This window comes from Drosophila pseudoobscura, chromosome X (assembly GCF_009870125.1).
Source record: "Drosophila pseudoobscura strain MV-25-SWS-2005 chromosome X, UCI_Dpse_MV25, whole genome shotgun sequence".
In the NCBI taxonomy this organism is placed as follows: domain Eukaryota; kingdom Metazoa; phylum Arthropoda; class Insecta; order Diptera; family Drosophilidae; genus Drosophila; species Drosophila pseudoobscura.
In genome coordinates, this window is record NC_046683.1 from 41,291,937 (window position 1) to 41,436,115 (window position 144,179).

General features: G+C 48.5%; 1 protein-coding gene across 4 annotated transcripts; it reads left to right on the forward strand.

The window, feature by feature from the left end:
* Positions 1-49,660: 49,660 nt before the first annotated feature.
* bi (T-box transcription factor bifid) lies at positions 49,661-114,212 on the forward strand. 4 transcript variants are annotated; one of them, XM_033382032.1, is made up of 7 exons: positions 49,661-51,953; positions 76,934-77,047; positions 77,142-77,304; positions 107,455-107,601; positions 107,689-107,765; positions 112,139-112,389; positions 112,509-114,212. In XM_033382032.1, the coding sequence occupies exons 1-7, from the start codon at positions 50,821-50,823 to the stop codon at positions 113,591-113,593; spliced, it is 2,970 nt and encodes a 989-aa protein (XP_033237923.1). In that variant the 5' UTR covers positions 49,661-50,820; the 3' UTR covers positions 113,594-114,212. The 4 variants fall into 4 exon arrangements, with proteins under 4 accessions (XP_033237923.1, XP_033237924.1, XP_033237925.1 ...); XM_033382033.1 differs by having other exon boundaries at positions 112,142-112,389; XM_033382034.1 differs by having other exon boundaries at positions 77,142-77,295.
* Positions 114,213-144,179: the final 29,967 nt, after the last annotated feature.

Genomic DNA, 144,179 nt, shown 5'->3' on the forward strand with positions numbered 1-144,179 from the left:
GCCACAAGAGGGTGTGGGATGATAAGGGGGTTGCGGGGTGCGGGGTGCGGGGTGCCGCCGCCGTTTGCGTTTTATTTATGGTTTTATTTGTGGCAACACAAAAGCCTGCCACGAGCCCGAGCCAGAGCCCGAGAATTTGAGGATGAGTCTCGACTAGGAGGAGGTACAAATGCGAAGTATACGAGAATGAGGATGAGACATTGAGGACATTGTAAGTTGTCGCCTCATATGTTGTTGTATCTCTATATCTCTAACTCAATCTGCCCCTTGCCACCCCCTCACCCCATCACTCTCTTATCCCCACCCTTCGTCTCTCTGTTTGCATCTGTATCTGTATGCGCCCCATAACCATAAAGTCAATTTATTTATTAAGTTTTTATCGCAACCGTCTCGCAATGGAGAACAATTCCGCCACAATGAAAACGAAGGAAAACATTTCTCCAGACCTCCAGATGGGGGATGGGATGGGATGGGCTAGGGGTGGGGCTAAGGAGTTGGCTATTAGCTGTTCGTAGTTGTTGTTGATTCGATTTGATCGAATCTGTAATGTGTTTTAGCCACTTTGTTTGCCCCGCTTCAAGGACAGTGCCAAGGCTGAGGAGAGAGCGAAGGAAGGAAAGAAGAAAGACGTTTGAGCCAAAACCAATCCAAAAGATGGGTAATGAGACGAAGTAGATAATGTAGAAACTATGTATATAGTATACACAATATATGCCATAGTATCTGTGGTTCTTCCGAGGATAGTCCTTAGTGATTCATATCTCATTTAAACGGAATTACTTATTCACTTAGGAAAGACTCTTTTGAGAATCTTCATAAGGTGTTGCAGATCTGAAGAAGAAAATTAATACTTTAACATCTACTTTTGCAGTGCCTATGAAGATCAAATAATTATCCAATATCTAGTGGAAATTCAAGTCTCAATTTTGAGAAATATTTAAAAGATTTCCCTTTCTAATCAGTATAAAAAGGTTATCCAAATGATGTGAATCCTAATATCCTAAAATATCTTTAAAAAGTAAAATATAAAATAATTGCTTTAAAAAAGAAAATGCTGTGCCACAAAAGCTCTTGTCATATTCTTTAGAGGAAGAAACAAATTTTTTACGAGATTAGAATAGGTTTATAGATTGATATAGGGGTACGTATTTTACAAACCGTCAACCAAACTTATATTCCTGTGAACTGAAAAGGAAAAATAGAACCGAGTTCTGAAATATTTTAGTAGAAGATTACAAAAAAATATGCATCGACATGGTATGGGACGCAGAAACATGTGATCTTTAATATTGAGAGGCTATACATGCTCAAAATCTTGTGGCACTAAAACAATTGATTTTATAGGGATTCCTGTCGACACTACTTGTATTTTTAACTGTTTCCGAAACCTGATGCTAGAAGGACCCTAGTATTCGATCAGACTCTATCAGTAACCGAAACCAAAAAAATCCATAGTTTTACGAACATCTCAGCCATTCAAAGTACTTTGTGCTTCTACTTTTCCCTTGACTTTTGAGTTTTTTTCGCTTGAGTATTAGCTAATTTGCAAAGTGCTGCGCTCCGTGCGATATATGTATGTTGACTGCAGGATACTGGATCCTTAGGACCAGCTTAAGGACCTGCTTAATGACACGGAAATCAAATGCCAATCGCCAAATGTCAGCTGAACGCTTTACGCCACGTTGGTTCCCCTTCGTTTCCTTTGGGAACGTGGAGGGAGTACGAGCATGTCTGGCATTTACTTTAATTAACGAAAATTAAGCGCAGCCAACGTCGACGCCTACGGCCAACGCTAACGGCAACGCCAACGCCAACGCCTACGCCTACGCACAGTGCGTATCTAAAGTTCTCTCCCACTCCCATCTGTGTGCTGTGGCTGTGGTCACCCGTTGATCCGTCGCGTCGTCGTCGCGTCGTCGTCGCTGCGGCCTGCGGCAGCTGTGCGCGGGTGCATGTCAGGGGCATTTGTTTCTGTATGTAAATTAACTTAAATACCCTAGAAATTAATTAGCAGCGATTGAGATCACTTGATAATGACAACAGCCACAACAAGAACAACCACGGGAACAACATCAACATCAGCAGAAGAACAAGAAGCGAGGCTATCATTCTGAGCATCGAAGCATCAGATACTCTTTAAACCGAATACTCGTATTGGTAGTTCGGTTAGATTATGATTATGCAGTTAATTTTTGATAATTGTTAACAACATTTTTTGCACTGTTCCATTGTTTTTGTACTTAAAAAATTGTTTTATTTTAAAATCATTTCCAAATGCTTTTACACATCGTACGAGTATGTGTAAGTAAGGCTGTGAGTATAGTAGTAGAGTCTGTGGATGGATAAATCGAATGGTTAAACATACATTGTACTCAAGAGACCATTTCCTAGGGTATACCCGAGAACACGCATCGACCACCGACTGTTCCGACTGCTCCGAATGGTTTCAATGGTTCCGCTCTGATCCTAACCCTTTTATCCCCCCTTTCCCGTTTCCCTTTTCCTATCGCTATCTTCCTCCTTCACCCTTTCTCTCCTCCCGCTCTCCTTTTCCTTGGTCTCCTTTCGGACCGTTGTTTGTGTATTTTTTGAGAACGTCGCGTCGTCGCTGTGGCGGCGACAGCAATAATGATGCGTTTATCCAAAACGAGCATCAGATAAGCGCCAGGCCAGAGTCGATCGACAAGTTTGATAAGAGGCTGACGCTGACGCTGCTGCTGCCGCTGCCGCTGCTGCGTGATAAGCCGTTCAACGAGGTGCAGAGCCGAAGCCGCAGCCGCAGCCGAGCCGAGCGGGGGGCGTGTGTGCACATCATTCAAATGCCAATTAAAGGCGCCGGCTTACACAGAACCTGAGAACGAACGTCCCGGAACCATAGAACGTGGAACGAGATGCCGAAGCCGAAGCTGAAGCCAAAACCGAAACCGAAACGGATCCACGCTGAAAAGCAATCAGCTGTCATTTGGAGGCAAACAAAGTGGACATGACCGGGGCTGCCCCTTCCTCTGCATTTGGCGCAAAAAGGGTTCGAGCCTAACAGCAGACTGGATGCCCTGCAGTGCCAGTGCTAGTGGCCAAAAGATACTAAACATTAAAACACAGGTTGCCTTGCCCGATTGGAATCGTCATAATGAGCCTTAATCACCTACCCAAATTGGGGATCATACTCGGGGACTAATTAAGGATCCTGGCCGATCCTTAGATTGATGTGAAGATAGCCCCACAAGCCACTCATTCGAGTCAATGAATTGATATTTGTAGGTTATATGATTTATGGGGTAACATCAAGGGGCATACGGGCATAGAGGATCATCTTGGAAGTGGAAACTCATCGCAAAATTCGAGCCGGTGTCACCAATGATTATTTAATCAAAAGTGGCTCTACTCAAAAGGATCTCTAAGAGTGGAGACAGATAATGTTTCTCAATAAATCTATACAGAATTGATTTCCTTGGTGTATTGCATTACACTTTGATCATTATTTAAAGATAACCAGCGTCGGGGTCACCAATTCTCAACCAGTCCGATACTGAATCCATAGCGTAGCGAATATATTCGGTGTGTGCAAGGCTGCTGAAACGCTTCCGAAAATAAAGAAAAAACAAAAGCCCACAAAGATTCAGAGGCTGAGGCTGAGACTGAGACTGACACTGACTGGGCCCGGGTTGTTGTCGTCTCTCGTTGCCATTGTGATTGTGATTGTGTTGGGCCCAACTCAAAAGCGGCGCTTGGAATAGCAACGGCAGCGGCGCCGAGTCCGAGTCCGTGTCCGTGTCCGTGTCTGCGTCTGTGTCCCAGGGCCAGGCCGGCCGCCGAATGGCCATTCATCGATCAAGTTGCAAGCGCCACGACGAGAAACGAGAAACGTGAGGCACCAGAAGCTGCAGCAACCACAGCAGACACAACAATAAAGAAGGTCAGCTTCGAGACCTGAAGCATTCATACCCTAACGCAAAGATCTTTACCATGGTAGGAATTGAATCCTCAGAATATTCTGGCAGGAATACAACCAAGCATTTTATGGCAAATATTGCTGTGGGATTAGCTCAAATCAGATCAAAGGAAATCGGAACGAACATCTCCTGGCCAAAAATCGGCATACCTCACGGAAGGGTATCGAAAATATCGCCAAGCTGAGATCTTTGGCTCTGACTGCATTTGAATACTGTGCGACTTGGTCTGGAAGTCGCACTCGTTTCGCATTTGTATTCGTACGAATATTCGTATTTGTATTCGTTCCCCTCGCTGGTCGGCGCCCCCGCACGCGGCATGTCAGTGTCGCTGTCGCTGTCGCCAAAAAAAGAGAAGAGCCAAAGCGTCGTCTTCATCTCGGGGTCTCCGAATCGGAAGAAGAGGCAAGCAAGGCACATCTCATTGTCTCGAAGCTGCGGCTCGGAGCTTGAATCTTGAAGCCTGAAGCTTGAAGCTCTGAGCTGGAAAACGGCAGAAACAGATCAGGATCAGAGCGCCGGGATTTTGTCTTTGATCGACGACTGTTCAACTCCAGTGAGCTGCCTCGACCTGGATGTCGTCTGGTCCGATACCGTTCACTCCCATCCCCATACCCATACCCATACCCGTACCCATCCGCCAACACAGGCCAGAACGCAGCCCTCAGCCTGGATCTGGATCTGAATCTGAATCTGGATCTGGGGCTCAGGCTGAAGTTGAAGTTGAAGCTGAGGTTTTTTCGGGGCACCGGCAATTGATTCGCAATTCCATGGCTCGCATTGATTTTGATCGGCCACGACAGGCGCGCCAGCCGGTCGCTCGTCGGCGCCTTTCTCCCCGATTCCCGCTGTCCGCTGCCCCATCGTGCCCCTGCCTTTGGGGCAGACGCAAATTTTATTGACAGCGCCAGTTGGCAGCAAGCATTGAGGATCTGAGACGCTGAGCTCGAGCATTTGGCACTCGTGTGAACAGGCACTCGTGTGAGTGCACTTGCGGGCCGGGCCAGGCCGGCAATGAGTGTACTCACAAATGGCAGAAATAATCTGAATAGGTCGAGGCTATCATATTCATATCTCTCGAATATAATTATCACTGATCTGGAATAGCTCAGCGAGCCATTAATAATATCACATACTCCATACTAATACTCCAAGTGTAAACGTACGGGTTTTTGGAATAACATTTCATCACTGATTGCCTCGTAAATGGCTACCCGTAAAAATTAGTCACGAATGCACTCATTCGAGGCGCCAGTGGGGATGGGTGGATACCCCATGGCTGACCTATGTCGACCCCTCCTGCCCCTCGTGGCCCTCATGGCCCTCCTGCCCCTCTGTCCACCTCCGTCGCACTCCCTTTTGAGTTTCCTTTCATTTTGTTTGCCAAATTGCCGAGAGGCAGGCGGAGAGTAAAGGCTTGGAATTAGGGATTGGGACGATGATGGGTCACGGGATGTTGGTTCTGGAAAGGGGATAGCGACGGGGCTGGGGGGCCGAGGGAAACAGTCAAAAAATATTTAATGGACCATTTCACTTGCAGCGTGGCATCACTACAAAGCGCCCCACGCTAATTGCGGCAATTAAGTGCACAAAAATCTAACGACAAAAATTTGTGGCATGCGCCCGGCTGCCCAAAACGAAGGGCGAGGGGGCAGGAGCAAACCGGCTGTGGATGTGGATGTGGTTTCGGCCAGGTTGGAATGTGGGGGCCTATCATCTACCTGCCTTTTGTTGTGCGGAATTTGGCGTTAAATGCTCTGCGCCCAGTTGCGCTCCGCCTTTTGAAGTTAAATAGCGCCGAGCGGGCGCTTGTACACTGGTCTTTTCACGGGTCTTGGTGCCTGGTACTGGGACTGGGGCTGGGGCTGCAGCTGGGATCGTCTGCCCCAAAAGAAACAAATGACATGCAACAGGCCACAGAATATGAAAGAAATCATTGCTGATGACAGCATATCCACAAAAATTCGAAGAGTCCCTCCGAATCAGGTATACTCTAGACTCTAGACCGTGTCCTAGCTGGAACGAATCTCAATAGGTTCTCAAAAGATACTGTGGAACTATGGAACAATTTGAAAGACACAATCGAAAATAGAATTTTTGACACGCAATAATCGGAAAAAATTAATATTTCATAAAAAAGCAAAATATTGTATTTAAATAATGGAGCTGGTATAGCAACTCCTTGAGAACACTCGTACTTTCTGCAATAGTACAAATATGGAATTGGGATACGTTTTATACGTCTTATTTCATCATTCTGTAGTTACAAAATTACCACAATTCCCACAGTTGGTGAAGACTTTCTTCTCGATCGCCCGTGAATTGTATTAGCCATGCTAAAAAAGATCCCTACTTTGGTGAGGGTATAAAAAAACCATTTGATAGACGCCAGTTGATGTTGTCACAGACTGGACCTGGACCTGGCCCTCCCTTTGCCCATGGCATCTTCCCACAGTCTTCTTCCTTCTATTTCTGTCCCTATCCCTGTCCCCATATCTGTCCCAATCCTGTCCTGACACAACTCCTACACTTTTTCTTATCTGTTTGCCGGCAGGAAATTTGCGCCGCTTTGATATGATCGCCGCCGACGACGACGACAACAACAACGACAACAACGATGCGACAACGTTGCTGAGATTTTTGACGGAACAATATTTTCGCTTGTCTGTCCGATGGTGTGTCGGGGGCATGTCAAGCGCCAATTGGAGCCCCGACTACGCGCCACACTTTGCCTCTGGACGGGAACTGAAACTGGAACTGGGTCGGGGGATGGGGCGTGGGGACACGGGGATATGGGGGCATGGGGCACGGGGCATGGGGCATTGGGGTTGTGCTTGGGTTCGACTCTCGGCTTTGGGCTTTGGGCATTGGGCTTTGGGTTGGTGGCTTCTTCCTGTGCTGCCGCTGCCGCTGCCACTGACGATGACGAAGCGTTGACAAGGCGATGACAGATTTCTGCGAATTTTTCGCATTAGGCTTTGAACTCGAGCATTTGTTTTTGCAGCCAGTGGAACTGGGTCTGGGGTCTGCGGTCTGGGATATGGGGTCTGGGGTCTGAGGTCTGGGGACGGCGCTACTGTTTTCGTTCAAGCGGAGAGCTCCCTGACGGCTCGGAACGAGAGCCAAGTGGCGCTCCCCTTTGATGATGGCCGGGTCTGGCCCATAACGGTTCTAGAGATGCGCGTCGATTTCCGCAGAAATTGCTAATAGAATCACAGAGAACCACATCCCATCTCCTCATCCCCCCATCCAACTTTATCAAAGGGTTGACTTTGTCTAAGCGCCTTCTGGATTTTTGGGAGGCATTTTAGCAGGGATTCAGCAGAGTGCCTGAAGAGTGGGCGGATGAAGCTGATGATGGAGATAATGAAGATGATGAAGAGGAATGTGCTGGTATGGGAAGGAAAGGGAAGGGAAGGCGGTATTGTACTGCCACCTGATGGCGACACGTAGCTCGTTTAGGCCCGCGCCTGATGGCGGCGCCTGTGGGAAAATGCTGTGCGACTCTCAGAGCCAGCCCTCGCCTCCTCGTCTTGGGTGTGGCTCACGGTTCACGGTTCACGGTACACGTCCACCTCTGACCACATCTACATCGTCATCTACCTCGTCATCGCCGTCGTCGTGGTCGTGGTCGTCATCTCCATGTCCATTAAACCATGTCCGAGATCCCTTCTCCAGATGCCCTTTGACAAATTTGCGTCAAATGCCAGCCAGCAAGTGGATATGCCAGGGGATTTACTGAATGAGTTGTCCCAAAGGCTGCGCCTCTGATGCAGCAGTGGGATGTGACTTATGGATAGAAGGAGTGTGCTCCTCCATACGGAATGTGGCTGCTACTAGGAATCTTGTGGTCTTTGAATGCCATTCAATTGGGTATTCGATTCAGGGAATCTAAAACGTTAAGCTGTGAGTCCGATCATATCTTTGTTAGCGAAATGCTTTCTTATTTGTCCAATTCCATATGCATTTCTGTTCAAATCAATTTGTGGAATTGTGAAATTCGAGAAGATGAGAACCAATCAAGAGATTCGTGATCTATTGGCTCTATCTAATGAATGGAGGTGAGTGTGTGCCAGTGAATAATAAATGAATGGAATGGACACACTACCACCCACAACCTGCTGCTGGGACGGCGAAGGGGGAGGGGCAGACAAGAAACCCAAACATTTGTGGTTAATAGCGAGGCACGACGCGACCGGCCGCGATAAGGCCAGACATCGCTAGCACCGATAGCATCAGGGACCAGCTGATCTGATCGTGCGGTCCTTTGCGGTGGATGTCCCAGGATGAGCCTCTGGAGACGGAGACCGGTGGCAGCGCGAAGTCGTTATTCAGTGCCCTGTTTGGGTGCATTGCTGTCAAAATATTTGCAGGGTGCCGACGACCGACGACCGACGACACGGATGGCCGCGTCAGTGAATGGGTGATAGAGGGGGTGAATCGCTGTTGCATGGTTGCATGGGTGGGTGGGTGTTTGGGTGGTGTAGGTCGATAACTATCTACTCGATTGAGTACCGCTGCCCCCTCCACGCATCGAAGAGACTCTGTCGAGTGCACACGCGTCGTCCGTCAGGGCTAAAATGGCTAAAATGACAAAGGCGGCGGCCGCCGTCAAGCCATTGAGATTTAATTGCAGAAACGCCAGTTGAGCAATAAAATTTATGACCTACAAATAATAGGTCTTGTTCGGGCGGTGGGCAGGCAACGGGCACCGGCTACCAATCCAATCGATGCCCCCTTTGATGAATGGGCACAGGCCGACGACGACGACGGCTATGACTGCGACTGCGACAATGACAACGGCAACGGCAATGGAGACAGATATGGGAATGGAGATGGGACGATGTGCGTCAATTACACGTTAAGTGCCCAAACAACTGCCCAAACCCGAATCCGATCCGATCAGGACCAGGCCAGAGGGGAGAGCCTTAGGTGACGGCCTTTGTCTTCGTTCGAGTGTAAAAAGTATTATCGTATTCTATTTGCAAACGTACTCGCAGAGAACGAAAGGAGTTGATTGAGAAGGAACTCATTTACTCTTACATAGAAAATACAGATCTCTAAAGCATTTGAACAAAGGGATATACTATTTAGCCATTAGATAGTCGTAATAGATCGAGTACCACAAACATGTCTTCGACTTCCCAAAAGTTCGTAACATTATCCATACTTTTGAGATGCTTCTGATTGAAGTAAATTCTAGGCATTTACCAGTTAATTTATCAATTGGAAATTTAATTATTCACGCATATTCTGGGAAGCTTAATCGCACTAATCCACCCACCCACCACTCGAACTCCCCCGATTCCGATTCCGGCTCCGCAGCACTACCCCAGCAATAGGCTGGAGTCAACCCGCACAGCTGTCGGGATCGATGAGAGATCTCGTCTCTCTCTCTGCCACACGGAGATGTGGGGGTGTATCAGAGATTGGGTTTGTCGGGATGCAGTCAAGTAGATTTAATTGCTGCAAGCCCTCAATTGCAATCGGAGTTCTATTCTCTTCGGGCTTGCTATCTGTTTTCTGTTTTCCGCTTTCCGTTTTTGAGTTCTTATGTTTTCCGTTTTCGGTTTTCATTGCCCCGTTTGGGCTGTTAGTGAAAATGTTCTCGATTTCATTGATTTCATTTGTTGCATTGCCCAAATATCGATTACAATAAATACTCGAAACAACAATGCCCTGGGGCATTGGCGGGGGTGCATGCCGAGGCCGAAGGGAACAAAGGTGCATGGCAACAATGGCCTGGCTCAAATCGTTTAAGGCCATTAAGACTCTCGACCCTGTCGCCCGGCTCTGGTTCTGGCTCTGGCTACCTGGGACGCCTGGGCACTCCTTCTCCTATCCATACTCGGTGCGAGGATCACTTAATTCCCCATTCTTCTACGACCTCCCGCTCCCATGTCCATCTCCCAATCCCATACGCATTCCCATTCCCTCTATTCAGATGCGAATTATTTTACACGTGTAATCGATATAGGGCATATTTCTAGCCAATTGTTTAGATTTTCTTTTTCCATGCTCTTAAATACTTAAACATTTCTTCAGCAGAACAGAATATTTCATCAGGAGGAGGTACTACATATAACCTTCAAGGCTCGCAGATTAATATAAAGATGTTCTTCAATCTAATAGCTTGGAAAGAAAACATAGAAGTCCATCCACAAGAAGTATCTGGTCCATTTTTGGCAGGTCTCAAATAATTTTAATATTCTCAGATTCTCACAGATTCTCAACAAAATGAATTTATCACTTGCCTTCGGCTCTATTGGCTCTGTTTTGAACTTTTAAACAGAACAAATTGAGGGGGAAATGGAAATGGCATATGATTTCTAGCAATTTCGAGGAGTGCTCGTAACTCCCGCTTTCAATGCGTTCCCAGAGAGCGGTAACGAGATAGCCCATTCCCGTTCCGCCATCTAGTTGAGGGCCCTTCTTTTTGTATTTCTTCTGTTTGTTGCATGCCCCGCTATTCTCCTGCCCCACCAAATTGTCCGGTTGCCTAACATTTTGTCAACCGACCGACAACAAAACGCCGCCCCTAATTACAGACAATGGCAGCCGCAGTCCGCCGCAAATCGCAAAAGCGTAAAAATATGTGACAACGTCCACGCAGCGCTCCAATGGTCACTGCCTGTCCCCTGTCCCCCTGCCCCCTCTCCCCTGCCCACTGTTCCCTGTCCGCTCCACTGGCCGCTCCGGAGTGGACGCCCACACGTTGCGTCGCCTCTTTACATAATGGAGATAGGAGCATTGGAGATCGGAGATCGGCGGAGTATTGGTTGGGCTACATCGAAGATTGAAGAGGGAGAGGGAAAAGAGAGAGGAAAAGCTTCATGCGAACACGGCGAACAATGCAATTGTTGTGCAAGTAGGGAAGCCCAAAGCCCAAGAGAGGGTGGCTGGTGGCGGGTGGCGGACTACTGTCTGCCCCAGAAGGAAGCCGCAGTGTGTGAAAGATCGCGAGAGCTACGCTTCGGCTGCTCTCTAGGTGAAAGTCCATACTTGGACCCATGGGATATACCCAAGCGAGACTTGGTCAACAATGGACTCCCTGACCTTTCCCCTCCCCAGCCCTTGATGTACTGAGGTCACCTTCCCATCTCACAATGTAGCTGTATCCCATTATTCGTAACATAATCTTAGGGGTTTTCTGTTGTTTACATAAAGAACTGGGATTTTCAGTTGAAAATACAATTCATTTTCCATTCAAACACAGTATACACAGTACTTCCCCTTCCAGATATCGTAATAGTTCTATAATAAATTGTTCTAATTTAATTTAATTTAAAGTTCATTTATTTCATGCTAAGTTCCAGCGCCACAATTTTAGATTCACATTAAATATAGAATTCGTGTAGACAGATATTTACTTAAATTAAATCTAATAATTATCCATTAATATTTTTATAAAAACCTACATTATTCTAATATTAGTAATTTTAAAAAATTGATTTATTTTTTTTTTTTTTTTTAAATTTCTTTCAAATCAACTTAATTATTCTTTTTTTTAAATATATTTTCATACATTTCTGTGGCTTGAATCGGAATAACTGATGGTGAATGGTCCTCTGCTCATGTCATTCGGAGTGGATGCGTCTATTCCCTTATGGGACACTTGAACAGCCCCAAAACCGTGATCTCAGTATATGAGCCTCTGATTGAGATGCTTATTTTTGTATGACAGAAGGCGACTTTTCCCATTCCAATTTTCATCAGTCTTCCCATCCCATCGTTGCCGGGCTGCGTCTTCTGGGTGGGCGCCCAAAATGCGTGGATCGCCTCAGCTGGAAGAGACAGCAATAGTAGAAAGAGAGAGATAGATAGAGGGAGAGAGAGAGACAGAGAGACAGAGAGAACGAGCAGTGAATGGCCAGTGTGTGAGTGGAAGGCATTTTGCATAAAGCGACATCATCATGCAAGTCTCTGCTGGGGCTCTGCTGCAGCTCTGCTGGCTGGCCTTTCAGTCTTTCATTTTCTCAGGCTAGCAATCAAAATGTGAGCGGGAGGTGGAGGAGGTTGGTGGATGGGGAGTAGTAGGAGGAAAAGGAACAGACAACGGAGCAACAAAATTTGAAACCAAAGTGCAGGCGACGCGTCGCCATCATCATCAGCAGCAGCAGCAGCAGCTGCCGTCAGAGCAGAGCACCAGCACAGCAGAAGAGGCATCGGCGTCGACGTCGACGTCGTCGTGCATTTTCAATTTTCTGCGAAATTTCTTGAAATCTGAATGAGTTGCAGTCAAAGTGATTGAGTTTGGCTGCCTTATATTATCCCTAGCCACCATCTCTTGTCTCTGTGTGTTAGTCCAACCCCTAGTCCTCCCTGTCACCCCCTTTTTTATACCTTTGCAGGCATGGGTGCGCCTGGGGAGTGATGACTATACCCAGAAGGAAGTCTTTACGATCTTGCGTGATATTTTATTTCGTCTCTGACCCTTTATTTTGGGTGCACCTAGAAGTATTGGATGGATCTGTCAAGACCACATAGTATGTAGTTTTCTTCATTTTTATCTCCAGTCAAAGTTCCAGTCGTCTCCCACGAAGCTCTTGTTGACTTCAGTTTAAAATTGGCTATGGTTCTTTCTTGTTTTTTTTGCTGGTGGCTGGTTGTGTTGAATTTCATTCCATAAACTGCTGCTCGCCCTCGCCCGCCATCATCGCTTCGCAATTATAATTAAGTTTAATTGAGTGATTGACGTTTTTAGAGAGTGCGCGGTCACCCACAAATCTACAACAACAGCCATCAAACCATCAATCCAGCAACGGAAGAGATTATGAAATCAACGAGCAACCAAACAACAGAACAGCGAAAACGAACAGCAAAACAAGAAACAAGGAAGGCCACCATTGAGGGCTCACGAAGCATTGGATACCCTTGCAGATTGATTGATATATTGTAGAAATGCATAAATATACGATTTAGTAGTACTATTTTTCGGTATTCTGTGTTCATTTGTGTTTTATCCAGATAAGGACTTTACTTCTATGCATTGCCAATGTATGGTTCAATTCATACAACCCTCTGCCAGGGTATAGCTGCAACGATCAGTCGCCATCCAACAATCAACAACCAACGGGGCAGAGGCAGAGGCTGAGCCAGGGATGCTGGCGACGACGACGACGACGACGACGACTACTATGCCGATGACGACGTCCCCCGCCATAATCACAACAAGTCAAAAATGTTGAAAGACTACAACAGCAACTACAACAACCACAACAACAACAACAACAACAACAATGGCCGTTTGTTCAAGTGCCTCCGCTCCTTACCCACTCCCCCACCACCACTCCCAGCCCCAATCCCCCGCTTGATGGCAGCGTGGGTGGCCCCTTCACTAGACCGAAGCTCAAGCTCTGGTCCATGCCATGGTTGCCTCATGCCTCCATGCCGCCGCTGGCCACTGGACATTGCACAAATTCGCTGCCTAAACAACACCACCAACAACATCCAAAATGTTGACAACTTTTTTGGCTCGTTTTTGGTTTTTGGGTTCGTTTCGATTCGTTTCGTTGAGATTGGGATTGGGATTGGGTGGTCCATTGGGAGGTCCATTGGGCTGGGGATAGTTGACAGATACTTGGGATAACTGTTCTTCAATTGGATTTTGCACTGGCACACAAATTGATTAAAGACATCTCCTGTAGATACGACATCTCCCAAGGTACCGACATATGTACATACGTATATTTATGTGTGTTCATGACATCCGTCTACCTATCCTAGGCGGCATCAGGCGTGAGTAGAATCGATCGTGTGTATCATATACATTCCCGTTAAATATATATTCACGTTTTAAATTCACACATGTATAACTTCGGATATCGCATTTTATCCTATCGCATCTGGTCCCATGTCTCTTTCAACTCTTTGTATATCAAGCTTAAAGCCTGTCGCATATATGTATATCTGAATGATAAAGCTTCGATAAAGATTGATTTGCTGCGGATCGTAAGGTTATTCCTCAATCTATCCAATACCCATAAATATGTAGGTACATATATAATCCTTTCCATCTACACTCGAACAATCCCAATCCATTAATGGTTAAGTACCCAAACCTCAACGAAAATCAATTAAATCTACAAAAGCTTTCATCGATTCGGGAATAGAAATATTCATTGATTCCATTGATGGGATTTCTCTGTATCGAAAAACGAATATCGTTTTCTCTTCGGTCTACCTCCGAGCTCCTACAGGCAGCAACTTTTGTTAATTATAATGTTTCGGGTAAACGATTATACAAATCAAACCGTTAGGTGTTACAAATGACCAAACACGCAGCCTCCGTTGCATATGGGGATTGGGGAATTGGAATGCCGGTGTCTGGGGAGCGGCAATGGCAGCGGCAGCAGCGGTAGCGGGGCAAAAGGTAAGCGCTGACGTGGTTAAATCAGCGTGTGGTGGGCATTTTTAGGGCTTTGAGATGCGATCAACGTTGATTAGATGATGACGACGGATGCTACATTCCCCTCCAGCCCCTACATCATACGTATACATATCTTCTTGGGTGTCGAACGTGCGTGCGTGCATTTTATTACGCGCGGATGTGATGGGTCTATCGATGGAGCTGAGGCTCAAGCAGAAACTGGAGCTGGAGCTGGAGCTGGGGCTGGAAGTTGGAGATGGGGATGGGACTAGGGTCATGTGTGCCGGGACCACTTGATTCGTTGGCTTGTTAAAAATCGCTGAATGAGAGCATTTTACGACCCACATTGATGGGCATGGCGAATGGTCTTGGGGAGGCATCAGGACGGAAAATAAGATTTGAATTCGGATTGCAATTGTTTTTAAGTATGTTTTTTTGTTTTATTTGCTCATGAGAGATCTGAGTAAAACTCGAAGGAGTATATCCCTCAATGAATTTTGAGCTTTATAAACAGTATGGATCCCCATGAACCCTTCCTTGAAGTCAACACACATTGTTGTTTTCCATCAGGGTGAATGACCGGGTCAATATTTCGTTGTTTAGAGACAACAATTCAGATGAATTTCCCCGCTTAAGGCCACATACACATTCCAATTAACTTGCGGTTAAAGTTCGTGTATTATTTTCACTCCCGAAAGGAGACCCAGGACCAAGGTGTGAGCCGCTTGTCTGCCTCTGCCTGGCGGCTATCAAGAATGACGCTGCCGTCGGGTCAGAGGTGTAAATATTGATTGACAGCTAATATACGTTATAGAATGCAAAGCTCAAACAAAAACACTCCCACACACACACATAATTAGTCGGACCTAAGAGATTGCCCTTTAGAAGCTGTGAATTTTTGGCCAAGTGGCCGCTTAACATAACGTTCGGAACCTAAAGGGTTTCCTTGAATGATTGCAATTGACAAATTAATTTGGTTTATATTGAGATTAATTGATGGCGAATCTGACACATGGGAATCCCTTTTTTCGTTTAAGTCATCCACAAAATAATGCCCATCCTATTATGGATCTTTGCGGAACTCAACAAATGCAGGCGATCCCGACTTAACAACAAGAAAAATGTAACTAATATCTTTACTTTTCGACTACAATGGTTAAGATCTCTATATAATTGTCTCTACTTTTAATCATTTAACAACTCCTCTGATCAGAGAAAGCATTGCTCGATATTTTGGGGTATACGTTGGATGAATTAATAGAGGATCTTCACATCTCATGGATGATATTAAGGTTCGTTTTATTGCTTATTCCTACCCTAACTTATAGTTAATATATTTGAGACAGACAAACATAACAATGCAAGAGCGGCAGCTGGATGTCCTTTGGCTTGGTCGTCACACTCTTGGTGCCCTATTGGTGTCCTCGAAGCCCGCCACAAATTAAAATTCTAATTAAATGCAGCACACGGTTTTCTATGTATATCATGCTTCTATATATGTATACATAATTCCTTGCTCTTTTTGATTGACTTGTTCGCTTCGTTCTGCCTGTTAATGACTCCTACAGTTTGACAGCCACTGTCTCTGGCTGGGGCGCCTTCAGAACGTTACGTTCAGATCATAATAAACCTGTTCATTTATGCTTGTTAGGGCGAGGCAATGGCCATCCTGAACGACCCTTTTCATGCCACCAAAGGGCCTAAAATCCACAACCCAAACACAAGCCCAAACACAAGCCCAAACCCAAACCCAAAACCAAAACCCAATGTCCAATGCCCATCGTCATAATCAAAAAACGAGTAGAAAGATGGGTAAAAAAAGAAACTTCACTTCAGTCATAAGCGGGCGGACGCGAAGCTCAACTTTGTGTGTGGAACGGAGCGGTAGTTTGGAGCTGGCGCTGAGGAGATGGGGCTCGAGCTCGGGCTCGGATTCGGGCTCGGGCTGGGGCTGGAAGCTTGTTGTGTGGCAGTGGCCTGATCTCCTCGTCTTGGGCCTCGTCTTGGGCTGTTGTTGTTGTTGTTGCTGTTGCTGTTGTGGTTGTCGTTAAAGTCGTTATTATTATTTGTGGCTCTTTAAGTGGCTCATTCGCTAACTGCACGACGACGACGGCGATATTCGTGTGCCTTAAAGCTCGAACTGGAGCTGAAGCTGAGGCTGAGGCTGATGCCGAGGCTGGAGCCAGGCCATGGGGCGGGGTCTGCGGGGACGGGTGACTGGGGCCTGGCGTCGCCGCTGACAGCGACGGTGGTCCACTTGGCGCTCTCGTGAATTGATTCATAAAATATTATATCATTTTTCTGCCTGGACCCCCCTCCAGTTGCTCTTCTTTGGCTCTTCTTTTTTGGTCTTTTTGTTTTTGTTCTTTTTTTCTGTTCGTTGGTCGTTTGAGGGTTTTGTAATTAGCGTGCATGTTTACCCGAATAATTTCACTTCATGGGGCTCGTTGAAGAAGTTATTATCGGGCCCCGACTCCAACTCTGACTCTTACTCCAGACCCTGTCATTTTCCGAGTGTGTGTGTGTGTGTGTGTGTCTTGCCCCAAAGCCAAAGCGGGCAACGTCCGCCAATTAGCTGGCCCAATGTCCGAAATATTGTACTTTTCGGGCAACTGTAACGGAAGGAAGTTGCCCCGCGTGCCTCTGCCTCTGGCTCTGCCTCAGCCTCAATCGCAGTTCCAATCCCAATCCAAATCCCAGTTCAAGTCTTCATCTAACCCAAAGCCGTGGGCGCTGCTTTCTTCCTCTGTGCTCTTCGCCTGCTCCGCTGCGGCCTGCTTTAGTCTGCTCTGGTCTGCTCTGAGTCTCGTCTCTCTAAGGGCAATTGCATAAATCAGCGGTCGCTGCCTCTTAATTGACATACATAGACCACCGTGATGGCCCCCTGACTTGCCTTTCCGCTGAACTCATCTCATCTCAACGGAGCTGATTCGGAGCGGAGAGGAGCAGAGTGGAGCGGTGCGGTACGGTGCGGTGCGGTGCTGTCGCCAATTTATGAGGGGAGAGTGGACAAAGGGTCACGTCACTGCCTTTGCCCTGCGCTTGACAGCAGCTCGTAAGTCTGATCTGTTCCATCCATCTGATCCATCCACCCCGAAACCCGAGGATCGAATCTCTGCGAGATGTCACCGCCGGCGCGCCGGTGTCCGTTTTGCTGGAGTTATGATTGGCTTGGGTCCTTGGGCTGAATGAATGCGAATCGAATGATCGTTTGATGGTCTGATGTCCCCTGGTTTTGACTTCTTACTCTTGCCAGGGCCCTGGGCTCTGAGCCCCCGAGCAGGTGATCTTTGATGAATCGCTTCCACTTTTTAGTGGCTCAAAAATGTTAGGGAAAGGCCTGATAAACCATTAAAAAGGTAGACTGTATCCATGAAACTTCGAAAGGGGTTTGAAATGGGTACCAGAGAGGATTTCCAAACCGATTTCATATAATTTCTTGGCCCGTCGAAGTAAGTCACAGATCAGACACAGCATCGACTGATTTAAGCAGTACTCCAAATCATGATCGAATTGTTTCTGTTGAATAAAGTCACAGCCACAGCTGTGACTCAAAGTGCTCAAAGTATGCGCACCCCTGGAGTCACAGATTCAAAACCCTCAGAGAGAGAGTCGACAGATGTACCAGGTGCGATCCCCCTCCAAAGACTCGTCTCCATTCTAGCCTAGACTCCTGCCACAAAGAAGTAGGGCCAAGAGGGAGACGAAAGGGACGTCAACAATGGCAACAACTTAATTAAGCCTCTGCGTTTACCCAATTAGGCATTACCATCAACGGGTTGAATGGAATCGAATCGAGTACGAATACGAAGCGGAGCCGGAGCAGGAGCAGGAGCAGGAGAGTAGGACCTGGGGTGTAGGAGAGTAGGAGAGCAGGACGACTGAGAAGGAGACGGAGACCCCATATAAGCTTACACGGCTCCTGGCTCAATGAATGAAACTCAAGCACAGGATATGCGGCGCGTTTGATCCGCGATTCATTGGCAGCCCACGGGGTTAGAGAGGGGGCTGGGGCTGGAGCTGCCTCGAAAACTTAGACAACAGGAGAGAGATCAGAGGATCCGCTGCCGATCCGATCCGGTGCGACGGACCAACTTATGGTAATTCGAGATGCCCCCAAAAGGATATAAATTCGTACACTCACGTATCTGCATGTGTACATGTGTAGATGCGTCTGTGTATCTCCGCATCTGTGTGTGGGTTCGTTCATTCAGTAGCAGGATAACCCACAGCGACTGACTGGGCTGGGTCGTTCAACTGCGGAGTCAAAGAGCCGCTGCCGCACTCCTCAAGGAAGGCTTCCTTCATGTTTTTTTCATTTCTTATTTTTTTGTCAACTTTTACGCCCACGACTGCGAGACGATCGAAGGATGTGATAGGGCTAATGAGAAGAGAAGCCAACCTATGAAGGGGAGGAACAGCATAAAAACTCCAATAAATTGAATCCATGCAATCCATTTGAATGTCTTTTGATTAACTTTGAAACATTCCCTCAAGCTTCTCTCGAAACTCTTTAGAACCGTCATCTAGCCTTTTGTGGAAAAATTGCATGATCCTCGTACGAACTTTAATTTAGTTTCCTATTGGAAACTCCTGGAACTGCCACTAAATTCTCTAGGAAATACTCATAAAATTCTTTGAATCACATTTAAAATATTGGAAGCTTAAAATTTCAGGCGCATCAAACCATTTTTTTGAATCAAAAATATAATTACGCATAATAGCCAATATCCTTTCTTAAAGCATTTCTAAACACCATTTGCACAATGTTTGACCTCGCCCTTGGCTACTCTTTAAGGCACTTGGGAGCCCCCTGCGAAGCTCTTTCTTCACCCTTAAAGAACTCTTGGAACCACCTTCGAAGCCCAGACTTTGCTTTCATTTTCAGCCATCGAATTAGACTTCATATTGGTTTGATTTTGGGCTTTAAGTCTCCTTAAAGCTGTCGCAGACCGACCCCATCCTCCAGGCGTCCTGAAGTCGGGGCGGCGTGAGGGGGAGGGGGAAAGGGAAAGGGAGTGGCGTCAAGTGGCAAGCCAATGCATTGACCTCCTTCACACGCAAGTACACAGCAGAGCCTTGGAGTTGCATACGACACACACTTACATGGCACTAGGCAATAATGGCCGGACCCGGCAACCCAGACCCGGGCTTACTTTGGGCCGTACACTCACTCGGACGGGGTATTTGGTTCTGAATCTGAATCTGAGTATTCCACCCCATTCGGCTGGGGGTTCGTTCTTGTGCTTGCGATTTCCTGTAAAAAGTGCCTGGAACGGAGCTCTAAGTGGCCTAATTAGCAACCGTGCGGCGATCAACACCACTCGTCACCATCACCATCATCCTTGTACGTTCGTACTTCGTACCATTCGAGTGCCCTATGAGAATGCTGCTTCTCTCTCGCTCTCTCTCTCTTGTTCTCTCTCTGGGCACTTACCCATACATATGTGTATGCATGTGTGTGTGTATGTGTGTGTGCCAAAGTATTTTGCATATTATTTCACGCCATTGTAACGCTTTCAACGCAAAACTGAACAAAGTAAAATCCAATCTGCATGGGCCGAATCCTTAGATACCCTCACAGATCGATAGTTCCTATGGAGTAGTGCGATTTTGATCAACTTTCGTCGGAGTAAAGAAGAAACCAAGGAAATAGCCAAAATAGTCATGTTATCCCATGGATCGATCACCATCCCGAAAGATCTATGTATATTACAAATTTAGTTCCTTGAAAACAGTGCGATGTTGGGAGAGATATAGGGTTTGTAGCATCCTTTGTCTAGGGTATATTGAAAGTGGTAAAAAATAAAAAGAAGATGGCAGTGGAGAAACAAACTACGAAACAATGAGGCGACTGAGTGCCATAAAAACTCTGTCGCCGAAGCTGAAGTCTCAGTGGCAGCCGCAGTCGCCCCCCGACCCCATAACAGGGTTAGGTCTTATTCCATTCCCATTCCCCATTCCCATTCCTAGTCGCAGTGGCAGTGGTTTTTTTTTCGACTCTGGCGTTAGTCGCCGGCGCACATTTGGCTGTACAGCAATGGCGGACCCATAGTTTACAGTTTGGTGCCACCTCCACCTCCACCTGCCACCTCCTTCTGCCACACAGCACAGTGCCACTGAAGTGCTACATATACGTACACACGTCGTGGATATGCATGTGTCGCGCTCCCTCTACCTCTGCCTATGCCTCTGCCTCTCCCACGCTGTGTGGCTCTGCCTCTGTCTCTGTCTGTGCTGCTGCTTCTCGGTTTTTTGCCGGCTTTGGCATGGCTTCCGTTTTGGCTGACGTTGTCGTTGCCATGATTTGTTGTTGCTGCTGTTCTTGCCACTGTTTTCCGCTGCCACACCCTCTCCCCCTCCCACTCCCACTCCCACTCCCACTCCCCGCTCTCGTCTTGTATTATTTGCCTTTTGGAAGGTGTTGTCGTTGCCCTGAAACCTGCCACACCAGCCACACATTGGATCATTTAGTGCCTTCACCCGGCCTCCATTTGCATTTGCCCAATCCCAAACCCAATCCCAATGCCAGTCGCAGTCGCAGACCCAGGCCCCAGCTCAGTTTCCTTGAGGGGGGGAATGGAAGGGGACCTGGAGTGGGATATATTCTGTGCAGGGCAGCTCTCTTCTGTTCTGTGCCAAAGTCAGTTGGATTCCTCATTGTCATTGCAATTCCAGTTTTAAACTGCATTCTTTTGCCCTATCCTATGCTCTATGCCCCATGCACCATGCTCCATGGTCCAATGACAAAGAGGAGCAAGCAATTCCCAAAAATATTGGAGATAGCTATGCTTCTGGTTCAATTACAAAGGCGAGAGTACTCGTACGAGCATTGTGATTGAACCTTGAGTGTAACTATTTAAGACCAGAGTTTTGATGCTTGACTCATGTCCTGATGGCCAGCCAGTCACCCAATCAATCGACAAACAACTAGAGGAAATGAATCCCTAATACGAAGCTGACAAAGAGAGATCGACTTTGATATGGGTTTGATTGATTCCTGATCGATTAAACTACTCTCAAATAGACGCACATTTGAATGGAATCTCACCTCATGCTAGTAAGGGAAAGATCCCCAGGAATGTCATTCCAGAAGAGACGAGCCGACTTTCACCCGGCTTCCAAAGATGCCCCCAGCAGTTGTGCCCCCCTTGCTTGGATCCTGGTGGGATCGTGAGCCCAGGTTCGGTTCTGGTTGCGGGTCCATTGGCATACTTTTTGGATGGCACCCGCGGTGGGCCCCGGAGGCCTGCTCAGGAGGGTGCTCTCGAGCCTCAGTGATGCGTATGATGGGTACAGTTGTGCCCGAAGTGGGACTGCCACCATCGCTGCTGGCTGCAGTTGGGTGCCTCAATTAGTGGCACTCCACAAGCGCAAGCGCGGGCAAACCGAGCAAACCCCGGAGAATGGGGATTGCGATTGGGGGATTGGGGATTGGGGCTCTGTAGAGGATTGGGCAGGGCAGGGCATGGCATGGCAGGGGATGTGGGCGAATCAAAGCAAAGTGTGCAAGTGTATGCCATTTTAGCCGAGAGTCGCACACTTTGTGTGTGAATGACATGGCACAGCCAGCGGCCGGAGAAGACAGCACCGACATATGCACAAAAGTCGAATTGAGACAACGACAACAACGACAACAACAACAACAACAACAGCGGCAACACATGGAGGCGGCATTGTCGACGCTGCAAACTGTCACACAGCGAAAGAGACAGAGAGACAGCAAAAGAGACAGACAGAGAGGCAGTGATAGAGTGAGAGGGAGGCAGAGAGATGTGTGCAGAGACAAGTGGCTCTCAGCCGGGGTCGGGTGGGGGTCGCCGCCCCCCCCCCCAACTTGCGGCAGTGGCAGTGGCACTGCGACTGCAAGTGCAACTGGAACTGGAACTGGCATGCAAATTACTGTCGAGCATGCTCATCTAAATTAGCAGCAGCAAAAGCGGCAAAGGCAGAGCCAGTGCCACCGTGCCACAGCGACACAGCGACATGCCACCGCCACGCCAGAGGAGCATAGAGAGCCAGGGAACTCCCAGGGAAATGAACGGAGGAGAAAGGCTGCCGGAGGACCCAAGACCGGAGGGTGGCATATGCATAATTATTTTTATTATTATTCTCCATACTTGGCCCCGGCCCCGGCCCACACCCCGCCATAGTCTGTGTGGCACAGTAGCAGTAGCTGTGGCAGTGGCAGTGCCAACCCCATCGACTCGGGCGCTGCCTTTGGCTCTGGGCACAGATTGCGACTCCAGCGCCTACCAAGCACCGCACAGTGGAACAATCTGCAATTTTAGGGGTGCACTATTAGGGAAGGGAATACATAGCAGGACTTGATTGCACTTATTCCGGGTTAAATGGTAGCTGATCTAAGCTCAAAGAATAAGAGTTTGATCAACCGTTGTACGCCTTATCGATGATCGGGAATGATCGGGAATGGATGTGGCAATGAATTCTCAATGAATGATTCCATGGGTACTCGTGCTTGCCCCAATGTCCGCGTAGCGTCTCCATCTTTTTGGCTCCGACCATGGCACCGACGCAATGTGCCGTAAAAATAATTATGGCTGCAACTGCACAATTTTCCGACGTCCCCTCGCGTCTCGCCTGCGTTTCTTCTCCTATTCCACTATGCCACACCCCCTGCCAGACGCTTGCAACGCTTTCTGCGCCCTCGCCAGGAGTCGCAACTGCGGTTAAAACGAGGAGTGGAGGGGGGAGGGAGGAGTGCTTGCGTTGCTGGTCTTGTCACAAGAATCTAATGTGCAATTTTATTTTACCGCATGCCACGCCCACTCTAGGCCCCCGTCCCGTGCTCCCCATTAAGCGAAGGCTCCCCCACACGCAGAAAGGTGGGGAATTCCTTTGAATGGGGTTGGAATCGAGCTTACATAATTATCATATGTACACAATACTCAAGTGGAGGGCGGAATATTGAACCCTAAGGTTCTACTAGTACTTCGAATTCATTAGAATCCCATAGATAATTCAGAATTCAAGCGGCGAGAAGGAAAGTGTGCAGAACAATTTTCGAAGCAGAGTCCAAGTCTTACTTTTGTAAGAAATTATTCTTAGAAGCGTGACTCAAACTATGATCTGTACTCGAACGAACTTTGAATGTGATTGGTCATACACTTTCGCGCTCACAGCTGACTGGCAATTTGTCGCTCGCAGGGAATTTAGACATACAAAAGCTGGCAGCTGAATGAGGGACTCATTGATGGTCTTTATAAACGACAATTATCGTTTAAAAGCTAATTAAATTTGAATTCAACGTTCACATCTGACTGACAATTTGTCGTTCACAAGAAATATGCACATACAATATCTGCTTGGATTTTCTGTCCTATGACGGAACACTTTTCATCCCAAAGACTAAATATCTTCCATGATTTTGATAACGATACTCGGTACTAAAAGAGTACCAGAGAGAGCAGAAAGTGCATCTGTCTTGTGGCTCTTTGAACACCTGGATTTGCAATACTCGTAGAGGAGTGCTTTAATTACTGGCTGTGAATGAATAATTATGCGATTTCCGAATTTTGAATGAAATATCTATAATGTTGAGTCCAAAACAGAATAAAAAAATATCCTAAATTAATAATCCAAATGAACGGATCAGAGAAGTTAATTGCCCAAAATTCATGAAAATTTCAACCGAAAATACGAGTAAAATTGATGAAAAATCCTGAGCAAGTGCTCAAAAAAAATGTTTCGAGGCTTGACGACTTGAATTGGCTTTTGGGCAAAATCTGAATGGTTCTCATTACAGACGGGTTCGATGGATGGGCGGATGGGCTGCGTTGGCTGGGCGCTGGGGTGGTCTTCTGCGTGCATGGGGTGGTGGTGTAAAAGGCTTTGCATTAACACCACCCAAACGTGCAACCGAGAAACACCAAACACCCCAAATGCAGCCAACCAAATGTCAAACGAGGCAATTTTGCTCGGCTTTTTTTTGTTTTGTTTTTTTTTTTTCCTTTCTGTTGCTGATGTTTCCCTTTTGCCGGGTTTCCCTCTTCTCTTTTTTTTTTTTTAATGGGATTTACCTAAATGAGAGCTAATAATGCCGGGGTCTGAGACCGAGAGTGGAAAATATTTCCGGGAATGGGTTGCGAGCGTTGGGTGGAGGCGGAGGCGGAGGCTGGCCTGCTACATTTAACATGCCATTTGATGTCGAGCTGGCGAACTGCTTCTGGTCCTGCTGTTGGTACTGCCATGTGATTATTATTAGCACATTAGCCAGGGCGACGCACAGAAGCGGCAGGAGCAGAAAAGCAGAACAGCATCAGGCAGCAACAGCAGCAGCCTGGTGCCTGGAGCCACTCCAGCCACACACTCGACACTCGACTTGGAGGATGCGGAGATGGGCCGTGGACCCGGGTGACATTTTGGGCGCTGCTTTGGAGCGGAAGCGGCAAACGGAACTTGCATATGTAAGCAGGCCAGAGGCAAGTTTGGGGTCCAGTCCTCCTCCTTGTACAACAGCAACATCAGCAGCAGGAGCAGGAGCAGAACGACAATTGTCGCGTCTAGAGGCACTTACGCTAAATTGCATTTCACTTATGTGTATGCAGGACAAAGTAAATACACATACATATGTGTGCCAGGTACAGGTACAGGTACAGGTACAGGGAGGCCTGGATCGGGTGGACGAGGATGTGGACGTGGACATGGACGAGTAGGAGACTGAGGACGGGGACACACACAAACACGACACTCAGGCGTAACCAAAGCCAAAACACGAACATGCAAACGATTCTCGATTCTCGACTCTCGATTCTCACTCCGGGCCGGGTCAAAACAGCTCAACGCGCATCTCATAATTATCTCCTCGCTTCGCTGCCCTTCTGAAGACCCTCGGAGACAGTTTAATAATCATCAAAATAGCCAACGAGGGGTGAACTCTTTCCCCTCCCCACACCCCACACCCCACACCCCACACCCCACACCCATGAGAGTATGGACTGCTCTCAATCGCCTGCTTGTTGCATGTCGCCGATCTCTCCCTATGTCCCCCTTTCCCTTTCCCTTTCCCTGTTCCTTATCCGTGTCGGTGTCCATGGATCATGCAGCACGCCATCTCCTGGAACTCTACAGATCCACACACACACTGGCCCTGCGTCAGCTGTGCCAAGGTGAAGGAAGGAAGGGTCTGAGAAATACCGAATCTTCAGTCTTTGTTTCCTCAGGATTCCTATTCGGAAAAGTGAAGGTAGTCGGAAGAAATATCTGCATGTCAATGATTTTCTTAGGGGGTTTAATCCTTCTAGGGGTTGAGAATTGGCTTGGCGGGATGTTTTCTCTTCGAAAAAGGGAAAACCTTAAAAAACTATAGTCTACCATAGTATAGTCCTTTTGTTCCAGATATTCCCACTATTATATTATATTTAGATATTCTAGAGTTTTTGTTGAAAGAAAAGGAGATTTTGTAGTCTAACAAATTGAGATTCTCTAGAGATATTTATCTCAAACATTTCCCAAAATTAAGAGACTGTTCCATCGAGAAATCCCTTACTTACAGGGCATTCCCAGCTTCGGTTATTGGAAGTTTAAAAGCTCTTCTCTGCAGGGCATTCTTGGCTTCGGATTCGCCTCAGTTTTCCGCTCATTTCGACATTAATTTTCAGCCTTTTGTCCGCCGCTGTCCACGCCAAACGAAACAAAAGGAGAGGAAGAGAGACACAAACAAAATACTGTTGTCAATTCATAACTGAAAATGAAACGCTTTCTGTTTGGACGTTGTTACTATTATTATTGCTGCTGCTGCTGCTTCTGCTGCTGTTGCTATTATTGTTGCTGCTGGTTTTTGTTTTGTCTCATGCAACTTTTACCATAATTGCACGCAGCGTAGGGAGCGAGGAAGCGAGGGAGCGAGAGAGATGGGCAGACGCATTATGACATCGGGAAGCGACAAGCGAAACGCAACCTGAACATAATTACAACAATTTGTTGTCTAGTGTTTGACAACAACAACAACAGCAGCAGCAGTAGCAGCAGCAGCAGCCAGGGCCGCAGGGGAGGAGTGGAGCAAAGGAGATGATTGTTGTCATGCTTCAATGATGCAACTGGAAAGAGCAGCAGAAACAGCAGCAGTCGCAGCAGAAGTCGAGGAGTCGGAGTCGGAGTCGGAGTCGTCGATGTCGATGTCGATGTCGAGAGAGTCACGCACATTGACATCAGCCAAAGAAACCATCACGAAACCGAAACAAATGGTAGTATTCGATAGCTGATACATCGACTACAAAATACCTGTTAGTCTGCTCGTATGGTACCAATAGACGCCAACGAACAACAACGAAGCGTCTAAGAATCGAAATGAATGCTCAAAGAACTTTTCGGTCAAGACTACCTTCATCTACATGCACTTTTTATAGGAACATCTCAATGGAGACCATCCACCCAGAATAGTCACGATTACGGGGTATCAGAAACAGCTATGGCAAGGTGGGAAAAGACTTCCTTCTTCTCGCTGCTGCTCTCTCCTGCTCAGTCCTCCTTGTCGCCGCACACAGCCCTATCTGGGGGCAGGCAACTCCTTCCGATGTGCGTCACACTTCATTTCAACGCTTTCAACGCTTGTTGGGCCTCCAAATTAATTGCCGCAGCCGGGGCAGCGCCAAAATTTAATGCAAAGTTTAGCAAATACAACGGAGAAGGGCAAACAGCTTCCTCTTCCTCCTTGCCACCTCTCGATGCTGTTGCTCTCCTCTCTACATGGCCCGTGGCCCATGGCCCCGTGGACGATCCAGCCTTAGCCTCAGCCTCAGTCTGCGACTAATTAGCAGGCGAGGCGCAGGCGCCAGAGTCGGGAGGATATGCGCGCCACATGCCCCATTATCAACAATTGCACATTGTGCCACATTTTACAGTTAATTTTCAGCTGCCTTTTCAGAGGATTCCTCACTTATTTCTTTCTTTATTTTGAGGTTGAAGGGAAAATACCAATTCGTAGGGATTCCTCTGGAAGCTATGGAATGGGTGGAACGCCTGATGAGAAACATAAAAACTTTGATCAAAAAAGTTTTTCCATTGCAAAATATACCTTTTTTTGTTGCTGTTGTTGTTTGTTTAACGAGAGGCAATAGTAAAACAGTTAATTATGAAATTTTGTTTGGCATTTATTGTAGGGAAATAGTTTTTTGGAATACAGATTCAAGCAGAAGCCAAATTAAAGGATAATAAGTTCACAAATAACATCCTAAGGCATCCAAAGAGAGTCTAATTTCTATTCTCGACCGAAAAACTAGCCAAAAATCCTCAAACTTTTTATGTGACTTATAATATATGTAATATATATAATATATTTTATGTGACTAATGAATATAAATTCTTGATCGAGACAAACTTATTCCCTAGCCCCTAAGCTACATCCGAACGTATCCTTTATTTTGCATGCATCTGTTCAATTGTGGTACATAACGTCTTATAAATCGGAAACGAATGATCGGGTCTGTCTTAGGAACCACTTGTACTTGTTGTTCTTAACAAAACTATGTTTCAATAAAACTTTACCTATTGTAATTCAGAAGTTCAGAAGCATAGAGGACCTTATAATACATACATATATGTAGATATATATGTATGCCATAAGTAAAATCAATATAGAAATTTTTTAAGAAAACCCTAATCCTATCACTACATCATATGTATCGTACCTGGATCGATGGCAAGGATTGATTCTGCCAGAGTGTCGTACAGCCATTCCTTCTCATGGAGCCACATGTCTTTTATACTTCAAATGCACTTCGATTTCTCTGTTTCCAATTCTATTGGGCCTGAGCATCGGATTTCGCGCCAAAAACTACAATTAAAGAGGGAGTAGAGGAGGAAAAACAACATAGAGACGCAGAGGGGGCAGCGGTCCGAAGCAGCATGAGGCAAGGACGTGCCGTGGGGAGGCCTGGTGTCTGGCAGGATGCCATTTGCTCCAAACAAGACCAGGACATTCTTGTGTGTGACAAAATGCTGGCAGCCTCTGGCTGTGTGTGTGTGTGTGCTTGCCTGTGTGAGACCGATGCTCATTACGCCTTGTCTCGCTTGCACACAAACACACACACACACTCAAAGCGAGACTCCGCCCACAAAGCGATCGTGTGAGAGCGAAATTCACCACAGCAAAAATACGCTCAATTCTGGCTGGGAAAGAGAGAGAGAGAGAGAGAGAAAGAGAAAGCGCACGCACACACACGAACATGAAGCAGCGACGTCGACGCTGCCTTTCGGGCGCTGCTGCTCTCTCCCAGCGTCGGCGCAGTTGCAATGGCAGGCACGCTCTCTCTCTCTCGCTTGCACGGCCACCCGAAGCGCGACGCGGCGTGGCGAACAATCGTTGTATTCTGTGTGTAAAATGGTCGACCTGCAGGGGGCGTTGCTCAGCAGCCATCCCGCTCGCACTGCTCACAGCTAAGGGCAGGGCCAGAGCGAGAGGCAGAACGTGAGGGCGATGGCAAGGGCGAGGGCGTGCTAGAGAGTGAGAGAAGCAGTCGGAGTCGGAGTCGGAGTCTCCGCGCGCTGTAAGCGAATTTGCATATTTTTGCTTCTTTCTGTTTATTGCATATTTTATTCATTTCGTTCTGGCGCTCCACGGAGAGTGGAGTGGATGACGGGCTGCGAAGGCGGAGACGGCGACGGGGACGGGAACAGAGACACTGGCGATGGCGAAGGCGGAGGAAAGTGTCATAAGGCATTCGCCTGGTTCTCTGCTACCGTCTGATCTGCAGGCCATCCCATCCCTTCACCATCACACGCACCTCTCTTGCCGCAGAGACCTCTTCTTCCTCGGCCTTTGACTTTTACTGCCTTGATTTTCTCCCGTTTTCCCTGTTTATGTGCTTTTACCCTGCTTTCTTTTATCATCAATGACACAATTTTCCACGCTCTGTATAAGAGCTCTCGCGGCAGAAGGTTTCCCGAAAGTTTCTTGGGTGTTACTAAAAGATTTCTTTCCTCATCCTATGCTTTCCATTAATCCTGTAATCAACTTGAAGGATATGCTAATTTTGCCAAGTTTCACGAGGATTTCGTTGCAAAAGCGACGGTTCCGCTTACTCGTAAACCCGACATTAAGCATTCCATAACTTATCAAAGTTCCTTGTTTTGGTTCCTTAATTATGGAAATACAATATACTTGGGCCCATGAGATCTTCATGCAAAGGAAATCCATGCCATACATTTCTGTATTCCACGCTCGTACTTTGATTATTTGGTTATAGGCTTATTGTTACACCTCACATTAGGGAACACTTACATTTGAAAGAAGTATAAATATATTGTACTCTTCTACGCTCGGATGAAAATTGCACAGTACACATAAACATCCCCATATATGTATAAATTAAATGAAAGTTATTTTAATACTTTATACAAAATACTTTGAAATAAATACCTATAATAAATGAAATTGGTAGGATATATATTTAATCCAATATATGAGCGTATGAAATATGTAAATATATCCCTCTTGAGCCCTAGTTGATATTTTCATTCTGATATACACGTAAATACCTAAAAAGCTTCCTTCCAGAGGGGACGCTGCTGTTTTTAAACCCCACAAGAGAATCCACTGAAAGTATTTAAAGCTGCTGTACGCGCCTCTCAAAAAGAATAATTCATATAAAGACAACAAATTTGTTTCTAGTCTTCGTTTCTCTAGGTTTTAGTGAATATTTGGAATTTCTGATGCAATTCTCTCCATGTTCCAAGTCCCAATCATGGCTTCATCTGCTTTCAATTCTTTATTTATATTTCGCTCTGAAAACGCAACCGCTTAAAGTCGATTCTTTCTCTCTCCCCCTTAGATTTTTATGAAACTCTGCTTAAATTTCTTTAATGTCTCCATTTTCATGGGCTCCCAATTCTATAGTAGACAAGCGTGGGGGCAATACTCCATTCTCCGTCTCCATCTCCGTCTCCGTCTTATCCAATATATTTGCAAATTTGTTTATCTTCTGCTCTGCTCTGCTCTATGGCAGACTTAATCTCAACGATTTTTGTTTGTTGCTCCAGTTTCCTCGACTTGGAGCGCGTCGGCTCCTGCGGAACCCCAAAATGGCCACCCCACACACACACACAGACGCACACACACATACAGAGGCACAGACACACACAGTGAGAGTGAGAGAGATTGTCCCGTTGTTCTTTTGGAAACGGATAGCGGAGTCTGAGTTACAGCCGCAAAGGACGCGGCACGGCGCGGTGCGGCGGCTGCTGGCAATAAAACAGCGCCAAAGGATGCGAGTGTACAGCAATCGAGTGCGTGTACTGCGTGTTGTTATCCTGTCCCACGCATACATGTGCGGACTCACAGACGCACACACACACCCATGCACTCGGAGCAAGATTACAGCCCGCCTAAAACCGGTTTCGAGTGAGTTCCTCTCACTCAAACCGAAGTCTCCGTCTCAGTCGACGCCGCCATTGCCTAATTAACTCGGCAAACTCTGCGTCGCCGTTGACGCCGCCGTCGCCGTCACCGTCGCTGCTGTGGTGAGTTTCGGCGAACAGCGAGCGGCATCATCAGCAGCAACAGCAGCAGCAGCAGGGAAGCGACAGTCATGTCTGCATTTGAAGCCGACTGATGGCGGGCGATGGATGGACGAGACGAGACGAGACGAGAAGTGTGGCCGTGTAGGAAGGCCCTCATCCTGGAGGCTCAGCAGGAGATCCGATCACTATTTGGGTGGGTGCTGGCGCTGGCGCTGGCTCTTGAGGATAGGTGTAGGTGTAGTTGTAGGTGTGGGTGCTCTTGGCATGGGAGGGACGGAGAAGGAATGTAGGTGCTGCTGTTGCTGCTTCAGCTCAAGAGGAGGGGGCTGTGACTGCTGCCTGCTGGCTTAGGTATGATTGTGGGGGTGGAGAAGGTGCTGGCGGCTGGCGGCTGGGGGCTGGGGGCTGGAGCAGAGGGCAAAAAACTAAACAAAGAAACGGTGTCAAAATGCTTGTCAAGCAGTGGAAGCCGCCGCTGGCGACAGCAGCAGCAGAGCCCAGGGAGCAAAAAACTAAGCTAAGCTCGGCTAAGCGGCGCTTCTCTCTCTCTCTGTGTGTGTGTGTGTGTGTGTGTGTGGTGAACAAGTTGTGTGGGGGAGAGCCCCCCACCGCCCATTGTGGCAGTGGCAACTTTGTTGCTCTCTCTCTTCTGCGGATTTTTGTCGCGCAGCTTACGCTGCCGATGCGACGCGACTTCGCTGTCGACTTGGGCTTCTTGTCTGCTGTCGCCGTCGCTGCCACCACCGTCGCCGTCGTCGTCGTCGCTGTCTTGGCCCGAACGAACCGGCCTACGCTGCCTTTGGCTTGGACACACACGTTCTCGGCCCAGCAATCGCCGCTGTTGCACGTCGTTCCACCTTGCCGTACATTTTGCCGTCGCGACCATCACTACGACTTCGAATACGACACCCAGAGATCTAGATCCAGAGATCCAGATCCACGCCGCGTTCACGTGTGATTCGCCTTCGCACCCCCCACCCAAAACGAATCGGATTGTTATTGATCAGATGAGATATACATAAATATAGGCCCATATCTGGACTCCAAATCGGACCACGAATCTGTCAAGACTTTTCGTTTTGTTTTGTTTTTTTTCGGTGGTTAGAAAAACCACACAATAAACCGACTGCACCTTTAGCTACGAAAAATTACCAAGTGCTCCCAAATACAACGCCAAGTGTCCGTGCCCGTGCCCGTGCCCGTGCTCCCAAGTGAAACTACAGTACGCGTATCTCCAACAGGAAGATACACATGTGTATACGCTGCACTGGAGATACATATCTCTCTGCACAAGAGACCAGATAAAGGTGCGATTAAGTCTGCAATTGGATTGGTTTTTGGTTTTTTCTTTTCTTGCTGGAGTTTTGTCAACGGAATCGAAAATTAATCCAGATAGGATCACAAATTTATGCAGTAATACTCAAGATCCTCTATCACTTTTTGAATCAATGCGAAAATTCGGAAATTATTCAATAGTTTTCGCTGTTTTTGGCGGGAACCTGGGGACCCGAGGACCTGCATGGAGCTACATTTAATACTTTTGAGACCAGAGCTCAGAGCTCTTCAGGCACAAGGTGATCGGCAAGGTGATGCACGGTGATCTGTCAAAGCAAACATTATCCTTCATCCGAGTTGCCATTTAACTTCCCCCCGTTCCCACTTACACCCCCAATCCGACTTCCAATCCCACTGCCAGGCACTTGCACAGATCTCTCCGGCTCTGAGAGCCGCTCAGGCATAACGAAATCCGAATCATTATCCAATTAGCAAACTCTTTCCAGCCAGTATCATCAGTTTATCGCCTCGAAAATTGTTTTCTCTGCCTTCTGCCTTCTGCCTGCTGCCTGCTGCCTGGCTGTCTCTTCGCCTCTTGCTTTGTATTTCGCTGATGTGACAATTTGTAGCCATTAGCCAGGCAGTCACTCAGTCAGTCAGCAAACAGATTTGCGATGCGGGTCGTTGGGGAAACGCATTCAGGCGTGTCTGTCGTCAGTCGCCTGTCGTCCGTCGCCCGTCGCCTGTCCCCTGTCGCCGGTTGCCGGGACGGGGCATGGGGCACGGCGGGGACTGTGGCTAGAACCGAGATCATGATCGGATCTCGACACGCAGCTCCAAGTGTAAATCAGAGTCTCCGCTCCATGCCACTCCATGCCATGCCATGCCATGCCCCGTCCATTATGTCAACTTCCATTGGCACCATCGTGCAACAGCAACAGCAACACAGCCACTGAGCCACTGAGCCACTGAGCCACAAAGCAACAATGGGCCCAGGCCCAGGCCAGGCCAGGCCAATCTCTTTGTCTGTCGCTCCGCATCTGTCGCCGGCTCTGTATTATTTACATTTGTCAAATCAAATTTGACAGCTGCGGAAAACATAATATCTCAAGCCCCAGTCCGGTTTGCCTTTGCCCCCGAACAGAGCCGAAGAGAGCTGAGGAGAGGAGGTCTAGGACCAGAACTGGATTTGCGCTCCGACTCTGACTCTGACTCTGGCTTTAGCTTTGGCTTTGACTTTGGCTTGCTCTGGGTCTGGTCTTAGCTCTGCTCTCTTGACGGGATCGACTTATTGGCAACTGTTCAATGGATATGCGGCAGAGAAGGGCGTCTAGAAGGCATTTAATGCTCTCACTATAACTTGAAACAAGGCTTTCCATATAAATCATTAAAGCATTGTCCCCTTTTCGAAACATTTGAAATAACAGCTACAAAAATTGTTTCTATATTGAAGCCGAATATTATTTCTCTTTCAATGGTTGGTTTTTATGTGGTTTTAAGACCTCTGCTGAGGTGGGAACTCCTTAAAGGAACTCTTTTTCTAGATTAGATCGAATATTGTTTAACTTTTAAAAGGATTTCAATTCTAAGGAAAATTTTAAAGTTTCTTCAGATTCTTTTGTACTCTTCATCACCCACCAGTTCTGAGTTATATTCTGGAAGATTCTTTGATTTCGAAACGGGTCCTTCATCAATCCTCTATGAAATTCCCCCCAGGAAGTCCTACAATCAGTGTCCCTTTCTTCAATCAAACCTTGGCCAAAATTGGACTGGACATTCAAGGTTCGTATCACTTAGCACCGGGCCTTATAAATGCCTTGACTTATCAGGGTTTCAACGGGGGCCAAGTGGAGAGGTCTCTCTCTCTCGCTCTCTGCTGCAGGGGTTGGCCACGACCCGCGATGATTGTAAGCTGTTAACGGAGTTGGGATATGGATAGGGCTACCGACTATGGCTCCTGGGCTCTGCGCTGCTCTGCTCTGGTTTGGTTCGTGTATATTACTATAAAATGCACAGAGGACCACACGCTTCGCCCCATTGTTGCTGTTGTTATTACCGGCGGAAGAAGGGAATTGCCTTTGGATGGGATTGGGCTTGGGCTTGGGCTTGGGCTTGGTCTTGGTCTTGGTCTTGTTACTCGGTCCTTGGGCCCTGGTCCTGGTCCTGGTCCTGGTCCTTGGCATGGGCTTGGGATGGTATGGAATGGATGCCCTGGCCAGCACTTATCCCCGGGGGTTGAAACCAGTCCTCCGCAGCAGAACAACGAGCACACTTAACCGATAAATACATGTATACACTCCATACCTATATCCCAGAGAGTGAGCGTGAATGAGAGAGAGAGGAGAGGTGGTTGAGAGGGGACATGCTACGGGGTACGGCTGGATGGATGGTGGGATGGTTGGATGGACAGATCCATTGTGGCTTGTGTGTTTCTGCTTCTTCTCTGCTCTGCTCTGCTGTTGTTATACGAATATCCTATCTATTGACTGACTAACACGCCAGCTGACGTCCTCAGGGGCTAGGGGGTTAGGCGGTTAGGGGTATGGGTAGGCAAGAGATGGCAAATGATGGAGTGAGGGGAGATAGATTTGCCCCCGGTCCTTCGGTCGTTCGGTCCTGCTACTGCGACTGCCACTGCCACTGACTCTGACTGACATCCGAGCAACTTCCTTCAGTTTCAGTTACGGCGCACGCAATTTTCTCCCCTTCTACGAGCCACCCACTCACCCACACAACCCCTCTCTGATTGCTTTTGGGGGTGGCTTTATACATAGCTCTGACTCCGACTCTGACTCTGGCCGATTTCCCAACGTGTTGTAATCCCATTTGCAGGATTGCGGATTCAGGAATCAATTACGAATTTAATTTATAAGCGAGCGCGTCCTGAACAGGAAGCATGAAAATTTAGAGAGTTTTCCGCCCAACCCCCAACCCCACCCTCACACACTTTTGCCCTCTCTCTGTCTCTCTGTCTCTCCCTCGCCCTGTCCCTTTCGCTCATTCGCTCTCTTTCTGGCTGCTTGTCGATGAGGGTGCTTTCATGGGGAGTGGGGAATGGGGGGTTCTGTGAAGGTTGTGGAGCACCGGATCTGATCATATTGATTTTCGTCAGCCACGGTCTCGACTCGACTCGACACGATACGATACGACACGACTCAAGTCGACTCAAGAGCCTGAGACACTTCATTGAGCCTTTTGATGGTGCCCCGAAAAACTTTCAACTTTTCGAAGCTGTCAAGACAGTGCAGCCTCCCCCGCACAGTGCAGCCTCCCCCCTGAAGGTCTGACAATGCCAGACTTGAGAAAAACTGAAAATTCTTTTACATTTTTCCCTCTGGGTGCCTTCTGCCTGCTTCTCCGACATTGCTCGAATGATTGGTAAGAAAAGTTGAACATCTTCACTGCCAGCACAGCCACCCCCTAAACCTGAAAACTCTGCTCTTTCACTCAAGGGTGCACCACCACCACCACCACCACCCCCTCCTGAGTGGCTCTGCATAATGTATACAGCAAATTTTTTTCTAACAATTTGGCGCATTTTCACGCGATTTCTCTGCTTTTATTTGTCTGTTTGTTTGCCGTTTTCTTTGGGTTTTAGGGGGAGAGAATACTACAAAACAAATACAACAAAAATACAAAAAAAAAACACTTGACAGTTTCCTTTCGCTTTAATTGCTATGCAAATTGTTGGTCCTGGCAGAGGGGGTGGAGTCGGAGGTGGATGTTGGTATAGCTGTCGGGGGCTTACAGACCAAAAGCTGATTCTGGATTGATTGATTGTTCAGTGGAGCTTGGCAGACTCTATCCTGTAGGTTTTCCAACTTTAAAAGTAATTTTCCAAGATTTTCGCTGAAGGATAAGTGGACTTTATTCCTGTGAGTCATAAAGAATGATCTTACATACCAGATTTCAGAATCTGGTTCCAGTCGGATCATTATTATTGACAACATAGGGATTACCATTTCGCTACCTCTCTTTCTATGGCTCCCAGAGTGGCTTAGCAGTCAGGGGTGAGTTTCCATATCCGCAACAGCTCTTCACGACTCGTTTATGAAATGTATCTGTAAATGATCTTTGCATACTTTGATATTTTCTATATACTGGATTTTGAGCACGTCTTCAAATGTCTTTTCTTTTTACCTTAAGAATAATGAAAGCCAAACGTATCCTCAATGAATAATCCTTAGGCATTCCCCTCACAGATCAGTGCTCTTTAGACGCTGTTCTCCGATACTTAAAGCATGATCTTAATGAGTTCGTATTTAATATAAATTTAATAGAACTATCCAATTGTCTGCTCCGATAATTTCTTCTTTTAGCAATCCAATCCAATCCAATCTTATCCAACACAATCCCATCATTCTATTCTATCCACTCAATTTCATTCTTCATTCCATTCTTTCGAAGCGAGAATTCTTTGGAGGAGGGAGCAGGCAGGATTTGTTTCTCCATTGATGCCAGGGATGTCAGGGATGCCGGGGGTAAAAAGCTCAAGCCAAGCGCAGCTTTTTATGACAGCATCACTTGGCACTTTCAATACAATATCATAATGGCCCCAAGGAGCGCTGTTCTGTGCTCTGCCGTGCCGTGCCGTGCCGTGCTGTGCTGTGCAGTGCAGTGCGAGGGGTTAAGGGGCGCGAACAGCTAACAGCGAACAGGCAGGAGCACTAAAGTGGATTCCAAGTGCGAGCAGTCAGACGCCAGAGTCGACGCCTGTCCAGAAGGAGCCAGCCACCGCCACCGCCACCGAACAGCAGCCATTGTCTGCGCTCCCTTGCTGTCTCCCTCGCACACGCTCACGCTCTCTCTCCCTCTCTCTCTCTCTCTCCCTCGCTGACAGTCTGACAGTCTGTCTGGCTGTCCTTGTCTCGCCCGCTGCTGCTTCTTGGCTGACTTTTACATTAATGAGCATGTTTTTATTTATAAGTGTTTTTCTTCTGCTCTTTCAGTGCTTTTCTTGCTTTTCTTTCATTGCTTTTGTTCGAGCCATGGGCTTTTGTTGTTAAACCATGCCCCCAACCGCCATCCCCCAACCCCCAACCCCACCACTCAACGCCCTGCTGCTGACTGGCATGACATTTGGCTGGATTTTGGTTGTTGGACAACGCTCGATTTCATTTGATGTGCCCGCTGGCGCGTCCCCTTTGGTCAGACTCATTTAGTTGATTGGTCAGAGGGTAGTGGCAGACGGGGACCCAGAAGGGCCGCAGAATGCGACAACAGAAACTGAACGAACTATACAACTGGATGTGTACATATAATAGCGATTATGGGTTGCCATTGAAAACTGGCAGATCGGGATACACCCTTCCAGTCCCACAAGTCCAGTCCAACGGGGCACAACAACAAAAGCCCCATTAGTCGGCACGCAAATCTCTTGCCGAACTTCAAGCTTGAGCCCCTAGACACAGCCCAGCACCAGCCTTGAGCACCCAACTCCAAAACCCTACTACCTGAAGGCACCAAACCGGTAGGGAGACGGAGACTGCAATGTTTGCCCCATCGCACCTGATGCAGAGTAGAGGCAGAGTGGCTGAGAGTCCAGCGGGAGTGTTGACCCTACCGTTTTAGCATTTTCTTCGGCTTTTTCTTGCTATTTCTGTTCTTCTTCCACACACACACACACACACACACTCACCATATCCTCGTCCATTTTGGCCTTTGTGTGGCATAATTGCCAAGCGCGTCGTCAGCCTGGCGCCTTTTTTTATTGCAACGCCCCTTGGCCGACACCCCACACGCACACACACACGCGCGCTCCAGTCCGGGCTCCATTCAAACTCAAACCCAATCCAAATTCCATAGAATGCAGCCCCAACCCCAACTCCAACCCAACCCAACCCAACCGAACGCAACGCAACTCAACTCAACGGAAAATGCAGGCAAACAAACTCTAACACACACGCACACAGCCGCGGGTTCTGTAATGAGCTGGTCAGCTCGGTTGGTTCGCTTCGGTTGCAAGTGGTTGGGGTTGGGGTTCGGCTTCGAGTGTGGGTGTGAGTGTGGGTTGCAGCTGGATCTGGATCTGCGTGTGGATGTGGATGTGGATGCGGGCTCTTAGTTGGTTGTGTTGCCTGCTCTCTTTTTTGTACCCTTTCCAGACAGTATACTCGCATATTGCTAGATGGTTGCAACGCCAAAAAGGAAGCAACAAATCTGCGGCATTTCCTAGTATATGTATTTGATGAAAACAGCCACCAAAAGAAAGATTGTTCGAAACTGCATTACTTATAAATGATAATCGTCAAAAATTAATCACACAACTTCAATATTGAATCTATCGATCTGTAGGGAAGGGTATCTAAGACTTCGGTCCCTGGGGAAATTGTATTCTCATCATTCACTATTTTTGTTGTTTTTGCGCTATGCTCTTTGCATAATAAACGGAAAGTTTGCTTTTTAGCGCATCATAAAAGTTCTGCCAGGTGTCATGTTTTCATTTACACTTTGCTGCTGCTGCTGCTGCTGTTGTTGCACTGCATGGGGCGCCCTCTGTTGTTGAGTTTTATGAGGCTCATAGCTGTTGCCGCTGTTGCAAGTTGCTGTTGTTGTTGTTGCTGCTGCTGTTGTTGTAGTAGTTGTTAATGGAATCGTAGTTGTTGGCTTTTGAAAAGACCTGACACGAGTCAGACACTTGAATGCAAACATACACGGGAGTACGAGTACACAAGCAAATGAATAAATAAATATGTGAATAAAACTTTTGAAATGCTTCACAGCCAGTGCCAGCGCCTGTGCCTGTGCCTGTACTAGAGTCCCAGAGGTCTCCTGTGGAAAGGAAACGAAAGTTCACAATTCTCCATTGCTCCTTTTCACATTTCTCCCTCCCCGACTCCCATCTCCATCTCTGCTTCCAATTGCATTGATATACATATGTAGCCCCCACTCAAAATCGATTGACAGAATTTTCTGTGTGATTTATAATTAATTTCCAAACAGGTTTTCCCTAATTTCTTTGGGCAACGATGAGATTTTCTCCATTTGTTTGGGGTAGGGGGCGGTGGAAATTGATTTTTCCCAATTTCTGTTGACTAAGTTTTTCATGATTTATAACATTTGCTGTATACCGTATACCGGTTGGGGGCATGCACAGTGGCCTGCAAATTGGTTATAACTTCCATATCGATGAGCCACAGGAGCCGTAGGGAATCTATCGATCCTTCAAATCCCGATATGTTCTTCGACTTCTAAATGGCATATTCAGCCACTCCATTTTCTTAAGTATCTTTGCTACATAGTTCTTCCTGATTAAAGCCAAAAACCTTAAATCCCTTAATGAAATCATTTAAATGCACGGATTGATTAAATTTACCAGTCAATAAAAAAAAGATTAAAAAACACAAAAAATTATTTGCATAATTTGTGTCTGTATATCATTGAAAGTTAACTAATATTTACTTTGTGTTTTGTAAGTTAGAACTTGTAATGATTTCGGTCCCCGATTCAAACAGTTTTCCTGAATATCAACACATCAGATGGGATATATTCCATTTCATTCAGTATTTAATGTGGATTTATGTGGATTGTTTTTAGTTTCTTGCTGTTGATGTTTTGCAAAGGCAAATCCCTTGGAAGCCTCATACAGTCTTCCAGTTTGAAGCTTAGGAACCCTTAAAGGACGAATATGGAGGGTCTCAGGGATTAGAACTCTCACTCTCTCACTCTCTACGTCTAATCCTGTAAGCTTTGACTGGTACCTTTTCATATACATACACATTTGTATTTATATTTGTTTATGTGTGTGTGGGTATGTCTGCGGCTGAAGGCTACCATTGATGCTCCTTTTTGGGCTGCCATTTTCGGGGCATCTTAGAAGATCTTCCCTGCCAAACGCCAAACGCCACACACAAGACACAGGACACAAGATGCTATTCCCTCACATGGATACACACACAACTTTGTATATGTATGCATGGATATGTGTGGGTCTGTGTGTGTCTTTGGGTGGGCATCTCACACACAAATTTTGGCTTAGAAACGAAGACAATTTTGCCGTTTGCCCATTGGCAAAAGCAAAACCCAGGCGACACAAGTCGCTCCCTCTCTCTCTCTCTTACTCTCTCTCTCTCTCTCAGTCTTATTCTCTCCTTTAGCTCTTGCTCTTTCTCTTTATCTGTGTTGCTCGGTCTCTGTCGCTCTTTCGGTGTCTTCATGGAGCCATACACACGATTTCCATTTCCATTCCCATTTCCATTTTCCCCCCAGTGTGTGGTGTGGAGGGGAATTGTCAAGTGTTGGTGTTGGTGTGAATTTTGTGTACTTTGGCCACTCCTTCGCCAGTCGCCGGTGCTGGTGCCGGTGCTGGTGCTGGGGCCGATGCCGCCAGGCGTCAACGCCAGCGAGAGACTCCACTCCATGTGGAGACTCCCTATACCTAGTCCTCCACCTCCTCCTCCTACTCTTCGCTCTCTTTCTCGTTCTCGGCTGCTCCTTTTTGATGGCTTCTCTCTTTCTGGCTGGCTGTCGTCTTGGCCAATCGCTTGTGTAAACACTCCATGGGCTAGCTCCATGCCCAGACATTCCCTACGCCCTCAAAGCTTTTCACACAAAAAGTGTTGGCTGCACACACCCCACACTCAGCTCCCCACCCTACCCCGCGCCTCCCTGCCCCCTTGCCTCGCCGCTTTCCCGGCCAACAGCCCCTTAGTCCTCCAGCGATTATTCATATTGCAGTTTTGCAGCTTTGGCTCCGGCTCTCGACTCGACTTGGCTGGGAGTTTGCCATCCATTTATCTTGGCCACATTGTTGGTGCCCCCTTGCCAGCACTCCTCTCTACCTATCCCCAATCCTCTATCCCGGACCCCCAACCCCCCCCTCCGCGCATGCTGCAGTTGTCCGTTTCGCTTGCGGCGCGGCGCGCAAAACGCTTTTGTGTGTTTAATTGCTTGTGAAGAGCGCTTTTCAATGGAAACTGCCAAACAACAGAGGGCGAGAAAGAGATGGAGATGAACGGGGAGACAGAAAGAGAGAGTGGAGTGTGGAGTGTGGAGTGTGGAGAGGGGAGAAAGGAGAGTGGAAAGTGGAGACTGGAGATGGAGAAACGAGAAACAAAACAAAACAAAAGCGAGGCAAAGCGAAGCAGAGGCCAGAGAAGAATCGCCGGCTGACCTGGAGTAGGAAAATGCCGGAAAAGGGAGCACGGTAGAGGGAAGGAGATATAAAGGAGTACGGAGGACGCAAAGGATGCCCAGAGTAAAGGGAACGGGCTGCGGGAGAAAGAAGTGGTGAAACAGGGAATAAAAGATAGGAATAAAAGCGGTGGGGAAAGCAGTACTTAAGAACGGGGCTACGGAATAGGGCATAGGGATCGAAGAATGCCTCAAAGGTGAAAGCACAACGTGAAGTTAGGGCCTCAGAGGGTCCATGAAGTAAGGTCCGGCAAAAGTTTCCATCCAAGCCTGAGCCCCAGCCATTGACACTTTGACAACGACAGTGTTTTGCCCATCTTGAACACATTCAACCTGCTCTCTCCACACACACATGTGTAATCCTTTTTATATAGGTGCACACACAGGCAGATACACATGCATATGCTAGTGGAATGTATAACTAAATGAAATCCTAAACTCTCAAAATTCTAACTGACGTTAACATGTCGGCTTTTGCCAAAAACTTGGTTAGTTCGAGTTTCGCCCTTAGCTGGAAAATACACACACGTCAAATCAGACTAGGAGAGTGGGGCGTCGGAGGGAGCGGAATGGAAGGAGAGGAATGGGAAGAGCAGGTAATGCCCTGAAGTAGAAGGACTTGAAAGGAGTTGCCACAGCTATTCCATCGGCAAACGATTCATTCGATTAAGGTATTATCCATAAGGAGAACGAGTTCAATTAGCATTTGTCATCGGGATCGTTTGAGCCTCAAGGTAATCCTCGCTGCTCACCTGCCTCACCTGCATCGATTGCTCCAGTTTCCATTTATTTCATTACCTGCTCTTATTCCACATTCCACCCAGAATCCATGCCATCTTGAATCGCATCCTCATTCGCTTCCCCATCGTCCAACTGTTTGCTGTTGCCAACGAGATAAACTAGACTCTCACAGTGGTCGGTCTGGGAGAGGAGAACGGGATGCGGGGAGCGGGGAGTGGGGAGCGGGGAGCAGGGCATGTGAGGTGAGGTGTTCTGGAGGAAATGCACTTTGTTTTTCACACATTGCCCTAACTGATTAACTTTTGTGTTGAGCTGGAAAAACAACAAAGAGGAGAGCTGGGCAGGGAGAAAAAAGAGAAGCCAATGCACAGAAATGCAAACAGGCGGGCAGGCGGGAAGGCGGGCAGGCAGGCAGGCAGGCAGGACAGGGCCAGACCCGGACCGACAGGACTGGCTGCTGCAGGAAGCACAGGACTATGCACAGAATGCACATACCCACACCAGCCACACATGCATATGTACATGTGTGTGTGTGTGTGTGTGTATATGTAAAGATATAGCCAGACAGAGCAGACAAAGCAGAGCAAAAGCAAAAGCAAACAAAAATTCCCTCCTCTGTCTGCCTCTGCCTCTGCCTCGTGTGTGTGTGTGTGTGTGTGTATGTGTGCGTGTGTGATAGACAGGCGTAAAGTTAATTAAACAATAAATACGCATACACAAACATACACTCACAGGCTTACACATACACGCAGACGCGTTAAAAATGGCGAAAAACTACGGACTACACTTGGCAGACTGGCGTGAAATTCAACACAATATAACACACACACACACACACACAGACGTTGCAGCTGTGTCTGTGGGTGAATTGTTTGTTGCACTGTAATTGAGCAATTGCCACCCACCCAAACAAGCCCCAAAGCCCCAAACTCCACCCCACACCACACCAACAACGGCTGGCAATTTACTTGGCGCTCAAAAGTAGGCAACACTCATCAACGCCACTAGAGAAAGCAATGGAGAAATGTGCGAAAAAAATAGCGACGGAAATGACGATGGAGAAGAGTAAAGCGAGAGCAAAGAGAGATAGTTAGTGGAAGCTGCCAGGAACGAAATCAATTTAGTTGCCTCTTTTCTTTTCTTTTTGTGCATCCTTCCAGTCGGGGAATAGAATGCATTTTGCTGGAGGAAAAAGGGGCGGAGAACTCACACACATACCATACATGTGCATGTGAGGGGAGGCGCGGGAGGCAAAAAAAAAATGGGAATACCACCCAAGGCACTGCCCGGCGGGGGCAGGGTGCTCCGGGCACTTGCCTCAAAGACCACTCCAAAAGTAAGCAGAAACATCAACAAAATAACGCGTTTTTTCCTGAATTTTAATTAAGGACTTTCCATATAGTGGATAGTGGTGCTTGCGGTATCGCCTAGATGGGCAAGGATAATTGCCGCAGTCCTCGAAGGCCTGCCCGAAGCCTACTGGATGGGTTTTGTAATACAGATTGATCGACAAATGGGTCTTCATTGTGCGCAATGATTGTACGCAGTACCTGCTGCTCAGGAAAACGTACTGTTTCTCTTGTAATTCGGTGTCACTCGGGGCGTATACGTAATGGGAACCATTACCCATACGCGGGGTGGAGCCCGGGGCATACTCGTACATATGTGTTTTTGTTGCTGGTTTCATTCGTTGAACCCACCTCTAATTGGATTAGTGCAAAAATAAATACTAAATGATAAAAACAAATACGAAAGACGAAAAAGCACATGAATGGACAGCACAACCGTGTGTGGGTTGGCTCGGGCTATAGCTATCTGTATAAATTTCAAGGAAATTGAAGAAAAACACCAGCTGACCGCTTGGAGCGTGGAGTCTAGTGGGGTCTCCATTTCCATATACGAAGATATGACACACCCACACCCATACGAGTGTCCGCCCGTTCTTCTGGTCCAATGGGCGTTGCTCTGCCCTTCTCTCGGACTTCTTTATTGAAGAAAAACACACAGATACTCACGCACGCACACAGCCCTCCTCATGTTCATAAATAAAATTTAATTTTATGCTAATTTTATCGATTGCTCTGTCAAGTAAATCGCAAAAAATAGCAGCGCCATCTCTGCCATGTGGGCGATTAGAAGAACATACATCGAGTGGGCGTAGCCAAAGCTGTTCATATTAATAATACATGCTGAATCCTCGGTGGAAGATAATTTTCAGCTTCGGTGTGTAGTGGGCGGTATTTTCCTTTTGATGGCACTCGGAGAGACATATGTATGTACATTTTTTCGTTCTCTGTGAGGGATTCTTTGGTTAATATTTATTTACTTAGTAACTTGGAAAAGGCATCTTTAACTACAGTCTTAAATGACTTTGTTCATATGTGTATTTGTGGAAGCATTTCTCTCTACAATACTCATTTCTGTCAAAGCACTAGATCCTTTTGACTTGCTCTATTATCTTAATATATATTTGCGGATATCAAGGTAGAAATCCGTTGCTCATGTGTGCGGCACTATAGAGAAGTACACTTGTGAATGCATTTTCTTTAATGAATAAATGAGAGGTACCCTATTTTTATTACTTCAATGCAAAGGGGGGTAATTTCATCATTCAACTGCAGGACATTCTCCATGAGGACATCGGATGATTACTGATTACTGATGAGTGGACCTTTAATTTGTGCCCATCAACGGTAGAGTTTTCGGGAGATCTCAGCTCGAAACGAACGTACCTGTTCGCTTATGGGAACTTTTGGCAGCGAATCAACTTGATCACAAGACTTTCATTTCAATCTTTAACCGAGTCCGAATCCGAATTCGAATCCTATCAAACACACACACGCTCTCTCAACTTTTCACACATACAGAAACTCCTCTCTCTCTCTCTCACACACACACGCATGCAGCATCAACGACTAGCAAAGAGCGACGGGCGGCAGTCAAAGTGTTAACCCATTCGTCGTCACCTTTTTGCCCCCAAACATATTTAGATAATTTAACGCGCGACGCTCGTAAATTTTCACAAAAACAGACACACACACATAGAGAGAAAGGCAAACAGAGGCAGACACCCACAGATACACCCACAGCCACAGCCACAGACACAGACACAGACAGAGCCACAGACACATACAGACAACTAAACCATGTTAAGCAAATAAACAAGCCGCTCCACCCACGACGAGAGTGCGACAGAGCGAGCCAGAACGATAGAGCAAGAGAGCCAGAGTCAGACCATGAACCACCCACAGCTGCTGAAAAAGGCAATCAGTGAAATAAACGACGCCAAAATAAAGTTTTTCTCGTATAATTACGAGAGCCAAAGCCAGTCAGTGCTTCCCGGGACTCAACATTCTTCTTCAACGTTCTCCTGTGACTGGCAACTTGCCGTTCACACGAAATACAAGTGCGTAGTGCACTCCTCGGAGGTTTATAATACATAATTTTTCAATTTTCAAACTATGATTTGAGATGGAAAAATTCCAACTTTGAATAGATATTGAATCGGCAGATATACACTAAGGTAGGGCCATATTATTTTATCGATTTTTTCGTATTTTTTTGGAAGAATTTAAGAATCTTTTCGATTGTGCTGGTTCTTCTTCCACTTACACTTGTTGTTGTGTATGTGTGAGCTCATAAACTTTTAATTAGCTACAAAGCGCCAACAAAAAAATCACACAACCCAGCCATTGACTAAGAGAGTGGGACTTGGGGGCTGGGAGTTGGGACCTAGGAGCTGGGACCTCGGAGCGGAAGAGTGGCTCTCAGTGATGCGGCTCGCTTCTGATTCTGGTTCTGCTTCAGCTTCTGCTGTGTGGTGTAAGCCTTTGAACACACCACAGCAGAGCCACGACAAACAGATACTCGTTCACGCACACACACACACACACACACAATCAGCAGCAGAGCAAGAGGGACTGAGAGGAGCAGTGCGAGGGGCGGAAGCTGATGCTTTCGGAAGGCGTTTGGTGGCATTCGGCATTTTGGTTGGTTGTTTATTAACACCTTTTACTTTGACTGACTTTTGGATGCTGATGGTTGTTTTTGTTTTTGTACTCTCCTCGTTGTTGTTCTTCTGTTTGTCGGTTGCTGTTGTTGTTGCTGTCGGGGCAATTCAAATAAAAGGGGATGCTGCTCCACTGCTAAATGGATTGATGGAACCATTTCGTGGAAATTTTCCGATTCTTTTTTGGCAGATTTAAATGAAAATCAACATTCCTTTGGGTTTACTATTGGAAACGAAATGGAAATAAAGCATTTTTCGAATTGTACTTGAATTTTGTATACCAGATGTGTTATTATTATTAAATTTTAACAAAAAAAAACTAAAAATAATCCAAAGGACCTTTTTTCTTGAGCTATTCTCTATGTTTAAAGTGTGTGCAGATCCCTGTAATTTATTTGATTTATTTTTCAAAATAATGGTATTATTTCGATTAAATACTAAATTCAAATCAAAATCAATTTGGTATTTTCCTCTTACAAGAGTACTAGACTTTTATTTATTTTTTACATTTTCTAAAGTACACTATTTCCTTAAATGTTTCAAAAATACCAAAATCACCAACAGAATACAAATATTGGTAGTGTTTCTTCCTTTTTTTTTGGTATTTTTGTAGCATGTATTTCTATCACCTGTAATCTTTGATCCTGAATACTGAAGTGGCCCCCCTTACAGAACACCAATTAAATCGCCTTTCACTTTACAGCCACAGAGCATCCTCGATGTCCGTCCGCTGTTACGCTCCCTCCCCCGTCAAACCCCAACCAACATGACGACACACAACGCAACCCAGTCCAACCCGAACCGAACCAAACCAAACCGAAACGAACCGAACACCGAACCAACGAACCCACGAACGAAGAACGACAGCGACGACGACGACGACGACGCTGCTGCTGTAATTTTTCACACTCTCTCACACACAGACACACACGCGCGCACACAAATACCGAATGTTGTCACCTCTTACAACTACAAACGCCATGTGGGCTGGCTGGTCTGGCCTGGACCTGGCTCTGGCTCTGGCTGTGCCTCTTCGTTCATTTCACTCACACACACACACACAGAGAGAGAAGAGAGAGGGATATTTAGAGACATTGTCCAGTGGAACAGGGAAGGGGGTGTGTGCGGTGCGGTGTGGTGTGGGTGGGCGTACGCTGACGCCGCCATTGTGAGGTGTGGTGCTAACTAGCTGCCGCCGCGTTGCTCGCTTGCTCTCTCTCTCTTTCTCTCTCTCACTCACTCACTCACTCACTCTTTATATCGTGTGTGTGTGTGTGTGTATATTTGTGGTTAAACTTGTCACACAAGCTGAGCAGCAGGCAGGCAGAAGCAGCAGCCAGCAAGTCGCTTGTCGTCTTCTTCTTTCGCACTGTCGCAGACCCGAGACCCATATTGCCGGCCAGCTCTCACTTATAGGAAAGGCCCAGACAAAGCTTGTTTGCTTGTGTCTGTGCCTGTGTGTGTGTGAGAACGTGTGACAAAATACATTTGCGTTGCCGTTTTTGCTTTTTGGCTTCGTCGCTTCTTTGTCTGCTCTCTCTCTGTATGGGTGCGCGTGGGCATGGTGTGTGTGTGTGTGTGTGTGTGTGTGTGTGTGTGTGTGTTTGGCTGTGTTTGGTGTTTGTGTGTGACTTCTGCTTGAGCTTTTTGCCTTTCATTTGCACGCCCCCCAGTCTCCATGGCGCCGTCTCGCTTGCACTTGCGTTATTTGCGCGCAAAACTTAGCGTCAAGTTTTTGTCACACGGCGGCGGCGGCGGCGGCGGCACGGCACCTATGCTTCTGCTGCTGCGACGCTTGCCGCTTGCCGCCTGCCGCCTGCCGCCTGCTGCTGTTGCTACATCTCTTCTGCCACTGCTACTGCCACTGCCGCTGCTCTTCTGCTTTTTCGCACCAGCTCTCTGCCGACGCCAAACCTTTATCCCGTCTAAAAATCTTTTCATTTACATTTCGGACTCATAAAAGCTGGCAAAGCGGCTAACAAGCGTTTAGCTGGGTTGGAGGGGGTGGTGGTGGGGGGCGGGGGCTAAGGTGGCAACTGACGCTCTGCTTATGTAATTTTAGCTCAAGGAATTCAACCGAATCAAAGATAAACCCAAAGCAAGGCAGCTTCTTCTTTCGACTTTCTTCTTCAGCTCAAAAGCTTCTTTTGAGATTTAAAATGATTTTTCCCCGCGAATTTGTATACCTTTTTCGAAAAGTCTCATACTTTTTTTTAGTCCCTTCTCAAGTGTTTTTCCTGCTAAGACGGCAAATGTTTTTTGTTTTATTCTATATCCGTAAATTAATTACTTTACGCAAAAGAAAACAAAAATAAAACTTGATTTGTATCCATTTCTTTTTTTTTCAAGCAGTTTTTATCCTTCGGGTCTCCATGAAGAATCGTACTCTTATCCTATACAGCAGTAAATGAGAAACAAGTTTTAGTCCTTTAAAGTTAATTTTTGAAACTCATTTGTTTATTTTATTTTCTCTTAAGGCTATTCTTTTTGTATAGTTTTTTTGTTTAATAAACTTTTAGGATCTTTTAGTCGTCGTCTCTCATTCAATCTGGAATTTGTCTTATTTTTATTAATTTTTGTTCCATCTTAGGGTTTTCCTTCTTCTTTGAGTCACTTGCCCACTGGGAATGCCATTTGATCGTTTAGAGGTCACTGTAGGTCAACATATCTGGCGTCTGCTTATCTCTGCTTCTCCCTGGCACTTCGAGCAGCATCTGCCACCCCCCTTATGACAGCCCCAAGGCACCGAACACCGCACCATTTTTGGGGAACATCAAAAACCATTTGACCATTGAAGCGCATTTTTCGCTGGCGCGTCATTTGTCAACTTGGGTGTCCTGCCCCCTACCCCCTACCCCACCTCCGCCAGAGTCCGCCTGGGTGGCTGTGATTTACTACATGCTGCTTGCCACCACCCCACCCCCCGGCGCTTCTTGTCGCTTGTCCTCCTGCTGACAATGCTCTTCCTTTAGCTTTTTTTCTGGCCGCTCTCTCTCGCTCTTGGCTGTCTCTCTCGCTCTCACTTGGAGGAGGCATTTTTCTGGCGCAGTGCACTTTCTGGTGTCGGTGTCGGGCGCCTTGTTACTTCTAACACGCTTCCATGCTGCTTGTCACACGCCGCGACGTCGACGCGGCTGACGCTAACGTTTGCGCCGTTGCTCTCGCTGGTTGGCCTTCCGCTCTACCCATCCCCACCCCCTCACAACCTAGCGATGATCATCCAGCTGCTGTTGTTTGTCACATTCACTTACACATGGACACACAGAGGGACAGAGGGACATCACACACACTGATGCCAGCAAAAGCGTCAACGCAACACTTTTGGTTGAGTTTTTGGTTTTCTTATTGGAACAGCAGCAGCCGCCAACGCTTCGGCCGCAGTCAGCGCCTCAGTCTCAGTCACAGTCTCAGCCTCTGCCTCTGCCCTGCTCTCTCATACACGAACGAATCCCAGCCGCCACCACACCGGTGCCTCTCACTCACTCTCACGCACGCCCGTCCGTCCCGAAAGCCGAAGCGAGAAACTCAACACAGGCCAAGTTCTCGCTCTCTCTCTCTCTCGCACTCACGGCCCGTGTGGGCCTCTGTGTGTGTGTGCGTGTCGTGTGCATATGGCCATCTCGCTCGCGCTCGCCCGCCACTCGTTGGCTGCCCGACACACCAGCAGAGCAGCAGAGCACCGCGCTGTGTCGCTCTTCGGGGGTTGCGCTGCCCGTCTGAGTGTGTGTATTTTACAGTTTGGAAGCGACCGGCGAGTAGTTCGTATCGGCATTGTAGCAGCAGAGCGCCGTCGCCCCGTTTTTCGTTGTCGTCGTCGTCGTCGTTCTCGTCGTGATCTCAGTGTTCAGTAGCTCCAGCGCCCAGCGTCCAGCGTTCCAATCGCCTCTCGTTGTTGTCCCGCTTTTGGGGACGGTTTGCCATCCAAAAATTTTTTGTTGTTCATTTTTTTTGGGTTTCACTTTGTTTCTAAAACAACAAAGCAGAAGAGTAAGAGAGAGGAGCGGAGCGGTGAGGAGAGGAGAGGAGAAAGAATTGTAGTTGCAACAATCCGTACAACCAGAAGCCGCAGCAGAAACAAGCAACAAAAACACCGCGTCGCGGCTGACGTTTTGCCGCCGCCAAAACAGCAAAAAAGAAAAAACACAAAAAGCGCTGACAAAAAAGAAAAACCAACCAAAAATGCAAACAAAAACAACACCAACTAAAAAACGTATTTATTTTTTTTTAGCAAGTTTCAAAATTCTGTTTGTATAATGAAAAACCAAGAAAACCATAAAAAAAACAAGTGACAAAAAGAAAAGTTAACAAAAAGAGAAACTGAAAAACAAAATACAAAAACCGAATAGAAAACCCAAAAAAAATTAAGAGGAAAAAAGCGAGAGTGCAGAACAAGGATTAAATGGTGTGTGTTGTACATATATTGATGTGAGTGACTGTGTGTGTCTAAAAGCAAAAGCGAATCAAAAAAGTACCTGTCGAACAAACAACAACAACAAAAACAGCAACAACAACAAGAGGAAGAAGAAGAAGAGCAACAATTGCAACACTAAGAACAACAAAAGCAACAAGAGAGAAGATCAGAAGAAGAAAGCTTTCCCGAATACAGCTAGAACTCACGAAAGCTTCTTAAAGCTTCGCCGCTGGCAGAGACCACTGCAACTGTAAGGAGAGCAAGCAAAAGCACAGAAAGACAAACAGCTGTGTGGATACAAAGGAAGAAAGATAGAGGAGGATCTCTTGCAGTCGAAGGATACACGCTTCCCACAGCGGTAGAGCGGTATAGCGGTATAGCGGTAGAGAGCGAGAGAGTGGATGAGAGGAGGACATTTCTGCATGACGCACATGGTTCCAGTAATTGTAATGTAATGAGATACGACGTCCAGGAGCTGCTACTTCATCAGTCTGCTGAGGATCCATTCGCCAGGTTCGCAAATGGGATGGCATATCATCCATTTCTGCAGCTAACGCAAAGACCCACTGACTTCAGCGTATCCTCGCTGTTGACGGCGGGTAGCAACAACAACAACAACAACTCCTCCTCGAACAGCAACAACAGTAACAACAACAACCCGAACAACAACAACAACAGCAACAGCATTGTTGCAGCAGCGGCGGCAGCAGCAGCAGCAGCGGCAGCAGCACATCTCAGCAGCAGCTCCCCCGGTGGGGCAGGTGGTGCCGGTGCCGGCGGTGCGGGTGCAGGTGCGTCTGCAGGTGGTGGTGCTGCCAGCTATCACGGCAGCTCCCCATCGCAGCTTTCGCCGCAGAGCAACCACAGCAACAACAACAACAACAACAACAATCATAGCCAGCAGAACAATAACAACAACAACAACAACAGCCACAGCAAGGGACACTTGACCACCGAAGAGCCACGATCCCCAACGTCCACATCCACGCCTCCACCGCAACAACAGCAACAACAGCAGCAGCAGCAGCAGCAGCAGCCACCGCCGCCGCCTCCACACCCACACCATCCGCCACCATCCTCAGCGACAGTGCCACATCCCGCCCATCATTCACCCAGCGTGGGCGCCACGGGAGCCAATCCCCATCCAGGGCCAGCGGCAGGAGCAGCGCCGGCCTCGGGCCATCACCATCCGCCGCCTCAGCAGCAGCAGCAGCAGCAGCATTTGCCACCGCAACAGCAGCCGCCACCACCGCCGCCGTACTTTCCCGCCGCCGCTTTGGCCGCTCTGGCCGGTAGTCCAGCCGGACCACATCCAGGGCTGTATTCCGCCGGCGGGCTGCGCTTTCCGCCGCATCCCGCCCACCCGCACGCCCACCATCCGCTGGGCACCGCCTACACGACGGCCGAGGACGTGGTCCTGGCATCGGCCGTGGCCCATCAGCTCCATCCGGCAATGCGACCGCTGCGCGCCCTCCAGCCCGAGGACGATGGCGTCGTCGATGATCCCAAGGTGACGCTCGAGGGGAAGGATCTGTGGGAGAAGTTCCACAAGCTGGGCACGGAGATGGTCATCACCAAGAGCGGCAGGTGAGTGATAATCTGTTCTGTTAACCCTGCCCCTGCCCCTGCCCCTGCCCCGACCCCGACCCAAGGTCATCCCCAGTCTCAGTCTCCAATTTCTGTCTGCCCCCGTCTGGGGGCACCATCATCATCAGCCCCGGCCACTTGAGCACGTGTGGCGACGTCTCAAGCTCCTGGGAAATGTAGGTGAACGAATGCAGTGAGATGCCTCATCCTCCTGCCTCCTGCCTCCGAGGCAGGAGTATCTCTTGAGAGGATGATGATGTCGTCGTGGCTGACATTCAAGCTGCGTTGGCGCGTGAAAATGCGTTTTGAGCTTCACACCTACTTGAGAAAGTGTTCAGACAAGGACACAGCACGATGCCCGAACCCATAGAAGCGGATAAGGAGACGTATGGGCGGATAGGAGGACGAGTGTCAAGTGAATGCCAAGTGAATGCTATGGAGATACAATGATAGGACACTGTCCATCACACTGTGAATACTCTAGAGGGGAATATTTTGCAGAAATACCAATAAGCTTTTTGGACTCTGAATGAATGATAGAAGAATGAAAAAAAATTTCGTAATTTCTTGTAGAGTGAAGCTCGATTAATAATTCGAGTGTCCAATCCTGAAGTGCGATATTTATGCAATATTTAATTGTGTTAAACAGAAATCAACAAAGGTACTCATAATATTTTCCTATCCAACTTAAGGAATGCTCCTTTTACTCCTTTGCCCTCTTTTTAATCATTCATTCAGTCAGTCAAATGATTGATGATGATTCATCGCTGCTCCACGCTGCCTCGACTCCTTCTTCCTTCTCTGTGCGGCATGCAATTGGGCCTGCCTGCCACACGCCACGCTCTGCATTCGCCTGCATTCACTCCCGCACCCGGACACCCGCACACTCGCACAATCGCACTCACGAGTGTGATTCATTCGCCTCGAACCAAATTGAATTAGCTTCTGCTGCGTCTCTGTGGCTGCTGTTGTTTTTTAAGCTACAAATTGCTTGACGCCTCGGCTAAGCTTCTTCCTCCCTCTGCTTCTTCTCACCATTTTCATGGACATCCAAGGTGCTGGCAAGGGGTGGGCGTGGCAATCGACTTTGCCACAAAGCAACAACAACCACAAAGAAAATAGAACGAAAAAAGGAAACGACTCTTTCGAGTGAGTCGCAATCGAAAATACTCTGGAAAACGAATGGGGAAAACGATATAGTGCTCACTATTCAAACGAGAATCAAGAGGTTACTGCAATAGTTCCTGTTTATTTGGGGATTTTCTGATGAAAGGAAGAGGAATGCCGCACATTGTATTCAGGTTTCTTGATGCTCTCAAATGATGACACCTCCCATGCCCATCATAGCTACAGATTATAGCGTTTCGATCCACTAAAGTATCTGATAGATATTCCAGGAATCATGGTAATGGAATGCTTTTGCTAAGGAAACAGTCTGAATGACACGCGTGCCTCGACATCAAGATACCTTCGCTGCTAAGCCACACTGGGATAGAGATGGAGATGGAGAGAGCAGTCGTGGCATTCTTTATGGTTCTGCATTAGCGGTGTTCTTGTATCTTTAGATACTGTTGTATCTTTATCTTGTTTTTCTGCAAGAAAAACGATTCCGATTATAAATCGAAAATTTAGTAGCCCCACATCTACAGGGTATCCACAAAAACAATAACGAATTATTTGCAAATAGTTTTTGTGTGCAGAAAAGTTTGCGGGCTGGCGGGCTGGCGGTGTCTGGCCAGGTGTCTGGGCCCCTAACCACGCCCCTCTCGTACTATATATATATATATATATATGTATTTGTATGTATTATGGATGGATATATAATGTATATAGTTTCAGTTGTTGTTGCTTGTTGTTCGCACTTGCGAAAACGAAGAAAAAACCACAAAAAGTTGATGAAAATTATGGGATGCATATAGAAAATCCTTAAGCTCATTAGCAGTTTGAAGACTTGAAGTGTGAAACTAAACCAAGTGGCCATCCATGAGCATAAACCACTCCAACAGCAACCGAAAAGTGGGGGCTACCCCCGCCACCGACACCGCCCACGCCCCGCCTACTTCTTGGTAGGGAAGGGTTCCATGACCCGCCGCTCGGCCTCTGGTTGTGTTTTTTGTTTGTTTTTTTTTTTCGTGGCTATGGGAGGCTATGGATGGCTACTGCGTTCTACTACGAGTATCGTTCCATTCAAAGTGTGGCATGCAATTGTTGTTGCAGCACGAGGGAAGTGGGGGTGTGTAGCCTCTGCCTCTGGCTCGGGCTCGGGCTCAGGCAAAAGTTTTTAAGTACTTGTACCTCGTCAGCCACTCACACAAACACTCACCACACTCATGGGACTCGCACTCGTACTATTCACACATGTGTGTTTGCAAGTTGCAACTTTTTTGCACGCCACACATTGCTGCTGCTGCCGTTGCTGCTGTTGCATACCACCAGCTCCAGTAGGAGACGTGCGAAAACGGCAACAACAAAACGGAATTATTGTTGCTGTTGCTGTTGCTGTTGCTGCTGTTGTTGCCCCCATCATCATCATCATCATCAATGTCAAAATTATTGTTTTTCCTGAGCCGTGCTCCCCCCGCGGCCCCTTCTTGTAACACCACCCCCAGCCAACGGCCCACAACCAACAGCCAACAGCCCCTCGCTCTCACTCTCTGGATCTGTGAGTGCCACTTGAATGTTTTGTGAGTGGATTTGCATTGATTCGCTTCGTTTGAATCGCTCTTACTGGGTGTGGGTTTTTCAATGCTTAAAAATGGTTCGAAAAGTCGTTTTATTCACTTAGTTATTCATTAATGTCTGGCGATTTATTTGAATCGTTTGTGGCGTGGATAAAGTCATCCGATTTGGAGGCAGCACCCAGTAGAGCAGCTATAAGGATATTCGGACGCCTCAAGTCGCTGCTTGTTATATGCAGAGCCGACCGATGGGCTCTGCCGCATGACGCTTGAGCGAAAGGACAGAAGTTCAACTAAATATCGTGGAAAAGTAGAACTGAAAGTGTCGGATGTGATTCAAAGTGGCCGTTCTTCATGACATCCTTGAAAATGCCAATGAAAAATGAGCCTATAAGTATTTCTTGTCTTTTCCAATTTATTTTCTCAATGGATGAGGCTACATTTTGCTAAATTTAAATGTATCTTAACGCTTCTACCACACCCTCTAGTACTCTAGAGTAAATTAGAGTTTTCCCCATTCTTCACCCCAATCGCACCCACTCTCTGTCTCTTCTACCTTCTTCCCTGATCTCTTCGATTCCCTGGGCAGTTCTCTAGCCCCCCTTTTTATGCTGGTATCCGCGCCTCTGTCTCTGGCAATTAAATCGCTCGAACGAATTGCGTGAAATCTTTGTGCCGCCGTCCTTCTCTCACTCTCTCTCTGTGACTTTATCAATTAATTGAAATTGCTGTCTAAACGCAAATAAATAAAAACCTTTGCCCCTCTAGCCCCCTTTACATCGCCATAGCCCCTCTTCCATAGCCACTTGACGACACTTTCAAACGACAAAAACAACTACAAAAAAGATGCGGGAATCATGAAAATAATTCTGAAATCTATAAAAAAAATGCCAAAAATTATCAAGTGTTGACCTCAGCAGAGGCCCAACTGAGAGAAGAGAGAAAGAGAGGGGCAGAAAGTCAGTGCTGGTGAGAAAAAGAGAGAGATAGTGCTCTAGAGATTGGGGAGATACCGACAGGAAAGAGGCGACTGGTTTCTCGCTTTGATTTGCCAGAAATTTCAATGATTTTGAGACTAATTGAAAACGCCAATTCATAGTCGCTGTCTGGTGTGCCCCGAGGCCCTGCCACAGCCCCAAGGGGGGGCGGGTGCCACCCCTTTGCTTGGCTTTCCTTTCCTTTTCTTTTTTAATTGATGACAGACTTTGGTCTCACATAAGAGGGGCGGCAAGCGGGAAGCGGCAGGCGGCAGGCGGCATGCGATAATGTGACAGACAAAAATATTTAATGACACGGCAAAGGACACACGACAGACAACAGGCAACCCTCCTCCAGGGGCCTCCCGCTCCCGGTAAGGGGTCAACCCCTGGGCAACCGCCTGTCAAAGTTCACTTGTTTAATTTTCATAAATAAAAATTTTTACCCCCACGCGTTTTGGGTAAAAGCTCAGCTGACGACAAAACGCAATCAAAGTGCACTGGCCCTGGATGCCAGTGCCAGCCCCTGCATACCCTCTAACCCCCGGCGCCACCCACGACCCCCCGCGACCCTCTGAACCCCTCCCGGAGCCCTCCTGCCAGACCAAAAGTTAGGCTCAATTAAATGGGCGTGTCTGCCTCCCATTTTTACTATTCTTTCGCTTTTCCAAGTCGTTAGGGAGAAGGGAACATTTTGCTACAGTACACAACCCTTGAGGGACGTCTCCCCTACTCCCCTACCCTACCCCAGCCAGTCCTACTCCACCATCTTGGAAACGTTTTTCATAATTGTGTTAAAATTGTCGTCTTGAGAGCGGAAAGGTTGGAGTGGGGAAAAGAAACACACACACACACACACACACACACACACACACACACACACACACACACACACACACGCAAGCAAAGTGAAAGGAGAGTTTCGATAGCAAGGAAAGTACTATAGAGTCGGGAAAAAGGTGAAAGATCACGGTGGAGCAGGGGCTGTGTTTAGTAAAATTATCGATGTGCTAAGTTGACAAATACGCGAGGGCTATCCCCCCCACTAAATTGCACGTAATTTTCCATCACGGGATACGGGACGGGGACGGAGACGGAGACGGGGACCGGACCGTAGGCTATCCTTTGGCATTTCTCGGACTCGTACCGAAAGCGGCGCAATTTTCCCAAACGGGGCTTCCATCAGTTGATAATTTCGCAGCCCTGATGAAAAATGCATAATAATTGGGCATAGCCATGCATCCACGCCCCCCGCATACATATGTCCCATATGGGGATTGTATGGGGGTACACTCGCATGCTCGAGGATTGTGGGAATCGGGCTCCTCCTGGCTCCTGAAAAATGCATGAGTCGCTTGTGTAATTTGCCCGTAATTTGATTTCAAATTGATTTCCCTTCGCTTACGGAATAATAGATATGGGAGTCTATATAATATATACCGATATGGCATATAATTCTGGTTCTGGTTCTGGTTGTGGTTCTCCTTCTAGGGGAATTCTAGCAAAATCAGTAAAGGACTTCTTTTTACCATATGGAATTTAATTGGATAAATTATAGAATATTAGATGTATGGTAATGTCATGGTTTTCAGACCACATTTAGTGGATATTACAGATAGGGATACATTTGTAATCTGCAAAGTCTGGTGAGATCCCCAGCAAAAGGCGAATCCCTTTAGAATTCTGATAGCTTTGAGTCCACAATGCGAACGGGAACGATCATCGCGATGGAAAATCGCAGAATATGATGGCCGACAGACAGACAACCCTCTCTCTGATCCGTAATGCGATGCAACCCCTATTCGAGAACCCTGAAACGGAACCTCGCGAATGGAGGAAACCCGTTCCAAGGGCGAAAACTACAGTCCGCTCCGCTCCGCACCACCCAAAAGGCAAACACCGAGAAACCCAGAAAGCAAAACCCAAAACCGGAGACGCTGCTTAAATTACAATAAAAACGTCATAAAAAATTAACAAATTAAAAAGCAACCAGAGAGAGGGGGATAGAGGGAGACAGCAAGACACATAGAGAGACAGCCGTTGAGTGGCGCATTTTTGTTGTTTTTTTTTTGTGGCTGTTAATTTAAATTGCATTTACGCCCCCACTCGGAATTAAATGGAAATTAATTTGGGGAACGCACCAAAAATCTAGTCGCGTCTTTGGTTTGGCTAATTAAGTGAATGCTTCCGTTGGTGTGCCCCATGCCTCATGCCCCACGCAGCGGAAGTTGCAAGTTAAAGTCGGAGTTTTTGGGCTCCTAACCTGGCTTAATGGTCGCCCCGAGTTTGGTCAGCGGCCGCAACAAGCCCAAAAATTGGTGGCTCTATCGGTGTGCGAGTGTTTGTGTGCCCCTTAAATTGGTAACAAAATGCCGCTAAATGGTTTTGGTCTAATCGAGACAGAGACAGAGAGAGAGAGAGAATACCGCTGTTTACACGCTCCGCTTACCTAATGAGTACCATTTTTGGGGGCGGGCAGGTGATTATGGGAAAGGGAAAGGGTTCTACTGATAACGCCATGACAGAGTGATCCATCTTGAGGTCTAAGCCCCGCTAATTGGCCCGAAAGAACGCCACGGAATAGTGGCAATGGAACGGCATCCGATCTTTCAATCTTAAGTATGACTATTTATCTTTGATATTTAAACTCCAAAGTTAAAATCAAGCGATTGTAAAGTTTCGGACATAAATCTATCCAAATGATCCATTTCATGACTCGATAGTGGAATGAAGAAACACTGGTAATAGAACGCTGAATTGAAACGAAATGCAAATCGAAATTGTGGAATGCTGGCAATTGGTGGAAGAGTTAAGGCTTGTTATATGTAGATTTTGGTGGAAATGGAAAAACCTAATGGCCATGGAATGCTTGGGTGGAATGAATGTCCCCCAGTGATAACTGTACCACAATTTCCAGAGTTCCAAAACTTTCGCTTTCCTTGTCGCAATAGAAGGCAGGGGACCACGTGGAACGAAACGCTGTAGAATTGGAATTGGAACAGGAGAAGACGGCAGCTCGGGAGCAACTTCTGCATGATAATGGAATATTTAGCATTTAAAAATTGCATTTCACATACGACGAAAACCCCCGGCAGTTGGACAACATTTTTTGGCATTCTCTCGCAATGCATAAAGCAAACAACGCAAAATATGACAACCGACAAACGACAGCCGACGACAGCCCAAGAACAACAACGAAGAGAATGAGGATGGGGATGGGGATGGGAATGGGGATCGAGGAGGACGATGATGACGTCCTTTATAATGAAGAACATGAGTTCAGAAGAACCCCAAAAAAAAACAACAACAAAAAGAAGGAAAACACGAACAGAAAAAGGAGATACCACAACAACAACAACAACAACAACAACAAGAACAACAAAAAAGCTGCACAAAGAATGGAGCAACAACAAAAACCAGGAGAATGCCAGAGAGCGAGAGAGAGAGAGAGAAAGACAGGGAGAGAGTGAGCAGGCGAGAGAGTCTGAGAGGACGAAGACGGCGTCTTTTTGGCGCCAGAAAAATAACGACAATGCCTGACGAATGTCCGTGGTGGGGTCTGTCGGAGGGGATCGGCTGCCCGGTGGGGGGGACTGGGAGGAAGTCCCCCTGTGTGTGCGTGTGTGTGTCAGTGTGTGCGACAGAGAACAATGCATGCAAGAGACATGTGTTTGGCATTGGCGCTCACCGAAAAAAAGCTCTCTCAGCGGCAGAGAAAGTGATGATCGGCCGGCAGGCAGGGCGGTGGACAAAGCGCAGAGTGAAGAGCAGAGCCGAGGCGAGCACCGAAGAGCGGACCTAAAAGAAATGTCAAAAACAATGAGAACGGTCGAATGGATTTGACAAACATTTCCTAGATGTACGCTGGCAGATCAAAGAGATGGCGACAACAGCCAGCAGCAGCAGCAGCAGCAGCCACAGCATCGCGGGGCCCGAGAGACGACAATCCATTGGCGCTCTCTCTGTCGCTCTTCCACTCCCAGAAAATTAGTCAAATTAGCACTCTCACTCTCTCTCTCTCTCTCTCTCTCACACGCACACACACATACGAACCGGAATACGAAACGAAAACGAAAGTAGAGCTTGGATCCGTTCTGATCCGATCCGATCCGATCCGATCTGTGGCGGATCCTCTATCCATTCGATCCTTTTTGTGTCTCTGCTGTTTTTTGTCGCCGTCTTTTGTCTCGTGGCATATTCACGCGTTCGAGGCGAACCCGGGTCGGGCTTTTAGCATTAGTTTACACTTGATTAGAACGCTAATTGGCCTCAAAAGGAGTTGGGGAACGGATGGGGATGCCGGTATGGCATGATTTTGGTATGGGGCTACCCATTGAGCTGGGAAATTTTTCGGGGAAATGTCCGCTTGATTGCCAAAAAGTTGCGCGATTAAGAAAGGATTAGGCTTTTGATCTATGCGATCTCTCTCTGCGGTAGACAGAGAGAGAGAGAGAGAGAGAGAAAACAACAGTGGTCCCATTTTGTTGAAGTTTTTTCATTCAGAATCAATTAATTCTGGTAATTTCTTTCTATGACCCCTATGATCCAGATCCAGATCCAGATCCAGGTGATCCGATCCGATCCGATCCGGAAGCATTTGTGGTACTGCAGTGAAGCACTTTTGCTTCCCCTTCTATGACCTGGTCACATGTTCCCCTTCACTGCAATTCCTTGGTCTCTGCCTCCGTTCATTCTTATCTTCTGCTCTGTTCTGTACTTCCCATCTTCTTTTGGGGCTGCCTCTGCTTGTGCTTCTACCTCTGCTGCCGCTGGTGCTGCCACTGACAGCAGCGCAGCGCGCACAGAAGACGCTTTATGAATTTTAAGTGGCAAAAATTGACGAGTTGCTTTGGTTTTATTTTGTTCTTTATTATTATTATTACCGTATGTCTGTGTTCGTGTTCGTGGCTCGTCTCTATGTATACAGATATGTATATTTATTTAATATTTTGTGGCTGGCTTCAAGCGAGAGGGAGAGTGTGAGTGTGACTGGAAGGTAGAAGGTGGAAGGTGGGGGAGGGCCTCTCTCTGGAAACAAAAATATTATACAAATTGTATGGGGCCATTTGGTGAGTTTTAACTGCTCTGCGTGTTCTGTTTGCCAGATTCCCGATGCCGATCCCGATCCCGATGCCGATGCGACAACAATCCGTACATGTACACGCATACATACATACATATATTTAAATATGTATGTGTGTGTGTGTATGTACGTATAGTTTATCTACGTTTTTGGTAACACACGAATTTATGTTACCACTTGGATTTTATGAATAAAAATTCCTCTTATTTCGGTTGCTTGCTGTGTGGCGGGGGAGTTCTGGGAAATACAAATCAAATTTATGTAGCACCCACTGTGCCTCTGCCTCTGCCTCTCTGAGAGAGAAATTAACACGAAGTCAAGAGGCAATTACGCACGCACACACATCCCAGGATAGTGGGAGGGAGAGAGGAGTGAGCGAGTGAGCGAGAGCATAGGTGTCAATGACGTGCGCTATCAGTTTTCATTCATGCCTAAGCCTCTCGCCCCCTGCCTGCCCTTGCCCCCTCCACCCACCAGCAGCAAGCTCTGTTGTGTGTGTGTTTTTTTTTTCGCAATTCCCTTTTTTGCTTGCTTCTCTCCTGCTCTCCCAGCCTCTCTTCCACTCGGTGTGTGTGGGTGTGTATGCAGTCAATTAACGGCAAACAAAAGTTTCAGTCGGTCGGCTCTCTGCCTCTCTGCCTCTCTCTCTCTCTATCCCACTCCCACTCTCTCCCTTTTGTGGGTGGCAGCACATGTAATGCAGAAAACGAAAAAGTTTTACTCCTGCTGCTGCTGCTGCTGCAGCTCTGCCGCTGCGCTGCCGCTGCCTGCATCGTGTTAATTGAGTGTGAAGTTGGGCTTTTGTTGGTGCTGTTGATTTTAATTGTTAAGCAACAAAGGCGCGAAATATGTTTTAGCTGCTTGTGCCAATTTGGCTTTTAATTAAGCTTCTCCAAAAACAAAAAACAAAAACAAACAAAAAAATAAACAAAAAACAGACGTGTACATACATATAAAACCACACACACACACACCGACACTCGAGCAGAAAACAGGGCAAAAAAAAGCTTGCTTCTGGGTGTTGCTGACCGAAGCTTCAGATGCCCTTTGCAGATCGCTTGTTCCATGGAAAGGCGATGATGTTTAAGGCGACTATATAATTAAATATACATATGCATAAGTTTGAAAGATCTGAATAATAGAAAAAACAGTCACAGGAAATTGCTTTATGGAGGCGTTACATATGTCTTTTCGAAATCATCTTACCCTTTCAATACCTCTGCAGGGCATGAAAAAGCTCTGGCAGCAGCAACAGCAGCAGCAGCGCCAGTGGCCGAGAGTGTGGCTTGCGTGCAAGTGCCAGCAAAGTGTTGATTTCATTAAAAGCAATTGCAACAGCAACTACAGCAGCAGCAGCAGCAAAGTCAAAGTCGTACACTCTCTGTCTCTCCGCCTCTCTCTCTCTCCCTCCAGCCGGCCTCTCCCACTGTTACCCCTCTCTACAGCACGCCCCTGCCCCTGCCTCTGCCTCTGTATCTGCCTCTGTATCTGCTTCTGCCTCTGCCTGCTCTTGTTTTTGGTGTGATCGTGTGTTGACTGCATTTAATTGTTGTGCGCGCCGCCGTCGCCTCCGTTGCCTCCGTCGCTGCCTCGTTCTCTCGTTCGTTGTCACTTTGAGTTAACAACTCGATTACACGCTGCTTGCAACTGCAACTGCAACCGCACTGTCGGTGCTGGTGGTGGTGCTGCCGCTGCCACCGCCGCCGGCCATGTGCAATTTTTTGAATTATTAATGAATCTCAGCCAACGGCCACAATAAAACAGCGGAAAGCAAGAGAGCGGGAAAGACCCGCCACGATGGATCGAATCGAAGAATACCCTTGCAAGGGCATGGAAAATGCCATCACCTACCAGGTGATATGGTTAACCGATGTGGATCGAATATATGATGCTTAGATCAACTGGTAAACTCTTATCTGAAAACCCCACAAGTTTTTATCACTCCATTGCCCATAGGCAGGCCTTGTTATAGCTTTTATCTTGTTCTCGTTACATCGTTGATTGAACGTTTTGCGTTACTCGCTGTCCAAGCCATCTCGTCACTAGCTAAGGTAGTGATTCAAATATCCTATTCCTAACTATAACTGGAAGAAATAAAATACTTTTTTGCACTCAAACTAGTTTTGGCATCATAGTGATCGGATACCCTTATAGAATATCCTACGAAAGGGTATGCGGCGAGGCAGCGATACCAGAGCGTCTTTCGGAGAGTGACGAAGAGAGGGCAGTGGACCAGAGCAGAGCAGAGCAGAGCAGAGCAGAGCAAGTGCCGTGTACAGCAGCCGGATCGTGTTAATAAAAAACAATTAATATTAAGTGTATGTTTAGTGTGGCTGTTGACGGTGTTGCCAATGTTGTTGCTGCTGTTGCTTTTGCTGTCGCTAACAACGCGCTAATAGTACAAATAATCAACGAGTGCAGCGCCGAGAACTCGTTATAGCTGTCTCCCTGGCTGTGTGTATGTGTGTGTGTGTGTCGGTGTTGGCTCGTCGCGTGTAATTACTTTTAGTTGGTCATAATTTGTCAATAGCTATTTTGTTGCACTGCCAATTGCCGAGAGCAGTCGTCAACAGTCAACAGTCAGCGACGACGACAACAGCGACAATCACAGTGCCCCCAACAACAGCAGCAACAGCAACAGCAACAGCAGCAGCGGAAGTGCAAGTGTGCAATCGTGTGTGGGGCATGAGGAGGCAGTGGCAGTGGAGGGGGCGAGGGGCGAGGGGCCCTGTGGGGCTATGTTCACAGAAAGTGGAACAGGTTAGGTGCGAGGCTTAGTGCTTATTTGGAAAAGCATTTCCCATTTACCATCGCCAGTGTGGTGATTGATCGGCAATCGGATTGGATTTCACTTGTGCACGGGGGTCACTTCGTTACTCGCTGGTAGCTTAAGTTTCTCGTTGAGGCTAGTAGTTGCTTGATAGATAGTGCACTAAGCTACTCGACTCTGACCATATTTCCAAAGCTTGATTTTGATACCTCGCTTATAGCGTCATTCGTTGCTCGAATGAGTGAAACTATGCACTCGTTGCTTTCGACTCGTCACTCGCAACTCGCATATTTCTTCAACGTTAATGAAGTATGTAATTGAGATCAATGACTGGCCAGCGGCATAGAACCTAGTTCCTATATGAGGTATTAATCTCTCTTAGAACCCATCCTTTTGCCGCTCCTCCTTCCGCTTCCCGTACTCGCAAATCCCTCTCGCTCAACCTGTTCCCCGCCCATGGCCGGCGCCTATCCAGGCTCGGCGGCTCCGCTGCAAATCCCTACACAAAAGCCGATAGAGAGAGAGCCAGGAGAAGCCGTCGCTGCGGCATCCCCTTCAGGCCAACAACAAAAAAACAAAAACCACAAAGGGCCGAGGGCTGCTTGTCTCTTCAGCTGCTAACCCTCTGTCAGGAGAGGGGTTTCGGTGCCGAAGCAACCCTGTTTGTTTCTGTTTTTGTCTGTCCGAGCCGGCGGATCCGATCGATCGTTCAATGGGAATGGTTCTCGAAGCGCCAGGTAAGCCACAGCCACAGCCACATCCTCATCCTCATCCCTGTCGCTGTCGCTGTCTGAGGCTCTCCTTCTTGTGAACTCTTCTGTTCATCTGTTTGTTTTCTGTGTGTCCCTTTTCTGCTTTCCCTTGATCTGTGCCCCTGCCACACTGCCACACAGCCACTTGTCCAGTGTCGTTTGTATCTGCGTTTTATTATCATCCTGAGCCGCTGGGCTTTTGTGGATCCGATCGAAGCTTCTTTCGCTTTCTTCTCTCCTGCTTTTCCGCCTTCTCCTTGTGCACTCCTTTTTCTCTCATTTCCTTTTCGGCTGACCCTCCCCTTCAGCCTCTTATCATTCGCGTCAATCAGCTGTTGCCCAAGCAAAGCTTTCGTTCGAGGCCAAGCTTTCGCAAGCTCTCGCGATCACTGCGTCGACCGACCCCTTCTTCGGACCACGTCCCTGTCCTGCCACAGCTCTGTCCCAGGGCCCTTTTCGGACCTGACGAAAGGTAAACATACCACAAATTGGACAGTGGAACACATGTTTGGCGCGTTAAATGCTCGAGCGTGTTATTTATAACGTTTTTTATATGCGCTCAAGAGCCTCTCGCATCTTGGCCAAGAGTCTCTTGGCTCCTACTCTTCCTCCTCCTTCTTCTTCTTTTGGCCACTGCCGTTGCCGTTGCCGTTGCCGTTGCTGCTGCTGCTGCTGCTGTTGTTCTTGTTAAGACGCGTGTACCCAGTGCCCCTTCTTGCTGCTGCTGCTGTTGTTGTTTGGTCAACACCTTTTGTAGACTTTTGCTCCAGGCAAGAAAGAGTCCACAGAGAGAGAGAGAGAGAGAAAGAGACACGCAAACCAAGAGAGAAAGAGAGAAAAGGCAGCAGAAACAAAAAAAAAAAACGGCAGCAGTTGTAAGTTTCTGTTTGTTCCTCATGTCGTTCCCTCTTGTCGCTTTCGGTCGACCGCAGAAATATGCGTATGGGATGCGGGGCCCTGGGTCCTTTTTTGGTCTTATGACAGCCATCGGTCAGAGCAGAGGCTTCGGCATCGGCACGGAGTCCTTGAGTACAACTGACGCCAGGGCCATCCATCGACAAACACGCAATGTCCTCCACGAACTTTCGAAAGCGCCACAAAAGAATTCCCATTCTAGAACGGCGATCGCTATCGCAAGTATGGAAAAAGGTCTTCAAGAAGAGAACCTCTCGGGGGAACTTTGGTGAAAGAATGAAGAATACCAAGCAAACTGATGAAAGTTCTGATCAGATCCTTAGGTTCTCGACTCCACAGACGCCTTACGAGAGCACATGACAGATATTCCCAAAGTTATAGAAGCTCTAGAGCGTTTTCCAAGTCTTTTTCCATGTACAAAGTCAATGGAAAAAACACAAAGCAAGCTCCTTAGAGGTTAAGGTCTTTAAGCAAATTCCTTCGACAGCAGTCTGCGATTCAAAGATCATGGCTCCCAAATCTCTGACTGGATGGGGAGAACGGAACACAGCCCGAAGCAATGGCAAGCCACCAAGCCACCAAGCCACCAAACAGCAAGCAGCAGGGAGGAAGTCCCAGCAAACAGTCGCGGAACAGGTGAACAGGAGATCCACAAGGAGAGATTCTCCTTGGGGGATTTTCGGGATTCTGTATTCGGTATTCGGGATGTGTTGGCTTATCAGAGCACAGCAGTTGGAGGAGGAGGTTTCTGCGAATCGTGTTGATTTGATTTATTAAAACCCACAAATGAAAAACAATAAAACAAAGGAAGCCATAAAGGCAGGCATGTCTTTTGGGTAACGAAGCATCAAATACCCAACCAAGGAGCAGCACTTATGAGTACAAATACTTCAAGTGATGGCAGGAGCCCAGATATCTTTTGTAAATGTAACTTTCCGATACAGAGCCATCTGTTCTGGACAAACTGCTGCTCAAAATCGTGGATACCCTGCCTGCTGGCGCACAGGGTACTCGAATGTCTGAATGTGAATTCGAATTTATCGCTGTTCGATCATAAATAAGAATTATATAAACATGCGTTGTGCTCCGGCACTCTGCACCACCCATGAATGGAGGCAGCCACAGCCTGTGCCTGTGCCTCTGCCTCTGCCTCTGCCTGGGCCTGGGCCACAGGTAGGCAGGCGCAGGCCTCTCCTTACCAGCCCTGGTCGGTTGGTCGTGTGTGAGTGAGTGCTGCTTGGCTGTGGGCTGAAACAAGTTGCAGTCTTGTTGTCGATGACGAGGACGGAAGAGTGGCTTGGTTTTGGTTTCAGTTTGGATTGGATTGGAATGGATTGGAGTGTTCGCCGTGTGTGGGACACATTAGAAATGCCTGATCCGAGCTGAGGCCGCGATCCCTGGCTCTCTGTTCCTGTTCCTGTTGCTGTTCCTCTTGGCCCTGTCTCTGTCCCATCCCGGACTGTTGTCTGTTGGCCGCTTGTTGGTGATGTTAACAACATTTAAACGCAGCTCGTTTAGAATCTGATTGTTTCTCCTCTCCCTGCCCTGCCCTGCACAGCCCTGCCCTGCTCTGCCCTGCCCTGTACAGGCGATCGATCCCTCTCCATTGAGAACTGGCTTCGCCTAGGCCTCGTTACGTGCCTTCTTCGCCTTGTTGACTCTGAGGATTTATGAGTGTCTGACGTGTGTGATGACTGTTATTAGCCGCGGCCACGTCCACATCCACATCCACATCCACATTCACATCCCAGTGCCAGTCGCAAGTTCCAAGTTTCAGCTCCGGCTCCAGCTCCAGCTCCAGTCGTTGTCGATCGCTTTAAACGGATGTGCGGATGTGTGCATCAACATGGCCATCACTGTACTGCAGGCCCCCCATCCATCCATCCATCCATCCATACCTCACGAATCATGATGATGATGATGATGATGATGCTCATCATCGTCCTGGTCGCCACCGCGTCAAGGATCTCTCCCTCAGTCTCTCTGTCCCTCTGTGTTTGTGGATCTCTAAAGCAAACAGAAACGCGTTAATGGCGCCTTCCACCATAATTTAGACATTAAACGTGGGCGCTGGGGGGGCGTGTCTGGTCTCGGTTTGGGCCTCGCTTTATTTGTATTTGTATTTGCTGTTGGTTTATGCGATTACTCACTGTACTACCCAGCAAGGCGGATACGAGCAGAGAGGTGGCTCTGGGCAGTAAAAGATCCCATAAAATATTAAAAGTATACCAAAGATCTACCAAATTGGCTCAAGACATGGGAAAATAAACCAGAAATATGCCACAAATATCCCATTTACGTTTTGGCATGAAGATATCTTCCAGTGCTAAGCCCCGCTGGGAAAGAGGGAGCCTGTGATGTGCCTGGACTTTGGGAGTCTCGGATTTGACATCTTCAAAAGCCTGACAAAAATTGAATAAAATCCATCTCGCCTGAGTTGCTTCCACTTCTATTCAATAGCCCTTGCCCACTCCAGACCACGCAGCCCCCTCGCCTGCCCCACTCCGAGGCACTCTCCTTTGGCCCCCCGATTTCTGGAGATTCATCTTGAGAACATCTTTCTTTAGATTCGTTCGCTTTGAGCTCACTTGAGCACTAAATGCGCATAAATTACTTACACTTTGGCAGGCAAACATTGACAAGAGAAGCCACGCCCACACCCACACCCACCCCCTCCACCTCCCCCCACCACCTCCCCCCACCTTCTAGAGAGCCAACGAAGCACTCATCCAACCACCCATCGACCCGTCCAGCACCATCCACACCACTCGAAGCAAACCAACGAACTGCAAAACATTTGACGCACAATTTAATTAAAAATAAGACAAACTGTCCCGCTCATCCCCCTTCCCCCCGCACGTTCTCTCTCTGTCCCTCTCTTTACCACCCCCAAGAAGCACCCGACAGGCGCCACCAGAAAAAACTCTATTTAAAAGTTGGCCATAAATAATTTAACACCAAACTCTGGGCCTGGTCCTGCGGATACTTTTGGATGGGGCATCCTGCTGCCAACTTCTGTTTCCTCCCCTTGCCGGCAACTGTCACTGTTCCTGCCACTTGGGGCAAGCGCTTTGGCCAATGTTGCATCTTGACCAAAGAACTTGAGACCGTCGCTGGCTCTGAGAGCCACAGGAACTCAATGGGTTAAGAACCTAATTGAGTTTGAAGACGCATTCCAGAGGATATTAGCCCTTGTGTATTGACAATATTTATTACAAGTTTTGTTGGGACTTTCGTAGGAATTCAGGCGGAAGAACCTACCGTATATAAATCAATGGATTTACTTGTTAAGGACCTGAGAACTAAAAGATACTAAAAGATATTAAGATGGTATAGAGATGGTATGGAGATGGTATAGAGATGGTATAGAGATAGTATAGAGATGGTATAGAGATGGTATAGAGGTGGTATAGAGGTGGTATAGAGATGGTATGGAGATGGTATAGAGATGGTATAGGGGTGGTATAGAGATGGTATAGAGGTGGTATAGAGATGGTATGGAGATGGTATAGAGATGGTATAGGGGTGGTATAGAGATGGTATGGAGATGGTATAGAGATGGTATAGAGATGGTATAGAGGTGGTATAGAGATGGTATGGAGATGGTATAGAGATGGTATAGGGGTGGTATAGAGATGGTATGGAGATGGTATAGAGATGGTATAGAGATGGTATAGAGGTGGTATAGAGATGGTATGGAGATGGTATAGAGATGGTATAGGGGTGGTATAGAGATGGTATAGAGGTGGTATAGAGATGGTATGGAGATGGTATAGAGATGGTATAGGGGTGGTATAGAGATGGTATGGAGATGGTATAGAGATGGTATAGAGATGGTATAGAGGTGGTATAGAGATGGTATGGAGATGGTATAGAGATGGTATAGGGGTGGTATAGAGATGGTATGGAGATGGTATAGAGATGGTATAGGGGTGGTATAGAGACTACCCTCTAAGTCCCAGCGACACTGGGAGAGAGAACTGGTTGTTTCCTGAAAGATAATCAACTGAAAACTTCATATAATTATAATTAAGACGAGGTTTTGCTTTGTCAAAGATCGGACTTACATGTGGGATAGTAATATAGCTGTCGTAGGTATCGTAGGATCGGATTCAGCATCAGCTCAAGTTAATTGGGGGGGAAAACGAGTGAGGAAAATCGGTGGAGATTGTAATGGCAGTCATTTAAATCAATTTGCATAAATGTAACTTATTTTTTTATTTACAATAAATTCGCTTGAAAATTTACCTGCGTTCTTTTTGTTATTATTATTTCGCTCGAGTATTCGTTGCATGTGCATCAAATTGAATGGCAAATGAAATAAAAATTGCTGATAAATTGTTGCGGCTGTTTATTGTAATTTGTTGTTGCTTTTTCTGCCTTTGATTATTGTGCGAAAAGTCACACAGAGCGCAGGGCCAGCGGCGTGCATATTAAAAAGTCAAAGCGACGCGAAGCCCATGCGAGGCCCCTGCGAGACCCGAGCGCCCCGCGAGCGGCAGAGGAAACGGCGAATTATTAATAAATGAATGCAAATGAGCCACAAGTAGCAGAAAAAACGTGTCCACAAAAAGACCAGTACACATGTAAGCTGCATGCGAGTCTGTGTGCGAACGCCCCTGACGAATCAAAATCGGATTTGAGCTGGACAAATATTCAGCAATGCCGAACGATCCTCCCGCGCTGTGCATGCAAATCGAGGCAGGGGCTGCCATCGCTGGCGGCGTGACAAGTGTGTTGGAATGGTACCGATCCGATCCGATGCGATCCGACGCGACCCGATCCGACGCGACCCGAACCGACGCTTTTTTAGTGCCATTCGCATCGCAATATCGCAACGCACTTTCCTTTGCTCTTTGAAAATTGTATATTTTCTATATTTTCTACAGATTATTGGATTTTGAGCAACTTTGGCGAGAGCGCTCTCTGGGAGTGCCTCTACTAGTACGAATATTGATACACAGTTTTGGCAAAGGCAAAGGCAAAGGCGATGGCGATGACCGGTCGGTCGGTCGGTCCTTGGTGAGGGGGGGAGGATGTCAAGAGACAGAGATGGGCGGTCCTACTGACCAGCGCGAGAGAATGAAACAGAAACAGAAACAGAAACACAAACAACAAGCAGAGGAATTAAGCAAAGCACAAAGCAAATAAAAATAACAAAAGCAATTCGCGCAAAATGCCAGCACACACACAGACACCCGCGCGGAGGGAGAGCAACACAATCACACATGCGGGGGTGTAGGCCATCTCGCTCTGGCCCAGGCACAGTGGACTGAGCAGCGTGCAAGCGAGACAGCAACAGCCGAAAGAGCACGAAAAAAGCACACCTCTGGCAGGTGTATTGGTGGGAGAGGGAGAGGGAGTGGCAGCGGCAAAGGGTGAGCGGCGGAGAAGACTGCACATATGAATGGTTAGAACTTTTGCGAGGGGGGAGGGGGAAGGGGCTGTGCATGTGCATATGCATATGCATGTGTGTGTGTGTGTGTTTGTGTCAATTGACCGAAAATGATGGCGACGCGACGTCAACCGAAATGTTTTTGTTTTTTTTTTTGGGGCAAAAAAAGAGAAGAAAAATGGCGCAAATTTGTGTGTATGGGGGTGTGAGTGTGTCCGCAATTATGAGCAATTATGACAGACGACAGAAGTGAGAGAGAGAGGCAGAGAGACGAAATAAATGCAAAACAAAGGAACACAGGTGTATCCTTCAGAATTGGTCAAACATAAGGAGAGAGCGGATCAGGAAGAAGGACAAGGAACCCACTGAATGAAAGAAGGAGACAACTTTCCACAGAGCGAATATCGCTGAAACATGAGCACTATGTGACTAAAGCTATAAAAACCTCCAATATCCTCTCTCTTTTTCCCCCTTTAATGTTTCTAATCGCTCGTGCAGCCCTAACGAGCAGTGTTGCCACCTCCAGTAACGAGGAAGCAAAGCCATAATTATCAGGCACTCTGCGGCTGTCATCGTTCCCCCTCGGACAGCAGCCACAGAATGCCACATAAATCAACACCCAAAGTCGAAGAGTCAGCCGAGACCGAATATTCAAAACATAACCCCGATGAACCCCCAACCTCCCCAGCGCCCAGTACCCAGTGCCCCACTCCACAGCACGTCTCCCTGGCGCCTTATCTGCGTGACAACTGCATTTCAATTCATAACAATTAAGTTGAACAACAAGCGGATCAGAGCAGGCCCCAGAGCCCCAGAACACAGAGCACGGCGCAGAGCGGCACTTGTAAATGGATGGAGGAAACTGTTGGGGTTTGGGGTATTCGGGTATTGGGATACCGAGTATTCTAATCGTTGACAAGGTCAACGGGTTCAGTTCATATAATTTTTGTGCGGAAGAGCCTTTCGGACGGCTTGAAACGGATGGGTATGGGTACATAGAGGGAGAGACGAGGGGAGCGAGTTATCATGCCCGATGACAGTGCCACAAATCTGTAATCTATGGGCGCTATACCCGATAAGGATACCGAGGGGCAAGACTCTGATACCTTCCGATCCCCAGAAGTCGGTGCATCGGGAGATACTCTACTCTGCTGTTCGGTTCGGCTTCGCTTCGTTTCGGCATTCGTTTTCGTTTCGCTCGTTTCACGCTCCCAAATGAAGCGATCAAATTATTTCGTAATTACACTCGATCTCCCACATTTGATTTATTCATTGCTCGAAGTACTATCGGTAAGAAGCGATAGTTTTCCCCCCTCCCAGAGGGGGAGGGGGCTCCCCCCACTGATCTAAACTGATCTGATCTGATCCTTTTGTTTGCCCCTTGGAGAGCGAGCCTTGGCATGTTTGTCTGGGCCCGGCTTAATGGCATGGCCATTCATTTTGGGCCACAACGAGTTCCACTGCCACTTTCGAGAGAGTGGGCGTTCCCGCTAACTGACAGCCCGAGACACACACACAAAGGAGCTCTCAAAGGAGAGGTTGGCCGAGGAGTTTACGAGGACTGAGGACTTGGGGCAGTTGTTATGCCTTCATAAATTGTTTTATTATTATATAGACTTGATATATTGCATATCCAGTCTGTCCTGGGCCTGGGTCTGGGCCTGTGCTTGTGCCCCTGCCTGTGCCTCTGTCTCTGCCTGGGCCTCCGCCTGTCAGTTTATTGGTTTAACTAATTTGCCCCCGATCCTCTCAATCTTCTCTTCTGCCTCTCATGCATACAATATACGAGTATCTCCTCCTTTCTGTAGGGGTAATTAACGTTTATGATGCAGCTGCCTTGCAGGTTCCCATTGTCCTTTTCTGCGGTCGAGAGAGCTGTATGCCTGTGCGCCACAAATTTGTCAAATATCCATCTACAAGTTTATTTCCCATCTCACATCTCCCATATCGATCTCCGTTTCCCCATTTCCATTTGCCAGGCTCCTGTAAAATGCAAAAATTCAGGAAGGAACCGGCAAGGCAATAATTTGCATGCAATTGTCATTCAATAAAATTCAAATTAAATGCAATCGAAATGTCCCCAAAATAATACAAAAAAAAGAAGAAGAAAAAACAACCGACTGACAGATGTTCCTCCTTCTAGGCAAATGATGTAAGCCTGCTGAATATGCACCCATATCCATGTCCCAGAGATCCTCCAGAGATGGCCAAATGTGTTGACAAACTTGGCCAAAGATTAAAGCGGTTTCCTCCAACGAAACAACAACAACAGCAACAACAAAACGACAAAAAGTCGACAACAATTTTGTTGTCACAAAGGCGAACTGTCAACAGCAGCAGCGGCAGTAGGGGCAGCAGGGGCAGCGGCAGTAGGGGCAGCGGCAGTAGGGCCCCAACCCCTAGCCCTTACATTTTTGGTTCCTTTTCGGTCAACACAACTGCAGGTGCTACTTTAATCCCCGCGCCTTGTTGACAAAGACAACGAATGCAGGCGTTTTGCAAGCCAGCCCCTGGCGATGGACAGAACCCACAGACAGGCAGGGGGATAGGACAGAGGACAGCCAAACAGACGAACGGACAGCTAAGGACCGATCGACCTCTGTTTGGTTTGTTGTGTCGGTGCCTCTGCTGTCCCTCTGGCCCTTCTGCTTTGTACCCATTCCCATTCCCATTCCTACATCCAATTCCGATCATCATCGCGATGATCAGCTGTGGCGCGCTGTTGACATTGCCATTGCCTGCATCTCCTCTTCTCTCATGTTTTTCCTCGTCGGGCTGCTGTCGTTTGATTGACTATCAGATAATGCATTGACGCTTCTAAGGCAGACCCTGCACTGCCCTGCCCTGCCCTGTGCCCCGTCCAGTCGTATCGATTGAAGTGGAGGGCGCACAGGTGCGTTAATAGACGCCGTTTAGCCCCCGGCCACGATAACAGGGCGGAGAGCTCACACACACACACAGATGTCACCACCTGCCCTCTCCTCTCGTCCGATGCAATCTCCTAATCGATTACATGGCCACCGAAAAGTACCCTGGCTGACCTTTCGTGTCCCATGTCCCATGTCCCCTGTTCCAACTGTACAACTCAATTCTCAGCTGGAGATTGTCTATCGGCTTGGAATGTTTTGGGAGCTCATCTTTCAGTCGATGATCTATTCGGGATGTGACATCCTTTTGAGGAACTTGATCTGAGCGGAAGGATGTACAGCTCGAGTCGAGAATCATGCACACGACATGTAATTGTGTTCTTTTGCAATTATCGCTTGTGCGTCTCGAGTGGAATCGATAGGAGAATTTGGAGAAAGGATGCCCATCTGGGGCTCATTTATCCTGTTTCGTCATCGAACCGTTGATCTGTTTTGCTCTGCCTTTAATCAATGATCAATGTTCCTTTGCCAGTCTGAGGCTTTCTTCCACTCCTCTGTCCTGGCTGTCCGAGTCCGCGCCACTGTACCGTCCCTGAATGAGCGAATAAACGGAGGAAGAGCACAAAACCCAATTACAACTCAATCGGTGAGCATTTTATTTTCATTGCCACTGCGGGCATCGGCGGGGCCCCGGCTAATTGATTAGCCATTAACCCCAATAGTGACGAGTGTACGAGAGGGCCAGGACACTGAAGGACAACTGAGCGACACCTTTGCACACACACACACACACACACACACACATCACAGAGACGGAGGGAGAGAGGGGTAGACACAAACGCACTGCGCTTAATTAGGCTTAATTATGGGCTCATGGAACCCCATTCGCCGCTCCACCCCGTTGTTGAGGGGTAAGCAGCGAGGGGGCGGGGTGGGGAGGTGTTCCAGCTTGATGGAGGGGAAATTGAATTAGCCGCAGTCGCGTTCCCGTTCGTAAAATGTGTGTGTGTGTGTGTGTGTGTGTGGTGTGTGCGTGTGTGGGACCCCCAGAAGAAGCTGCAAAACAAACATCGCTCTGGTCAAAAGGTGCAAGTTTTACACGTAACGATTTGCACGAACCTGAATCTCAGCCCCAAGAGCTCTTGCAGCCCAAAGAGAGCCCTCAGCAGCAGCAGCAGCAGCAGCAGCAGCAGCAGCAGCTGAAGATGAAGCTGATGCTGAAGCCTGAGCAGGAGCAACGAGGCTCCAACACAAACGAGAGCAAATCGTTTTGTTGTCGAGCACAGAGCGTAAGGGGCGGGGGAGGGGAGGGGAGGCGAGGCGAGGATCGCACATTTGGCGCAGTCGCCGAACGCTCCCAGCCCCAAAAGCCACAGCCAGAGTCAGAGCCAGAGCCAGAGCCAGAGATATTTTGTGCGCGTGTGGTGTGGCCCAGGACTGGCTCTGGCTCTGGCTCTGACTTTGGCTCCGTCTTTGGCTCCATTTGGCTTCGTTTCGCTTGGGGCTATGGCGCGACTTGGCGACTTGGCCTGGTCTGGCCCAAAACCCGGGCCCCGGCCATAACAAGCTGCCAACAACTGGCGCCAAGTGCTCAATAATGTTAACGAGCTATTCAGTTAAGACAACACACAAAAACAAAAGCAACACAGGCAACAAAAAAAGAAAAAACAAAAACCGAAACACACACAAAAAAAGAGCAAGCCCAAACGGAGGGAAGGCGGGCCGAAGCCTTAAATACCCTTGAAGGAACCCCCCTGTCCTGCAACAAAAAAAAAAAAAGAAGAAAGAACACCTCCTTGAAGCTCCAAATGTGGGGGACTGACTGCACATCTGCAGTAATAGGACGAGAAGATCTGTTAGAAGGTCCTCCGTGTGGCAATGATTCATCGCAGCCATGGAATATACGAGCACTCGCATCTGTGGCATGCACCGGGGCACCTCGTATTCCCATTCGCGGATATACCCCACGCGCGTGAGAGTATCCGCAAAAACGAAAAACGAAAAAAAAAAAGAAGAGAACCCAAGCAAAGCCCTCGCTGGCAGACAGACGTGCCTTGGTTCCTTGGCAAATAAAAAATAATTTGCAGTCGAAAAAGGCAGACGAGAGGCAGGCCCGGGCCCGGGCCCCAGTCCAAAGTCCCCCGTCCCCCAGCCCCCAGCCCCAAGTCAGGTCCCAGTCCGAGAGTCCAGAGAGAAAGAAAGAGAGGGGCAGAGAGTCTTCTTCTCTAAATAGAAACATCCTCCGACTTGGCCTGGGCCTGGGCCTGCGCCTGCCCCTCCCCTGCCGCGTTCGGTTCCGATCCCGATCCCGATCGGATCCCTCGACTCGAGCTCGAGCCCGAGTCAGTCAGTCCGTCAGTCAAGTCGGACATCAGTCAGCAGCTTGTTAGCCGCTCTCGCCTTGGTTCTGGCTCTGGCGCTGGCTCTGGCTCTCCGGCTCTCTGGCTCGCCTTTTGTTGGTTCTTTTTGTCTCTTTTCTTTACTTCTTTTTATCAAAAATGCAGTCGCAGCTGATGATGATCTGTGAACATGAACAAGACGTTCGTTAAATTTGATTCATGAGGCGAAGACGAAGGCGCTTGGACCTGAGCCATAGCCGTAGCCTCAGACGTGGCTGTGGCTGTGGCTGTGGCTGTGAACGTGGACGTGTATCTGGACCTGGGGACGAGGCGCAGTCGCAGTCGCAGCGATTGAGTGATTGCTACTTAAAGTTATAATTTTCATATTTATATGTGTGTGTATTGAGGGTGCAGCAGCAGCAGCAGCAGCAGCAGCGGCAGCGGCAGCGGCGACTCTGGGTCCCTTTTTGGGTGGATGGTCCACGACATCGACTGTTGCCTGGCTGCCTGCCTGCCTGTGTGTTCCCTTCTGGGCTGGGGCCATGTAATTTTCGAGTTTGCACATTGCCACCAACATGGCTAATCAACCCGGCCAAGACCAGGGCCAAGAGCCCAGAGCGCGCTCTCTCTCTCTCTGGCTTTGGCCAATTTGAATTCGAGTTGCAAGGCAAGTCGAGGCGGAGGCGGAGGCAGAGGCAGAGGCAAGTCGAAACAATTTGTGGCTTGGCGCCACTTGATAACCTGGCCCCGACTGGTCGACGTTTGGGTTTGTTTGCTTAGCCAGGGACTCCGGGACTTGGAGTCGACTCGAGTGGAGTCTTGGAGAGACTCCGAATCTGGCTTGGCTTTGACTCTGGCTCTGATAATGATGATGATGATGATGATGATTGTGTGCGTGTGTGTGTGTGTGTATGTGTGTGTGGTTAGCGAGGGGTACCGTCAGGGCACTGGGGACTGGGAACTGAGGACTGGTCCTGATCTTGCCCGGCGGTGGGCCCCTGAGAACCAAACCAAGCAAAACAGAACCGAAAGCATCAAACCGTTGCAGCATTTAGGCTTTATATGCCGCACTGATTAATGTTTTATTTGATTACCAGGCCCCCGAACCGCACCGAACCACACCGAACCACACTGAACCACGCAGAACCACACCACAAGAGTCGACTCCTAATCTAATCCCACATTTTCGCTTCTTCGTTCGCAGACAAATGTTCCCGCAAATGAAATTTCGTGTTTCGGGACTGGACGCCAAGGCTAAATACATCTTGCTACTGGATATCGTTGCGGCGGACGATTATCGTTATAAATTTCATAATAGGTAAGTCTGGGAAAGGATCATCCTCCTGCCGCCTGCCATTGGAATGTAATAATTTTGTCGGTCTTTCGTTTCCGTCTCTTCCCCTCTGTTGCAGTCGCTGGATGGTGGCCGGCAAGGCGGATCCGGAGATGCCAAAACGCATGTATATCCATCCAGATTCGCCCACAACGGGTGAGCAATGGATGCAGAAAGTTGTTTCCTTTCACAAATTAAAATTGACCAACAATATTAGTGATAAACATGGATTTGTAAGTACTGTACGTCTTCTTTGTTTACCGCATTAGTTATCTAAGATACTATTAATACCACATATGCCACATATACAAATCGTACAATTGCTGTACGCCCAACACAACCCAAAACGATGCCAACGAATATTCTGCTATGTTTTTCATCTTTCCCTCATCGAGATGTGTAGTTTTTCTTCGCTTTTTTCTGTTTTCGGAGTAAGTTCGGAGTGATTTTCATACATTTTCAAGGTTGGCAATGTACTAGGGGACAATGGTAAATGAAGATAGAATAAATTGACTGTTTCCATCTGTTTTACTATTATATTCTGAGTATTCCCTATTTTCGGAGTAAAGGCTGATTGTTGCCACATTAGGAGTTTTTAGGAAGGGACAAGTAGTAAATGAACGGTAAATTCGGAGTCATTAAAATTGTGTATTCTGATAAAAAATTACCAGTTCATAGTTTTTGGGGCATTTTGATATTTTTCCAATTGTTTAGGAGTAAACTCGGAGTCATTCAAATTGATTTTATGATGTAGGATGGAAAATCATTGGAAAGCTTTTCGCGTATTTCATTATTTTCGGAGTCGATTAGGAGAAATTCTAACAGTTATTAAATTCTGAGTTTTCGGAGTTGATTCGGAGAAAATTTTCGAGACATTCCAATTTAATTTATGATGGAAAAATAACCATTTCGTAGTTGTTGGGGTATTTCACTATTTTCGGAGTCGGTTAAGAGTAATTTTTTGTAAAATATGAAAATATTAAATATTGTGAAGGTTACATGAAGTTTCTTATAGTTAGTAAATTCGGAGTGATTCGGAGTAAATTCGGAATCTTTAAAATTGAGTTTCTGAGTGCTGGTTCGAAGCGGGTGGGACTTTCCTTGCCGGAGTCAATTTGAAGCAATAGAAAAATGGAATTCGGAGCCATCGTATATCTTGGATGATCGGGGATCCCATGGATCTCGCAGATGGGAAGATTCGTGTGCTGCGCAAAAAGGAAATGGCTATCTAACGTCTGCCTTTCCATCAGCGCGATTCGGCGTGTCGTTGCGGAGTTATTCAAAGGCACCTAACTGATCCGCTGATCCCCTGATCCGCTGATCCAATCGAGCAGCGAACATCAAAGCAAACTTTATCTACATATATCCCCCATATCAAAGCAGCTGCGACGACGGCCACAGCAACAGCAACGGCAACGGCAGTGTGTTGGGCGGCACCTAACACTCGACAGCCGACAAGCGACAAGCGACTGGCTTTGGCTTTGGCTTCCACTTCAAATGCGAGTGCGAGTGCGGGCATCCTCCTCCTGCCACCGCTCGCTCCATTTGCAATCTGTCAGCGGTGGCCACTTGCCCATTTGGGCCCCCGTCTAACCCCCTGCCACAGCCACTGCCACATCCCCTTCTTTCTTATCAACGTAAATTTGCATGGCATCCGCGATGCGACGCGACGCTACGCGAGGCGACTCGGGTCCCAGTCCCAGTCGCTGTCCGGGCCTGCACTTTGAAGTATTCTGCAGCGAAGCGCCGCGCTTATCTAAAACTTCTCACACGCATGTAGGAGGGGAGGAGGTGGAGGAGGTGGAGGACCACGACGGCCAAGCCAAGTCGTTGGATAAGCCCCTGGATAGGGGTTGCAGGGTGGGGTGCAGGGTGCCAGGGCTGGGCGCCAAGCAAATTGTCGGTGGACTTTTCATTTGATGGCCGCGCTTCCAAGGCCGCTTTTGACTTTGTAGTTGTGCCGACGCCGATCGCGTAAATTTCATCAACTGCTGGGCAAATTTTCATTTTTATTGATCAGACCCCAGAGAGTCCCGGGGGCCCCGGACCCGGACCCGGACTGGGGCCACCCGTTGTGACTCGTTTGCCTACGATGAGGATCATGACGATCATGCGACTTGGGGATGATGATCATGGTTATGATCATCATCATGATGATGGGGCAACGCTGGCGGGCGCCATGCAGCTCTTTTTGTCATGTCTGGTGTGCTCCGCCTTCTCACTGTACTGTGTGCTTTTCCTCTCCATCTCTCTCTCAGTCTCAGTCTCTCTATCTCTCTCTCTCTCTCTCTCTCTGTTTTGCATGCCAAGTCATAAATCGCACAGCGAACAAGGGCTCCATCTCCTGGTTCCCTGGGTTCCCTGGGTACCCTGTTCCCTGTTCCCTGTGTGCGTGGGCCTCTGCTAAGTAGCCTGTGTTGGCCATTAATTTCGCTTAGTTCAAACGCCCAAAACGCCGACGCTGCGTGTGGTGCCGGTGCTGGTACCCGTACACCCCCTTCGTTGGGCTGGCTCCTTTGCCGGCGGCTGGGGGTGGGGACGGGGCACGGGGCACGGGGCGTTGTAGGAGTGGGTACGGGGTCCGAGGTCTAAGCCACAGCTGTGCAGGCTCTCAAAAGCGTTATAATCATATAATAACCATGTGATAGAGAACTAGAGAATCAAAGTCTATAATTTAACACTTTTTGCGGTCAGAGAGGGGTCAGCCCGCGCTCGCTGGCTGCGTGTCAAAACAACAGAAAGTCGTCGATTCTAGAGCCCATAAAACCCATAATTGTGACAAGGAGTACCCACGAATGTACTCGTCGTTGTTCGATGAATACCCTAGAATGGGAAGAGCGGCTTATCGGTTGGAAGCTCCAAGATCGTGGCAATCCTTTTAGATCCTGCTTTTTTTCATAGGCTACCTTTAGTTCATTTTCTTTCTTTTAGGTATTTCTATTAGTTGGTTCTTTGAGGGTATTCCAGGCTTCGACACTCCCCGTTGTGGCATTCCTTTCTTTTTGTCGTACTACTTGGGTATCTTGCCCCAAAGCGGTACGGAAACGGAAGCGGCTTTTCTCGTACATTGAAATGCACTTAGCGCGGCAAAAAACGCGCGCGCGTTTTTAAACGCCCCCTTTTTGTAGCGGTCGGTCGGTCGGTCGGTCGGTCGGTGGGCCTCTCTCTGTCTTTCTCACTCAATCCCTCCCTCTCTCTCTGTCTTTGTCTCTGCCAGAGTGTGCGTGTTAGTCGGCCATGTTGCGGCCAAAGCAACCCCCTAATGCGGTTTAATGATGAACCAGCCCGAAAAGGGGTGGGTCCTCGTCCTCCTGCTCCTGCTCCTGCCCATGCCGCTGCCCCTGCTCCTGCCCACAAAAGGCACAGGCCAGAGGCCAGAGCGAGGCGGCTGTGGCAGCTAGGTGTTGCCCAATGCGTTTAATTGTTGCAACTGAAGTTCGGGACACTTTTTGCCAATTAGCTGAATGACAGCCCACGAATGAGGCCCACAACCAGAGTTTGCCCCCGCACTCGCCAGGGAGGGAAAGGCAGGGAGTGCTTAGTGAGGCATAATGTTCTCTTCGTTGAGGTCGAGGTTCGGGGAGGGGGAATTGGGGGCCCGGCCGTCAGCGGCAACGTCTGCTGCCATTAGTTTCATCATAGTTCAAAGCATAGTTGGCCATCTTCTGTGACCATTGAGGCATGCCCAAGTGGTCTCGAGCAGCAGCAGCAGCAGCATCAGACGAAGCGAAAAAAATTCGAAATGGGTTGACAAAATAAAGTGAAGTGGAGTTCCCGTTTCCGGACTCGAGACTCCGGGACTCAACTCTGGACCCCGGACCCCGGCCCCGGCCACGGACCCCTTCCCGGACGCAAATCAAATTAATTGAAGCACATGTCTCCCTCTCTCTCTTTCTCTCTGTTCGTGTGTGTCCTGCTGGCAAGCCTTTTCGGGTTCGTCCTCTTAACCTTCCTCATTCTCGTTCTCATCCTTTTAGACATTGTCATCCTGCCCCGGGACGGTTCGTACTCCGGTTTTCTGGTGCGTTCTCTGTGGGTTTTCTTGAAACAATTCGCTTAGAAAATCAAAGGCGGCCTTTGCACGTGTGTCTCTCTGTCTGTCTGTCCATGTGGGTTATGGGATATGGCCAATTTGTCTGCGATAGTCGCTCGCCCGTCTCTGGTGTCTGGTCTCTGTTCTCTGGTCTGTGTCCTGCTTCAGGTAGATTTGTGTTCCCTTTCGGCCCTAGGTGTTGCTTAAAATACCATTTGAAAGGCTCTTTTGAAGTTGACAGCGCCAGCCCCAGCCCAGGTCCCCATCTTGGCTCGTGTGAGAGAGGGTTTCGAATTAAAGACGATTCATTCTGAAGTGCTCCCGTCCATTGAGCAACCAATTAGGTAAGATCTAGGTGGCTGTTTGAATCTCTAGAACCTCCATTGAGGGCTCATTTGAATTTTCGTCTGTTTTTCGGCACACGAAAGTGCACTAGAAGGTCCCTGGCTGCGTCTGCTGCTGCTGCTACTGCAACCCTTAGAGGAAGTACCTCCAACCCCTAAGCCATTAATGAGGATGCTCCTGCTCGCCGATAGGAAGGAATATCCCTGCTTGATGATGATGTTGCTGCTGCTGTTGCCGTTGCTGTTGCTGTTGCAACCACAAATGCCGTCTGGTACCGCGCCGCTCCGTTCGCCTTTTGTGCCCATAAATGTCTGATTTCTTATCTAATGCCTAATGCCATCAATTGCGGCGCTGCGGTGCTCGCTATCTCCCGCCCATATCATGAGGCACGCACTCAGACCCCTGTTCCATATCCCATACCCCTTACCCCTGTCCCATACCAATACCCAGACATACATCATGCCATCATCAACAGCGGACCGATACCAGATCCGAGATCCCAGATCCCAGGGAGAGGCTCATACATAGATGGAAGTGGTAGATGGAAATGGAGATGGAGGAGTGCAAAGGGTATCAATGGCTGCGACGGCTGACTAGCTGAATGGCTGGCTATCAGTTGCGATCAACTTTCCGTTGGATAGATTAGGCCTTCTGCTGCCGTTGCTGCTGCTGTTGATTCCGAGTGAAAGGAGCCACCTATGGATCGGGTGAACTGGGACACAAACCGCATGAGGCAGGAGGCAAAAGTTTTCGCAACAGCTGTGCCTCTACTCTACTCTACCCCGTTCTGGGATCGCTCTCTCTCTCTCTCTCTTTCTGGAAGTGGAAGTGGCAGTGGAACTCGTCTGGTACGCAATTTCAGATGCTCCACGCAGACCAGACGAGACCCATCAATCATTCCCACTGATGGAAGCCACACGCAATTTGCTCGAGGGCGTAACTCAGAATCGAGAATGGAGGATGGTGATGGGGGACATGGGACGGTGGGAGGGGGGGAATAAATGGCGACTTGGGGAGTGGGAAAGTTCTGTGATTGGAAAAGCATTTTCTCCGGGCTTATGATAGCCTGAAATTCCAACAAATTAACGTATGCAAGATGATTTTTTGTGGACTACGAGCAAAGAGTCCGAGCTCCAATCCCTTGGAGATTCTTTGGCAGGTTCTCCAGCAGATGACAATTACGGGGGAATCTTCTTTCTAGATGGATAGTTTCCATAATTTGAGGGGCCAAAATGTCCAAACGTCCTCTCTTTCCATATCCCCGTTTATCGGGGGAGCCTGGTCAAGTGTTGGACTCAATTGCCGACAGTCCGTTACAAGCAGATAAAGCCAAATGCCAGCAACCAATTCAACCAATTCTGTGGCGCAACTGAGGCACGAGGACACCTCCCGGAGGTCGGCTCCCAGGGGCGGAGCGGCGTGTGGGGGGCGACATTAGCATATTACTCTTGGATTTCGGATTCAGATCGGAGTTAAGGCCCTAACGTGACCAGCGGCACTTACCGAAAAACCAGACGACGGGTCAGAGTTCGCTTTTTTCTCTGTTTCTCTGCTTTTTCTGTTTTTTTCTGTGTGTGTTTTGTCAACCCGCTTAGGCGCTTACAAATTTTTGGTGGAACATTTAGTTTTGCCTTGTGCCGCCGCCTGATTCGGTGCAGGGCAGGAGGTCAGTGTGGTTAGTGGGGTGTGGAGGGGGCTGGCGGGGTGGCGGGGTTGGGCGTTGAAACTAATTAACATATTTAATGTTTTTGGCACGTTTGACTCTGGGGCCCAGCCCAGCCCACAGAACCTTGAACTGGGCCCCCGAGAGGCGGGAGAGGAGAGAAGGGCCTGGCGCCAGGCCTAGTTAAAATCTAATAAAAACCTGAGCATGCCTCATAAATTTCCAGTGTGGAAAAAACGCCCCTGCCACTGCCACAGTGCCACTGCCACACAGCCACTGCCACGGAGGGGGTTGTTTAAGCGCCTAATGGCGAACGCGCTTTTATGTTAAATTAAACCCAAGATCCGTCCTGTGTCCCACGTCCATGTCCTCGTCCCCGTCCCCGTTCCCGTCCCCGTTCTCCGTCCTCGACTCTACTTCAGCGCTACTGCGGGGTGGCTCGAACGTTGACGCTGACGTTGACGAGGTGGCAAGTACGTTGTCGCTGAGGTGCGACAAAATATCGCAAATAAAAATTCCATTTTGTGTTTTGGAATTTTTTAATATTCAAATGAAGTCTCGAGACCAAATAACAAACGGAAAACAGAAACACACAAACGGAAAGAAACAGAAAGAAATAACGAAACAGAAGCCAGGAGCCAGGAGCAAGGACAGTAGTAGGGGATAGAGAGAAATTTGCATGGCAGTCTAAGGACTTTCCCGGAGCTACGTTTCAGGTCACATTCTTGAGCGATGCCTGGGGTCTGGGTCTGGGTCTAGAACTGAAACTGAAACGGAAACTGGGACCAACGAAAGACTTAAAGTCGCCCAGAGAAAGGCTTTAAGGATGGGGTTTTGTTGTCAAAGTTTTCCTTCATTCTAGCTTCGAAAATCCCCAAGGGATTCCCCTACCGAAGGAGGCACCTATTCTTCGGGTCTCATTAGCAGCCGGCAACAAAGCAGAGAAGTCAGGCCTCGGGATCTCAATGGCAGATAATCCCCTTGATGATTAGTTGCTGCCGCGCCTCTTCCTACAGACAACAGACTACAGATGGGATCGGATCGGATCAGATGGGAACCGAACCGCAGAAACAAGATCATCCTGCGAATGAGGTCCCGGCTAATGTCCTTAAATGCGCTTGACTCGCTCTGAACTGAGGATCAGCGATGGGAATCGCAATCTCCTGAGGTCCTGAGGTGACTCCTAAGACTCATAAGAACCGCATGGAAAAAAGGAGCATCCACTCGTTTGGGTTCGGGTTTTGTTCTCTCGGATCTCGGAACAACATCATTAACTAGACCCACGCCCACTCTCTTTTCCTTTATCCTTTTGTTTGCGGTTTTGTCATCTCTCTCTCTCCCTCTCGCTCTCTCTCTCTATCGACTTTTGGGGGCAGATTGCTCATACGCCGCATTTGACGCGGGCTGCATTCCGCGTGGGGCGTCTCCTGCTGTGCAGCAACCACAAAGCAGTCTCTCAGTCTCAGTCTCCGCCGCAGTCTCCTCTCCAGCTCCCATGTCTCATGTCTAAACAAATGCTTAGAAATTAAGGGCGAACGACGACAGCTGAAGACAAATTTATGATGGGAGAGGACAATGTCTTTTCCTCTCGCACCGCACCGCACCGCACCGGGACGGGGGCACACATGCTGTGTCCTGTCTTGTCCTCGCCTCTCCTCTCCTCTCCTCTCCTCTCCTCTCCTGTGTGCGTGTGCGTGTGGAGCGATTAAGCGTTTTTCATCTCGATTCGTTGTCAGGATACACCCAACAAAAATCCAAGTGAGCAGCGCCAGCTGCTGTCCTGCCCCCCGCCCCCCTGCCCCCCAATCAAAAGCAAAAAGAAATCCTATTGTTAGGCCATTGTTGCCAAAAAGGAGATCAGGAAGTGGGCCGTACGGAAGGGTGCCTGCACCCCAGCCACACCCCCCCCGCCGGCCTGTGCCTGGCGATGGGTCAGGGGTCTGCGGTGTGCTGGAGATGAAGATGAAGAGCAACAACTGCTGGCAGAGAGTTTCCATTAGGCCAAGGCAAACAGACAAGCTTGACTTGGATTTCCGCAGAGGCGGAGGAGGGTGGATGCGATGCGATGCGATGTAACGGAAGTGCAATAAATATTTGCCCATCAAATAGATTTCTAAACGCGACTATCTAGACACTCGACTCGACTCGTCTCGAATCGACTCGCTGCTACCCCTCTTTGATCGCCCTGTCTCTCTTCTCCCTCGCTGTGAGGGCATGATGATGCAGGGTATGCGTGGCTTCGAGCTTACCCTCCTTTCAGTGTTCGTTTGTGCCTTTGTTTGCCCCGGCCAAGCGCCTCTTGCCTTGGCTCGTATCGGAATCTGCCTCTGTCGCTGTGTTTGGCTGCTGTCCGTCTTTTGTCTTCTGTGCTGCTGTGCTTCTGCCTTATCTGCCTGCTGACTGCTGCCTAAGTCTTAGGTGACAGTTAAACACCTCAAATATGCTACCACATTTTGTAAATTTCTATTGGTATTCAAATGTTTGCCCCCAACTCAGTCTTCAGTCTTCAGTCTCAATCTCGCAGCATCGCATCGCATCGCATCGGATCGCATCTCAATCTCAATCTCAGGTCTCACTCTGCGGCTATCTCTCTCGTTCCAGCTCCAGCTTCAGCTTTTGTTTGTGTTTGCCTTTGTTTCTATTTGAATTTAAGATATTTGTTCATTCGCAAATATGTTTGACTTGTCTGCATCCCTCCGCTCCCTCGGCTTTGGGCCTCTTTGGCTTGCAACACTCGAATGAGGCAAACGGAAGTGGCCTGGCCTCCTCCGATGTGGCGCCTGCCACTAATCTCGGATGTCACTTGCTGTTCTACCTAAGATATAGGGTCGTGCCTTGCGAGCAAACATCTACAGAATGCTCTTTCATTATTCTTTTGGGGTTTTTGTTCTCAATGGCGCCCCCTTCCAAACCCCCCCGAGACTCTTGCTTGGTTTGTGAGTGGAAGTGAATACAGAAGATGTCTTGAATCGTCTCATTCACTCTGTAGAAACGACTACTTTGGAAACCTTTCTTTGGGTTGGACTTTCGTGTAATCATCACTTTCTAGTACTCCTTGGACGTCGTCTCCTTTCGTGCCTTCTTCGTTGCTTCTTCGCAGCTATTCTATGCCATATCTTGCCCCTTCTTCACTGGTTCTTTTCTTCTTAGTTGGCTTTCATCTTTCCCTATCTTTTATCTAGTCTATTCCCCCAATCTGCAACCGATTTGGCTGCTGCTTTGATCTTTTATCTCGTTCGAGTATTGTTCTCTCTTCTCTGCTCTCTGTTTATATCTCTATTTGTGAGATATTATCGTATATCTATTCTATCTTTTGTGTTGTCTTTGGCGCCACTCTCCAGCACTTGTTGATCTTTACTTAGTCTCCAAGTTTGCCCAGACTAGTCTTTTATTTTCTCTTCTCCATCGCCATCGCCATCGCCACTCCGTCTCTTTCTTTATCTCTCGTTCTCTCTTTGTGTCCCTTGCTTTCTGTCTGTTTGTCCCCCGGTCGGGGGGCTTATCTCTGGGGCACTGTCTTTGCCTTTCAGGGGGCTTTTTGGCTTTTGGTTTGGCTTCTGGGCAAATAGCCAGAGTGAAAGTCATTAACCAGATGTCACCTGTTGTCTCCCCCCCCTCAGGCTCTCTCTCTCTCTCTCCCCGCTTCTAATGCAGTTTGACACTTTTATGGATCTCGGGGATACAGTGAATGCGTTTCGCTTTTTGATTCAATTACCATTCAACCAGATTGTATGGCAACAATTATGGCCACAACTTTAGTTGGCAACACAACAGCAACAGCCATGAGAACAGGGGGCACGGGGCACGGGGCACCGGTGGCACACGCAAATTCTGTGTTGTCTCTCATTAACGGCTGCCTTTGTCATAGATTGATAGTTGCTGGGGGATAGTAGTCGGGTAGTAGGGGGGATATAGTCGGTAGTCGGTAGTCGGTAGTCGGTGGTACACGATTCTTGCGTGTTGACAACAAAGTTGTCTCTGTCAAAGCGTCAATCACTGGGAAAATCTATTTCTATTTCCATTTCTCGTTTGCTTTTGCTCCTGGAATAAATTCAGTTATTTGCATAAGAGAGAGAGAGAGAGGGAGAGAGAGAATCCACTCATAAAAGGGAATATATTGTACATATAATTAGAAGCGATACGATACAGAGAACACAGGAGAGAGGAGAGAGAACGGAGGAGTAGCACAAACTATTAGTGCGATAATTAATTGAATTAATCGATGTCTATGTCGATGTCGATGGTAAATGGAGCAGAGAGCAGAGCAGAGCAGAGCAGAGCAGAGCACAGCAGATCGCCGAGCATAACGTGTATTCTTTATAATAATTTCTCCCGGGGTCACTCCACTCATCAATAACAATGCCCCGAGCAATTAGTCCACTTCTCCAGTCCGAGAGTTTGAACCCAATTCCCGTGCCCCCTGATCGGTCCGCCCTACCTGCCGTCTGCCGTCTGTCTCTGGAAGTAGATGAATGGGCCCATATATGTATATGTTCGAGTGCCTGCACCTATATAGTTATATACTTATACCGTTTTGCGGATCGAGGGCGTTGCACAGTGGGCGGGGCCGCGGTGGCAGGGGGACACACAGAGATAATAGGCCTCGTTTTATTATCGGCAGCGCCGTGTGGCGCAGTGGCTCTCCGCTTGAGTGCCGCGCACTGGAGAAAAAGAACCGAAACAAATTTAAATGAAATGAAAACTATACGATATCTAAATGCGAGAAAAATAACATTTAAAGAAGGGATATTAGGAAAGAGGAGAACCCTTTAAGCAGAGAGAGAGAGCAGAAAGTCTCTAGATTTCAATGGATAATGGAAAGAACTTTCCTTTTCCATGTGTTCCATTCGAATGTTCCATTAAGAACAGTGTCCAAACGATTTATTGACTGAAAAATCCACATAATCCTCTTGCAGGATCCAAGATCAAACGTTTCTGAAACCACTTGAATGGGTTCTTCTTCATCTCTAGAGTTTTTCTCTCTCTGTAGGCAGCATATGGGAAGAGCTGTTGCTGCTGATGGATGATCGCTCTTAGCCAGAAGAAAAGCGCATGAAATGGCCACCCGCCCACCCAGACCGCCCACTCTTTTCTGCTTTCCATCTGCGGGGGTATCTGGTAGCGGCAGCAGCAGCAGCAGCAACAATGTGGCACATTGCACATGCAACTCAGGCAGCCAAGCGCCGCTCGTCATAATTACCCACAAAAAAAAGAGAAAAAGAAAAAGAGAAAAACGAGAAGAAAAATATACAGTAACAGAAAAATATTAATGAATTATTTGGAAAAACAAACGCCAGGCCACGCAACGGGTGGGGGGACAGAGGGGAATAGAAAATTAGGCATTTAATTGTCTCGGCCATGGCTCTCTCTCTCTCTCACTCTGCCTCCCTCTTTGTCGTTCTCTCTCTCTGTTGCCACTCTCCCTGAGATGTCTGAAATGGCAGCTGACAGGCGTCACGTTGGAAAAGCAACAAAAATTTAACTACCAAACGATTGTGAGGTGGAGGCCCAGCACATGCAACGCCTGCCACTGCCACTGGTAGTGCCACTGCCCCTCTCCTGTCTAGATGGGCCCTGGCGCCAGTCGCCGTCGAAGGAGAGCCCACAAAATGGGCGCAACGTGGCCAACCACCAAACCAAACCAAACCAAACCGAACCGAACCAAAAAAACTGACAAAAAGAAACCAAAAATTAAACAGAACCCAAATGAAACCCAAGAGTCGATGAGGAATAAAAATTAGTATGCGTCTGCGTCGGCAACTTCATTTTTTCGATGATTTATTAAATGAAAAATTCTCAGTCGAACGGCGGTGGAGGGGGGACAGGGGACAGGGGGCTCTGGAGGATCCTGCCGGAGAAAAACATTTCTACACGCGTCTCATTATTAAATGAAATTATACTTTTTATTATAGATTATTAATAATTTGTGACACGTAGCCGCCGGATCCGACCGATCCGACCGATCCAACCGATCCATTGGCCATCATTCCAATGAAATCGACCAGTTAGTGGCGCGCCAGTGGCCCCCCGCCTCCGCCTCCGCCTCCACCCCCACCGCTGCACATTTTTGGTGATTCCCGACGGGCACGAGGAGGAACGGAGCCCGATTCCGAACCTGAGTCACGCAATCCTCGAAAATGTTTTCCCCCGATTCGATCACTGCTAAAAATACAAAACCACATTCACATCCCGCAAAAATCATTCACATCGAATCAGAAACAGTTTATTTGTTCGGAATTAAATGGATCGCTTGATCTATGGGCTTTTTTTCTGTGTGTGCTGTGTGCACAGATTGATCCCAAATCAATGGATCTTTCAGTGTGTGTCCTATTCAGTATGAAGATCTTGCAGTCCAGGGATCGCTTCTCGGCCTGGAATCCATAGATCCATTCCAACCCATACCCATATCGATGTAGGTATCGTTTTGTTCTGTTGGGGCTTATTTGCCAGGGACAAGGACATGGATAAGGATAATGATTCTCTGTTTGTCAAACAATTTTCGATATGTGGGGGGACGGGGGCCCGAGGTTGGTCTAGGGACCTGTGCTCGTAACCGACTGGCCCGCCTAATGACTGGCTTCATTTATTGATGACGATTATAAAGCAATTTGTGCAAGTCAACAATATTCTGACCCACTGGATGCCGGTGGTGCCGGTGGCCAGTGCCCAGTGCCCAGTGCCCAGTGCCATGTGGTGCCGGGTGGGGGGACGGGGAGGGGGGCACAGTGGGCGACTTCCAGTAATTAAGCGAGGGGTACCCAAAGTGGGTTAGCAATTAACCCTTGGGTCTGACTGGGGGTTTGCTGCTCTATTCTCCCTGCCCCTCCCCCTCCCCCCTCCCGTCTGTGGTGCAATTTATTATTTATATAAAAAATCTCTTTTTTTTCTCTACAACATTTTCTAGTATTTCGATTTAAGCTTGTCGGTAGGCGATAGACGGTAGACGATAGACGTTAGGTGGCAGGGAAGGTGCGCGACTGCGACCCTGGCACCCCGACCCCCTCCCGCCACCCATTAAATTGCATTCAGGGCGATGACAAATTGCTGTGTGAACCGCAGCCTGGTGTGGGGAGTGGGGTGGGAAGAGTGGTGCTGATTTAAACACCTTGTGGCGCGTCGCCCCCCTCAAACCCCGATTTGATTGCCTGGGCGCGACTCGGGGGCGGGGACAGTGCGTTTTGTGTGCGTTTTAAAACGCGCCAGCGACTCTCTGGTGCTAATTATAGTCGCTCTGTCTCTACCTCTCTCTCTGGCTGGTGGAGGGGGGAGCAACGCCTTTCGAGTGGCCTCTCTCTCCTCATTCACACATTTCCGCCATTGTGGCCCAGCCATTGCATCGCTCGCTCTCTTTCTGGCTTTCGCTTTCGTTCACCTTTGCGTTCGTTCGCTAATTCTGTCTCCCTCTCTCGCTCTTGCGCCCTCTCTTTCTGGCAAGCTTCGTCATCTGCTCTCAAGTGTCTTTTGTCAAGCGCGCGCGGCCATGCCTTCACTTCTTCTGCCTTTCTGCTGTTCCTTCTCATTACTCATCTCCTGCTCCTCCTCCCCACACCCCTCACCCCTTGCCTTTCGCTGCAGCTTCAGTTCTTGTTTTTCTTTGCTTTTGCTTTTGCTGCTGTTGTTTTTTCTTCTTCCCTTTTTTGCCTTTGCTGTTTTGCTGTTGCTGTTGTCTTTGTCTTAATTTATTCTGCTCATTTGCTCGCACTGCAATGCGAATACGAATGCAAATTGGTGCGCCGCTCTCTCTCTCTCTGGCTGTCTCGCTCCCACACGCAACTTGACACCAGCTCGAACCCCAACCCTAGCCCCAGCTCCAACTCCAACTTGTTTGAGGGAATGGTCTGGCTGGCCACTCGACAAACACCCGAAAGCTTTGGCAGTGTCAACAATTGCGGGACTCTCTCTCCCTCTCTCCATCTCGCCCCCCACCGCCCTTTCGCACACACACTTTTATGCTGCGTCTCTTTCTTTGCATAGCTATCTCCTTCTGGCCAAATGGCAAATGGGGGTACGCTCATTAGCCCTGTCGTGGAAATAAAAAAACATTTCCGTTCCCCAAGTGCCCTGCCACATCCGACTCTCCCAGCCTGACACCCCACCCCCCCGGTGTTTGGCGGCTCAAGTGCGCTAATGTCTTTGGAGTGCTTCGCACTCTTCACCACCCACTCGCCCAGCCCAACAAACAACAGCCCCCCCCCCTGACAGTCATTATTAACGTATTATTATGCAGAGATTCAATGAGAGTTCTCTCCTCGCATTCAGCATCCTCTCCAGCTCCAGCGCCCAGCTCCATTCTGCACATTTTTTATAATTGGATTTCTTAAAGCTGCACCTTGGCCTAATAGGATTGCCATTTGTGGCCCGGAGTGCGATTTGCCATTTGCGATTTTCCGCGCCTCAAGTGGCCTTCCCATCCGCCATCCGCTAGCCGACTGCTGGATGGATGGATGGTTGGGTGGATGGATATGGGATCCCCGCCCGATTCAGCGCCAGTCTGGCAGAGAACAGGTGTTGGCAGCTCCGACGCTGGGCTGGGGGATTAGCCGGGCTGAGTCGAGTGTCGCTGTCGGTTTTGGTGTCGGTTTTGGTTGGAACTTGGCTGGGGATTCGAATAGGCATCAATTCTTCTTTGGGGGAAGTTCAGATGACTAAGAGAATGGTATAACAGGATTATAAAGAATGCATTCTCTCCCCCACATCCAAAATTTGGAAGCTTCTATAATCAGTTCATCAGCTGCTCCGTTCGGCAGTGGCTCCATCAATCCATCAGTGGCTCCATTTGGGCCACTCTACATACCCCATCACCCCGCCAGCGCTTCCCACTTTGACCCCACGGCCAGAGTGCGTGTGTTCCAGTTTTTCTGGCAGCCATTTACAAACAATTTGTCAACCAGCTAACCGACTAGCTGCCCAGCCGGCCAACTGGCTGACGGGTTGCTTCGCTGGCACTCTCATCGGTGGAGAGCCACAGCCACAGCCACAGCCAGAGCCAGAGCCCTGTCGTGGCTTGTTAGCTGTTCTGTGGCCCTTGGCTAAGAACTACTCAAAAACATATTAATCATGGCATCCTCATCCTCCGATGGCAGCCGCAGCCGCATCAGCAGCAGCAGACAGCCAAAGACAACGCACACGAAACGAAAACGTTTAATTGCCTCGAAGCCTCAGACTCGGACTTGGATTTGGATTGGGATCGGGATTGGGATTGGGATCGGGTCTGAAGTCAATCATCTCGAAGGCAGTGACTCAGTTAGGGCCCAATTATAGCGGATACTGGGTGCGGATAGATGGACACACGAAAGATACAGGCTGGCCAGTGCAGTGCTGCTCGCATAAAGAACCGCCAAATACCCTGGACTCCAAGGCTGCTAAGATTGGGGCGACTTCTGTGTCAAAGCTCCAGCTGAAACCGAGATACTCTCTTGGCCACAGGGCACACTATAATTGGGGATGGATCTGCTGGTCTGATCCGATCTGCACTGATCTCTGGCGTGCTGTGCACAATTTTCGTATATCAATAACTACTTAGGCGCCCCTGGGCCCTCGAACCCTCGAACCTCGGATGTCGACGGGTCTTTCCCCGGTCCAAAAATCAACAATGCTAATATGTGTAGGCCGCCCGCAGGCACATCAAATCCGTATCTGTATCTGCATTTGTATCTGTGTTAACTACTAATTTCAGTTCCCACGAAGATTTGAAAATTAACATTTTGGTTTTGGTTTTGGTCTTTGGTTTTTGGTTTTTGGTCTTTAGGTTTTTTGGGGATTTGTTTGAGCTACGATCTCTGGTTGTTGTTACAGTTCCTGCGGCCAAATTGCTGGCATCAACACAGCATCATCTCGTCTCCCGATCGAATCCACCTGCGTGTACGACAGAGTATTACCTGACCCACAGCCACAGCCACACACAGACAGACTTCTGGGCAGAAGAGGAGACCCAATAATTTTGTAATTAATGATGTGAGAATGAGCTGCGGACAGGCTCTGTCTAAGGTCTACCCTCTTAACCTTCTTCTTCTTGCTGGCTGTCGACAGTAGGGTGCCCCCGTCCTCTGGCACAGACCTCCCTCCAGGCTGCTGCCGTGTTTGGCTTTTTGTCATCATCATCATCATCAGCGCAGCAGCAGCAGCAGCAGCAGCAACAACATCAGCATCAGGCCTCATCAGCATCATTAGAGGTAGATTATACACTCATCTGCTGTGTGTGCCCCTGTTTTGAGGCTTTGTCTCTGTCTCTCTGTCTCGAGTGTCGCCAAAGGCTTCAAGAGATTTCTATTGTTGTGTGTGCCAGTGCCCATGCCCGTGCCTGTGCTGCCTATTGATTAATTGACTCAAGTCGTGCCTTGTGCTTAATGCCCTGGCTACTTGAACCAAACATTTGCTGGGGCCCACATGGGGCTGGAATAGAATGGAATGGAATGGAATGGAATGGAAGGGATTGAGGGATCCCAATATACCCCTGAATATAGTTTGGATCTTCATATTCCTCCCCCTATTCGCCGCTAATGGAAAACCTCCCCAACACTCCCTCCACTTCTTTCGTGGGGAGGTACCTTTGCAGGGATAATCTTCCCTCCATTGCATTCTCTGTTTCTTTGCTTCCCAAAAGCCTACCCGGGGACTATCCTTTAGTTTGGTTTTTAACCCCGAAAGCAGCTCCCATTCCAGGCCCTCCCCCTCCCTGCCGCCTCCCGCGTGTGTGTCTGTCTATGTGTCGCCATTTGGCGGCCATTGGGGCGGTGGCCACCCGCTGCTCACGACAACGCCAGGGCCCGCGCTGATAGGTGGCTTGGCCCCCAACCACTCACCGGCCTTCTGGCTCTCTGTGGCTCTGTAGCTCTGTGGCCCTGTCTTTGTGGTTGCTGCTGCTGCTGCTGCTGCTAGCGTTTGTGGTGGTGGCGTTGACGGTGGCTAAAAGTGTTGCACTGCTTGTAGTTTGTCGAGCCATTTGGCTGCCGTCTACGGTCTACCGTCTGCCGTCGGCCGTCTGTTGTCTCCTGCCGTTCTCCGTTCTCCGTCTTCTGTCTGCCGTCTGCCGTCTGCTGTTTGTGGCTGGCAAAAGGTCAGCCCCCGTGGGTTGTCAATGCCCCGGGGCCGCCCACTGGCTCTGGCTTTGGCTCAGAGAGCAGCTTTGGAGCTGTTGTTGGCCATGTTGTTGTCGTGCCCAGGAGAAGGCTGGAAGAAGTGCACGGCAACATGTGTACTCCATCACATGGCTGCCACGACAACGTGCGGCGAGGGCGGAGGCGGGGGCTGCTGCCTTTGTGGCCCTTTGATTTGGTTAACCGCCCCCGTGGCGGCTGGCTCCTTGTCGATTTCGATTTCTATCGATGAATTTCATTTGTGTTCTATTTACTGATAGCCATCTAAACAGCCCTGCTACCGACGCCAGTCGCAGCCGCAGCCGCAGCCGCAGCCCATGGCCTCTCTCCACCAGGAGGCAGGCAGGCAGGCAGGCAGATCTAGAACCCAACTCGAAGACGTGGCCAAAGCCAATTTGTATGCCTGGCGCTGACTTCAGCTCCAGCTCCAGCTCCAGCACCAACTCGCAGCTCCCAGCTCCCAGCTCTGGCGACAAACAAATTTTATGCAGTTAGGACCGCGAGGGGCTCCAAAATCGTCGTCATCAATATATGAAACCGGTAACCGGTCGCCGATGCTGCTGCTGCTGCCTTCCTTTGGCTTGAATCGCGCACGAGTTTTCAGCAAAAATCTCTTATCTGGAGCTGGGGACTGCCTGGGTCTCTCGGCCTGGGGTTTGTTTCAAAAATTTTATGGCAGGCCAGAAGCAGGCGACCACCGCGACCAGCCAGGCGACTGGCGTTAGTCCCCGGTACAGGGCGACCTTCAGCCAGCCTCTGTCTCTTTGTCCCTCTGTCTCTCTGTCTCTCCTTTGGCCCCCATAAAACTGCAGAAGGAGCAGCCAAGAGAGGGGCAGCCACCAGAGTCTGGAGATGGGGACGCTTATTATTTTGGCAGTTCGAATTTGTTTTGGACCTGGGACCCAAGATCCGAGTCGAGTCGAGTCGAGTCGAGTATCTCTCCCTCTCTCTCTCGCTGGCTCTCCGAGTCGCGTTCAATCGTCGTCGTTGATTTCGAGTTAAGATTTGAATGTCGTCGCTCCTCCTCGACGAAGAAGACAATGCCAAGGCCCCATGACCATCCTGTGGCGCTCGTCTCAGCCCTGGACAAAAGCTCGTGCTCAGTCCCCGCCCGCCCCCAGTCCCTTCTCTGTGGGACCCTCTGACTCCTCGCTTTGGCTGGACACTGGCCGCGGCCGCTGCCGTCGTCGCTGCTGCTGCTGCTGCTGGTGGCCTCGTCGTCGTCGTCGTTGTCGTCATCGTCTGGGCTCTTTTATTTTATTTTCCTTCGAGGTTGAGCTCTTTTTCTCCTCTTTGGGTTTCGGGCTGGCGCCTGCGGTATGCCTTTGTCGTCGGTTGTCGTCGTCGCTGGTCGCTGGTCGCTGGCCTGGGCAGCCTCTCGCCTCTATATGAGAAATGATCGGACATGAGAAACAAAAGATTTGCAAATGTCTTTGGCTTTTTGGTTGCCGATGCCGATGCCGATGCGATGCCGATGTGTCGCCACAGAGGTCCATACGGTCCAAGGGAACGGGGCACGGGACACGGGGCAGTGGCAGGGGCATGCTGCCCGTTGAAAAGTGAACTACGAGCTTTGGGGAACGACAAGCGACAGTGGGCGACAGGTGACGCCAGTCGCCATCTATTTAAGCAGGCCCCCAAGCCCAAAACCCCAAGCTCCAGGCCCCAAGCCCAAAGCCAATTACATACGAAATACAAGGCCTGACAACGAACCGCTGCTGCTGCTGCTGCTGCTGCGGCTGCTTGCTGCCTGCTGCTGCTGCTGCTGCCGCCGACAACAACGACAACGACACACATTCATCTTGGGGCAAAGAGTTGGGCAGTGCGACGCGACGGCGGCAACACAGGCGCCGGCTAAGCCGCCGTCCTGTAACAAGCTTTTTGGGGGCACACAGCTCCATGCCCCTGCTTCTCCTTCTGCTTTGCATGAAATGCGTTCGTTTCAATGCCAATTGTGCGGGCCCCTCTGCCCCTCTGCCCCTTTGCTCTCTGCGCCTCTGCTGGAGATGTTGCAACTTGTGCTGCCTGCTCTTGTTGGGCGTGCGCTGACCAACGCGGCCGCCAACTTGTTAATTAGGCACAAACGAACCGACAGACAGACAGACACCGAGAGAGAGAGAGAGGGAGAGCGGTGGGAGGGAGCAGATGCGGCGACAAGGTCGTTCTCACTGCCGGCCCGGCCCAAAACCTAACGGGTTTCGCATGGGACACGGGCGGGGATCCAAGTAGCCCCAAAAACGAGACAGAAAAAGACAGTAATTACCTTTCCTTTTTACGATACCTCTTTCATCCTCGGTCTTAGCTTAGCCAGCTGGTCTTAGAATCTAGTGGATGCTGCTCCCAATCATTGGCAACACCTGGACAGTCCCCCGATCCACTGAGAGGCCACCCCAGAGGGAGGCGCCATTTCCCGGTGATCCCGCTGCTCGCCCCATCACTGCACCAGCTGCTGGCTTTTCCCCCAGCGGTGGCCCCACATTGGGCGCCTTATCAGGGTTCCTCATTTGTGCCCCTCCCCTCTTCCACCGGTCCCTCTTGGACCACCGGATGAGATGCACCAGCGGACGGGTGGATGCTCCGCTTGTCGTGTGTGTAGTGGTGTCTCTCTCTGTGTGTGTGTGGCCGGCGATGCAAAAACGCAATGCGGCACTTAAGGTGGCTACCGCTGGCAGCTTGCTACGCAGGCCCCTGCCTCTGCCCCCGCCCCTGCCCCAGCCACAGTCGGAGGTAGCCCCATTCCCCATTCTTCTTTATCATTAAACGCATAAATGCGAATCTGCAACAGCAGCAGCAACAGCAACAGCAGCCGCAGCAGCAGCCTTGTGTGGATATTTATGGGACGTAAATTTTTATGTCCTGCCTGGGATCGATATGTAGTACTTGGCATAGGTCGCCGGGGCCGGCCGTTGTATTTCCCACCGAAACGCATCGGTAGCAGCGCCATCGTGGACATCGTGGACATCGTGGCCATCGTAGCCATCGTTCTCGCCGGTCGTTCTCGTCGTTGTCATCGTTCCATCGTTCCGTCGTTCCGTCGTCCTCTCATCGGTATCGTCATCGTCACATGAATCTGCCATTTTATTGCCAACTTCACTTTGGCGGCAATGTTATTAACGCACATTTTTATGGCTTTCATGAGGATGCTCTCTCTCTGGCTCTCTGGCCCTCTGGCCCCCTCTAGCTGGCCCCCTCTAGCTGGCCCCCTGGTTTCTGTTTCTGTCTCTGTTTCTGTTTCTGTAACGCATTTTAAATTAATGTTTTTCTTTGTTGTTGCTTTTGTAGTTTGAATTTTGTTATTTTGTTGACTTTCTTTCGGATTCTCTTGGACCATCGGCCATCGACAACGAATCTCATTAGCATAGTTCATAGCTGTGGGATCACGGAAATTGTGGGCAGACCACCGACGAGACGACCTACTACCTTATAAGACCTGCGTTTTCTCTCCTACCTGCCACTGCCACTGCCACTGCCACTGGGGGGGCGATTTCCGCTGCAGCACACAACAAAAACTGATTAGCTGCCAAATTGGTGCGAGGAAACCAATATGAATGAACGACGACAATTTCCTCAATCAACGAAGAAACGAACAAGCAATCAGGGTGTACAGGTGGGGAGGGGGAGGGGGGTTTCGGGGGGATAATTTACATAATTTAACACTTAATTGTGTGATCAGGTCGGAGAACAGCGCGGCGACAGAAGCAGTGGAGAGGCCAGAGCCCAGAGCCCAAACAGAAAATACAGAAAATACTTGTGGAAACTGCAGTCCATTATGGATTTCCCAAACGGATCTGGGAGCAGGGATCCTGGAGGAGAACTTTCTCTCTCTACCCTCTCTACCTCTGGCTCTGCAGTGATTGAATGAGTGCCGCTCCACTCTCCCTGCGCTAGAGTTTTCATGCATTTGATTTCGGGGTCTGCTAATTAATTTTTATATCCCGCTCTTCGCTACGCTTCGGCCTCGTCGCTGGTCTTGGCCTTTTCCTTTCGTTAATTAAGCAAAGAACTTAAATAGCTGGACGGATACGGACACGGGCACGGGCACGGGCACGGGATCCAGGTCTCTCGACTAGCGCTAGTGTGTGGCTATAAAACAGAGTCTGCCGCACAGCGTGTGGCAAATAGATGGACTCTGTCTCTGCCACTGACTGTTTTGCTCTGCTCTACCCACACACACACACACACACACATAGACGCTGAGAGGGAAAGAGAGAGAGAGACTCTGCTCTGACCTATTATCGGACGGACTCATTTCCATTTCCCCTGCCCCTTCCCCTTGCCATTCCCTTTATATTTCATTCATTAAAAAACAAACGTTTCTTGGGCGCACAATCCGAAATATTTGAATATTAAACAACGTGACGATTTGTCGGGGACTCTGACCGTCCGACTGTCTGAGTGTCTGACTGATGTCTCTCCAAGACGATGGCTGTAAGAGACACGGCTGTAATTAAGTTATAAACCAATTTTAATGCTTCGCTGGCTCGGTTCTTCGAGTGCCCTGCACTGATAAGATAGCGGCTGTCATCAAAGCATCGGCGGATCAGTGGATCGTGGATCACAGCAGATCAACGATCCCTCTCAGCCACTCTCGATCGAGCGACGAATAGATGGACCCTGGCCAAAAAAAAAAGACAACAAACAACCGAATAAAAACCAAAACCAGTTGCGTTGGCACCCCCGAATTTCTTGAAAATTTGCTGCGAAATTAAGAACAAAACTGACACTGATTGTGGCTCCGAATAAATGTGGCTCATTAGCTCTGGCTCTGGCTCTGGCGCTGGCTCTGGCCATTAATTGCCTAGATATCTGGGCTATCTCTGACCCCCGGTCGTACGGACACACGGGGGCTACTGTTTGGCCAGAATCGAGAGATCAACCTCCTCCTCCCCCACCCCCCTGCCGATCAGCGTGGCTTTCACTGGAGTGCCACAGCCACCGCCACCGCCACAGCCACTTTTATTTTCATTAACATAAAATGTTTTGTGTTGATTTTTATATACAGTAAATTATCGGCAATTTATGCGGCGGCAGGGGCGGTCCGGTCCGGTCCGGTCGGATCGCGATCCAGCCTCAGATCTCTCAGTGGTGGAACCTGAACCTTTCACATTTATCCAGAGGCTTCTCTTCGCTCTCTATCTCCATCTCCCTTTCTCTCTGAGCATTTGTTTGTGTGGCGCGAGAGGCGGCGGCTTCCATTCATAAAAACGCGGGGCGAACATTGCGTATGCTTAATTTATCGACACTTAATGTCAATGATGCGAGTCGGGCCGCACTTCAATTAAAGTCCCAGCTCCCCAGTCCCTCATCCACCATCCACCATCCTCCATCCTCCTCCCCCTCAGACGACGACGAGGAGCCGCGAGTGTGTCTGCATTATGCTTAACACTTGTCGAACAGTAGCCCGGTCCCGGTCCTGGTCCCGGTCCCAGGCCCTGGTCCCAGGCCGCATCAGCAGCAGCACACAACTCTTCTGCATGCGTGCAAATAAATTTGTCTTTTAGTAATTGCCGAGTGTTGGCCGTAGAGGGGATAGGCAGGGACAGGGGCAGGGGCAGGGATAGGGATAGGGATCGGGATTGGGATCTCTGGGACATGGGACCAGCGACCAGAGACCCCAACCAGGTATCATCATTAACGCTTCAACTTTGAGCTGAATTTCATTAAGTTCCTGCCGATAGAGGGAGAGAGAGGGGAGAGAAAAGGAGATTCGGCCAAGTGGAGGAGGTGAATGCGCTACAGACCAACGATAGCCCAAATAAAAGACTCCTACAGACTCGGGAAAACACAGTCTAGTAGATCCACATCATAATAACCCATCAATCCAATGGTGCCACTGTGGAACAGGGAGGGAACATCGGAGGGTAGTGCGGCAGGCAGTAGACACCAATGAGGGAAACACCATGAATTTGCCTAAGCAACATCACACCATCGCCATCGCCATCACCGGAGAGAGAACAACTTTGGTGGACAATCGCTTAATGGCTCGCCTGAAAACATGAAAAAATACTCAAGTGTTATCGATTAATGTCCAAGTCTAGCAGCTACCGAACGAGCGGCTGAACCTGAACCCAAACCCAGACTCAGACCCAGACCCAGACCCAGACCCAGACCCAATCCCCGACCCAAACCCAAACCCAAACCCAAACCTGAAGCCCAGGCAGAGAGCCAGGCCCAGTATGAAAACAAGCTTGGAAGAAGCGGCTGCTCAACCAAAACTCAGTGGCTAAATGGACGACAACAACGTCAGCGACACAACGACACAGCGACACAGAGACACAGCGACACCGCGACAGCGACGAAGTTGTTGGTTCTTTATTATGATTATTCGCCTTTTTAATAAAGAAGAACAAAAGGCGCCGACAAATATGGCAAAACGACAAAAGCAACAGCAACAGCAACAGCAACGGCAACGGCAAAAAGTGCGGGCTGTGGCAGGGGCAGTGGCAGGGAGCCACAAACAGAGACAGAAACGGAGGCACAGAGGCAAAGTTGATTGCGGCATTTGGATGGTGCTAATGTCATCGAGCGTTGAACACCTTTATCAGTGTTGCATTGAAATGCACACACGCATGCGCGGCTGCCAACAGGCAACATCCAGCAGGCAGCAGTTGCACGTTGCACGTTTTCTCTGGTGTGGCTGCTTGCATGTTGCATGCAACGCAACAGAACAGAACAGAACAGAACAGAAGAGAAGAGCCCACTGCCACCGCTGCTTATCGCAACAAATAGTCAACGCGAAATTGTTGGCCGAGACTCGATTGAAGCCACTCTTTGGTGGCTGGTGCTGTTGCTGGTGGCTGGTGGCAGGCGGCGGCGGCTCTCAGTGGTGGGTCGCCATTCAATTTATTAGCTGCAATAAAACGCAAATCATCGAGCCAGCCCCAGTCGCAGTTATAGCCGAAGCCGCAGCCACAGCCACAGCCACAACCCCTCCTCTAGCTCGATCGGGCAGTGGCGGCGGCATTGGCAAAGTGTTGAAATCATTTGAAATATTTGTCATTCGTTGATAGACCAAAGACCGAGAGCCGAGTGCCGAGTGCCGTGAGCCGTGAGACAGAGGATATCGGAGACGGCGGAGACGCAGCGGGGACAGCGGTAGCTATCAACCATTAGCCGGCGTGCCCCTGGATCATCCTCGTTTATCGTATCTATGGGGGATGTGGCTGTGGATGTGGCTGTGAGCCATAACCCGGGCTCATTTATAAGCGGCGGCGGCGGACTTCAGATGCTTTTGACCAGCGGCAAATTTATGGCCCTCGTCGACAGCTGCTGGACGGACTCATGGGCGGAGACGGGGGACGGAGGAGGCAGTAGTTGCAGTTTGTGGCTGGCATGTGGGTGGCAAATACAAAACGATTATTAATGACGCCATACGCATCGATTATAAATCGATAAATGTCATTGCATTGGCCCTGGCGCAGCGTCTTTAAGGCAACAAATTTATGGCTGGCCTTACTTGAAGACTGCGGCGTGGGGGGTTTTACAAATCGAATTTGTAATCGATACAATGCGGAATCTGATTTGATCCGATTGTTCTGGTTTATCTAGCGAAATCGCAGAAAAGCCATCAAAGCGGAATGGCAATGGAATCGATAAATGATCGATGACTGATGTGTCGATATGTCTCACAAAAGAATGTTGGAGCTACCTATGACCCCTGGCTATCGATGAATCACACCCATATCGATATCGACGCTGTCTAGGGGCGGTGGGGGCGCGTTTAATCAGTGGGCCGCATCGAAACGCGGCCACAGAGTGCCAGAACTCGTGTTCCCAGCTTGAGCATTCTCCTGCTGGCCAATCGACTGTGACTGCTGCCACTGCCCCATGCCCCATGCCACATGCCCCCTGCCCCCTGCCGCCGAGCGGGGGAGGTGGATGCACGATCAATTTGCATGCAACAAAAAAGCGCACCACACCGGACCTTAAACAGACACAGACAGGCAAAGGCATCATTAGGTTGCATTGAATATCGAATGTTGAATGCCTTTGCCTTTGCCCCCAACCCCACCCGTCGCTGCTTCTGTTTCGGCCCGGTTCTGTTTTGTGGCTCAAACGCCGCCCATTTTGTTTAGCAAATTTGCAATTGGCTGCAGGGGTACACAGAACAGAAACAGAACAGAACAGAGCACAAGATGAAGATGGAGATGGAGTGGGCTGCCCGGCAGGCTGGCAGGCTGCCCGGCTGCCCGGCTGGAATTGGATTGCATTGGATTGGATTCGAGTGGTCTGGCGATCGACAACAACTCTCTTTTTGTCTGTTCGCCTGGCTCTGGGCTCTCGGCTCTTGGTTCTGTATCTCAATCGGCTGGAGCATGGCGTTCGCGGTTCTCTTCGTGTTGTCATTAAAATGTAAATCCATTTAATTAACATTTTCCCCAACAATTCCACTGCCGCTGCCGCTGCTGCCGGAGACGACGACCACCAGGAGACGAGACCCCAAAAAGAATTGTTATAAATTGTAAATAAATTTTGAGTTTATTTACATGCAGCGGCGAATTCGATTCGATTCGACTCGGACTGGGACTGGGACTGAGACTGGGACTCTTGGGATGCAGCTCCATCCAACATGAGAGTTTTGACATGTCCGGAGTAGAGTGTGGCCTGGCCTGTGACTCTTGGGTGGCTGTGGCGACTCTGTGACTCTGATTCTCTTCTCTTTCTCTTTTGGGAAATTAAAATTATGCATAATTTACAGATTAATATGAGGTAGAGGGGCCGCAGCATGGTGGCCCTGTCTGGGACCCGGACTCGGGCTCGGGACTACCTCTCTACCTTCTGCCTTCTACCTGATCCGCTGGCTTAATTAAGACATGTTTCGCCTTAAGACCAGAGCCATACAGATCCGAGAGAGTCTCGTGTTGATATTTATGGTGTATATCGCTCAATATGCATATCGATTGAGTGTATTCGAAAAGCAGCTTAAACAGCTTAATAAAGCAACAGCCCAGACTTAGTCTTAGTCTTAGTCTGAGTCATCTATGGAGGCACGGAGGCATGGAGGTAGTGGCTGTGGCGGCGGCGCTTCAATTATGTCCATAATTGGTCAACAGGTAGCCGAAAATGGCTTAGCCCCGAAACTCTCTCGATGCCTAATTGAGCCGCGTCGAGGCAGAGGCAGAGGCCCGTCCGATCTCAGCTGATCTGATCTGAGATGATCCCAGATGATCCCCATTGATCGGAGCTGAATGCTGAATGCGGAATGCTGAGCGGTGCCTCAGAACTTTAGCACATCCACATCTGGACATAAGCTCAGAATGAGTCTCGAACGAGATCAAGCGATCAGCTCATCCAACAATCAAACGATCAATGTATCCAACAATCTAGCTATCCACTCATCCAAAGATGCGATTCGATTCGACCCAAAGAAATAAAACATTCTGTTGATCACTTTCTGGCAATTTCAATTTGGCATCGATCTTCTTCACACGATCCAGGGATCTCAGTTCTCAAAGAGAGAGAGAGAGAGAGAGAGAAAAACCTACTTTAATGTTAATTAAAAGCCAACTTGTTATGCCATCAACAACAATCGGCAAATCGGTGATCGGGTGATCGGTCCTAGCTCCGACATTCACTCACGATCCGATGCACCTCTCCGCTGAACTTTGGCCGCCCGATCGCCGCATCGGCGAATCAGCGGATCGTCGATCACCGTTAACTCCACTCTGTGGCGGTTGTTACATGCCAAATCGAATCAAAGTGTGGAGTGATCATTCAATTAACCCAGCACGCCAGCAGCATCAGACCCAGTCAGCAAGCAGTCCGGCACTCCAGCAACACTCCAGCAACACCCCGGCAACAACCTGACGACAGCAATCATACATACAAGGCTGTGGCTGTGGCGTGGCTGTGGCGAACAAGGCGAACACGGGACAGGCGGCAGCATCAGCAGCAGCAGTGCCATCATCAGTTAAATTATGTGATAATATGCCAACAATGAGTGTGCAACAACAGTCAGTGGCAGCAGCAGCAACAACGAGACAGCAATCTCAACAGCAGCAGAAGCAGAGGCAATTTTACCTTTTAGCAATCAACACGCAAAAGCCCAAAACAAACGTGTTGCTCCGTGGAGCGGGAGGAGTGCAGCAGCAGCAGGAGCAGAGCGAGAGAGAGAGCCAGCTGAAAGCTCAAGCTGGGTGCAGATGCAACTTTAAGTAGCAACACGTAGCAGCAACAGCAAGAAGCAACAACCGTGCCAGCAGAACGAAGGCTGGCCTGGGGCTGGGCCGGGGGGCAAAAATTGTCGCACCATTTTTGGTATTGACCGCCGGCGGCTCAATCAGTTGTCACCCGGGGCGATATATAGAGTGATTAACTGCTCCACGGATTGGATTGTACTCGTACTTTGTCAATATGCGAGAGAAGAATACGGAAAGAGAGGAGAGCAATCACCAAAGCCAACGCCAAAGCCAAAGATGCAACTCCTTGGATGTTGCTGCACATCGTGACGATGTTTGCTGCACTCCAGATACGTGCCGCAATGTGCCATGTGGCCATCCGGCTATGGCAATCATATGTGCTAAAAATCTAGGCAATATTTGATGCATAATTGCATTTGCTTTGCTGTGCTTTGCTGTGCTTTGGTTTGGTTTTGTTCGCCAATCAATTCAATCAGCCACGTCAATCAGGAGACAGAGCCAGACATCAATCTGATGGATGGCTGTGTGCTGTGTGCTGTGCTGTGCTGCCTGCCGGCTGTGTGTGTAATCGCACTTCACGTCTAATTAGACTTGTTTATTCCCATTTGGACAAACTGAAATGAAAAAAAAAAGTAGCAGCAGCAGCACAGCAGCCACATTGCATTGCATGGCATGCTTATATTTTTATGGCTATCTTCACGGTTATTTTCATTTAAATCGCAATTCAAACTCGGCACAAACTCAACTCAATTCAACTCGACTCGACTCGACAGCAAAATGACATTTTAAATGACAATTTTGCGCCTTAGGCTATGCCAGAGCACAGGAGGAGGAGAAGGGGGATTTGGTGGTTTGGGGCGAATGAAAAATTAACGTAATAATGCAAATTGTTTTATCAATAAATTCTAGACACACACATGCACCACAGACAGGCGTAATTATGATTGTTGCTGTTGAGCAAAATGAATTTATGTGTCAATAAATTTCAAGCAAATTAGCAAATGACGTTTTAAGTAGAGGACGCGTTTGCGACGCGTTTTGCCAGCGATTTATGGACTGCGGCGCAGCGACGGCGACGGCGGTGGCGTCGGCGCTTCGACTCGCTGGAGCTCGAAAGCTCGGGTTCGATTTGGTTCGCTGCGACTGACTGCGACTGCGAGTGCGAGTGTGTTCGGCTCGGTTCGATTTGGTTCGTTTCGGCTCACAGTGGGCGATCGGACTAATCGAACACGGAAAAAGGAACGGATTAAAAGATAAGAATGCGCATTATGAATGTATTTTCAATATTGAAGGAAATGAAGGAAATGTTTGAAGTAAAAACTAAACTAAATGTTCGTTTACTCTACCGATTCAAAATTTGACGGGAATTGAAATTGGACTTTTTCCGAGCTAGATTGCTAAAATCACCCACTGTTCGGCTGTGTGTTTGATTGATGAGCGCCGCGCGGATCAGCCGGCCATAAAGTGTTTGCCTTTAAAAGGCAATCCTCGGAGTGAAGGAGTGGGAGGAGGGAGCCAAGAAGGCGGTGGCGGAGCTTTTCGGGAAGGTTGGAGAAAAAAGCGTTTAGTTCAAAATGGCGGGCAATTAATCAGTTTTTTTTTGCTCCTTTTTGGACTTGGTTTCGGACACGTGAAGTGTTCGACCGAGTGCGCTGTATTCATACTAATGAGTGCGGTGAATGTGAATGGGTGGAGTGAATGAGTGCGTTGAATGAGGGGCTAGGAGTGGAGCGCTGATGGGACCCCGACACCCCTCCACTGATTGGATAAATTCCAACAAAGGCAATGAGAGCGTTATTGCCAGATTCCACGTTGATTCACAGTTCAAATTTCCCATAAAGGAATGACATCATGCGCCGAATTGGTTTCACATGATCATCTGGCACTTCGAGCATCTCTTGGCCAACACACACTCAACTCGATGGACCCATTCGGCTGGCCGTTAATCCATCCCCAAATGAATGCTATTCACAGCACACACATTAGTCACACCTTGCGCTGGCCCTCGCCATTGGTGGTCGCTGCAGCACTGCCTCTGCCTGCCCGCAAGAGGCGTGCGAATCGGGCTCGGATTCCAGATACTCGTACCAGATACCCGCCAGAGGCCGCACAAGACACACGTTTGTTCTATGAGATACACATTGTGGGTTGGTTGCTGGTTGCTGCTGGCTGGCTGGTTGTTGTTGTTGTTGTTGTTGCCTCATTCCGTTTCATTCGCTCGCTCGTTGTTTCGTTTTGTTGTTCTCTTGTCGAAACAACGAAAGTCTGCAAGTTGTTGTTGTTGTTTGTAGTTTTTTTCTCTCTCTTTTCTGAAATTACACGAACAAAATGGCGTCTGGGGGCTGCTTGTGGGGTCCACACGCAGCGGCAACAAACTGGCTGTCGAGACTCTGTCCGGGTCTAGGCCTGTTTGTCGCTTAATCGAAGTCGAGCCGCGACGAGTTATGGTAATTAAAAAGGTGTTCCTTTTGCAACAGTCGCCCCCCCGCCCCGAGCCGAGCCGAACCGAACCGTGCCGAAGCGGATCGAAATGCCTTGGATTCAGAGGGGGGCTTGGGGCTGCTGTTTTCGAACGAAGGTTGCAGGAAGGCTTGGGATTGCTTGGGATTGCTTGGGGGGTCTGGGTCTCTGCGACTGACTAAGGCAGACAAATTCATATTTTATGACACAACTTTGTATTGGTAACAGCACCACAGCTCCACAGCACCACAATCGCAGTGGCAGTCCCAGTCCCAGTCGCAGTCCCTTCTGGCTCTCTCTTCTCTGTCAAGTCTCCTTTGTCCCCAGCTGGAGCTCTCCTCCGCGTCCTCCCAGCGCTCTCCTCGTGCTCTCTGGTGGGTGGTCGCTGCTGATGTTGCAACCGTCAGCTATGTCGCTGCATTTTCGGCCTAAGCCGTTGCCAATCCACGGCGTCTCTGGATTCCGCTGTGTGTGAGTTTTGTCAAGTTAGGGCCGCCGCGTCAGAGTCAGGGTTTGTCATGGCTTCGTCGGTCGTTTTGGGTTCGTCGTTGGTTTTTTTGGTATTCTTTGGTTGGTTGCACTGGCCACAGTTGCAGGACAAGCTCACTAATCCGCCCTTCCGTTCTCCATCCGTTGTATCTCCCGCTCTCCAACAGACCATACTGAACTCGATGCACAAGTATCAGCCGCGTTTCCACCTGGTGCGCGCCAACGACATCCTGAAGCTGCCGTACTCCACATTTCGCACGTACGTGTTCAAGGAGACCGAGTTCATAGCCGTAACTGCATATCAAAACGAGAAGGTAAGTGTCCCATAGTCCCATGGTCCCTTGGTCCATCCCGTTTCATCCGATCCGATCTGTACTAATCTCTTGTTTCTCCTTTGGCAGATAACTCAACTGAAAATCGACAACAATCCCTTTGCGAAGGGCTTTCGTGATACTGGTGCTGGCAAAAGGGAAAAGAAGTAAGTATCACTGGAGTACGAAGAGGGTTTAAAGTGCGATAGAACTATCTATAGATCTATTCTATTAGAACAAGCAAAGAAACCTGATAGCGAAGGATGTCGTTCCTTTTGAAAAGGGGATACTTTCAACAGTCTAAATACATGTCCTGTGTACCTACAGAAAGCAGCTCCCTCTTCCTAAAATGCACTCCATTCCAGGCCGAATGTTTCCCCTCTCTGTGTCCATTTTTCCATTATCAAAAGGCAGACTAATCAGGACTCGCAAAGGATGTGCTAAAGGGCTGGTGGCGGAAGAGGAGAGCAGGAGAAGATAATGCTTTGGGCAAATCGTTTGCCCTTTTGTGGCTGTCGGACAATCGGCAACTTTGCTGCAGGACTCTGGGACTCAACTAATTTGTCGCTGGACAGAGTTTTCGGGGAGGGGGGATATCTGGTCATCTCTATTTCTGTTCTGTTCTATTTGTATCTCTTTCTGCTTTCCATCTCTATCTGTATCTGTATCTGTATCCCTATTACAGCTCTATTTCTGTTTGGGGCTTGATTAAAACAAAAACAGAACTGAACCGAACCGAACTGAACGGAACGGAACGGAGAGACGACATTAATGTTTGTCAAATCTATGCGGAACTAATTAGCCTGCAGATTGTCAAATTGCAAGTCATACAAAAGCTGCCACTCCAGGGATGCGGTGGCGAGGACGAGGTGGTGTGGCCGGAATGATGTTGTTCCTGTTTAATGATGCCCCTGGCTTTTGGTAGCCGTCCTCCATCCTCCTCCATCCGATAATGTCGATGACTGGCACCTCACAGCAGCAGAAGCAGCAGCAGCATCAGCAGCTCGAACATGTAATCCATATTGATGGATTGATTTCAATTTCCTGTTAGCTGCTGACTGCTGGCTTCTGGCATCCACCCCACCCCACGCCGTCCCGTCCCACTGCTGCACTGTTCCAGCGACCCGTCGACCCCCTGAGGGGCAATGATGTTGGTCAAAATGCTTTGACTTTTCACCAACAGAGATTTTCCAATATCTATCTCTCTTTCTGTCGCTCTCCATGGAAGAGCGCAGGAGGAAAGTGATTCCAAGGCTCCCCACTTGGAGTGGTTCCGGTTTCCGGCCACACACCCACATCTCTCCGCCCACAAGGCCACAGTGGGTGCCTGTAGATGGGTGCTAGGTGGCTCCTGTGATTCTCTGACTTAGAATAATGATGAATGACATTTAATGGAGGAATGGCCTTGCCCCCGCCTGTCCATGTCCATTTCCATGTCCGCGTCAGTGTCCCTGTCCCTGTCCATCCCCATGTCTAGGTCTATGTCTATGTCCATGCTAAACGTTACAAATCAATTTTCAGTCTGTATGCCAACGATGACAAGGCGGCTCCCATATCATCGTGCATTCCGGCTCTCTCCCATTGACACAAACAATTTACTCAAATCGGGTTCTGGGTTCTGGGTTCTGGGCTCTGGGTTCTCGGTTTTTTGGTTGCCCTTTTTCCACTGATTACTTCAGCCTTGATTGGCATTAGCGTGTCTGTTGTCTAAGCCAGAGCTTTTCCACTTTTCCACCCACCCACCATCAGCGCCCCTGTGTCTTGTGGCCACAAAATTGTTTTCCACTTTGTGCCAAAAAAAAAGAAACCAACAACAACAACAAGATAGAAAAGTAAAAATCACAGAATTTTCCGGGTCATTGATGTGACAGCAAGTTGGCAGTTCAGTCATTCAGTCAGTCAAAGACTGTCATTCCGTTTCTGGAGGGGGGTGGCAGGGAGGCAGGGCGCAAAAAACTTGCGTCAATTGTTAATTAAATGCCGGCAGGGTCTGTGGCAGGGGCAAGGGCTGGCGCAGGGGCTGGTGCAGGGGCTGGGGAGCCAGAAAAAACCGCTAAACCGCTTACAATTCCAGCGAGCAAGAGTGAGGAGGGCGGGCAGAACTTTGAGCTGTAGTCCTGCCGAAAATCCCTGGCAATTAGTGACGACTTAGTCAACTCTTTTTTGCCCCTGTCTGTGGTCCAGGTCTCCAGGTCGGCTCTCTTCTCTCTCTGTTGGTGTCTCTGTCTGCTTCTGTAACCTTTCAACCCTTCCGGACCCCCCACCCTCGGCCGTGAGCAGCCCAGCCCCTTCATTAGCGGCAAGAACAACAAAGCCATGACGACAAAGAGTCAACGATGGGTGTTGTGGCTCCTGATGCCAATGCTAATGCCGATGCCAATGAGGGCCCTTCACAGCGAGAGACAGCGAGAGATGCTAATTGGTGGCAAGCACCTCTCCCCCCTTGGTCGGCCTCCCCGCCTGCCGCTTAACCGCTTCGCAGTGCGCAACTTCCGCCGGAATCGCATATTCCATCCCATCGCGAGATGGCCTTTAGGCGAAATGGGAACCGGAAATCTAAAGTGAAAACGTTTTAACAGCCAGCAGCGGCCGTCGAAGCAATTGAAAACTTCTTTTCTCTCAGTAGAAAAAATAGGTCTCACACCCCAGACGCAGCAGCAGCAGCAGCACTTATTCAAGCCCCCAACCCCCGGGCGCCCTGCGCCCTGCACCCTGCGTCCTTCACACTGCATCACTCTCCTTTTCTTATTTTTTTTTGTATTTCCATCGAGAGGCTAGGAAGCCCGAGGCGTTAGTTGACAATAGGCAGTCTCTCGAGCGGATATGAACTCTTGGCAGTAGAGCGAGATATAGATATACGAGATATAGATGGGGAAAGAGCACGGGAAAGATCTGGAGAGGGAGCGCCTGAGAGAACGATGGAACGAGAGGTGGGAAAAGGTGAGGGGTCGGTGGGCGAGCTTTTGTGGGCGTTGTTGGGCTGTTTAAGCCGCAAATTTAGACGTAATTCAAAAATTACAGAGCACACAAAACGGCGCAATTTCTTCCTCCATCCAGCCAGAGGGGGCCCCTTTTGCAGGGCGTTCACTTCGGCACACAACAACAATGCTAGAGAAAAGGGCAAAGATAAACGTCTTCTTCAGGGCTGGGTCTGGGGCTGGGTCTGGGGCTGGGTCTGGGGCACCCGAATTTTATGGGCGAGCTGCATGTGAGACGAGACCCAGGAGCGGATCTGGCCACCAACAGGGAAACGCCTTGCAGATGGAAGTCTCTTTTTCCCCAGTATTCGGACATGCTTTCAGAAGAGTCTTATCCAAATATAAAACCTCTGGATACATACATGCCATTACTCAATGCTGGGACAATACCAATAACAGGTCCAAATACCCGCTTATTAGGGTTATTAGTCACCCTAATCCCTCCTTTCCACCCCTTCTTTCCCATCGACATTCGATGTAATCTTTCGCCCTAAGCTGGGCGCTGCTGCCTCCGCCTTCTCCGCCTCATCCGCCACCGGGAACCGCAATTGTTTTTCGTTCCGTCTTCGACTCCGTGCCGACTTCGGAGTTGGCTTTCTTGGCCTTTGTAGTTAAGTGGGTGGGTCAGATACGTTGCCTGGATTAACACAAATTGATTTGCTATTAAATTAGGCTCACACACCCATACACCCATACACCCATACACCCATACGTACTCGTACACCTATGCATGAGCCAGGTGCCGAAATGGTCGAATGTGGAAAAACAGTTAAGTGTAAAAGAAGACGCCTCTGGCGCAATGCCAGAAATGCAGCCAGCAAATGGGTGGTTCGCATGGGTGGTTTTGGGTGTGGTTTCTCTGATAATGATACACACACGCACACACCACACCACACCACACACACATGCCAGAGTGTGTGTGTGTGTGTGTGGCTAAAATTGCCCAATTTGTGAGCCCAGCCACGGCTTTGATGTGTGAACAGCAACAGTGCGCGGAAAAAGAATGAAAATGAAAATTGAAAGGCCAGGATAAGGACCTGGACAGGGCCAAAACAGGCCCAGTGCAGACACTAAATTACACTAACGTGTTTTGAATTATTTTTCAATTTCATTGTCAGCCCCAGACATAGCTATAGAGACACGGCCGTAGACTGCCTGTGTGGGGCCCGTTTCCGCCTCGCATTGTTACAATTCAATTAAGGTTACGGTCCTGACGGTCCTGACAGCCCTCCAGACCAGCAGCGGGAACTGGGGCAGGGACAGGGACAGGGGCAGGGCCCACAGAATGGGGCGGATGGCTGGCTGCCGGCAGCGTTGGTTTATCATTTAGCAGATATTTCAGTTAGCAACAATATTATCAAAGCTTGGGCCTCTGATCCCCGGAAAATTCCGCTGGAAAATAAACCAGAAAATCCAGAGGATTCGGTCGGTAGGCTGTCCTTTATGGAGGGATGGGGGAAGGAGTAATAGTTCCTTGAAAAGGGGATTCTCGAAGGGATATCTCTAAATCAAAAACATGCACAGGGATGTTCTAATTTGTGTCCTTGTCCTTCGTACAACTGTTGTTACAGGCAGGCGCTGATGTCCAATCGAGGGTCCGACTCGGACAAGCTCAATCCGACCCACGTGAGCAGCTCCCGGGCGCCGCTACATCTGGGGCATGCCGGCCGGCCGCCACACATGCATCCGCACGCGGCGCTCCTGGACCAGCAGGACGATGACGACAAGCTGCTGGACGTGGTGGGGCCGCCGCAGAGTCCGCTGTTGCCTTTGAGCCATTCGCTGCAGCAGATGCACGCGCACCAGCACTCGGGTGAGTACTTCAGAAGGGAGATTTAGGATCCACCTCCATCCAGGATCCATCCACTTGCGGACTAATTCTGACTGACTTCTTCACTCTTCTATCTTCCTCCTTCTGTTTCCATCCATCAGCCCTGGCCGCTTGGTTCAATCACCTGGCGGGCGCCGGAGCCGGGGAGCATGCGGCGGCGGCTGCGGCCAATGCCAACGCAGAGGACGCCCTCCGGCGACGCCTGCAGGCGGACGCAGACGTAGAGCGCGACGGCAGCGACTCGAGCTGCTCGGAGAGCGTCGGCGGCAGCACCGGCGGTGCCTTTCGACCCACCTCCACGGGCAGCCCCAAGGAGGGGATGGGTGCCACGGCGGCGGCGGCGGCCGCTGCAGCGGCTGGCCTCAATCCCGGAGGCAGCTACCCCTCGCCGAACATCTCGGTGGGCCCACCGATCCACCCGTCGCCGCATCTGTTGCCTTACCTCTATCCGCACGGCCTCTATCCGCCGCATCACCTGGGTCTGCTGCACAACCCGGCAGCGGCCGCCGCCATGAGCCCCGCCGGCCTCAATCCCGGCCTGCTCTTCAACGCGCAGCTGGCGCTGGCCGCCCAGCACCCGGCGCTCTTCGGCCACGCCTACGCGGCGGCCGGGCACACGCCGGTCTCTCCGCTGCAGGGCCTCAAGAGCCACCGCTTCTCGCCGTACAGTCTGCCGGGCAGCCTGGGCTCCGCCTTCGACGCCGTAACCCCGGGCTCCAATGCGAACCGCAGTGGTGGCGGGGGCGCTGACGGACCCCCACCCGGAGTGCTGGGCGCCGGCGGGTCCGGCGGGTCCGGCGGAGGAGTAGAGAACGGACCCCGCAGCCTCAGCTCCAGCCCCAGGCCGCGGGCCTCCTCCCACTCGCCGCCCACGCGCCCCATATCAATGTCGCCCACCACGCCGCCCTCGCTGCTGAAGCGCCAGGCCCAGCAACAGCCCCAGCACTCCCCCTCGGAGCTGAAGAGCATGGAGAAGATGGTCAACGGGCTGGAGGTGCAGCACAATGGCAGTGCCGCTGCTGCGGCGGCTGCTGCGGCCGCGGCCTTGCAACTGGCCGAGGAGACGGCCCAGCTGCACCACCACACGCAGGCCCACCACCAGCATCCGCACTCGCATTCGCATCCGCACTCGCATCCGCACCAGCAGCCGCACCATGGGGCAGTGGCGGCCGCCACGGATCAGTGACAATTACTGGACGGCCGCTCCGATTGCGAGGAGGACGGCCTGGAGCTGGAGCTCGAGATGGAGGACGATGTGGACGATGATGAGGACGAGCACGACCGCAGCTCGGTGATCGACCTCGATGTCGATGTCTGACCGCAGACGGGTCTGTTGCAACGCCTTTAGCCTGCGCCCCAACTCAGCTGGGTCCGTGCCCCCAGTCCGCTCTCGTTCCCGGCACCGTTCCCGCTGCCGGCCTTGTCCTGGTCCTCGCCCGTGGCGGTCGTCTAGCGACCCTCCTGCTGCTCCTGCACCTGCACGCCCCACTGTTGTATATAGTATCGGCGCGACCTTCCCCCGAGCAGAATTTTAGCATGTAGGCATTTGTAGTATATAGTGGAAAACGCAATCCCAATCTCCTACCCCCCTCCAAGGGTGTAGCCCTCTTTCACTTCTGCCCTCTAATCCGCTCCTGGATGTGGATGGATTCGCTCTGTGGCTTCGCTCTGGATTTGACCGCACAGAGACAGTACTTTTTTTGTCCCGTTTCTAAGCAACGTGTAGCCCGCAGAACCTCTGGTGGGGCCCGATGCAGAGCGAAGAAGAAGCGGAGGTATATGCAGAGAGAGAGAGAGAGAGAGAGAGAGATAAGAGCGAGGGGGGAGGAGGGCCGATCTTGGTTCAGTGGGGACTTAGCATGGAACCCCGAGACACCTTTGTAAACAGAACATAAATGGATAGGAAATGCAAGCAGAAGAAAAGCTCCATATCCGAGTGGACAAATTTATAAATGGTATATATATCAGACATATATATACCTACAGATACACATCCCCCACACCCACACACACACTCACAGACACCCATACACATATATGTATATTGATATTGTACGATTGGAAATAGCAACATCAAAGATGGCGCCTCTATATATATATATATATATATATATACACATACATATAGTACACATAAAGTATATATATATATATATACACACATTGTACGATTGTAATCTTAGTAAAAAGCAGCAAAAATTAAGAAAAAACATAAAAAAGATACAAAAAAAATAAATGCAATTTTTTTCTTAGCTCTAGGATGAACAATTTTTTTTTAGTAAACTTAAATGAAAATTAATGATAAAACCTATACAGATATAGTATATATATACACATGGATATATATAAATATATATATATATATGTTTAAAAATAATTTATGTAGCTGCTAAGTACCAAGATACCGTAAACACACGAGCACACACAACACACCACACCACTCACACATACAGCCCCACTGATACCCACAGCCCCCGAATTAATGTTTATTTTTGGGGCCACCGTGGCCCGGGGCCCGGGGCCGGGGCGATTCGCTCCTGTATGTCCCGTGCAGAAACACGCACCTAGCCGAGACACGAACCCAGTTGCAGGCCCTTGGGGAAATGCTTAAAACTAAACAAAAAAAAATAAAAGACCCCCCAACAAAACTATGAGAACTTTTCCTAATTTAATCATACGTATATATGTAATGTTTTTTTTTGGCAATTTTTTTTTTCCTACATTTAAGTTCTAAAACCAAAGAACAAGATAATATTTTTTTGTATTTTTATTTAAGGTTTTTTTTTGTTTGTCTATTTAGAAAAGACTCGCTTTGGGCCCCATTCTGAGATGCTAATTTTGGGGCGCGGATGCGAGTCTGATGTGTGTGTTTATATCATATATGCATATGTAGTACAGGTATACAATAAAAAAATATAATTTTTTTTAAATTAGTAGTAAATGAGAAAGGGAAATGAAGTGAAGTAGAAACTGAAGGAAATTCCTCTTTTGTTTTGCGTAAGTGAAAGAGCAAGAGACAGAGAAAGGGAAGAGAAGAGAAGACGATAAGAGTTGAATTCAACGCATGTTCCTCGCATAATTTAAGAGAGAGCGACAAAGACGCAAAGCTGACAGACAGGCCACGCCCCCTATACCCCCATACTCCCCCTTCCCATCTCACAAACACATACACACACGCAACACACACACACACACACAAAAAGATAAGAAAAAGAATAAAAAAAATACAATTTCTGTAGCAATTTGTTTTCCTTATAATCCCGATAATGCGAAACATCATCCCTAGCACCACCACCACCAAAACACCACTATCATCTTTATCATCTTTATCACCTGCATTATGATATTAACAGACAAACAAAAAAAATCAAATGGATACTTTTTTTTCTGTTGGTTTAGCTGTTTTTTGAATGAATTATACGCAAAAGCAATATTAATTATAGTTAATTAAATTTAAACAAATGCAAACAGCCCGAAAAGAACAACAACAACAACAACAAAAGCAACAGCAACAACAAGAACAAATTCAATATATACAACAAATGTATATGTATATGTATTTGTATAAAAGAATATATATGATATATATTTAAATATATATGTATGTATATGGATAAAATTAAATGAAGAAGCAACAACACCTCATGTCACTGCAATTATATATAAAAATTAATTAAACAACAACAAAACAAAGGAAATTAAATAAAAATTATTACTAAAAAAAAAGAATCCCGTCGATATTTATTGTACAACAAGAAACATGAAACCGAAACCGAAATCAGTTTGTTTCGTGTTTTATTAGTTTTCCTGTTTATTATTTGCCTGGTTTCGACGGCTTTTGGCTTTTGGCTCTTTGTTCTGGTGGTTTTCCCCCTTCCCCACCCCACCCCTTCTGCCGCTTACGTTCATTGTTCATTAGGCTGTCGTTTGTCGCGTGTCGTTTGTCGGGATTTCCTCTGCCCCTTCAAAGGGAGCCAAAAGAGCAGTGCGTCAATAAATAAATAAATAAATACTGAAATGGAAATGGCGGACAAACAGTGCGTGGCATAATTAGCTCATCATCCTCCGGCTCACACGGCTCCCCCATCGAACATCCTCTGTCATGAGCCATGAGGAGCACACATCCTGGCACACAGCACAGGACAGACAGGGTTGGATTTACAACAGCGCTTCGCTTTTATTGCTCCCTAATGAGGATCCAAATCGCGGCCAAAGATAAGTACGTGAGAGATCAGCTAGGACACGAAATGTTTGCAGCCAAACAAAAAGAGAGTCAGTCAGAGGATGCTAGAACTAAGCCAAACAGATTATTTACAAGTTCCCTCAAACGTTTCGAGAATGTCGCAATGACTCCTAAGATGTTGCATGCCCGCAATCTGTGCTACGTTAGTAACTCGATTAAATGGGTATCCTTCTGCTTACCCACTCAGCCTAATAGATTGGACCATGATGATTTAAGCACTTTGCCAACTTTTGCGATCCAAACCCAACCCCAACCCCAACACTTAAACCTTCTCCGGATATCGAAGGTGTAACATTTAATTCAATAAAAACTTTGCCTGCAAATTGTGAACCAAGTGGAAAGAGGGGTAACCGAGGCTTTGGATTAGGCGAGCGACGATTATCGCCCGGCTCGAGTCGGCTAACCCTCGCTGGAGGCGACGTCGAGTCGACTAAGCCAAGCGTTAAGCACTCTATGCCGAGCTAATAGAATTCGACACGAATGCTGAATCCTGCACTTGTCGCGGGCGGCAGATAGTGGATTAGCCGGGGATAAGGATCCAGCTCCTCCAGGGGAGATGGGCATCATCCATGTCCGGAGCACGTCCCCGTCCCCGTCTCCGCAACCCGCAATCCGCAATCGAATGCGCCGCTAGCCCGCATCGGACGAGAGCTGCTCGAATGGTTGGTTGGTTACGCCCGACTGCCGTCGTCGCCGGTTGTAAATTGTAACGCTTCACTAGCAAAGGCGCAAAGAGAGCTTAAGTGCGGCAGTAAAACCCTTTGGTTAACGTAACCCTTTCGGCGGCCCACGCATAGCCATAACCCCCCGACTCCAACTACGACCCCGACCCCGACCCTGTCAATAAGTTTGAGTGTTTTGGGCCGAAAGTCAAATAGAATTGAATGCGGAACATAAATTACGTATTATTAATTGCCGCCGACGCTGCCGTCACCAATGTCGCCAGTGTCGCCAATGTCACCACCACCATCGCCAACTGCTCGACAAAAGGGTTACGTCGATGTTGACAACAATAACTCCTCTGGCTACGATCCCTCTCCTACTCCACCAGGCACAGTCATTGGCTTCATTCCACAAGCTTTCAGGGAGACCATTCAACTATGATTAGTAACGAGAGAGATTCACGAAGAAAGCATCTAAATAACGAGTGTGGAGAGTAGGATTTGAGGGAGCACAGGGGGATACAAACAAGTAAATAATTTTTGTTATGTAACGAGTAAAGTGATAGAGAGCAGATCTCATCAGCGAGACGGACTACGCATCTACAAGATACGAGCTCTCAGAGTACCTTGTAATGAGTGAAATTATATTACTTTGAATGTGTGATAAGGTGTGCAAAGTCGCAGAACACACTGAGTAACGGTGGCCATAGTCCAGCGAGTGTAAAGTGGCTAAAAAAAAAGCTACCATCAATTAGCGACGAGTGCCAGCACAGAGATGTGTATACTCAATCTTTGGGCTCGTTGTGAGATCAACGAGCATCTAACCATCGGAGGAGCCAGCAATCAAAAGAGCTTCCAGCATATCATTTGGGCCAAACGACTAGAGCAGAACATGTAAACACTCGCTGATATAAATATTTAGATATCTCCGCCACTAACCATGAATTGGCATTATCATAACTTGCGTTTTATTGCCAAAACATTTATGAGACAGACAACCCCTGAGGGGCGGAATGAAATGGAGGGAGAGTGTGCGTCAAAGTGCGTGTTGAAAGTTCTTGCGGGTTCTAGCATACCCATGCTCCATACCATGAGGGCGGTGCCAGTGACAGAGTCGCAGCCATAATGATCATAATAATAGTTTTACGGGTTAGAGAAGTCACAGTCACAGCGACAGCCACAACGAGCAGCAATAATTTAGCAGCAACTCGACTCAATGGCCAACACGGATACAGACACGGACAGGGCCACGGACACGGCCAGGGACAGGAACAGGGACACGGCTGGGGACATTGGGTTAAATCGACGAAATGCTTGTCATACTTTCGATTCCGAACCCTTTTGCGGTGCGTAGACATTGCGTGAGTTGGCCCAAAGGGTGGTGGCATGGCTCGGACCGGCCCGGCCCAGCCCGGCCCGGTCTTGCCTGGTTTCGGATTTTCCTGAGGTTGGTTCAAGTTTGTTATGCATATTTGATTAGTTAGCGCATTTTGTGGATACGCACAGGAAGTTGACTCTTTGCGTGCAGCACCGCGAAAGGGTTGCACACCCCACACTCCATAAATGTCATCCCCATCCCCATCCCCACTCCCATTTCCATCCCATACGATCCGATCCTATGGGCGGAGTTGTTGTTGTACGTAAGCGGCCGCACGGCAGCAATTAAAATGCTCAACTTGTCAACAACGCATTCGCCGTACCCCGCACCCCGTACCCTGTAACCCCATCGCCCACCCCGTTGTCATTCCTGCTGTCATTCCCTTTTGCCAGGCTTTGATTTGTGAACAACAAAAGCCCAAAACTGTTGACAACCCGACAATGCTGATGATGATGATGAGGATTTCGATGGCGATTCATGCGATGATTCTGATTCTGATGATTCAGTTGGCGACTCTCTCGTGATGATTCGCGTGAATGATGAGTGCTTGAATGGAATGTTCTCATTATCAAAGCTCCCATCCCAGAGTCCATTCAAAGACTAAGCCCTTTTTTCGATTCTGAAAATGCCATCTTTGATGCTTCAAAGCGTGATACGTGCGATATATAATTATTTAAATACTAGAGTGCACACAAATTAGTTTCAATAGATGTATATGTATATGAAATAGATCAATGCAGTTTATACAGGAAATGTGATAGTGTTTTGCGCATTTTCTATAAGATATTTAAGTACCGAATAATATCTGTCTGTATTTTTAACCAAGTGATAGAGCAATCTGTAATCTTTCTAAGAACATTTTCTAGTAAAGTATGATCCACTGATATTAGGACTTTCTTCACGTACACAATTAGTTGTTGCACATCCAACATATGAAATGCAGTTTTTAGCGTATTTAAGAATACATTTTAAAGATGAGAACGATACTATACTTAAGTATCTATTCTATGCACTGGCTTTAGTTTTCCAGTTATTTCGGTAAAGAATCATTTTCGAAGGTGTTTATCTCCAATCCACATCATTTACTATCATTCCTTTATATTCTCAATCATTCAAATTGAACGATTTCATATTTGTTCCAATTCTAAATCGCTCACAAAACGCAAACGGATGCTGTATCTCCTCGGCGCAAATTAACTAAGTTCGGGAGGATATGTAGAGCTTAAGCCGGACCCGGACCCCACCCCAGCTGACTAAAAATAAAGCTGACGCAGTCAGCACCTCGGTCACCGGCAACAGCCAGGGTAGGGGCAATGGAAAGGGCAAGGGCACGGCCTAATCAAGCCGAACACGGCAATGGGGAGGAACATCAGGCAAACATTGCCGTACCATTGCCATTGCCGTATCCTGGCTGTGATCATTTTATAAGCGCAATTTCCCCTTTTTACGATTATCCTCTCAAGCGCAACCGAGCCGCGGCCTGGGCTGGGGCTGGGACTGTGACTGGAACTGGGGCTATCGCTGCGGATGGGGGGAATGCGAATGGGAATGGATAGCTGCTATCAATACGTGGAAATTTGTTTTCAATTTTTCGGTTGCAGCGGTCATAAAAAGAGCTCACGCACACACACCTGTGCACTATGTACTGTGTACTGTGTTCTGTGTTCTGTGCTGCTTGCCTCAAAGGGTTGACAGTCAGGCAGCCAACGAAGGAGTTAAGGGGGGATCTGTGTGTGTGTTTCTGTGTGTGCAACCATCAAAATGCAAATACGCGACCATAAATAATGTGCCCAGACACTGAAAGAGAGCGGGCAAGCCGGGAGACAAGCGGCCTAATAAAAACCACCCAAACGATTTAAAAAAAATGTACAATGAGCACTCTATAGTACGCATTCGGACTATGGGATACCCGTTATTCAGATCTTAGATTAGATATTAACGATCTTAGCGTTTGCGTAAATCTGATCTTTATATATCTTTTGTCTGTATTACCCGCAAATACCCGTTTAATGTTGTTGAACTACCATTGCCCCCTCTGTAAGTGGCTTTCCTTCCACAGACTCTCGGGTATCTGCTCTTATGGACGGGGGGATGTCGATCCAGATGCTTCTACAGTGCGTGTATACCCTGTCTTCTGTTCTCTACGGTGACTGGGTATCACAAAAAGCGACAAAAACCAAGTGCTGCCAAAAACCCAACGACCGGCAGCAGTAGGCGTGGCACGCGGGGGATGTTGGCGGGGTAGAACGAGCAGCAACATAGTGGGAGGGGGATAGGGATGGGGATGGGGATGGGGATGAGGCAACGCTTCAATGGCCGCGATGACGTTCGACGTTCGATGACGGCGTTAAAGGGTTGCCAACGATATTTCAGTGGTCGCGTTTAAACGACGCGACAAATTAAAATTCCCTATATCCGGCCCCCTCCTCAGCAGATCCCATCCCCCACACCCACCAGTGTTCCCCTGCGTAGGCGTTGCTCTACAAGTTTAACCAAAAGTCATGCTCGATTAAATTGCTTTTGTTTGCAGAGCTCTACGCCCGAGTTGGCCGGAAGTCGAGCTACCAAAAACTCAGAAAGCCCACAGATATTGTACCCCTAGTATACGTACTCCCCCCAACACACACACATCCCATCCATTGAGCTGTAACGCGTAGGTGCGGTCCCTGCAACGTTACGGAACGGAACGGAACAGAACGAAATGGTATGGAATGGAATGGAATGGTATACCGTCTGGCGTCTGCTCTGTGTGTGTGGAGGTGTGGTGGTGGCTGTGGGGGGTTCCCGGGAAGGAGAACGGGGGCGTAAATTTGAAAATCAGTTATCGGTCAATTTGGTGGCTGGCCACAAAAGAGCCGAAAATAATGTGGCGCGGCTTGGTGTGGCATTGTTGCCCAGCCGCACCCCGTGCTCCGAGTGAGTTTGCCCCCTACTGGGAGCCATCGATCCATTTACTTACTACCGAAAACATTTTCCCCGCATTTTCGGCAGCCGAAAAGATGACAAAATGCTGATGAAAGCGATGACGTGGATGATGATGTTCGACATTGATGATATCTGAGCCTGCTTGCAGTTCCATGGAACTCTATTTAGTGGTAAATTGCTGTGCCAAAACAGTACCCCAGACCCAGCCCCAGCCCCATACCATGCCCATCCATATGGACAAGCCATGGAAATGAGTGAACGGTGGACACCGCCGGACTGACTGACAGACAGGCTGACTGACGGGCGGACGGACGCTGCCATTATCCAATTTCCATATGCAAAGCCGGTTGACATTTTGCGGCAGCAACAAATCCCATCCCCCCATTCCCCCATCCCCCACCCCCCCTCCATGGGCACAAGAGTACGAGTGTCCTGGGCCGGGCCGGGCAGTGTTCCACTTGCATAGCAATTTCGCCAGTGCCGTCGTCGTCACTTTGATTGATTTGACTTTTTGTGTGCTGCGATTTTCGTGCCGATTGGGGGTGGGGGGGAGAATGCGGGCTGTGGGAGGAGTGGAGTGGGGAATGAGGACTGTGGGGACTGTGGGGTATGAGGTAGAGACCTTAAGTTGGATGAATCGATCGTACCGATACGTCTTTCCTCAGGAGAAACCTATTATAAGGGGATTCCGTCATGTAAAAATAGGTAATTAATATAATTATACTTTAAGTTCAATCGAATCCAGAAATACTCTTTATAGGGACTCAAATCCGACTTAAAATATACCAATGAAAGGCTTTATCATAATGCCTATGGGGATCTTCCTTTCTGCGACTGTAAGAGTTCGATTGTGTATCCCCACAAAGAAGTCATCAAATCTAAACAGATGTCTTGACAAATAAAGTAATCGAATGGCACTACAATCGAGTATCGAGTCGAGTGCTTGATCATTTGGCACCGCTCAGCTATCGGGCTGGACGGCCACTGACAAAGCAGCAGCAGACAAAGGCGATGCGATTCGGAATCTGAACAATAGGCGCGGTGCGGTGGTGACAGGGGCTTGTGGTGGGTGTGGCTGGGGACTGGCTGGAAGTTGCAGGAGGACAGGGAGAGCAGGGAGAGCTTTATTGTCAATGCTCCGTTTAAAATTCCAATCGACACCCGAATGCGGCAAAGTTCAAGAGGCTGCTGCTGCTGGCATAGGGATCCCTGGTACGAGTACTACCTGCGCGGAGAAGAGTCTCGGCTTAGGTTTCAGTTTGTGTCCAATTCCAAACCGGAGTCGGAATCGGAATCGGAATCGGAGTCGGAGTCGGAGTCCACCTTCTCTCACCTCTCTGCCACTCTCTGTCTGAGTGTGTTTGCGCATATTTTATGCAAATTATCGCATCGTTGTCGCGATTTATGTGACTGTATGACCCGACTCCCAACTCCAACTCCAACCTCAGATTCAGCTTCAGGTCCAGCTCGAGCTACAGCTCCGAAACAGACACTGAACAGTAGCCAGCAGCATCCACATCAGCCACAACGAACAAAAATGTAAAACAATTTAACACTTTACACGACATTCAAATACTTTTGTGGGAAATTACGCCCCGGCCCACGGCCACGGCCACAGCGACGGCCACGTCCTTAGTTTAGTTGGGTCTGTCCTCTCCTGTCCTGTCCTCTCCTGTCCTGTCCTGTCCTGGCATTCCGTCAGCTGATTGTTCCTCCTTTTGCCAAGTATAAAGCTACGAGTACCCGGGGCACACACAAATGTGTGATTGTAATTGGTTTGCTGTTTATTGGGTGTCGTCGGCAATCGGCAATTGGCGCTGCCATCTGAAGCTGCAGCCCCGGCTCCTCGATGAAGGCCTCGATGGCTGCTGGATAGTGGGATACTTGGCTAGTTGGGATTCAAATTGAGGCATAGATTGAGGTATGCACGAGACTCGAAACATCTCTATCAGAGCTACCCCATGATAAAGGAGGGAGAGGTAATGGGATGTTGTCTGGTGTGTCTGGTTCCACTCGGGAGATTCCTGGCCAGAGTGCGCGCTGCATTTGGAGTAATGGTCGTGGTTGTTGAGTGATTTCTGAATAGCTGCAAAGTGCAGCAGTTCTGAATTGATTCGTTTGAAAGTGATTTGGTTTGAATATTCAATCAGTTCGCTAGGGTTCGCTTTATTTTCAAATATGTCTTTATTGGTTTAACTCGAACTCTGTATCGGTTTTGGTCTCAGGTTGATTTCAAGAAATTAATATTTATTTATTTAATTATTGTTTGGGAAACAATAGACCGATTATAAAACGATGCTGTGTCGGGGTTAAAGGTCAATTGTTCAACACCATCAAAAAACGCAACGAAACGAACAAGCAATAAAGAAATTGATAACAACAGCAACAGCAACGGAAATAATATCGTCAGAGCAAAGATTTGGGCATAATAAATTGGCTACAACTGACGGATGGATTGTGGCCAACAGTGGCGGTGGCAGTGGCAGTGGCAAAGGCGAAGGAGGGGAATGGCCAAGATGCAGACGATGATGATGATGAAGATGAAGAAGCAGAAGCGACAACCACAACGAAGAAGGAGAAACTATGCGCACGGCTGCACATGGGGCCCCGAGAGCAAGAAGGAGAAACGGAAAGGGGCAGGGGCAGAAGTGGCAGCAGCGTCACCAGCGGGGGGGGGGGGGGTGGGCGTATAGAAATGGTGGTGGGTAGAGGGGAGCTGCCACCGCTGCTGTTTCTGCTTTTGCTGCTGCTGCGTCCAGCATTTAACACTCAATTTAATACGAAATTTATGGCCAGCTTCAGCGACGACATGCCACCGTCTCCCGACTCCCGACTCCCACTCCTGATGCCGATTCCGATTCCGAATCGAGCTTCGACGGGGAGAGAACTCCTGGAACTTGGAACTGACTTGACGGACGCATCACTGCACACTTGAATGCCCTGATCGATGGTGGACAGGGGATAAAAGCCAACCCAAACAAATTAAAGACATTAGAGTTGATTTAATTTACGCCTGGACAGCTGACCCTGACCCCGCACCCGCACCAGGCACACACCAGATACAGAACCAGAACCAGAACCAGAACCGACCAGAACAGGGACCTTGACCAGCGACTGAACTGCAATTGGCACTTTTTATGTTTATGTTTCCATGTGACAAATTGTCCAGGCCATGAACATCCACTGCCCTTCCCCCTTAACTGCCAGAGCTGCCCCTTATCCAGAACGTAGTTCCATATGGGCCCGCAGACGTCGTTTAATTGCTGGGGTTGCGCCCTGCCTAGACTTTTTCCATGGAAGTTGCGAGTCTTTTGAGTGTCAATTTCGTAAATTACAACGATTTGCCAAAAGCCAAAAGGCATAAGCCAGCTGGCCATTGCCGGACGGGGGGACGGTGACTCGCCAAGGGTTGGCCGCAGTCGTGGGGATTAAGTCATCAGGATAATGCGTTTTCAATATTCGCAAAGCAATTTTCTAATGAAGTGAAAAACTGGAACTACATGGGCACTGGCACTGAATGGGAGGCAGATGGAACTCTTTTTTTTTCAGCTTTCAGTTCTTTCTCAACGCTTATCAAAGATTCGATCTCAGGGAGCTGGGGAGAGCGAAACAAGGACAGGAGATCCCTCCTTCTTCCAGTCTTATTAAACTTTTATTTGATTTCATTTCTAACAAAGCAAATTCCTTCATTTGATGTCATCAAAGAAAGTTTCCGTACGCACAAGCACCGAATTGTAGTCCATCGCAAAGGATTTCTCATTGATCAAAGCTAATCTAACCTTGGGGCCTAATATAGGAGTTAATATTCATCGGACCAGGCCCTTGATTTTAGCACAAAATGAAAGAAAAGATTGCCTTGGCAAACGTTTGTCCACCACTTAAGATCCCTCGCCGAAAATCCACTCAAAGTCTACTCAATCGCAAGGGATCCCTGATCCCTGATCGCTGAACGCTGATTGATCAAAGCTAATCTATCCCCCAGCCTCCTCGAACGATAGCTTGACCTAACCAACCATCAACCAAGAGATCCATCCCAATGAAGGCCAGCTAGCGCTGATGTGAGCCCTGGGTACAAGTTCCTCAACAGTTTTGGGCCCATGTCGGTGACGCCTCAATGCATTCGGGAAGGAAGAGGCAGGGTCAGGGGTAGAGGCAGAGGCAGCAGCATGGGACGTATAGGTATAGGGGTCCGGTGTGCCTTTAATGCCCTTTAAGGCTTATCGCGTGATACGATCGCATAGCCGAATGTTGTCTTCGTCTATATATTTCGCGCGCACATCACAGAGCACAGCACATCAGAGCTGCCTGCCCAAAGCACATATGTGGCTGCCGTTACGTGCGATCGGCCATTTGGAACCGATCAATTAGCTGAGAGAACAGGGTGCATGGGGCAGTGGCAGTGGCAGTGTGGCAGTGTGGCAGACGCAAATGTTGCGCACGATCGACGATCGAACGTAGACGAGACATTTGCGGTATTCGCCAACGCTTTGGGTCGATCGATAGCTGGGCAAAGTGTTGGCCCTAATGGGAAAATTGGTTTGGTTAAATGCTTGGCTGACTCAGTGCCAGTGCCAGTGCCAGTGCCAGTGGTAGTCTCTCTAACCGTGTCAGAGGTCAAAGGCATGGCCAGAGAGACAGAGGCGATGCCAGTGAGTGCGGCTACCAATCTTGACCGTGGCCGCACCTGACGGCTCTTTCACACGCTGCCACTGTCCGAGGCACAGCCACAGCCACCGACTGCTGCTGGTGGTGCCGCCTCTGGTGATGATGGTGGTGGTGCCGCTGCTGCTGCTGCTGCTTCTGCGGTTATGTCAGTTGGCCTGGCTATAATTTTTAGCACGAAAGGTCTGCTTCCACTGACAATGCGAATTCAAGTGTGTGCGTATTCAACTGTCAGAGTCCTTCGGTGTTTGGGCGTTTTAATCAGCAAATAACAAGGCCATGTCGAACGATCCCCAAGTCCCAAGTTTCCCAAAAACAAAGTAAAGCATTGAAATTGAATGGAAGGCAAAGGAAGGCACCGCACCGCACCGCCGAATGGAAGCCGAGCCTTAAGAATCGATATTGGTTTCGGATGCGGATTCGAATTCGGAATCGGAATTAAAATTGGAATTTCCTGCAGTTGTTTGGTGTCAGTTTGATAAGTCACCAGAGGAACTTATCCCCAGAACAATGCCCCAGTGCCGATCCCCACCTCTGGCGTTAACACCCCTAGGGGTGCCCCTATGCAAACAGCAGTTGGCATTCCTCCTCCGCCTCCTGCTGAAGGCCTTTTGCTGTCAACTGTGGCTTAGTAGAGTTAGCTGAGTCCAGAGTCGATGGAGTGGCCAAAGAACTGGCTGGACTTTTGTTTCGGGCTTTGCAACCGAAACGGTTGATAAATCAATCAGGTGACAAGCGATGATGGAACAACTACCACACCCACTTCCACCTTCAATCCTTCCGATTTGCAGCCCTACGATTTCCTATCCAGATCAACTATGAAGCGTAAGTTGATTGTTTAAGGATGTAACTGGTGACCAAAGTATGCGTATTTGCTGATCAATTCTTACAGACTGCTTCGTGCTAAATAATTTTGATTGGTATTTCGAGCGCTGGGTGCAGAAACTTGTATAGAACGTGAAGGCTATGCATTATCCTTGATCCGGGAGAGAGAGGGCTAAGTAGTACGTTAAGTAGGGGGCTTTGGGGGCTCAGTAGGGGTCTTCCTCCATGCATCATCTCTGGGCCTGGCCTTCATGGTTAAAGATTCATACGCTCTTTGGATGTCTGCCTTGCAGAGCTCTGCTCTTCTTATCATCCCCTTCTCTCTCTCTGTCTACTTGGTCAATTAGGAGGTTGTGTGTTTCACTTGGCTTTGCATGACTTGGGCGCATATGCTTCTCCATTCTCCATCTTCCATCCCCAATCCTACCGTCTAGCTACATCCCATATTCCATCCAAAGCCGAACGGGATGCGATGCACACGTGGCCAGCTGATTAATCACGTAAATGCGTAGTGGAACAGAGCACTCTTTCAGCTCCATGCCCCCTCACATGAGGCATGGCCCCCCCACCCCCTACCTCGCCTGGGTACGTGCAGCAGGAGAACACTTTTGCTCTAATGAACTAAATGGCGGCAAACGGCGATGGCGACGACTACGACTACGGCTACTTCGTGGATCAACTTGAGTCGAGTTCGAGTCCGAGTCCTGTTCTGGGTAGCTGCTGTTCCGTTTTGGGGCTCGCTTGATGTGCCACACGCATGCGAATGATGCGGTGCCCCCACAGACTCCCACAGAGTGACGGCACCCCCACCAGTCACCCCTGTGTCTCTGCTTGTGCCCCTGCCGCTGTGCCGCGCTCTTCCGGTATCCAGTTGGTCAGTTGGCGACCCCATTAATATGCCATGCCAGCGCTCAAATTGCAGGCCATCCTCGAATGTCTCGTCCTCGATGGGGCAACAACAGGAACAGGCAACGGGCAACGGGCAAGGGGCAATTGCAACGGAAATGTGTCCGGGACCTGGCCACTCCTACAAATGCACACACAAACAGAGAGATGGATGCTCCTGCTCCTCCTACTTAATTCCAATTTCGATCCCCATCCAAAGCATCCCCAGCATCAAGTGGCAAAGTCTCTCGACACATCCCCATCCCCCATCATCATGTGTAGTGGTAAGGTCTCTGGAATGTGCGTCAGTTGCAGTAGTAGCAGCATAGAAAGGTATGGATCAGAAAGCAGGCCAGAGTTGAGCTGGCCAGGCCAGGCCAAAACAGAGTGCAATTTGGCAAGAGGAAAGTTAATTCTTGCCGTGGTCGCTCATCATTAACACACACAAGTTGGGGAAGACACACAGAAGGAGACACAGGGCGAGCCACAGATGCAGAAGACGCAGGGGCAGCCACAGAAGCAAGCACAAGGGAGTCCACAGGAGGACACACAAAAGCCAGGCACAGGAGCAGACGCAGTGCCAGCCACAGAGGGGCAGAAATCGGAAGGGACACAGAGGCATATAGTACGAGTAGTAGATGATGAAGCATACGCAGAGTTTACAACAATTCAACTTCAACCAATTGAGTTGTGTCCAATGCACACACACAACATTCGACAGATACTGCGGCACAGAAGAGCGAGGGGCATATAGCGAGATGGGAAAGGTAAGGAGGGGGGCAAGAGGCACGCAGGGGGTGTGCAACTCCTGGTTACTTTGGGCCACCAACCAGGGATGGACATGCTAACAACAAATGGTTTACGTGCCCCTTAACTAACGGACATGGACACAGCATCCCCCACCAGTATATTGCAGTGGTGGGGCATGCAAATGTTTGTGGAGTGGGGCAGGATCAGGAGAGCGGCAGATAGATGGACCGACAAAGGACCGACAGCAGTGTGGACCGCCCTTGTGCCTTGTGCCATCCACTAATGGTACTGCTGCTGCTGCTACTGCACCTTGCATAATTTATATTTATCGTGTCCATGTACGAATAGCTCTTCCAGGGCCAAAGCAAAAGGTGGTGACCCCGACATTGCTTTGAGCAGGTTCGCTTTTCAGAAAAATACGACAGGTCCAAGTGCTCCATATATAGGCATAGGCGGCAAAAGTTTCTTTGCAAAGAAACGGCCAGCTTTACTTCAAATTGAATTAAAGTCAACTGCAAGAACAGCTAACCAGTAGGTCAAACAGAATTCTATGCTTATTATGATGGCCTACAAAGGCAGTGACCGTAGTTATTATGGGTTATCTTTTTTAAATCACTGCTTGGCTAAATTGGTAAGGATATGTTTTGTTTTTAAGCAAAAAATTAAAGAATCATCAAGTAATTATTATTTTTGGTTTGTATTTTGTTTTTTGTTCCGCTTAAAAATACTTATCTCCGAAGAATACCCATAGAGTGCTGTATTGGTAGGTATATTTATTTCTGCAGTGCGGCTATTCCAAGTGGATTATTTTTCGGTTGCAAAAATAGAAACTAATCCACAGCATTGATAAGCGAGCTCTGATACATTCCCCAGGTCTGCACAGTCCTCTTCAGGACTACATATGAATGCATCTAGTATTCGAGGGGAGCTTCGGGAAGCAACTTTTCTGGACTGAGGATAAGATGTTGTATCATGGAAGTCCTCTGCTTCACATATTACTTCCTTTGCGGCACAGTCAAAAGCGCACATTTGTCCCGTCACATTGGGCACAGCAGGTGCTCCACTCCCCCTACTTCCCCCGTCTTTAGTCCATCTTCTGGGTGACAAAATGCGAAGGTAATTGCTGTAAACGAGCCGCCTCATCGCCGCTCCACAATCAGTTCGCCTTTGTCCTGGCGTCCTTAACTTCATTATACCCAAGTCGTTGGCTCAACATCAGCATCCATCTAGTCCCACCCCCATCCCGACATCCCGAGTCCCGGGAACGACATGCCACCTTCCGGTTAAGCTTCTGAGGAAGCGTCTGTCCGACAGGCGGGAAAAAGTGAATGAAATAAAGCCCTGTGGTTTCTGCGTCTCAACCGCAACATCAGCCCATCATCCCCATCGGGGTCTTGGCCAGGGCCAGGGCAAGGGCCATCTCCAACTGCGCTGGAAGCTTGTAGAGTGCGGGGTGTGGGGTGCGGCGAGTGTGGGGAAGCTGTGATAATTTGGGTGCAGCGGCAGTCACCGCGGGAAATGTAATAATACATCCGAAAATCAGTTGTTATTATTGTTAAGCGTAAACGATACAGGCAAATCCGCATACCCTACCCTTCCTACCCCCTTCTTCCTCAGTACGCACTTTGGCTTTGGTGGCGGCATAATCACAGTAATCATAAGCCCTGCCAGTCCAGAGGGTTGCTAGCCCTCGAGTTGAGGCTTCCTTTTGCCGCTACTTCTGCCGCTGCCGCTGTTGCTGTTGCTGTTGATTTTTTTACGCTGACTCAATAGAAATGTTTTGTGCAATTGCGGCTCATAAAATCACAGCGGGTTGGCGTCTGGCGCGATCAAACCGAGCCGAACGGCCTCTCAGACCTCTTCCCAGACCCAGGCCCAGACCCAGACCCAGACCCTATGCAAAACGATGACAACAGCAATAAAAATTTCAGAGTCTGTCTGTCTGTGCATCCCCCGCACTGTGGGTCGAGCTCCAGAACTGAATCCGCTGAGATCCCACGGCATCGGGTGGTTCAGCTCCATGAGAAGCTAATTGGTTGAGAAAGGAGAAGCATTGGGGCAAGGACATCGTGGACTGCCTTAGGTTAATGCAGATGAAGATCTCAATGATAGCCGTAGAAAAAGAACTTCTATGATGGTGATCTAAAATAGGGATAATAGAGAGATGGAGATGATGATTTGTACCTTTCCTAACGCCGCCAACCCCCTTAGTGGTGGGGTCACCTTCATAGATCGGGCGGTGCCAGTTTTAGCGTCGAAGGCACCTCTAGAAGAGTGCTCTCAGCACTCAGCACTCAATGGAGGAGCCACATCAATATTAATCAGCATAAGCTTCGCCGTTTATGGTTGCCATAGTCAGAGCCGGGTGTTGACACCCGCGGCCCGGCAAGGCTCCAAAGAGTTGGCCCTGGGGGTTAGGCAACCGTTCGGTGGCTCGATGGTGCGGAGGCGCCTCCAAAGTGCTGCGTGTTTGCTGCTGGTTCTGGGCTGTGGTTCTGGTTGTGGCTCTGGTTAGGTTTCGTCGGTGGCTTTGCTTTTTCGGCGATGTCACCGCCGCTTTGCATGTCTCGAGCAAACAAAAGATGAGGGAGTCGAAGCATAGCCTCCACTGAAAGAGTTTGGATGGGCTATGGGACATGGGATTGGTTTGGTCGTAGGAGTAGAAAAAATTAACGGAATAATAAACAGGCGCTGCTAACGACACGCGGAGCGGAGTCATCGTCGCTGTCGTCGCTGTCGTCGCGGGCATTCTCAATGGGAAGTAGAGTCCGGGAATGCCAGGGAGAGAATGAAGGGAGTCAAAGGAGTCAAAGCCAGTCGAAGGAGTCTCTGGCACGAACTGTTGCGAATTAATTGTAATTCATGCGCCGCAATTATCACAGAAATAAAGGAAAAACTTCTGATATACCCTCTGGGACTCTGCCTTCGAAGAGTCGACCCCAAAAAATGCTCTACCCCCAAAGTTTCAATCGTAAAGACTCACCCCAAAAAAAAGACACTACCCCTAGACGAACCTCTGCCGAATTGCAGCAAGTTTCAAGTTGGGTACCTCAATGGAATCTCATTCCATACTCCTATACCATTCTGTATCGAATCTTGGAGGGACACCCACGCTCCACGCTCCACGCTCCAATCTGCCCCGTTTCGAAAACAACTCAAACTGTCAACTGTTTTCGAGGTCATAGCCTAACAACGCGACAGCCACGGCAGTGGAGCAGTGTAGTAGTGTTGCAGTGGTAGGAGACGAGACCCAGAAGCACAGGAGGAGGACGGATACGGATACGGCACATCGGCACGGAGACGGCGACGGCGACGGAGATGGGAGGCTCTCGCGCTTATTTAGTGACACTGATGAGTGGGCGTGGCAATAGCAATGAGCGTTAAAGTGAGCAGCGCCAGCCAGGCATAACGCTACTCTTGGGGCGCAGAGACTCCGCTGCTCCCCCTGTCACTCCGTTTACCCTGTTGCCCCGTTTCCTCCGTTCAACTTTTAATCAGGGGCCTTCTTTTTTCGGGGAAGGGGGCGTGGCAGTGTGCAAAACTTTTCGCTCTTTTCCACTTTTCTTCTGGAGGGGGGAGGGGTACTCAGGGGTCTCTGGCCACAGAATTATGTTGATTGGCAGCAATTTGTCATAACGTAAAATGAGTTTGTTGTCGTAACAGGCGCGAGGCGCTTAACCCCCACCCACCTATTCGATCCTCTTGGTGCCCAGAGGTAGTGCGGGGCAGGAAGTCGAGGGAAATATGTCGATAAAAACAAACAAATTAACATTAAATGAAAAGATTAAGTGTTGAAGTTTTGCCCTTTTGCCAGGCACGACAAGACGCTCCAACCTCTGACCACCTCTACCACTGGCGCTCAGCCCAAGCCCCATGTGGGGTTATGTAAGCAACAAAATGGCGGCCACAGGAACCGGCAAAACAAACATCGGGCTAACAGAAGCCACATATTTGGTGGTGGAGGTGAACACACTTGAGCGAGGAACATTATTACTCTATTTAAAGATTGAGGTTAACGCGTTCCTCTCTCCTAGTGAGACTTGCACTTGTCAAATAAGATTGAGGTTAGAGCACACGAATGTATTCTTTTCTAGCACTCAGCATTCCATTCGACAGAAATAGAAAGCATTCCTGCTTTGACTACAGCTTGAGGTTTGGAAAAATGGTTTCATGGAAAAATGTTCTTTAATCAATATATTAGCATTCCCCTCCTTATGTGCACACTTAACGGATTACCACACTATGAGGTTGTGCGTGGGCAGGCTGGTACTCTGGGCTACGGAAAGTTTGTGGCTTGTGGCTCCTCCGCTCTCAGCTCGCCACTCGCTGGTTTTTGCGCGCATTTCTTTCATTTCCTCTTGGTCCTCACTGATAAGGACCAGCTGCTCCTGTTCCTCCCACATCCACTTCTAGAACCGTTCCCTCTTTCACTCTTCGGCTCTTCCGCTTTCTGTACCGCTCAAAACGAGAGCTGGGAAAACTGGGAGCTCGCTGACAAACGGCCAGAGGCGGCTGCCGCCACAGCCGGATGTTGAACAATTTCAGGCTATTTAACTTGCCGCAGAACCAACAGTGGAGAAGCAGCATAGAACAGGACACGGTCCTGGACCCTTACCGACCACGCTTTGCCACGCTTTGTTGACAATAGTTTCACAGCAAATTAAGAAAAGGTTGGACACAGCACGCAGCCTCCACTTCCTCCCCGAAATTTGTGGCAACACTTTCTATGCAAATAGCACACAGTACAGTCAGCGGAAGTACAGTCAGACGCAAAAGGCAGACACTGTAACAGCATCAGACACGCTCGCACACATGCTTTGCATTTGTCTGTGTGTGTGTGTGTGTGTGTGTGTGGCAAGTTTTTGGGGCAAACTCTCATAAATCTTCGCTTTACACAATGTTGGCGGGTCAGTTGTTGTCCCCCTCATCCCCCTTCCATGGCTCCTCCTTCTTTCATCCTTTATCTTCCCCCTGCATCCACCGCAGAGCCGTAAACTTTTGACCAGCTTTGCATATTCGGGGGAGGCAGCTGTTTAGAGTTCTGTTCTCCACATGCGTAGGGCGGGGCGTGTGTCAGCAGGCAGCAGGCAGCAAGCAGGAGGCAGAAGGCAAGAGGGAGGAAAGTTTTATTGCACATATTGTCTAAATAACATTACCCACACCGAGCCTAGTTAAAGTTTTGGGAACTGTGCATCTCCCTCTCGCTTCCTCTGTGCTGTACAAGTAGTTTGGTGTAGTTTTGTACTCAATTGAAATTAATTATGTTTTTGGCGGTGGGATATTCTCGACAATTTATGCGCCATAAGTTGCCCCCGCAAGTGTGTGGCGGCATAAATTGTTCTGGCCAGTGCTGCCCTGCGCTGCAAGAGGAGTGCACTCCCAGCGGAGTGCAGGGAGGGGCAGCAATTCTGGCAATTTCCATAATGGCCGAAATTACATCGGAGCAGGCACGGGCACGGCTACCAGCAGGAGCAGGAGCAGGAGCACCGTCAAGCTGCCAAACGTTGACAAATTTCCAATCGAGTGTCGCCTGACACTTTAAACGCCCGTCGCAGGCTTCCAGCTGCCATCCTGTACTGTTCTTGGTGCTGTCTGTCCCCTTGGCTCTTGGATAAGAAAATTACAAAATTTCATGTGACACTTCATAAAAGAGAATCCAATCCCAGTAAGGAGCGGACGGTCAAGCCAATTGGCCAGTCAGAGAAAATTACAGCACGAAATTGACTCTGTCAAAGTGCAGGCAGAAAGTAGAGCCCCAAACGCCAAACACCAAGCCACCAAAACCCCAAACCCATTCGCGGACTGAGCTTGCATACAAAGCAGCTGACAATTTTTATGAATGGAACCACAACCTCACCCCACTCGTATTCCCCTCCTTTCAGAACGTCGTCGGTTATTGGTAATAGCACTGTGCACTGGGCACTGGCACTGCGATTGGGATTGGGAGCGATCTTATCGGGCCGGGGCTTTGTCGCCGCTGCTTTCACACCAGCTAGACGGACAGACAGACACACACCTAGACGCTAGACGAGGGTCGCTGACACGCGCACTGCGATCGTGACAAGTGCAATTGAGAGTCGGAGAACAATGGCAGAGAGAGCCGCGAACGGAGAGAACGGAGAACCCGGATAATTGCCCTCGTCTCGTTTTCGGGGTGTGTGTGCCAGTGTGAGGCGCTTCCAAGAAGAGCTCTCCATCTAGGAAATGGGCTTGGAAGACATTTCATAATTCAGCCGCCCTCCCCCCAAAGGCCGACCCTAACAACGATCATAAATTGTGGATTCAGCTCGCCTGACCCTCCTCTTGGAGGAACGAAAATTGGGGAAGCACTTGGCCTAGGAATAGGACAGGCGCCACTTGATTGAGCTGCTCACAGAATCAAATGGAAGGTGCTGGAAATTCTGAGGAAGTGGGAAACGTTGATAAATCCAAAGGAAGTGGGAGCGAGGTGGAAAAGGAAGTCACAGCTTGTCTTAAGGACATCCTGAAAAGCTATCGCCCAAGTGACATGTCACACACACAAAACGAGCACTTCACTCAGTCCCCCATGAGCCCCTCCCTTACCTATGTGTATTTGCTTCACACCTGTGGACCCCGGCCCGGAATGAGGGAATCCCCAATCCCCAATCCCCTATCCCAATCAGAATGGGAATGCGAATGTGAATGTGAAGGAGCAGCTGAAGCAGTAGAACTAACTGGAGCGGAGGCCGAAAGTGGCACTCGTCAGATAATCGCAAAGGGCAAGAAGCATCCTCAAGAAAATGATATATAAAATGGCAAGCGGCTGGCCTTGCAACACTCTCCACCCAGCGCCCAACGTCCTCCGCTTCCACGAGCTCCGCAGAGCTGGAAAGGCGTCGGGCGGGCAGTGGGGGATGGGTGGGTGGGTGGGTGTGGCAACGAGGAGTCGACACATCAAAGCAAGTGCACAAATTAAGCTAAGCAAAACCAAACAACAGGCAACACACAGTCCACACACACACACACACACCACACCCCCAGAGAAAGCCAGGAGCGTAATCGGAGGGAGAGTCCGGTACAGGGCCACCTTTCCGAGGGATAAACCTTTAAAGACCCCCACCGACGGACGCCACTGATTGGGACAGTGTTGTCGGCATTCTTTCAAAGCTCGCCCTTCTCTCTGTCTCCCTCCCCCTCTCTCTCTCCAAGTTAAGTTTGCCCCAAGTTGCAGGCAGCCCCAGATGAAGTTGCCCCACTCGAGCGCACACACTTGGGGCATGCTTGGTTAGGCATGTGTGTATGTATGTGTGTGTTGAGGAAAGTTCAACTTGAAAGTAGCTGTACTCAGCGATGCCTTTTTTCGCAACTTTGCCGCCACCTCAGCCAGCAGACGGGGCAAGGAGCAGGACGAGGACAAAATTCTTGGCCAAGAAAATTTCCAAGAAGAACATGTGGGCTACAGTGGAGTAGGAGTGTGGCCTATCTTAGACAATACTCGAATCAGGGGTCCATTGGCCATTTATCGATAGTCCAGTACGGGCATTGCCAGACGCCAACAGCAGCCAAGAGAAGGCATTGCCAGACCAGAATGTGTGCTGGTATGCATGGAGGGTAATCATTGTCGAAATGGAGAATTTTCCAACAATAATCATCGACAATCTGCGGATTGTTTAATATGGTTTCAGGCTCGTAATAAATTCTGAAAAAGTACTTTATTTCCAATGGTATCCAACAAGCCCCGAGATGTAATATATATATTTTATTACTCGGGGAAAAAGTACCGTCCCGGAATTTCCTTTAATTTCATTTCCCATTTTCCAATTAATAAATTGAAAAAGCGATGTCACTCTACGCAACACCAATGGACATTCCTTTATCACTCATCAGTATACATCCATATGGGTGGAATTCCAGTGGCAAATCAAATGCCATTTCTTACCAGTTTATTCCATAATCGTATTTAAAGGGAATTTCAAATGAATGGCCGTTTCCCAGCCACCTGTTCCATCTCCATCTCATTGGAAAGGAGTTTCGATTCCAATTCCGAAAGCAGTTTCATAACAAATTGAGGAAATCTTTGGTCTACACAGACATTTTTCTCTAGGGTAATAAATGGAATAGGAATTGGAATGCATAAATACTTTCGATTGCTGCTAATCGATTTACACAATTTTCCATGGTATTGATGAAGAAGAGCTGCAATTTGCACTGTCCCTGTCCAGGGGCAGCCCTGTTCCTGCCCCTCCCATGCTCGTGCCCATGCTCATGCTTATGCTCATGTGCCCCTGTCCCAGGCATTAACTAATTTTATTAAGCCATCATCAAAGCCAGGCAAATTGCAGCAGGCAGCACGAAGATGAAGAAGACGTTGTAGCGAAGGGAAAAATCCAAAAGGAAAAACTGCGGGCTGGCTACAAAATTAAATGGACTGGAAAACTGGTCACTCTCCCACCCCACTCGCACTCCCAGCGGCCGGCCATGCGGGGGTGGAACGAGCCAGGGCGCCTGGCTCGTCTGCTGTCCACTCGAGAGTGCGTGCATAAAACATAGCTTATTACAACAACCATTCTTCAGGGCAGAGTACGCCGAATCATGAGATACCCTGGAGGACTTTAAGGCTGATATGCTCGTATGATACATACATGTGTGAGGTTCCCACAGCGCGACTACTTCTTGTGTAGGGAGCTATTTAAACGGCCAAATAATACCTATATTATATATATATACATATGTATCTTCAAAACAGAACAGAGCAGAACCATATCCAGATGATAATGCTGGTAACGAAAAAACATAATTGTTTGAGGTAAAAACTCTTCTTTTGTGTCCGGCAACTCTGTTCACCATACCCGAGGCGAGGGTATAGAGAGTGGCAGCAGCAGTAGGAGCAGGGGCAGAAACAGGAGCTGCGACATGGAGCAACGACAACATTCCCCAAAATTTCGTACACAGAAGGAAGCTCGATGCAAATTTTGCGATTGCTTGCTCTGGCTGCTCCAGCTGCTCCTTCTCTTGTTGCTGTTGCTGCTGTTGTTGTTGTGGCAGAAACTAATGGGGCACAATGTGTCCACACACACATACACGTATGCACACTTGCCTCAGGTCCAGAGCAAAGAGTCCTGGCCTCAAACATGAGCTAAATCATCTGTAAATGCGGGCCTCAGCATCAGCGGCAGGCCTGCCTGGGTTTCAGTTCGGTTCGGTTGAGTTTGCTTCGTTTTGGGTTGGATTGGTCTGGTCTGGCCTGGTCTGGCTCGGTCTTTTCGGGTTTCGGCTCTCTGTTCTCGGTTCAGTATGGTCTTCCACCTCCTCAGGCCCAACGGCGGCCTCATCAGCCTGGCCATCATCACAGTCGACCACGTCGACACAATCCACACGCATTACGCATGTGTGTTTGGGTAGATGTGAGTAGGTGTAGGTATAGGTGTAGGCGTACAAACTGTGTATGTGTGTGTGTCTGTGTGGGCATGAGGTGGGTGTTCGGCGATTGGGGGTTGGGGGCTGACCAGAGGGGATGTTGCCGCTGACTCTGGCGCTGCTGTGTAGCCGTTTCAGGCGAGAAAATTAAATTGGCCAAAAGTTGAATCCATAACTTTTGGCTATGAACTGAACACACACATGGTCCTACCACCGCCCTCCACCCTCTTGCCACACGTGCCTGTGAAAATTGAGTGTGTCCAGCGTTGAGAAGGCAAAATGGTATGAAATATGGGATGGAAAAGAATATGGAAATGAGAGTAAGGAGGATGGAGAAAAACATGATGATGAGAATGGATGGAAAAGTGTATGAAGCAGAGGATGAGAGAAGTCGGCCATTTTGGGATTGTCCATAGAGTGGGGGACAAAAATGCTAGCAATGGCTGTAATGTGAATGAATCTGAACAGCGATAAGACACTCACGAGGATGGTATCGATTAGTTTCCTAAGGATTCGTTTATCGAATAGCCCAATCTTCTTGATCAAGATTTAACTGCTGCTCTTAGACTGATATTTGTGTTATTTAAACCAACATAAAATCGAATAACTAGAATCCAAGCAATCAAGTGCATGATTTGAAACTAGAACGCTATCGAGATCTATCGTTTGACTTAACAACACACACATTCCAATGCATTTCTCTCACTTTTTGAAAAAAGATGTGCATAAACAATAATTTTAATTATTTGTATTCTAAATGAATAACCTAGATAAATACTATAAATACTCTGTTAAAATGATTTATTATTACTTTGTCTCAATTGGGACTGGAGTGCTTACTTATGTTGAAAATATTCGGTTAAACCATACCATCCTGTAATTTTAGTATTACCCTTTAGATATACATACATATGTATAAAATTAAATAATTTGTTAGACACAAATCATTTTACCAAAAAGCGTCGCAACTCTATCGATATATTATCGATTACACGGCAACCAAAAAAGGGAACGAAAAGAGTCACAACAACAATTTAATACCCGGCATTCCAGGAAAAGTTTTCTGGGGAAAAAGGAATGCAGTAAGTATGTGGAAAACCCGACCAAACTCCTCCGCAAGGGTATGGTCCCCGAAGTTCCCATATGCAGGCAGAGAAAAAAAGGGAACCATTTGGTGCGGGCCGGATGCGAATGCCTGGGATCCATCCCGACGCACTCCATTTTCAGGGTCACTCTAATAAACAACGAATTCTCCCTCTCTCCTTCTCTCTCTGTTTCTGAGTGTGGAAGTGGGGAAGGGAGAGTGGTAGTTCCACGAATTCGCCAACCTGCGTGGGTTGTATGGCCCCCAAAGAGGCGGAGAGAGCATATAGTGCGGATATCGAAGAGATGAGATGAAGGAGGGTCCATGTCTGTGTCTGTGTCTGTGCGTGTTTCCTGTTTGTTGTTGCCTTGTTGACTGGAAAATATGACCGCCAGCTGTTTGTTGATCCCTCTCTCTGCAACAGTCCCTCCCCCACCAATCCCATCCCTGTCACCATCAGACATTCAGCAGGACATGTGGAAGGAGATGGTCGAAATTTATGCACTGCTGGACCAAGTCCCCAGGACTCCCTGCTTTTTCCCCCATCCTCTCTTTCTCGCCACATCTCAACGCTGAATAAGTCTCTTTCTCGCTTTTTTCCAGCTTCAATGAACCGTTTCCACACCCTACCCTGAGGAGCCTCACCCGCTTCAAAGGCTGCACCCTTTCAGAGCATCCCCACTTGACTTTGTCTTATCTCTTACGCGCAACAAAAGACCATTTTCCTCTGCACTCAATGCCATGCCGCAAACGGACAGGCGCCATCTAGCCGATGGCATGAGCAGCGCGAAGGCGCCATCTGTTGTGCGGCGACGGAAGCGTGTTTCTTTGGCTGTGGTGGGCTCTTGATAAGAAAAAATATGGGCAGGCTTCTTCAGCCTTCTCTCTGGTCCTTTGTCGCGATGTGACACTTTAGGGGTTGCTTTCGTTCGTATTCGTGTATTCAGGCGGCCTCTAGGGCTGTGGCCTAAGACGGGGCTGTTATCCCTGTCGTGGCAGGGCAGAAGGTACGCGCCTTGCAGACACACGATCGGGTGTGGATTGTGGATCGCAAATTGGTGTTCAATTGTTTTTGGTTGTGAAAGTATACTTCCTGCAATAGTCTACTAACTAAGGGAAACTATATAAACATATAAGGATCTATCTAAAAATGTGCAATGTTTGTGGTCCATGCAATCATTGGGGTTGCCACTGACGATACAGGACACGATCCGAATGTGCTCTTTGAAAGGGAATACCCACTTGTTGCACGTTTAAAATAAATTTCACTTTTTTGCGGCTGCCAATTGAGATGAGGATAATTCCTCCCGGGTTCTTAGGTTACTCCTGTTACACCCCCTCCTACTGGACACTACTTACATTCTCCTGGTCCCGCTCGTAGACGGATACTGTCTCCATCCCACTATTCATGACCTTCTCTTGGCCTGCTCCTGGTCCGTTCTCATGGCCTCCATGTGTCCCGTCCCTGCTCTAAGGCCGCCCAAACTGTCGCAGTCCTTCCCTGTGCCCTTCCTGTTCGCTGCTGCTGGTCATGTGTCACTATTGGCCAAGTGCCGCTCTAAGGATAACGAAGACGACACACACAGACACACTTGCACTCCCACCCACACAGGCACAAGGCACAGACACTCTAACACTCCACTCTCTCTTGGACTCGGAGACTGACACACAGGCGCTGCGGCGAGAGAGAGACAGCGCGGGGCGGCCAGAAAAAGAGTGTGAGTATGGCACGAGGGTGGTTTCGTCGTCTAATGCAGTCGGCGGCAGCAGCAGCGTCAGCGCACACACACTACTGAGAGAAAGGGAGAGAGAGAGAAAGAGCGCGTGCTGCGCTGCCTGCTACGCTGCCGTGGTGAGTTTCTCTTTCTCTCATTTCGTTGGCTGCGCTTCGGTTTCTCGCTGCTCTGCTCGCCGCTCTCTGTTCTCTGCTCTCGTACTCTGCTGTAGCTGCCGCTGACGTCGTTTTAGATTTGTCACCAACTGCGAGACGCAGGGCGTCATGGATGGCAGTGGGTGGGCAGGACGGGGAGAAACGCGTGTCCTGCCTGGTTCTTCCTGCTCCTGCCCTTGCCGCCGCTTCTCCTCATTGCTGTTGCTGCAACATTTGGCAGAAGACGTTGACAGAAGTGCCGGGCCGGCCGCCGCATGGCTCTTCCGTGATTCTCCCTCCCCACTTTTACCCTGCGTGTGTGTGTGTGACAAAATGGTGAATTCTCTCTGGCCGCCGTCGTTTTACATGGCATTTCTAATAAAATGGCAGCGGCTGCCCCTCCTGGCCCTACCCACAGCCCGGGGCACACCTCTTATTGAACCTCCTCCCTTCAAGCTTCAAGCTGATGGTGCTTTTACCGTTCGTTGCTTTCGCCACTGCCACTGAGAACGATGCTGCCTGCTTCGGCGTTGGCGTTGATGTTGGTGTTGGTTTTGGCAATGGTGTTCATTAGGGTGATCCTGATTCACTCAAGTCATTCTGTCAATTTACAATCTTTACTTATTTATCGGGTTACATATTGAAGAAAACTCTCAAATTGCAACGCACTTTTATCTAATTTATATGATATTTTTTACTGTTTTTTACTTAATTTCAGGATTTACCTGAGAAGCTTAATTTTGGCTCAACTAGTGTCCTTACCATCCTTGTTACTTACTTCCACTCTAAATGACTTGGGGCTCTGCTTCGCTGACATTTAATAAACATGGTCCACCCTAAAATCGCACACACACGCATAGATGTCCCTTCAAAGGGATGCCGCACTTACATTTTTTCTATTCCTTGTCGAGATCGTAATCTTTATCGAAGCTACATTTTATTATATGTACATTCATACGTGTCATTATAATTGATCCTCTGAAAAATGTCTTATCCATACTACTTATCCGTCATGTGAAAGATAATAAGGACTCTGGGCTTTGTTTCAGTAGAATCTCTATAAAATTGCTATTTTCAGTAATTTGGAATTATCTTAATGTTTTTTAAGTTGGCTTCTGTTTGCACTCCACAATATTAAACGCAACAGGAATAGCATAAACAAATTAAAAAATCTGAAGATAAACAAAGCTGCAATTTGTGAGAAAATATCTATTTAATTCGTCTATATTTATTTACTCGTACATATATATTTATATGTATATATATATATATCTGTACGTCTGTGTTTTTATAATGAACATAGTTCGTACCTTTGTAGTATGTACCGTGGTTTTAAAATCTATCAAAAATGATTGGGTGGGTATTTTGAATATTCGTAGTATCTCACTCCCACGATCTTCTCGACTAGCCCTACAACCTAATATTATCTCTTCCTAAATAGAAATTATTTCTTTATTATAAATTGATATTACAGCCATGCTCCGGATATCGCAAAAAGTTGCGAAGTGACTGTCAAATCGCAAAAGTGTGTGCTCCGGTTTCTTATGATCCAAAACCGGCTGCTAATGAGCTTGTAATTCCAAAAATGAATTGCACATAGTAAATTGTAAATATACATTTTTAAGAGCGGACAAATTTACTTATGATTTAGATTTATATCGTATATATTTAATAAATTTATTTATAATAATAATAATTACACCTCAAAATTTACTTCACCCATATAAAATAGTACAACAACAAATTAAGAATTCGCTTTAACAGACAAAATATCGATATCAACAGTTGGCATGGGTTGGCAAATATGACTAAAGTATTTTAATTTCCTCAAGAAAAGCTTTTTTTTTTATTAAGAAAAAAATCATGAACAAATTTGGGAATGAAACACTATCGATCTTCGGGTCCTTTACCTACAACTTCTCCTACTTTTCCCTTGATTTTGTTGTTGTCCTTATTCTTTGTCTTCCGCTTCTGTTTCTTCTTCTACTTGCTCTTTTTCGTTTTGTTCCACTTCTCATTTTGTCATCACTTCTACTTATGATTTGTATTCTTCTTCTCCTTGTGTTCTTTCACCTCCTCTCCGTCATTTCCATGGAGCTTTAGCCCGTGTCAACCGTTGTCAGAGATTGGTCGAAGAAGCTGGCCGTTGTTCTTTGTGATGCTTCCTCTCCTGCTGCTCCTCCTCCTGCTCCTCCTCCTCCTGCTCCTCCTCCTGCTTCTCCTCCTTCTCCTTCTTCGTTGACGTTGTCGTTGTTTTTGCTTTGGCGTTGGCGTTGGAGTTGTCGCCCCGAGGGTGAAAATAAAGCATTCAAGCGACAGACACATCCAACATTCATCCATCTACCATCTATCTGTTACTTACGAGTACTTATGCAAACATACACTCACACACATACATATGTACATACCTGTACCAACACACAGATAGTACAGTACATACTGATGTATTTGTTTATGTACATGCATTTGCGGCAGCCGGCAAATTGCAAATTATTTAAGATTTCATTATTTATGTAAGTATATTGATTTGCTGGGCAACAACAATAGATGTGGCAACATCTACAGGGAAGGGAGCGAGCGAGAGAGAGACAGAGAGTTCATCACTAATTGAAATACTTTTATCAGTTGTTTTTGTGTCTTGGCCTCATCTTTGGCCGGGGATGGCCCCGGTCTCGCTCCCTGTCCCATCCTCATCCACAGCCCATATCCACATTGACGTCCATGCCCCTAGGGGCTGGACAACGATATGATCTAAGGGCTGACTGGCATCATTTGCTCAGTCTTTCTTGCCTTACCTTGCCCTTCATTCCCTGCCCGTCCCGTGCTGTACCGTCCCGTTCCTTTTATTTCATTTCGTTTCTGTTTTTGTTGTTTGCGCCTGATTGCGCAATTTGCCATTCGGCTGCCCACTCAGCTGTAATCGAGAACCACAACCAGAACCAGAAACAGGACCAAAACACCGCTCCTCATCACCGGCAAAGGCCTAATCATCGTCATCATCATCATCATCGTCATCGCCCTGTTGCAGGTAGAGGATCAACGGCAGAGAGAACTCTAAACTCTAACTAAAATCCATCCAAAAGTGAAAACCCCATTGGGTCTGGGGCAAT

What these genes read in the sequence shown, in the direction of transcription:
- bi (XM_033382032.1), top strand. Translation starts at nt 50,821, where the DNA reads ATGAGATACGACGTCCAGGAGCTGCTACTTCATCAGTCTGCTGAGGAT. An exon ending in GTCATCACCAAGAGCGGCAG is followed by an intron (nt 51,954 to 76,933) that starts GTGAGTGATAAT and finishes CTTCGTTCGCAG; the next exon opens with ACAAATGTTCCCGCAAATGA. An exon ending in GCACGCGCACCAGCACTCGG is followed by an intron (nt 112,390 to 112,508) that starts GTGAGTACTTCA and finishes TCCATCCATCAG; the next exon opens with CCCTGGCCGCTTGGTTCAAT.